This window comes from Macaca fascicularis, chromosome 13 (assembly GCF_037993035.2).
Source record: "Macaca fascicularis isolate 582-1 chromosome 13, T2T-MFA8v1.1".
In the NCBI taxonomy this organism is placed as follows: domain Eukaryota; kingdom Metazoa; phylum Chordata; class Mammalia; order Primates; family Cercopithecidae; genus Macaca; species Macaca fascicularis.
Genome location: NC_088387.1, coordinates 52514018 through 52654007, shown reverse-complemented (window position 1 = coordinate 52654007; position 139990 = coordinate 52514018). Strand labels below are relative to the sequence as shown.

The following is a 139990-nucleotide window of genomic DNA, read 5'->3' as shown; positions in this document are numbered from 1 at the left end:
CTAGTCTCAGAAGAGTGTCAGGAAAGATCTGTACTGCCTAGGGTTGAGGGGTGAATGGGAGTGAGGAAAAAGGGAAAAGAGTTTAAGGAAGAGGAAGGGCAGGTGCTAACAAGGAGTGTGCAGCATGTACAGTCAAAGGAGGTGTTTTTTTAAATGAGAAGCCCATGACATGCTGATGGATAGAATCCAGAAGAGAGGCAGAGGCTGACAATTTAGCAGATAACACAGAACTGTCTCCTTCCACAACAATAGAATCCCCTGGCTTTTAAGTGGGCATTTAGTTAACCAACTAGAATCTACATTACCCAGCCTGCCATACAGCTAGGTTGCTCATGTGACTTATTTTGAGCCAATGATATCTCAGCAAAAGTTAGGTGTGCAATTTCAAAGCTATTTCCTTGAAGACATCTGCTATGGACACATCCTCTCCCTTCCTGTTGGCTGGGAAATTGCAGCAACTGCTTTTGACCTTCAGATTTTAAGCAGACAAATTGTACTGTATGAAAATAATACCTTTTTCATTGAGATGGGGTTTCACTATGTTGCACAGGCTAGTCTCCAACTTCTAGCCTCAAGTGATCCTCCTACTTTGGCCTCCCAAACTGAAAATAATATCTACATAAAAAATAATTAAAATGAAATAGTGATCCTTCATTTATAACAATAAGGAAAGAAAAGAGTGGTTGCCATTTTTCAAGATCTATTTTGTAAAATAAAAAGCTGGGAAATTTTTATGAATCCCCAATTTTTTCCAAAATTTTCAGGGCTGAGAAATTAACAAGTCTGAGAACCATTGTATTCATTATCTATAGCTGTGTAACAAATTATTCCCAAATTTTGCAGTTGAAAATAGTAAACATTTATTTTCTCACAATTCCTGTGAGTCAAGACTCTGAACTGGTGTAGCTGGGTTCCTTGGGCTCAGGGTCTCTGATGAGACTACAGTCGGCTGGGATGTGGTCTCATCTGAAGGCTCACCTGAGGGAGGAGGGCTCACTTCCAAGCCCTTCATGTGGTTGTTGGCAGAATTCAGTTCTTTACAGGCTATTGAAACAAAGAACTCAGCTCCTTGCCTCATGAGTCTCTCCACAGGGCAGCTCACAACACAGTAACCAGCTTCCAGCAGAGTGAGCAGGTCAAAGAGCAGGAAAGGGCAAGCAAGATGGAAGACAGGGTCTTTTTAGTGGCCTACAGAGTCTCCTGCTGCCTGCTTCCTCCTCCCAGATGCAGGAGGGCCAGGTTTGGCAGGGTGGTGAGCCTCCTCCAGTGTGACAGGAGAAAAGGAGAGGCTAGGAGCCACCATGCCTCTTTGTGTAGGTGAGTTAATGGGAAGCTGAGGAATGGTGGACTGCTGGCTTTCATTTTCACCCCAAATTAGGGCAGCCACCCAAAATTGAGGGCAGGCAGTTGGGGAAGGTGGTGGTAGGAGATTTGAGAGGAATGGGGAGCTTTCAAATAGTAGGGTGGAGAACAGGAGACAGATGAGAGGAGAGAAAGCCATGGAAAGTGATGCTCTAGCTTGGACCCAAACCTGGAGAATTTTTAAACTCTGCATAAGCTGTACTTCAAGGATCCAGCAGTTTATGTCCATATGAGTTGATGCCTAAATTCACCCCAGAGTCAGATTTGCCCTTTTCTAGGAAAGCCATCTTGAGTGAAGCCAATGCCCACGTTATCCCTGAAGGTAACTGTGAAGCCTCCAGGAATCTGAACGCAGATGTTCCAGGCAGACATGAGCGCTGCCTGATCCAAGGGTGGGTGGAGGGAGGGAATGGACTGTGCTCCTGACATCCCCTGTGCCCAGCTGATACCCAAGTGTGTTGATAGCAGCGGTGGCTCTGTGGAGCCTGCAGGGCCCAGCGTGGGGCTGTCGCTGAGGATGGAGCTACTGTCCCTCTCCCTGTCCGCAACTGGATGAACCCCACTGTCAAGTGTCCTAGGCACAGACAGACCAAGGCACAGAAATGAGAGGATCTGAGTCCCGGGCTGTAGGAAAAAGGAATTTCCTCTTCTCTTTGGGCCTGGGGACAAAGTAAAGGCTGTCCCAAAGGTGAATGGAAGTCCTCATCCTCTCTCCTGAATATAGAGAGGCAGACAGAGCCCTCTCTCTCGGGGGGAGACGATGGCAGCCACAACTCTGTGGGAGTCCCCATCTCCCCAAGGATGATCCTATGGCCCTAGCAGACACCACGCTGGGAGGTGGATTGCCCCGCACTGCCCTGTGCTTGTCCAAGCCTCCAGGATGGTCCTGCTAAATATTTCAGCCTGATCTCAGCTGTGTTACAGGACTTTGGAGAAAAGCCTACTCATCCCCTTGCCCAGAATACCAGAAGGGACAGCAGTGTCCCTCTTCCGGCCCAGGGCAACCACGTGCTGACACGATGCAGAGGCCAGAGTCCAGAGCCCAGGACCACACATTACCAGTTCTTCTAAGACAGCAGGCTGAGGCAGGCCTGGGGAGTCGAGGCATACTGGAGCAGGGGGTGGGGCGGGGGAGGTTGGAGGTGAGGGTCCTGCGTGGGCAGGGGGCATGTGAAGTGGATTGAAATCGGAGCTTATATTAGCAGGTGACTGCTGAGGGTCACATGTACTGGTCAAGTAATTACAAGCTGGTCAGGCACTGGGGTGGGCGATGAGGGGGGCAGTCTAGACTGAGGCATGGTCAACCCATTTGTGCCTGCAGTTTTGTGTGACTGGGAGACCCCACTGGCATCTCCTAGCGCAGCTCCTTTCAGATAGCTCTGCAGCCAGACCTCAGACAAGCTGCCAGTGCGGGTTAGAGGGAGATGTGGCCACCTGAGAGGCTGCGCGGCTTCCCTTTCTCCACCAGGGCCATCGCTCCTGGAGCAAGAAGCCGGCATAAGTGAGACCTCGAGTTCCAAAGCGACCTCAACACCAAGGAATTCCGCACTGTTTTGAATAGCCAGAACCAACTTCCAAATCAATGCAAAATCCACTCACCTAGGGGCCTCGTCTTAGCTTAGCCCTTGTCACCCCCAGCCCGGGACCCTGAGGTGACAGCAGCTCACCTCAGAGACGCCAACATTCTTTTCTGGTCCCTAATGCGCTGTGGACAGGGAAACAACCCAGCCTCGCTGACCTCAGCCATCTTCCTGTGCCAAAAAAGGGAAAGGAGCCAAAAGGAAGAGAGGCGGGAGAGACCACATTTTAAGGAGAAAGATATTTACAGATAGGCTCCCTCTCCTGCCTTCAACCCCTGAACTATAAAGCCTTGAAACGTTGCAATCTGCAATCAAATGTCAGACACAAAACCTTCCGGCTGGAGGTGCAGCCGTGCCAGCTTCCTGAATTCTCTCCTCAAAGTCGGCTGCGTGGGGATTTAAACTCATTTAAACTGGTGGGCCTGGGACAGGCTGTATCCACCAAAAACCAGGAAAGGGAGCTGGCGCGGGGCGTGCACCGCTGTAGGAGGGCTCTATGTGTGTGAATCCAGGCTCCGAGTCCGCACGCCCACCTGGGGCGGTGGTCCAGCCGCCAGGAACCCGCTTCCCAGCCGCTCCCCCTCACGCAGGAAGCCGGGACTCTGGGCCCAGCTCTCCCGGACCACGGCCACGTCCTGGTTCCAGCTACGGTGGCAGAAAGAAGCCACAGAAACCCAAAGGACAGGAGGGGAAACTGAGCTTTCCGCGTGGGTGCGGCTGCCCTTGACACTCGCTTGGGGGCTCCGCAGGGCGAGGCAGGGTGGCCCGGCGCTGAGGGTGGAAGCGTGAACCTCCCAGCAGAGCGAGCGGGGAGAGGCCGTCCGGAGAAATGCCCCGCTGGCCCGACTGTGGCCCTCGAGAAAGACGCCTGTCCCGTGAGCACCGCCCCTTCTGTGGTCTCCAGACGCCCCCCTGGGATCACTGCGCGCCTCTGCAGCTTCCCCACTCCCGGTCCCAGAGCCACGCCCGGGTGTGCGGCTGACACAAGATACCTCAAGGCCGGAGCCCCTCTGCGACCCCTGCTTCCGAGGGCAGGGCCCCGGGCGCCTGCAGCCTCTTCCGCACCGAGCTCGGCGGGTGCGGGTCTGGAGGCGGGTCTGGGGCTCCTGGCATAGGTGGAAGTGGTGGCAGGTAGGAGGCGCTGACGGGACACTACTGTCCCTGCCTTCCAGACAGCGTCCCGGGACGACTGTGCCGCCAGGGCCTAGAAAAGTGCCTGAAGCCCAGGGGCCGCTCTCTGAGGGAGAGGGGGGCGATCTGGGAGAGATCAGAGAGCGGGCAGAGGAACTTGGAGGGGACCATCCCAGAGTGGGGGTTGCCCACAGGGTGTCCCTTGGGTCCTGCCCTAGACTGCGCTGGATAGGATTCTGCACACCCCACATTCCAGCTTCCCCGGGCCATTGACGCCCTGTGTTTGCAGGCATGGCGCGCCCCGCAGAGCGAGAAATGTAAGGAAGGGCACAGGGCCAGGACGCGTGGCCACCTCTTACTGCGCTTCCTCCCGACTCCCGGGGGCTTCGCCGCGTCTGTGCTCGTTCAGGCTGGGAAGGCGCTGCCCCCGTGTGGCCGCTGCCCGTCTCCGCAAGGCTGTCGTGCGGGGCGCTCCTCCGCTGTGACCAGCGCCTCTCTGTTCGTTTGTGTGACCCCATCTCCGGCTCACACCCACCTGGGGTGGATATGGCGCGGGGGTGGAGGTCACAATAACACCACAAAGTAGCATTTTTCTGGTTCGGCTCCACCTGGAGAACTTTGGGTTCTGCGGACCCCCAAAATTCCAACCAATTACAGAGTAGTTCAGAAATTCCAGGAGTCTGGGCCACTGTGGCGGTCACCATCTTCTCCTGCTGAGGGGCTGAGGAGCCCGTTGCTGTCCCTCTCTTCCCAGTGCTCTCAGTGCTGAACTCCAGCATGCCCCTGTGGAAGGCCCCGCCACGAAGCCTGGCTGCTCCACGCTCCCTGGCTCGGGCATCCTCAAATCCCTCTTCCTCTCTGGCAGTCAGTGGTTTCTTTACATCAACTGGGGGCCCCTCAGCCCCCTCCTGCGGAGGGCCCCCAAGGTTAGACTCTCCGATGAAGACCCCGCTCCATTTACACGGTGGTTTTGTTTTACATTTTTAAGCAACAGTTCTCTCAGATATTATTATCATTATTATTATTATTATTAACAGAGAAAACATCACGTGGGTATAAAAGAAAAGGCAGAGAATGAGGACTAGACCCCAGCTCTGGTGTGCTCCAAGCAGCGCTGTGCCCCTGGGGGTCTCTTGGGTGACTCTGTTTAACAGGGGATCACCTGTTGAAATAGATGCCTGTGGTGTTCATGGCAGGGGACATGAGGATCTTTTAGTGCAGAAGAAAGTTTTAGTGGAAAGGAGATGGTGGAGCAGTGAATGAGAGGGTGACCCTGTGGTATGTGGTCCCAGCCCCACTCAGCGCAAGAACTGAGCCTGGTAGTACCTCAGGAGTAGCGGCTGTGGGGTGACCAGCTTGCGGGGCAAGGCCGTGGGCCCTGAGGAGAGGGCACAGCAGGTGCAGATGATTGCTAACCCAGACCAGCAAAAGACGTAATGGTCTTGTGCCCAAACACACACGCAAACTCCTAGAAACTTTGAGAAATGCCTGTGGCATTTGGAGTGGTGGAGGAGGACACCAACGTTCTGTCGTTATGAAGGATCCCAAAGCTGGGAGAATGAAGCCAACATATGGACCCACAGATTGGCTGCTGCTGGCGATAGTCAGAGGTCATGGGGATTCTGTCTGGGATCACTGGAGTCCTGATGCTCTGTCTACCTACATCATGCACATGTGACACCCTTGGAGTAGAACCAGTTTATTCACAGGGTAACCCTGGCAGTGGCATCCAAAGAGAATTCTGGAGCTTGCAGCTAGGAGGGACCCTCAGTACTCCCTGCTGGCTCTGGAGACCCCAGAGGGCAGTGAGGGGACAACAACTGAGAGGCCCTCCTGGGCTGCTCTGAGCTCCTGGGCAGGTCTAGAGAGGTGGCTGGATGTTCCAGAGGGAGGAAAAGGTGAGTGACTTTGCCCAAGCTGGCTGGCATTTCTCATCACTCTATGTTCCTAGAGAAAGGATGCCTGAGAACACTCAAAGTCCTTAGGTCAGACCCAACGTATCTAAACAGACAGAGTCTTCCTAGAGACTCTGGGGAAACTATGGAGTGGGGGGTCACAGGAACTATATCAGATGTGCCAGAATCTGGGATACAGGCACACAAGCTGGGTCGGTGATTCCTGAAGCCAGGTTACCCCAGCCTTTCCAGTGACACGATCCAGTCATAAGTCCCCTTTTGTGCTTCAGTTCCATAGAGTAGGGTTTTTGTTACCCATAACCAGAGGAGTCCTCTCACAACGCAGGATTTGTTAAGTCTTCCCACATAATTAGATATGGGCTAACAGGAAGTGGACATCTCAGGCAGTGGTAATCTGAAGGCTGCGGTGCTACTCAGAGAGGTGTGGTAGGTGCTGTGCAGGTTGTATTGGGAGTGTGAACTGAATTATCGTGGCAGTGTCTACTTCTGAATGCTGGGTGTGGCTGGCCCAGGAGACTCTGGACCCAGGAAAAGCCTGTTTTGCATTTTCTCCTACAGGTTGATCTCTCTCACAAACACTGAGTACCTCTCACCCCGCACTTCAAGATACCAGCACTTAACACTTAATTCTAGTGTATTGGGTGCCTGAAAACAGCCACATGCAATAATAAGACTCTCCCCAGTTCCAAATGGCATGAACTAGCTACAGACAAAGAGAGGGAAGAGGCCCCTGTGGATTGAGGATTATTAAATATGAAGTATGTTTGTCAGGAAAAAAACCTTTGTTTATATAAACAGTAGAAGCGCCGCCATGGTAACCCTGTTGGGTTTGCTCTGCAGCCCATAAAGGCCTCAGAGCCAAATTACCACCTCCTTTTTCATTGCTAGCCTACATTTTTTAAAAAACATCTCCAGCCAAAATTCCATGATCTGCCTGCTTGGTTTCCAGGCTCAGAAAATATCATTTAAAAAGGACTTGGGAACCAGTTAGAACTGCTGCCAATGCTTCTAAATGAAAGCTCATTTCTCTCACACACACTCTCACACACAAAGACGCATTTTGTTTGCCAAACTACAGTATGCTTTTCCTTTTTTATGTAACCCAAGTTTCCTTGGGCCTCCCAAGCCTGCAGGGCCGATGAAATGACACTAACATGTGACCCACAGGAACCAGATCCCATGGGCTCCAGGTGTTTCTCCCACTTGCTTGCAAGGGCCTTGGCTCCTAGGAGGTCTCTGAGTCCTCTGGGTCGTATGCCTGGACATGGCCCTGAACAAATCCACTGCCAGACACAGGGCGGCTTGTCTCTGCAGCAGGGCCCAATAGGGCCCGCGTCACCTCTGTACTGTACCTGGAAGTCAGGGCACTTGATGATGGGTGAGGAGGGTGCTTCGAGGAGAACCCTTCACCTCCCTTTGTGCTACACTCAAGAAACACGCCCCAAACCAGGCCGCTGTGCCCACTGCCTCACAGGCATTGTCAGCAGATGATCTTAGCGTTTACTCACATGCCCCTGCCATCCAAAGATCCCAGCCACAGACCGCAGGGCTGGTCCCAGTGGTGGCAGGTGGCCCTTCTCAGCGTTAAGCTTCCTCCTGTGGCTGAGGGCAAACTCATCATTTCAGCCCTGCAGGAATCTCCTCAGGCCCTCACCCCAGGAAGTCTTTTGGGTGGCCAGGCAGCCCCATTCTGACATGTCCAAGCATGTCTATTTCCACTTAGCCTCAAGTGGGATCCCTTCTCCATCCTCTCCATCCGAGACAGCCCATTCGAGAAGGCAGGCGAGAGAAACACCCTCTCCGTGTGGCCGCCTGAGGCTGCCGAGAAGCCAAGCTGGGCCCGAGCTCTGGGGGAAAGGATTGCTCCACTCCAAGGGAAAACTAAATTGACATCAGATTATTTTCCTACATCTTTTCCCACTTTTTAATATTTGCCACATTGCATTCCACATTCCAATCTCCAAAAGGATGGGAGCGTTAATAATATAAAAGAAAGAAGTGAAATTAACTGGACTGTAGAACTTTTATTATTTTCAAGCATATAAAGCATGAGATTTATGGCTGAGCATAAAGCATGGCTTTGACTTGAAATGTTCTCCTAGAGATACATTAGGGAAACAGCCTGATAGGGAAGCAGACCTGCGGAGATACAGTGATGTTGCAATAAGCCAAGGTAAAGTTATTTACTGAGTTTGGTCAGTTTTGGTATTTCTCTGCTTCTCTTACTTGGCTTGCCATAGTTTTGCTTACTTTTCAACGTTTTTAAAGTTCTTCATTTAATAGAGAATTAGTAATGCTGTCTCTGTCTCTTGATATTCTGCTTCCCATTCACATTTCTGATGAGTAAAACACCTTCCACATGTTACAGGTGTTACATATGTTCCATATATTACAGCATTAAAAGCCCTTTTATAGACATTCTTTCAGTGAATACGTGTGTAAGATCTTCATTTGCTTTTTTACACCTCAACTCAGGCTTCAATTCACACATTTCCAACTCAACCCAGGGTAGATGGGGAATCAAAGCGACTTTTAGATAAGGGCAAACTGGCTTATTCTGGTGTTTCAATCCAAACATAACACTGAGAAAATGACGTCTCTCTCTTTAGCTCTAGCACCAATTGAGGAGCAGGGAAAGAGAAGCTAAATAAAATTTTAGCATAAGTCCGGACTTTTACATCATTACTTTCTTCAAAGTGTTATAAATATATGAGCAACTATGTGCAAGGTACTTTTGCCTGTATTATTCCACTGAGATCCAGGTCTGCACGAGCACACAGTGCTCCCTCCCATACCAAGGTTCGAACAATAGATTTCAGTGGTTCTGTCCATGTATATAAAGAGAAAGTGGTTCCTAAACGAATTTCAATGAACATTTCCCCCTCCAGGAAGACAGAGAGTCGTGGCTACTGCACACTCTTGCCTAAGGTTGTACAATGGACGCAATAAAACTATGAGATCTAAAGACGATGTTTCGGCCAGGTGTGGTGGCTCTCACCTGTAATCCTAGCACTTTGGGAGGCCGAGGCAGATGGATTGCCTGAGCTCAGGAGTTCGAGACCAGCCTGGCCAACATGGTGAAACTCTGTCTCTACTAAAAATACAAAAAAAAATTAGCCAGGCGTGGTGGCAGGCACCTGAAATCACAGGTACTTGGGAGGCTGAGGCATAAGAATCGCTTGAACCAGGGAGGTGGAGGTTTCAGTGAGCCAAGATCACGCCACTGCACTTCAGCCTGAGTGACAGAGCGAGACCCTGTCTCAAAAACAAAAACAAAAAACCCCCTACCTCTTAGCAAACCAAGAAGAAGAAGAAGAAAAAAAAAAAGTTCTTAACCTGATAAAGAGTATCTACAAAAGTCTACAGTAAATATAATGATAAAATGCTGAAAGCTTTCCTTTGAGATCAGGGACAAAACAAAGATGTTTCCATTACCATTTCAGTTCAAACTGTAATGGATGCCCTAGGCAGCACTGTGGAGCAATTTTTTAAAAGTACATAAAGATTAGAAGAAAAGAAACAAGTGTGCTGTTATTCACAGGTAATATGAGTATATACCTAGAAAAATCCATTAGAATTAACAAGTAAGTTTAGCAAAGTTGCAGCAAACAAAAATCAGCATGCCAAATTTCATTGGATTTTCTATAACAGCAACAAACAGCTTTTAAAAATAATTTTAAGAACAACAGAAAATATCAAATACCTAGGAATAAATACAACAAAAGATGTGCAAAGTCTCTGAATTGTTTCCTGTGGCTGCTGAAACAAGTTACCACAAACTTGGTGACCTAAAAACAACAGAGATTTATTCTTTCACAGTTGTTCTGTAGGCCAGAAGTCCAAAGTCAGTATCACTGAGTGGATGCTGGTAGGGCCGCACTCCCTATGGAGGCTCTACAGGAAAAAGCTCTTTCTTGTCCCTTCCAGCTTCTGGTGGCTGCTGGCATTCCTTGGCTTGTGGCTGCATCCCTCCAGTTTCTACCTCTGTGGTTAATTGCTTTCTCCTTTTTGTGTCAAATCTCCTTCTGCCTCCCTCTTACAATGATACCTACAGGGCCCCACCCAAATAATCCAGGAAAATCTCCCCATCCCAAGATCCTTAACTCAATCACATCTGCAAATACTCTTTTCCATATAAGGTAACATTTACAAGGTCCCAGCATTAGGACCTGATATCTTTGGAAGTCATTATTTAGTCTACTACAGACTCTATGGATAAAAATTATAGAAATGTAGACTCATTAATGAGATATATAAGCAGAGATGTGCTCAAACCATACGCGCAGCCTGGAAGGCTCAACATTGTAAAACTGCCAATTCTCCCCATATTCATCTATTAAATTAAGGTAATTCCAATAAAAACCTCAGCAGTTGTGTAACTTGACAAGCTGCTTCTAAAATCCTTATATAAATTGAAAAGAAAAAGAATAGCCAAGATATTCTTGAAGAAAAACAATAAGCAAAGGAGGGTTGCCCTACCAGATATCAAGACTTCTTATAAAGCTACATAATGGAGAGAGTGTTGAATTGGTATAGAGATAAATAGCCCATGGAAACAAACCCACTTATCAACACTTGATATGAGAGGTGACATTGCAGAGAAATTGGGAAAGGATGGGTTTTTTGATAAACATGCTGGGAAATAGGATATCTTCATTTAAAAAAAAAAAGCCTTTTTTGTTTTTGTTTTTGTTTTTTTCTTTTTGAGACTGACTCGCTCTGTCGCCCAGGCTGGAGTGCAATGGCGTGATCTTCGCTCACTGCAACCTCTGCCTCTCAGGTTCAAGCGATTCTTGTGCCTCAGTCTCCTGAGTAGCTAGGATTACCCGCACCCACCACTGTGCCTGGCTAATTTTTGTATTTTTAATAGAAGACAGGGTTTTGCAGTGTTGGCCAGGCTGGTCTCGAACTCCTGACCTCAAGAGATCTATCCACCTTGGCCTCCCAAAGTGCTGGGATTACAGGCATGAGCTACCATGCCCGGCCAAAAAAACACAAACAAACAAAGAAAAACAAACAAAAAAGGTAAAATGAATTCCTACATCATATCAAACTTAAAATCCATTTCAGGTGAACTAAAAATCCAAGGATGAAAGGAAAAGCTATAAGGGTTTTAGAAAACAATACAGGAGAATGTGTTTAAAACCTAGGAAGGATTCCTTGAACAAGTTACATAAAAACACAAATCATGAAGGGGAAATAGGTGATCAATCTGACTATATTAAAGTTAAGGATTTCTATACAATACCAAAAAAAGAATGAAAAGACAGGTCACAAAGTGGAGAACATATTTGCAATACACAACAAAGAACTAGAATTCAGAATATGTAAAAAATCCCTCCAAGTTAAAAAGTAAACAATAAATCGGGCGACAGAGCAAGACTCCGTCTCAAAAAAAACAAAAACAAAAAAAACAATAAATCATCCAATTTTTAAAAACTGATTTTCAAAAGATTTGATTAGATTTATCACAAAAAAAAGCAGTCAATACACATATGAGAAAATGCTCAAATCATTAATAATCAAGGAAATATAGGCCGGGTGTGGTGGCTCACGCCTGTAATCCCAGCACTTTGGGAGGCTGAGGTGGGCAGATCACAAGGTCAGGAGATCGAGACCATCCTGGCTAACATGGTGAAACCCTGTCTCTACTAAGAATACAAAAAATCAGCTGGCCGTGGTGGTGCTCACCTGTAGTCTCAGCTACTTGGGTGGCTGAGGCAGAAGAATCGCTTGAACCTGGGAGGCGGAGGTTGCAGTGAGCTGAGATCGTGCCACTGCACTCCAGCCTGGGTGACAGAGCGAGACTCCTCTCCAAAAAAAAAAAAGGAAATATAAATTAAAATCATAATGAGAGACAAGGATGTATTCATCTGGCAAAAGTTTTAAATGCAAATTGAAACTTTTATCATTTTATGGTAACAATTTTTGTCTCTAGTAATGCTTTTTTAAACTTTTTGTTTGAGACAAGGTCTTGCTCTGTTACCCAGGCTGGAGTGCAGGGGTACAATCATAGCTCACTGTAAACTCAAGCTCCTGGCACAAGTGATCCTTCTACCTCAGCCTCCTGAGTAGCTGGGACCACAGATGCACCACCACACCCACTTAAGGGTTTTGGTTTTTTGTTTGTTTTGTAGACATGGGGAACTCACTATGTGGCCCAGGCTGGTACAAACTCCTGGGCTGAAGCGATCCTCCTGCCTCAGCATCCCAAAGTGCTTGGATTACAGGCACGAGCCACTATATCCAGTCTCAAACTGTTTTTATTGTGGTAAAATATATATAACATAGAATTTGCCATTTTAACCATTCTTCAGTGTACAATTCAGTGGCATCAATTACATTCACAATGTGCAATGATCACCACTATTCATTTTCAAAAGTTTTCATCACCCAGCATGGTAACTGTATCTATTAAGCAATAACTCCCCATTTTTTCCTCCTTCCAGCCTCTGGTAACCTCTAATTTACTGTCCCTATGAATTTGCCTATTGTAGGTATTTTATATAAATGGAATTATATAATATTTGTTATTTAATGTCTGGCTTATTTCGCTTATGTTTTCAAGGTTCGGCTATGATTTGGAGTGTATCAGGACTTCACTCCTTTTTATGACTCAGTAGTATTCCATGGTGTGTACGTATCACATTTCGTTTACTCATTCATTGTTGGACACTTGGATTGTTTCCACCTTTTGGCTGTTGTAAGTAATTCTGATACAAACATTGGTGTACAAATACCTAAGTTTCTGTTTTCAGTTCTATTGGGTATACACCTAGGAGTGGAACTGCTGGTTCGTATGGTAATTCCATGTTTAACTTCTTGAGAAGCTACCAAACTTTTCCATGGAAGATGCACTATTTTCAAATAAATCATTTTCACTTACAGCCTATCTCATCATATTCATGTAGCTCACCATCTTTCCTTGGTTTGGGATTTGCCTGGTGTACCTTTTTCTAGCCTTTCACATTCAACTTTTCTGTGTCCCTGTGTTTCAGATGTCTTCTATACTTGTTGTGATTATTACAAATGTACATGGATTTTCTAAATTCCATTTTTTTCTTCTGTCACTTTGGAAACTATATTCTCTAGTTATAATCTTTTAGTTTTCATAAAAGTTTAAATATCCATATTTAACTTCACAAAGTCACAAGTTATCTTTATCCTCTTGCCACATCATAAAAAGAGCCGTATTAACTCTGCTCATCTACTCCTAAGTTACAATATTATTGTCCAGCATTTTAGTTCATTATGGATTGTTTTATAGCTCCTAAAACATTACTGTTTTACAGTTAGTGCTTTAGACTTACCCTCATTTAAAAGTGTTTTCTTTTGTTTTCCTCACCATTCTTTATTAAAGAGCTGGGATCTTGCTATGTTGCTCAGGCTGGAGTGCAGTGGCTATTCACAGGCATGACCATAGTGCACTACAGCCTTGAACTCACTGCCTTAAGTGATCCTTCTGCCTCAGCCTCCTGAGTAAGTGGGACCACAGGTATGTGCCACCACACCCAGTCACCATTCATTATGTTGCATCTTAAGCCTTTGTGGGATCATTTTCCATCACCTTAGCATTTATCTTTGGAAGATTTTAGTGAGAGTCCCAGTTTTTATTCATCAGATAACACATTTTCCCATCAGTCTTCAAATTCAGTTTCATTAATTATTTTTTCAGCACTTTGAAATAGTTCCATTGTCCTTGTTTCCACTGGTGCAGTTGGGAAATAAGCTGTCCGTTTAATAATTGACTTTTTGTGGGTAGTCTTATCTCTCTGGCTGCTTTTTAGATCTCTTCATCTTTTGTGTTCAGTTTCAAAACAATGTGTTTAAGAATGCAATTTCCTTTAATCAGCTTAAGATTTGTGAAGCACTCTAAATTCTAGGATTTGCCTTTAATCTGGCCTAGAAAATTCTCTAAAAAGTAAAGAAGCTTTGACTTTTCTCATTTTCTATCACTCTCTATAGTAAATGCTGCATTCTGGATTATTTCTTCAGACCTATCTTTTTGTTCACTAATTCTCTCTTCAGCTGGGCCTAATCTGTTCATCCATTCTAATTTCAATTGTTATATTTCATTCTCAGTCCTTCCTCACATCTGCCTTGTCTTTCTTTATTGTCTTATACCTTTGTCATATATTTGATTCCTCTTATTGCTTCTGATACAGTCAGCCCATTGTATCCATGGGTTCTACATCCATGGACTCAACCAACCATGGATCCAAAATATTTGTTTAAAAAAATATAAAATTACAATAAAAAATAATACCAATTTTTAAATACAGTACAACTATTTACATAGCATTTACATTGCACTGGGTGTTCTGTTTTGTTTAGAGACAGGGTCTTGTTCTGCCATCCAGGCTGGAGTGCAATGACATAATCATAGCTCACTGCAACCTTCAACTCCTAGGCTCAAACAATTCTCCTGTCCCAGCCCCCTGAGTAGGTAGGACTACAGGCACAAGCCACTGTGCCTAATTTTTTTATTTTAGTTTTTCTAGAGATGGTGTCTCATTACGTTGCCCAGGCTAGTCTCAAGCTCCTGGACTCCAACAATCCTCCTGCCTCAGCCTCCCACAGCACTGGCGTTGCAGGTGTGAGCCACTATGCCTGGCTATATCAGGTATTATAAGTAATCTACAGATTGTAGAGATGGAAATAAAGCTTCCCTTCTTTCCTCTCTGAAGGTTTGCTGAAACGAGCTGATGACAGATTAACAGGAGAAAAGGCATACAAATTTCATACACACATGGACATGGGAATCCCACAAATATGAGACTCAAAGCAAGGACACATGGCTGAAACTCAAACACCCTCTTTATAAGGAAGAGGAAAAGGTTTCATCTTTATAAGGAAGAGGTCTCATCATGCTACTCAGATGGCATGCAGTTTAAAACTTATTAATTGAAGCCATGCTTGTAATCCCCTAGGACTTTGGGAGGCCAAGGCGGGAGAATTGCATTCCCGTAAGTATTCCAAGACATAATAGCTCAAAATCCAAAATCATACACATGGGAGATAAGATACTACAAATGATAGGATCAAATTTGCCAAGACTGCAAACATTTTAGGCAGTCCTCCCGCCTAAATGCCTCCCACCTCATGGGGAGCTGTAGGCAATTTTGGAAGGGTAGTAAATAATTTCTAGGGGACATGAATCAACCTGGGAGGCAGACATTATCTTATAAATGATTATCTTAGAAAACTGAATATGATCAGCAAATTACAGGAAGGTGAGGGGTGGAACTACATTGTGAACAAAGGTTGCCTTATGCAAATAGTCTTTCAGGTAAACTCTCAAAGCTGCTCTCAGAATAGATGAAAAGTCTATCTGGGCATGATGACAACTTTTAGTCTCTTTCTCTTCTCCACTGGTTTATCTTTCCTGATTATAAGACTCCTAGAAAGAGGGCTCTTAAGACAATTGCATTTCTTTGGAAGTAGTTTCCTTAGTCAGATAAAGAGATTCTAGAGAGTCTCTTCTTTTGAGTGGGGGAGAATTGCCTGAGGCCAGGAGTTTGAAACCAGCCTAGGCAGACATAGCAAGACCCCATCTCTACATAAAGGAAAAAAATCAGGTGTGGTGGCATTCACCTGTAGTCCCAGCTATTCAGGAGGCTGAGGCGAGAGGACTGCCTGAAATGTTTGCAGTCTTGGCAAATTTGATCCTATCATTTGTAGTATCTTATCTCCCATGTGTATGATTTTGGATTTTGAGCTATTACGTCTTGGAATACTATTGGGAATGCAATCCTCCTGCCTTGGCCTCCCAAAGTCCTAGGGGATTACAAGCATGGCTTCAATTAATAAGTTTTAAACTGCATGCCATCTAAGTAGCATGATGAAACCTTGAGCTGTCCCACCCAGGACATGAAACACCCCTATGTCCAGTGTCTCTACCCTTATACACTACCTGTCCATTAATCACTTAGTAGCTATCCTGGTTATCAGATCAAAAAAAAAAAAAAGTATAAATATAAATAGGGATTGGTACTATCTGTAGTTTCAGGTATCCACTGGGGGTCTTGGAATATATCCCTTGTGCACAAGAGGGGATGACTGTATATAAGACTTTTACATCAAGAGAGGTTGTGATTGAGAGGAATAATATCACACAGAAATGGACAGAGTAATTTGTGTAACTTCTTATCTCCTCTTCTTGGGAAGAGGGTGAGTGTGTCTTCATTTCAAAAGGGATAGCTGCTGCATGACAGGCAGAACCATGATAGTCTTTTTTTTGAGTCGGAGTCTCGCTGTCGCCTAGGCTGGAGTGCAGTGGCGCAATCTCCACTCACTGCAAGCTCTGCTTCCCGCGTTCATGCCATTCTCCTGCCTCAGCCCCCCGAGTAGCTGGGACTACAGGGGCCCGCCACCATGCCCGGCTAATTTTTTGTGATTTTTAGTAGACATGGGTTATTGCCATGTTTTTCTTTGGAAATTTAAACCTGAGTTCAAGGGTGAGTCTAGATGTGTGTGGCAAAGGGTGAACTGTGCTGGACAATGTCTGCTGAATATTCTGTACTAATAAAAAATTAGCTGCATGTACTGGAGCATACCTGTGGTCCCAACAACTTGGAAGGCTGAAGTGGGAGGACAGCTTGGAGCCTAGGAGGTCAAGGCTGCAGTGAGCTATGATCATGCCACTGCCTTCCAGCCTAGGCAACTGGGAGAGACCCTTTCTCAAAATAATAATAATAAAAATCAGCAGTATCTTCTCATAGAACTAGGAATACACAAACTAATTTATACAAATCTGTCCCTGCTGAGAAGACACAAATCATTTAAATTCCCAGTGTCATGTCAGCAAAGTCAATTCTGTATTCAAAGGCCAGCTTATTTTCACCACTTCAAGCAACAAAAAAATACTACATATATGAAAAAATTTCTAAATTAGTTTTTTTCAAACAAAGAAATGCTCTAAACTTTAGTTACACCACATGGGTCCAAGTTAACAACCAAGAACAAAAGATAGAAATCCTACAAAGATTCCTGACACTTCCTAGGTTTCTGCATAGCAGCAATGAAAGGAAATTAATAATAAATATTGGATTTACATTTTATTCAAAGAATACAAAATTAAGAAAGAGCTCAAATTCAAAGCAAATATGCTTGATATTTCAAAACAATTCTACATACAAAGTACAATAGGAGAAAAACCAAAAGGCCCCATAAATTAGAGTGGCTAGACACATTCAAGTCTAGCAGAAAGAAACTTGGAATTTAATGCAATGTTATTTCTCTTGCCTAGAAGCTAAAGCCTTAATTGTCTCAGGTATCTTCCACCTCCTTATGGGCATTACTTGAAGACAACAATGGAGCAAGCTTTTTAATGAACTTGCCATAGTAAAAAACCAATAACAGACGCCACACTGGAAAGAGGACAACAATGTAACCTAAAAGGGAGCTACTGGCAGAAATAAAAACTAGTAATACTGATAACATCTAGACCTTTGCAGATGTTTAGAGTACTGTACAATCTTAAATTATTATTTATCAACCTTTGGGTCTCACAAATTAAGAATGTACTAGGTAAGAATCAAGGAGTTATACCCAGTTCACAATACTGTTTCCTTCACTTGCCCTTTAGATATAATGGATCTGGAATTCTCAATGAGTGTTACATGGTTTGGGAATTCTGGCAATTTTCCTTCCATGACCTCCCTATACTTATCTCCATTTCGAAATACACAAAGCTGAGTGCCAGAGGCAAAAATTAATTCCTAAAGATCCAAAGAGTATACAATACTTGTCAAATCTGGTATGTCTGGGCAGGACGCGGTGGCTCACGCCTGTAATCCCAGCACTTTGGGAGGCTGAGGCGGGCAGATCACCTGAGGTCAGGAGTTCGAGACAAGCCTGGCCAACATGGTGAAACCCCGTCTCCACTAAAAGTACAAAAATTAGCTGGGCACGGTGGCACGCGCCTGCAGTCCCAGCTACTCCGGAGGTTGAGACAGAAGACTCACGTGAACCTGGAGGGAGACAGAGAGAGACCAAAGACTGGGCTGAATTCTACAAGCAGACAAAATAGCACATCTATCCATTCAAATCACCCTGGCATAACTGTCTCCTGAAAAACATAGCAAGTACTATAACCACTAGGGATGGACTCTAGCCTGCTGTTCATAAAAGGATTCTGTAAGGGAATCTTTGCTCTATAATGAACAGACTGCTAGATATTACAGAAACTTTAGATTGTCTTGCTACTCACTGACCTTAATATTATCCTTCTTTTGCAACTATTAATTCACTTAAAAATTTTAATCATTGCATACCCTGTAAGCTTCCTATAAACAACATGTTATTGCAAAATGTTTAAAAAGATGTGAGAAAATACCTGTGGAGTGTGGTATCAGAAAAGGCAGAGCCCTTGTTTTAGCTAATGATTCTTTCCCAAACTGGGAGGTTGGGGTAGAGACATGTGGCTTTTGGTAATACATAGGCAGTGATTTCTTACTCTTAAAATCAACAGTAATGAATAAAGTTTTGACATGAGAAATGTTTACAACTAAAATAGACATTGACTACATTCTTAGTACAATTTTTAACATAACTACAAATGTGTATACGCTTCAAATATTAGCAAATTGCTTCAAAATGAAATTCTAAGTAAGTTTTTGGTAATTTATTCACAGTTCAGGCTTACTCACTGGACTTAACAAGACATGAAGAAGAAATGACCAACTGGCTCAGTAAACTAAACATTCATTTCAAAAAACACAAAACTGAAACAAAGCAAAGATTATTCTAAAATTTCCACCTCTCAAGAAGTGTAATTTAAACAAATACCAAAAGCTTTATTTAAGCAAAAACATATTCAATCACAGAACATTCGAAAAGCTAACAGGATCATTTCTACATTCATTCTGAAAACAGTGTAGTAAGAAAGGTAATTTGAGAATTTCCAAAGATGTTCTCGCTAGCCATTATTTATGGTATATAACATAACATTTTGATATCAAGCTATTACAGACTTAAAAGTTAATATGGCATAATTTTACAATCATGCTTTCACTATGATTTTTATTTTAACCCTGGATATTATCAGTTTGAAGCTAATATTATCAGTCCTATTGGTTGTCACTGTCACAGATCTGAAGATATGTTTAAATTCATCAAGCTAGGAAGATACCAAAATATTAACAATCTTTAAGTATAGTGAGAAAAAACTGATTTAAGTGCTAACATTTCTAAACTTGAGACTCTAACAGTAAAAACAAAGCAATCTGAAACCTGTTTCCATGGGTAAAACACTCTGCCTGGTATTCTTGTACACAAAATTTACTAAATATGTGAATATCATAAAAAGAAAATATCATTCCCTTCAATTTCTTTGGCCTTCACAAATTCAATGTGACTATGATCCTTCTCAATAATACTTTCAATGACATTGTGCTTCTTTAGAAAAAAATCACTTAAGTTGTAGCGTACAATAGTTTACATTAGTTCTTTTGTTGCTATGGTATATCCTAATTTTTTTAAAAGGGAGGAAAAAACCCAAAGAACTTCTTAAAATGTTTGTTAAAGCAAACATTTCAGTTGGTTTCCTTTCTTTGAAGAAGAATAGAAATGTCAGAGGAGTATTACTAAGGAGCCAAAAACAAAACAAAACAAACAAGCAAAACAAAAACAAAAACAAAAAAAACTCCTTTCCTCCCATCCTCAGAACTAACTCAGAACAAGAGATCTGTATTCAAAAAGATAAAACAATCTCACCTCAGAAACTACCTCCTATGAAACCTAAGAGAGAAAACCTGTAATAGCTCTCTTAACCAACAGCCCCATCTGCACATCACCAAGCACCAGTTCTCTTTGGGTAGTAGTAATGCTTGTTTTTCATCTTTGCATATTAAGGAGTGTTGTTTACAGATTTATGGGCCATTTGTAGCTTACTTTGCAAATACCTTTCACTTCTTATGAAACACAATATGCCCCCAAACATGGACCATTATTCAAGCAGACAAAATCACTCACTCACAGCACTTTAACAACCCACCTCCACTCCATCTTCCCATTCTCTCACCCTATGCCTTCCAATGAACCTAGTCTTTGCTAGTGATGAGTCCACCTGGAGACAAACACTGCTTTAAAGATGATGTAATTTTCAATGCCTACCACAGTGACTTTCTCATAATAGGTATTAATAAACACTTGTTGACATAGTTATAATAAGCTAAAAATAGTTAACATTAATTTTTCCCTTTATCTTTTATTCTTACGGCATAGAATTTTTTTTAAAAGATTGAAAAACTGATTCCAATGTAATAATCATTTACTGGACCACATGCTAGATGACAGACATGCCTCCCTGCCTAAAAAGGGCTCAGAGGGTAAGGAATTCTCAGTTATACATGAGTGAATTAAAACTTTAAATGTAGTACAAAAAAGAACTTTTTATATGAAGGATTCTTTATGTAGAGTATCTTTTTTGAAAAATCAGATTTTCTTATTCTATATTACACTGGTTTTAACTGGGCATGGTCACTTTAGTAGTGTGCCTCATTACAATGTCTCTTTTATGTTAAGAACTTATAAAAGCATTTAAAAATCACTACTCAAATGGGATAGAGAGTAAGAAGACAGGAGAGAAGGAGAAACCATGTTTTTTGTTTTGAGTCAGGAGGGTCTCACTCTGTCACTCAAGCTGAAGCACAGTGGCGCAATCACAGCTCACAGTAGCCTCAAACTCCCAGGCTCAAGTGATCCTCCTACTTAAGCCTCCCAAGTTGCTCAGACTACAGGTGCAAGCCACCATGCCAAGCCAATTTAAAAAAAAAATTTTTTTTTTTTGAGACAGTCTTGCTCTGTTGCCAGGCTGGAGTGCAGTGGCGCGATCTCACCTCACTGCGACCTCCATCTCCTGGGTTCAAACGATTCTCCTGCCTCAGTCTCCCAAGTAGCTGGGACTACAGGCGCGTGCCACCACACCCAGCTAATTTTTGTATTTTTAGTAAAGACAGGGTTTCACCATGTGGGCCAGGATGGTCTCGATCTCTTGACCTCGTGATCTGTCTGCCTCGGCCTCCCAAAGTACTGGGATTACAGGTGTGAGCCACAGCATCTGGCCAAAAATATTTTTGTAGAGACCAGGTCTCACCATGTTGCCCAGGCTATTCTCAAACTTGAGCTCAAGCAATCCTCCCACCTCAGCCTCCCAAAGTGGAGACTAGTATTACAGGCTGAGCCACTGCATCCGGCAGAGAATCCATGTTTGTTTGGAAAATATCACTTCTTTGTTCTTAATTTTGGTTTTCGATATTCAGTTTAGAACTTACCCTAGCTTTCAGTAAGTGTGTGTGTGTGTGTGTGTACACATGTGCTTCATAGAAAGACACACAGAGAGGGAGACAAAGATTATGCACGCTAATGATTGATTTCACACATTAGTTTTAACTTAGAATGCTGAATCAAACTTTAAACTATAAGAAATGCTACAAACCCACATGAATCATGTTTGTAAAATGTTAATATACCAATCATAAGAAATGATACTCGCGCCTGTAATCCCAGCTACTCGAGAGGCTGAGGCAGGAGAATGGCGTAAACCTGGGAGGCGGAGCTTGCAGTGAGCCGAGATTGTGCCACTGCACTCCAGCCTGGGCGACAGAGCGAGACTCCATCTCAAAAAAAAAAAAAAAAAGAAATGATACTATACACACACTAGCTGACTTACACAAAATAATCTTAGAAACAATTAAAGTAGATTAACATAGCTATAATAGCTATATATATATATATATATATATATAATGTAAATAGTGACCCTATTTTATTCTTAAAAAGATCAGGTTTCTAGTCACCATGTATGAAAGTCCTTCCAAATTACCTCAAAATATAACAAATCTTTCTCTAACCCTAATACACAAGCAGAATTCTATGCTTCTCTGGCAACAACAATAACTATTAGAAAATCTTAACCTCACCAAGAAGTTCAAATGAGAAAAGAAAGGAAGGAAAAGACTTAGCTTACTTAAATAATTGTGCTAAATAGCTTACCTTCACAATTTAAAAGTAAAAAACTTTGAAAAAGAAGGACTTCACCAAAAACAGACACACCCTCCTATAGCCTTGAAGATCTGGCCAGAAAAGCTCCATGAAGAAATCATTACTCATAATTTTGGGGGTATCAAATAATAATATTCTACTTTAAATATTTTAATCCAAATTGTCAACTTCCATTTCTGACACCTATAAGCTGAACATACCCCAGTGTCACTTTATTTATATCTTCTTTATTCCTAAATATATTTCAGGGGTAGAGCACGGAAAATACAGAGAGAAAAATACCTAGAATGTAATACTAAATTTGGTGGCTATCAGTGTAAAGCATACATACCTTTTTCTGAGCTTAGCCTACCACATATACTGGAAATGATGAGGTCAACGACCTGCAAATCTTCCAAACAATCACAAATAACTTCCAAACTGGCACTAAGGGACTAGTTTTACGCAACAATGCAGTCAAGGGAAGTTAAAATTAACTATAGGAAATTCTTCCTTGTGACAAAGTTTAAGAGAATACTGAATATATCAATATTAATTTAATAGCAGCTCTGTGTTGTGATTTTAAAGAACAAGATAAAATATGTCATTTAGCAGTCATTTAAAAAATAAAAGACTACAGATACAAGGAAATGAAAACCATTTTTAGGAGATGAAAACACAAAGAAGTAGGATACCCAACATGTACACATCCCATCTTCAAATTTAAAATCATATTGTCAGTTGTCGAAAGCAGCTCAAATTTAAAGTTTGTGCTACAAAATTGTGCAAATATGTTAAGGATTGGAGACCCACCAATGCACTACTATAATATTTTGCTTCCTAAATTTCTTCCACCTACAGGTAATAGACAACAAGTCTGAGAAACTAAGGCTAACCAAACTTAGATATAAATCCTACCAAGAAAATTTTTCAGTTTTAAGTTTTACGGTTTGATTTAAAAACAAAACAGAAACAAATTTCAAAATAAATCACATCTTCTCTTTATATAACTTGGCAAAACCTTCCCTAACTGTCCAAGTATGAGCATACAATGCCACTGGCTTTAGATACTCCAATTAAATGCACTACTCTTTCATTGGTCTGAATGAAGCATGGTGAAACAAGCACAAATTTTTAGAAACATACTGTCTTCTCACATTGAAGTGGAGGGTCCAGAAATGCAACACCCAGCATTCTTTAAAGAAAATAATGGCTAAAATCTTTCTGATACAGATTCCAATAGATTCCATCATTCAAAGTCCTCCACAAATTACTGGAAAATGTAAGAGGTAACTTCACAAAAATCACATATTGAGTGGAATAATTATAACTGATATATAAATAAGGATTTACTAAAAAAGGCTTCAAGGGGTGATATTTTAAATCAAGGTTTTAAATACAAAAGGTGTCTTGTGTTGCTTAATTGTACAGTTTCGTACATTTTGTACAGATATTCTTCACTCTACAGTCACAGATTTGGCAAGATTCCGTGGGAAATCAACCTGCAAAAAAAAAAAAAAAGCAAGATTTGAGGGATTATACAGACTGGGGAAAGGGGGTTGCTATAAGCAAATTATTTTTGTTTATAAAAACAGAAAACAATACAATCATTAACCATCTTTATTACAGACTACAAATAATTAGATTAGAAAATATAATCACATAATGTGTCCTGAAAAAAACTGAAATTGGTAAGGAAAAAGCATGCTAAAGCTGCCAGTTCACACAGAAAGAGCTACTGTGGTCCTCTACAGAAGTAGTAGCCCTCACAGGGGTCAGTAAAAACAAAAGCACAATGTTTTGGTTGCCACAATGTCTGAGAAACCAGGAACGCTAAAAAGTCTTCAATGTGTGGGACAGTTCCAAACAAAAAAGAACAGTCTTGCCAAATGCCAACAGCTGCCCTATTAAGAGGCATGGGGTTATATTAAGAAAACAGGTGGAGACTACCCAAGGTGAGTCACAATCTTGGAGGTGAACCCCAAGTTCCTTCAAGTTCTATGGGTAAGAAGATGTGATGTAACCTACAAATTGGGCCATGAAAATATAACAGGTGACAGATATTTCTCAAACACTATTGTTAAAAATTTAGGAGAAAAAAATCAGAATGTATCCAGGTAAAAAACCATCCCAAGATTTCTGCAGCGGTAGATGACTTACATCATAGCCTCTCAGCACAGCAAGGTGGAAAGCCAGCAGCTGTAAAGGGATCACGCTGAGAATGCCCTGCAAGCAGTCCACCGAGTGGGGCACCTTGATTGTTCTTTTTGTATTCTTAATGGTCTCAGTATCCTCCTTATCACAAATTACCACAGGCCGCCCCTAGGAAAGAAAATCACACACATACACAACATCACTGGTAGGCAAAGGCAGGGCTATAGCTTATGAATGTGCAAAAACTGCACTGCATAATCCACATGAAGCCTCACTGACAGACTTCTTTAAATTCCTATGTAACAAATCTGAGTGTTATTACTTATAGTCGAGGAAACAGAAGCTTTATGGGATCCAGTAATTTGTTTAAACTTATGCAACTAAGAAATACCAGGCTTAGTACTTGATTGCAGGTTTGCCTAACTTCAAAGCTCAAGTTCATTACCACCACATTGTGCTTAGGGAATAGTATCTGTTAGAATTTATATATAAAGCCAACTGATGTGAAGAAAACTCCATTATATAATATTAAAATAAAATCTAGATGTTAGGTTCCCCCTGAAATATATCACGTGTGTTTTTTTTTAATTTATTTTATTTACTTTTTTAGAGACAGCGTCTCACTCCTGGACTCAAGTGATCCTCCTGCCTCAGTCCCCAGAGTAGCTGGGACTACAGTCATGTGCAGCTGCACCCAGCTGAAATATATATTTAAAAATATTTTAAAATACATTTTTAAATGTTTTAAAAGTATTAAATTAAAAAGGAGCAGCATATGTTAACTGAAAGAAGACAGGATGTGGAGACCAAGACCTCAGTTCTGGTCTTGGTTCTGCTCAATATGAGATCTATGACCTTGTTCTTCTCAAAACTCTAAGTATCTGGGTCGGGAGTGGTGGTTCATGCCTGCAATCCCAGCACTTCGGGGGGCTGAGGCAGGTGGATCACTTGAAGTCAGCAGTTCAACACCAGCCTGGCCAACACGAAACCCCATCTCTACCAAAAACACAAAATTAGCCAGGCATGGTGGAGTTCGCCTGTAATCCCAGCTACTCAGGAGGCTGAGGCAGGAGAATCACCTGAACCCAGGAGGCAGACGTTGCAGCGAGCCAAGATTGTGCCACTGCACTCCAGGCTGGGTGACAGAGCAAGACTTCATCTCAAAAAAAAAAACTCTAAGTATCTGAATCCTCACAAGTAAACCTCAAAGGCTGTATTCCAAAGTAAATGAGTTAACACGTGTAAATATGTTTTGTAAGTCATTCAAATAAGCTAGCGTAACTCCCCTCTTTGATCCCCAAGGTGTTCTCACAGTCCCCCGACTCACCTGCCGAGCAACCACTTGCTGAAGAGCATTCTGACACTTGGCGTAAGTGTGATCTCTCATGATGATCATGATCACAGGCATCAATTTATCCACCAAAGCCAGAGGGCCATGTTTCAGTTCACCAGCAAGGATGCCTTCAGAGTGCATGTAAGTAATTTCTTTGATTTTCTAATAGGAAAGAACCAAATTGGTCTTCAGTCCACTTTTCAAAAATCCATGTTTAAGTAAATATTACACAAAGCATCTGATATGTCAAGTCACCGTCTATTTATCCAAAAGTATTAAAGGACCACTGATCTATAAATATATCTAACAAGTTAATAGATCGCTATTTCCATATTATCAACAAGTAATTTGAAGTTTTAAAGCTCCACAAGGACTTTTTAAAGATTTTAGATTATCATGAACATATTCATATTTCTGGGTAACTTTTCTTTCTTTTTTTTTTTTTTAAAGACAGAGTCTCGTTCTATCGCCCAGGCTGGAGTACAGTGGTATGATCTCAGCTCACTGCAACCTCCACCTCCTAGGTTCAAGTGATCTTCCCGCCTCAGCCACCCAAGTAGCTGGGATTACAGGCATGTGCTACCACATCCAGCTAATGTTTTTGTATTATTAGTAGAGATGGGGTTTCACCATGTTGGCCAGGCCGGTCTCGAACTTCTGACTTCAAGTGACCTACCTGCCACGTCCTCCCAAAGTGCTGGGATTATAGATGTGAGCCACTGTGCCCAGCCTGACCTCAATTAAATTTCTTATCTACAGAATTTAATCCTTATTCATATTTGAACAAATTAACCCAAGTTACTTGCTAAATCCAAGTTTATCATGCTAAAATGTACTCTTTTTGATTTTCACTTCTGAACAGAGTTCTCTGTTGCACTTTCTCAAAGTAAACAGACCACAATGCATAAATATAGAAGCATTTTAAAAAATTCTACCTGTTTCATTCATTTAATGTAAAAGTATGACTATGTGTCAGGTCTGCAAGTCAATGGACTGATATTAATTAGAAATGAGAAAACTTACCAGTGCCCCTTCAAGACAAGTAGCATAATGATAGCCTCGTCCCATTATCAGAACTGACTTCTGATGATAAAGCTCTGTTGCTAGTTTCTGAATTTCATCATCCATGCTCAGTACTTCCTTAATCAAATCTAAGAAGTAATATTAGCAAAAAAAGGACAATAAACCAAACAAATAAAATAACAATATATTGGTAACAACCAACAAAAGACCAGTGTTTCTATTCCTCTGTGCTATCAATCAGTATGGGTTTTTTTTAATACATCAGAGCAAAAGTAGAAAGATCTTATTGACTTGCTTCAAGGATAAGAAGAGAATTTTACCTATTACCTACTCCCTTAGGACAACAAAAGTATAATATATGAGTATCTTTGTACCAGGCAGCCGTTTCAATCCAAGCATGATCTCTTTGCGTCTTTCCTGCATGGAGATCCGATCATCACACATCATAAGGGCGAACATCACAAGGGATACAAACTGGCTGGTATAAGCCTGAAACATCACAAAAAAGCAAGACAATTAGTTGCAGCCGCATCTTAAGAATTTAGAACTTTTAATTTTAAAAAGCTGAAAATAAAATTCCCATTGGTTTTATGGTATACATTCTCTATCTTTTAAAACAACGTTAGGGCCAAGCACGGTGGCTCACGCCTGTAATCTCAGCACTTTGGAAGGTTGGGTGGGTGGATCGCTTGAGCTTAGGAGTTCGAGACCAGCCTGGGCAACATAGCAAAACCCTGTCTCTAAAAAAAAATTTAAAAATTAGCTGGGTGTGGTGGTGCACACCTGTGGTCCCAGCTACTCAGGAGGATCACTTGAGCCCAGGAGGCAGAGGTTGCAGTGAGCCAGGATCGCACCACAGCACTGCAGCCTGCGACAGAGGGAGGCCCTGTCTCCAAAAAACAAAAATAAAATAAAAAAATAAATGTAACTACCTTAGTAACAGTGAACTGAATCAGTACTTAGGAAATCACTATTCTCCTTTTCTGAATTTTGAACAAATGACATAACCTTTATTTCTTAGATACAAAAGCCAAACGCCTTATAAATCCATTGAATGCTTATAAAATTCCTAATATCCCTAAGAAAGGAAGGAAAAGATGAGTAAATCAGCATGTGCCTAACCAAATTTAGTTTTTGGTGTAAGTCAAAAGGCAAGTACTTGATAAACTCTCCTTGGAGTACTTGCACTGGTATTGTTGGATTTTTTTTTTTAATTGCTTTTTGATTTTCACCTTTGCCTATTGGCTGTTCCTCACTCCCAGTTTTATTTTTTAAGTTTGGCATGAAAAAAAAAAAAAAAAAAAAAAGGAAAGAAAGTACAATTGTTGAAAAGTAAAATTATCTTTACTCTCATCTGTTAATATAATTACGTTAATAATATGCTATTAATAACACTTGTGAATATTGCCTTAAAGTTTTTACTGTTTTTCTTTTTCTTTACATAGTTAAGAAAATTAATTACTAGCAGGTACAATTTTATAACTTGCTTTCACTCGTAAATAATAGTACAAGTGTATTCCCAAAACTGAACTGTCAAGTTACATTATAACCTAGATCAGTTTTCATCTCTTTAGGCCTCAGATACCCCATCTGTTAAATGCACCTGACACTTATAAGATTATCATGACAATTAAATGAGACAAATGTAACACATTCAGTTCTGTATAATGCCTGGATATACAGGCTCAAAATGTACTATAAATTTTATTGATGACAGCTTGAACTAAAAGACAATTATTTTCTTAGGATACAGAATTGTACATATTTTAAAACTCACAATCCTACTGCCAACACTATTTTCATTCTTCCTAACTTTATGTGAATGTGAGATGTGCCTGGTTTGTTAAGTACTGTGAAATGTTGAGAATTATCTCTTTAGCAAATTTTTACCATTTTGACTGCTGGACAATGAACCTTCAGTACTATTTTAACATACATATCTTGAATCCTAAAACTAAGCTCTTTTTTCATGTTTGTTGACCATTTATATTTTCTCTTTTGACAACTGACTTTGTTGTTCCTCACCTGTTTTTCAACTTGAGTTTTTTTCAAATTGGTTTTAAGAAGGTAGTTATTGTTATGTCTCAAATATTTTTTCTCATCATGGACTGACCTTTTATATTGGTGTTGACATAATTTTTAGACTCAGATAATCCTTCCATATCCTAACATAAGCTAAGTATTATTAAATTTTCTTACTTCTGTTGTTTTCATTGTTCCTTTTTATTTTTTAGTCTGTTTGAAATTAATTTTAGCGCAAGTTGAAGGAACACTAATTCTATACCGAGATACATCATTTCTTTACAATCTTTCCATTAAAAAATATAGTATTTTCTTCAATTTGTGCTAGGAATTTAATGCAGTTTACCTCTATTTATCACTTTGGCCACACGCTCTAAATTTTTACCTCTATTATTCATCGTTTACTTTTTTCTAGTAAGTCTTTTTTTGGGGGGTGGGGGGGACACAGTTGTGCTCTTGTTGCCCAGGCTGGATTGCAATGGCGTGATCTTGGTTCACTGCAACCTCAGCCTCCTGGGTTCAAGTGATTCTCCTGCCTCAGCCATCCCAAGTAGCTGGGATTACAGGCACCCGCCATGATGCCCAGCTAATTTTCTTGTATTTTTTTAGTAGAGACAGGGTTTCACTATGTTGGCCAGGCTGGTCTTGAACTCCTGTCCTCAAGTGATCCGTCCACCTTGGCCTCCCAAAGTGCTGGGATTACAAGCGTGAGCCACCACGCCTGGCCTCTAGTAAGTTTTTCTTTTCTTTTTTTTTTTTTTTTTTTTTTGAGACGGAGTCTCGCTCTGTCGCCCAGGCTGGAGTGCAGTGGCCGGATCTCAGCTCACTGCAAGCTCCGCCTCCCGGGTTTACGCCATTCTCCTGCCTCAGCCTCCCGAGTAGCTGGGACTACAGGCGCCCGCCACCTCGCCCGGCTAGTTTTTTTGTACTATTTAGTAGAGACGGGGTTTCACCGTGTTCGCCAGGATGGTCTCGATCTCCTGACCTCGTGATCCGCCCGTCTCGGCCTCCCAAAGTGCTGGGATTACAGGCTTGAGCCACCGCGCCCGGCCTAGTAAATTTTTCTTAATGGTAGTTCTGATTTTTTTTTTAACCAATAGTTATTAAGAAAAACATTTTTATGTTTCAGATATTTGAGGTTTTTACTTACATCTCTTTTATTAAAACAGTAGGTTATTGTGCTGTTATCAGTTACAGTGTTTTAATTTTAGCTTCAGGAAATTTATTCTAAGGGGTGTGTGTGTGTGTGCGCGCGCGCGCGTGCACGTGCACATGGATTATATGCTGAATTTCTATTACTCTTCTCTTGATAAGGGATTAGTCCATTAGTGATTTCCTGGCATGATATGGATAATGAGACTCCCTCTATAATAAAATCACAGTCTGGTAACTCCCTATCATCCCAATAGTTAAATGAGACTCCCTGTTTCCTCTTGCTGGACTTCCCAGCCTCCAGCTGCTCACGTGGTCCTCCACAACTGCCTCCCTGTACATCTATTATATTCTACCAGCAGATTCTAATCTTTTCCCATAATACTAAAGTGAATTTGAAGTCCTCCACCTCCAAGACTAATGAGCACATCTATACTCTAAATTCCAGTCTCTTCCAGTCTACTTCTTCCTACTGTGGTTTACTTTCAATAAATCAACTAATCACAAAATATACTACCAGGTCAGAGGTATCTTGGACCCCTGGGATACTTAAACTGTTTCCAAGCCAAACTGATCAGATAATGAGTATTCCAGTTCCTGTAGCCCATAACTAAAAATGTTATTCTACAAACTAGTGTTTGTTTGAACTGAAACCATCTGAACACTAGTTTTTAAGTACAAATATTAAACAGAGCAACTTTAATCCATATGTTTTTCCATTGCATTGCTATTACAGTTTAATTTCTAATTTCAATTTCATATTTTTAATTTCATCAATACATACTAGGAAACCAATTATGAGGAAAAAGAAGCTATACCCTACATTTAGAATCTACTGAGGTTTCAAAGAGTTTACCAGGAAAATGCTGACTCTGAAATGTTAAACTTGGTTTTTCTTTTTGTTCAGCCAAAAACAAAGTTACATTTTTATTTTTTTTAAATCAACAAAAGTCAGCACTTTGGTGAAATTCTAAACACCTGCAATAACATATAAAAACTGCTGAACCTACCATTTATACCCATCAATTACTCCAGAGGTATCAAATTATCCATGGTCTGACACTATGAGAAACTCAGTAAGATCCCTCTAATCCTGACAGTTTTTCAGGCAAAGTTGAGAATTTATAAGCAAGATCACAGAATTCTACTAGCTCCATCACTGGGCCCACGGATTAGGATCAATAATTAACTATTTGGCCAGGCGCGGTGGCTCACGCCTGCAATCCCGGCACTTTGGGAGGCCAAGGTGGGTGGATCACGAGGTCAGGAGTTTGAGACCAGATTGGCCAACATGGTGACACCCAGTCTCTACTAAAACTACAAAAATTAGCCGGGTGTGGTGGCGGGTACCTGTAATCCCAGCTACTCAAGAGGCTGAGGCAGGAGAATCGCTTGAAACTGGAGGGCAGAAGTTACAGTGAGCAGAGATCACACCACTGCACTCCAGCCTGGGCAACAAGAGCAAAACTCCATCTCAAAATAACAATAATAATCATAGTAATAATAATCAACTTTTTGCAACATCCATTAACATAAAAACTTTTATTTGCCATCTGGAATGGTCTGTGACTAAATAACCCAAAACGTATTGTAAGTAGCTAAACCCAAAATGTCTAAGACAGTTGAATAAAATTACTTCAGAACCCAAGAAAAATGAAAGTAATACTAAATTGCCATACTTACTAAATTTTTTAAGAGTCATTTTTGAAAAAAATTAAAGTCTGTACTAAAAAGACGCTAATTTGTCTTATACATGTGGTAACCATTGCGGGTAATGGGTGAAAAGTACATAAGACTTCTCCGTACTATCTTTGCAACTTCCTGTATAGTTATTTTAAAATAAAAAGATATTTTTAAAAAATGCAGTAAGAACGAACTACTGACACAAATAACAGCACGAACAAATCTCAAAAACTTTAGGCTCAGCTGGTCCAACAGCAGAGGGTCATCAGAACTCATTAGCGTTACTAAAGTTGGTATACAATACCTCACTGCTAAATTTAACTGGTTTTATTTAAAAAACAAACTTCGGGCTAAATGAAAGAAGCTAGACATACAAAACGTGTTATACAACTCCATTTACAAGAATTTTCTGGAAAATGCCACAATACAGCAAGAGAAAACAGTAGTTCCTGAGTATGAGGCTGGAGGGTAGGCGTGAGGATTGACTATAAAGAAACACAAAGGAATATTTCAGGTGATCATCTTCTAAAACTGGATTGTGATAACAGTTGCACAGCCAAATGAATTCACTAAAACTGTACACTTAAAATTGGTGAATATGCTATGGTAGAAGCTAGATGGTGGGTATACCAATGCTAATGTATTATTATTTTTTTTAAGATAGGGTCTCACTCTGTCATCCAAGCTAGAGTGTAGTGGTATGCTCATGGCTCACTGCAGCCTCAAACTCCTGGGCACAAGGGATCCTCCTGCCTCAGCCTCCTGAATAGCTGGGACTACAGGCATGCACCACCATGCCCTGCTAATTTTTGAATTTTTTATAGAGATGAGGTCTCACTATGTTGCCCAGGCTGGTCTTGAACTCTTGGCCTCAAGTTGTCCTCCCACTTCAGCCACCCAAAGTGCCAGGATAACAGGTGTCTCATAAACAAAGGAATGAGAAATATAAAATATATATATTTCCCTTGGCAGCTCACAATTCCAGAAAAGATTAAGTCAATGGCATCCATCCAATCAAACAATCCCATACCCCACATACACCACGTTGTAGCCCTTGTTTCACAATCTGTTATAAATAAAGAGGCTCTGAGATTCCAATCCCCTAATCAAATCGTTAAGTGCTACTAAAGGTGGCTGTCATTTACTCAGCAACAGGATGGAAACCCAAGTACAAACATGTAACACATTTTAATTACCACATGGAGAAAATTCAAGTTTTAGCACTCTGTAAATTATAGTGTTAGCAATATCAAAATACCTAAGAAATAAAAATCTCACTCAAGAGTTTTTATGCCTATAACACCAGCACTTTGGGAGGCGAAGGCAGGCAGATCATTTGAACCCAAGAGTTAGAGACTGGCCTGGGCAACATGGTAAAATTCCGTCTCTACAAAAAAATACAAAAATTAGCCAGGCATGGGTGGTGGCCTGTACCTGTAGTTCCAGCTACTCAGGAGGCTGAGGTGGGAGGATTGCCTGAGGCTGGGAAGGCCCAGGCTGCAGTAAGTCATGATTGCACCACTGCACTCTATCTACCCTGGATGACAGAGAGGAGAGACCCTGTTTCAAAAAAAAAGGGCCAGATACAGTGGCTCATGCCTGTAATTCCAGCACTTTGGGAGGTCGAGGCAGGCAGAGCACTTGAGGTCAGAAGTTCGAGACAAGCCTGGCCAACACAGTGAAACCCCATCTCTACTAAAAATACAAAAATTAGCCAGGCGTGGTGGCAGGTGCCTATAATCCCAGCTACCTGGGAGGCTGAGGCAGAAGAATCGTTTGAACCGAGGAGGTGGGGGTTGCAGTGAGCTGAGATCGCGCCACTGCACTCCAGCCTAGCCAACAGAGTGAGACTCCATCTCCAAAAAAAAAGGAAAAGAAAAGAAGAATTTTTATGTAAGAATCACAAACTTTCTACAAAAAATTCTCTATGAGAATCTTTGAGGGAAAAACTCAAATGCGGTTATGCACACCTTAACATTGTCTTCCACAATTCTTTAATTAAACTCAAATCCACCAATACCCCAACATCTTATTAGATAATCAGCAAGAAATATCAAACTTAAGCAGAAAAATACTGAGAAAACAAAAATGTGAAATCATAAAAAGTAACACATTGGGCAACATAGAAAGACCCGGTCTTTAAAAAATAAAAAATAAAAAAAAATAAAAAATAAACTAGCCACACACAGTGGTGCATCTGTAGTTCCAGCCACTCAGGAGGCTGAGGCAGAGATCACTTGAGCCCATGAATCTGAGGCTGCAGGGAGCTATGATTCCTGTCACTGCACTCCAGCCCCAGCCTGGGTGACAAAACAAGACCCTGTCTCTAAATAACAAACAAACCTAAAACCGCCAAAAACACCTGTGGAGGGATAACATCTCTTATATTTATACAACTTTCTAAGATTTCCTATTTTTATTAGCCTCCTAAATTTATGCATATTCCAATTCCAAAGAGCAAAGTAGTCTTACTAGGCTTTCAAAAAACAAGACAGCACCTTTAAACCTCCCCAGAGCAATATCTAAAGAGAAACAGATACTGTCATACAATACTCATTAAAAAAATTTTTTTTAATTGCCAAATTTTAATTTTTTTTTTTTTTTTTAGATGGACTCTCGCTCTGTCACCCAGGCTGGAGTGCAGTGGCATGATCTCGGTTCACTGCAACCTCCACCTCCCAGGGTCAAGTGATTCTCCTGCCTCAGCCTCCCGGGTATGCTGGGATTACAGGCACGTACTACCACACCTGGCTAATTTTTGTATTTTTAGTAGAGACGGGGTTTCACCATGTTGGCCAGGCTGGTCTTGAACTCCTGAGCTCAAGTGATCTGCCCAGCTCAGCCTCCCAAAGTGCTGGGATTACAGGCGTGAGCCACCGTGCCCGGCACTTGCCAAATTGTATACCAAAGGTGTATTCCTCCTTACAAATTTTCAGAGGTAGTATGTACATTTTTACATTATTTATTAGAAACCATAAATAGGTAAATAAAAATTCCAAAAATGGTTCAAGTGGATGTTTCTAATTTGTTACTTTTCGAATTCCAGACTATACTTCATAAAAGAAGAGGATGTTATATACTTGTTATGTATCTTACTGTGCCTAGCAGGAGGGCAGTAAGTGATAGACAAGGATAGCCAGCAGAGACCTTTTCAAAATGGACTTACATTATATACATAAGTCCCTTTTAAACTCTAAGATTAGGAGGAGGGAGAGAATGACAAGTCTTTTATCTAACTGACCCTTAAGTCCTACAGTATTTACAATGATTAGTAAAATGTGTGAGTTCTGTAACTGTTAAAAAAATAAGACACAGACTAGTCTATAGACTAGTCTGCTTCACTGACACTATGATTAAATAATCATCAGAGAAATGAGTCAAGAATTTACCTTTGTACTGGCCACACCAATCTCAGGACCAGCATTAATGTGAACTCCACAATCTGTCTCCCGTGATATAGAACTGCCAACTGTGTTTGTGATCCCCACAGTTAAAGCTCCTCTCTCCTTACAGTACCGAAGACCCATCAAGGTATCTGCTGTCTCACCTGTGCAAAAAGTAGGACAAGCATAACACATACAGAACAGTTTTAGCATATGCTGTTTCTTAGCAGCAAAAACAAATTGACCACACTTTCAACAATATTACTTGTTTTAAATAAAATACAAAACATCCATTTAATAAATTTATAAAACTTTAATATGGGCTTGTCAGCATCTCCCTTCTGTCACTGAAAATCCAGCTCTTTGAACATAAAAGGTGTTCATTTTTACTAATTCATAAAGAATTATGTAATATTAAAATAAATCTGTGTTCGTCAAGTCATCTGCAATGCCAGTTTATCTTTAAATATCAGCTTTTGCCAAGATATGCTAGAATTATGAAAAGAATCACTTTCCTTCCCTTTAAGTCTTTAAAATTAACACACCTGATTGACTAAGGAAAAAGCAAACATCATCTCGAAAGACTGGTGTGTTTCTGTCCAGGAAGTCACTTGCTAGTTCCACCATCACGGGCAACTCAGTCAGCTCCTCAAGAACTTGACGTGTCTGCAGAGAAAAGATTACTTGGTCACAGAACTTTCCTTCAAATACTCTTTCATTGGACTTCTTTGGATTCAATGTATAGTTTTTGCTTTTTCTGATTACAAAAATGACATGTTAGAAAATAAAAACAACCTAGATTAAAATATTTTTTAAAAAAATCAAAATCCTACCAATTGAGATAAGCACAGCTAACATTTTACCATCAGTCTCTTTAAACAACTATGTATACATTCCTTTTTTTTTTTTTTGAGACGGAGTCTCAGCTCACTGCAACCTCAGCCTCCTGTGTTCAAGCGATTCTCCTGCCTCAGCCTCCTGAGTAGCTGGGACTACAGGCGTACGCCACCACACCCAGCTTAGTAGAGATAGGGTTTCACCATGTTGGCCAGGATGGTCTCGATCTCCTGACCTCATGATCTGTCCACCTCGGCCTCCCAAACTGCTGGGATTACAGGCGTCAGCCACCGCTCCTGGCCACATACATTCATATAAAGAAACATACTCATACATATAAAACATTGTGAGAAGTGGAAAGGGCATGGTTCTGAGTCAGCTTGTATGTTATCTCTAACTACCCAATTCCTAATCTTTAAAATGAAAATTCATGTAATACCCATGTCAGCGAGGGTTTTCAAATCAGATAACAGATGTACAAATATAGAGAGAAAAATTAAACACTTTAAAAATACAATGTATTCATAAATAGGACCATTTCCCAAAAGTAGTCAATGTATTTTAGAAATCTTGTTTAAGGGCCGGGCGCGGTGGCTCAAGCCTGTAATCCCAGCACTTTGGGAGGCCGAGACGGGCGGATCACGAGGTCAGGAGATCGAGACCATCCTGGCTAACACAATGAAACCCCGTCTCTACTAAAAATACAAAAAAAAAAAAAATTAGCCGGGCGAGGTGGCGGGCGCCTGTAGTCCCAGCTACTCGGGAGGCTGAGGCAGGAGAATGGTGTAAAACCCGGGAGGCGGAGTTTGCAGTGAGCCGAGACAGTGCCACTGCACTCCAGCCTGGGCGACAGAGCGAGACTCCGTCTCAAAAAAAAAAAAAAAAAAAAAAAAAAAAAAAAAAGAAATCTTGTTTAAGAAGGCTATTTTCAACCTTTGTGGGATGGGGTAGAGGGAATGAAGTAGGGAGCAGTATTCCTCTGTGCAAAAGGTAGCTTAACCTTCATTTCAGTAAATTTCCATTCTAATTATTTTTACACTAAACATTAGAAAATCAAAAACAACAGAAAAATTAACTTTTAGGCAGCAAAAACTTTAAGCTCAACCAATGTATACATTTAGTGTTGCTTTAATTCTAACTCTAGAGCTCACCTATCCTGACAGCCTTTCACCAGCCTCTTCAGGCAAGTGGTCCTGCCCATCTCTCACCCATCTCAGCTTTCCTCCTTCTCAGCAATAAAGAACTTAAAGGTGCCATTATTTCATAGCCCTTTAACTTGCGCTTGCCCGCAAATTTGAGCAGAATCATTTTATCTGGTTCCCCAAAAAATATTAAATAACTTTGATTTGGCATTTTTTAACAATATTACATCATGTAAAGAAAGTCATTGAAGATAAAATGCTCCTTTTATTGTTCTTTTCCACTAATACATTTTATTCATTATACATTAAGTTACTGACACTAAAATGCTAAATGTTTTCCTACAAATAAATGTAAACCAAACCTTTTCACCCAGTTTATAATATAAATGTTACACTGGAATCATATTCTTCAAAATAAAAAGATGGGGAAAGAACAGAGAAAGATAGAAATCTGTAGGCTTACCAGATATTTAAAAGTAATAAACCCCAAAAAAGTAATCTCAAGATTTATCTGTGCTAATTAATAGTTTATTCTTTTAGTTGGGGCAACTATTTTTTTTTTTGGCTAAAGATGGGGTCTTGGTTTGTTGCTCAGGCTGGAGTGTAGTAGCTATTCAGAGGTATAATTATAGGGCACTGTAGCCTCGAATTCCTGGTCTCAAGTGATCCTCCTGCCTCAGCTTCTGAGTACCTGAAACTACAGGCACACAACACTGCACCCAGCTGCAAACAATTTTTTATAAATACACAAAATGACATATTTCCATCACAATAGAGTAACTTAATGCTATAAATTCCACTGAATGCAACTACAAAACCTAGAGAAAATTAAAATTTTGAAAAGCATACTAAGTAGGCCATACTTAAATCATTTATGCCTAGTGTTCCATCATTGGAACACTAAGCTTGTGGGAGTTATTTATATCCTACTACTCAAGGTCATGGCCAAAGTCTGATTTTTCACAAACAAATTTTGCAACCTCTGGCATAAATGGGTTAAGAATGATTAGAGTGTAGTCAGTTATTATTCAGGACAGAGAGAGATACTAAAAAAAAAACATGCAAATGTGTCATGAAACAACAACAAAAATGTAAAACAGGATAAAATAAATGGTACTATTTTGTCTGATAAACCACAGGGGGATTTCTAATGTTTGTTAACTATAGTAGTCTTGGTATCCACAAAACAACAAAAAATCTTAGAGAATGCTAACAGAGCATATAACTGCTGCCCCAAAATTGTCTTAGCATTAGATGAAGCATTTAATTAAATTTGCTATTTCTGAATAGAGGGCTCATTCAGTAATAGATCTAAGCCACCAGTAACGTGTTTACGTCTTTCTTCTTCCCGTGTTCAAAATATTTTTTTTTTTGAGACAGGGCCTGGTTTTGTCCCCCAGGTTGGAGTGCAGCAGTGCAATCCAGGCTCACAGCCTCACCTTCTCGACTCAAGCGATCCTCCTGCCTCAGCCTCCCAAGTAGCTAGGAGTACAGGGAGTTGCCACCACACCCCGGTAATCTTTTTTTTTTTTTTTTGGTAGAGACAGGGTCTCGCTATGTTACCCAGGCTCAAACTCCTGGTGTCAAGTAATCCTCCCACTTTGCCCTTCCAAAGCACTGGGATTATAGGTGTGAGCCACTGCACCTGGACAAAACAATCACTTTTTCAGACCTCTACCCTTCAATATTACATAGACTTTCTGTTTAGGACCATATAATTTTAGGGGAGGAGGGGAGGAGGTATATGGTGTAGTCTTTGAAAAGAGCAAAGTTTGTTGAGATGCAACGGCAGGTGACCGGATAGTTTCACTCACTGCTTAAATAAATGGCTCCTAATAAATATTTATGACTCAGCAAATAAAAAAATTACGTCGTGAACTTTGGAAATCAATCCTAAAAGCAGAAATTGAATGTAAAGGCCTTCTGTTTATAAGAGTTGACAGCAGCAGCACGTAAACTCTCTCCTTCTAAGGAAACTACATGTGGAAATACCCTCATATACCTATGCTTCTGCACTGACAATACACGTTTTTGATACTGAATTTCAGCTTCTAAAAGAACAATTTAAAGAATAAAATCTGATTAAAAAAAAAAAAAGGCAGACTGCCTTTCTTTGCAGTAATGTGCCCACAAAGTAAAACTGCATTGAGGTTTACACATGATATAGGCCATCTGTCTAGGGCAAGTGAACAACGCTAAGCAAAACCCAATGACTGCTCTTATATATATAGGCAAGCTCCCTAGGCTACAAGTCTAGGACAGCACGGAAAACTTTTCCCGTCTTGGCCTTTCATGAAGTCTGTTGCAGAAGGTCTATCTGTGTATCTAGGGACCTTTTCTACAGATCTTCCATTGATAAGTAATTCCAAGCAGCTGGTAAATTTCTCCCCTTACCTTCTGTTTTTATCACAAAAGTGAAAAGATAACACATTAACAAATGATAGTTTTACATAGTATGTTATTAGAGCTACTACTTGGTCTATAGATATTCTCTAATATTCAACATAATTAAAACTTTAAAAAGCACTTACTGCTACACCAGCATGGTAACTTGTGCCACAAGCAATAAGAATCAAACGCCGGCATCTCTGGATCTCCTTTATGTGATCCTTCAAACCACCCAAATTCACTGAAATAAAAGTTTGTGTATATAATTATTTAGCAAAGAACCATGTGAACTAGGCAATCGCATTTTATGAGTATCCACTGCCAATATGATAAAGAATACGGCTGTTTTAAAGAATATTCCTCTTGGAAAGCACAGTTCTCTGTAATTTTGAAAAGTAAATTAAATAAGTCACTACTTAACTGGGCCCCCCAAACTTGTAACTGACCTTACTCACCTCTCTACATCCCCACACAATTACAGTATTTATTACATTCTACCTTAGTCAGTCATTTTTACGTTCTTCTCTTTGAAAGTTATCTTAAAGGCAAAAGTAGAGGGACACAGAAAACAGACCATTAGATGTTGAGGGCTGGAGCTGGAGGAGGCGTTGACAACAATAGGGTGCGAGGAAATTTTCGGAGTGACAGAACTGTTCTACATCTTGACTTTGTAGAGGTTATAATTATGACTATGTTGTAGAGGTTTGTCAAACTTAGAGTTATATACTAGGAATGATGAATTTTATTATATCTAATTATGTCTCAATAAACCTGTCTGGGAAAAACATGATCTCAGTTACGTTTATTTCCCCTCTGGTGCCCAGAAAGGTGCTCTGTAGAGTAACATAAACCCACTCTCTCTCAGTCTTTGCCATCCTCATTCCCCTAATGCTTCAGTCAAAATGCTTGATTGTTCTGATCCCTTCACATTTATCTTCAAACCTAACATCTCTCCCTGGACAACAGCAATATTCTCCAATTCTCTCTTCTGTTCTCCACCTCCTGGAGTCTGCTCTCCATATGCTACCAGAAGGATCTTTTACAGTGATCCTTTAAAAACATAAAGACCCTCCAATGAAGTCTGTCCTCTTTTTCGTTTTCAGTTTCTATAGCTATTTATATGTTGTTCTCCATGTGTCTTGTCCAGAAATCCTTCCACACAGGCTAGTTTTCTACCTGTGAGAAATTCCCATTCAACATTCATTCAACTGCTCAACTAAAATTCCCTAAGCACCCTCCAAGTAAATACAGTGGTCAAGGCACTGAGAGCTTCTGGACTCAAACAGTTCCAAATCTGGCTGAGGAGAATGACAGGTACCTCCTCGTGGGCCTCATCCTGCTGCTCTCTCTGAACCATTTTCAGTCTGTCTACTCTGCCCCTGCTCTCTTCAACTCCCCTCCTTTTTTTTTTTTTTTTTTTTTTTTCTGAGACAGAGTCTTGCTCTGTAGCCCAGGCTGGAGTGCAGTGGTGCAGTATCGGCTCACTGCAACCTCCGCTTCCCAAGTTCAAGCGATTCTCCAGCCTCGGCCTCCTTAGTAGCTGGGATTACAGGCGCAAGCCACCATGCCCAGCTCATTTTTTTCTATTTTTAGTAGAGAGGGTTTCACCATGTTGGGTAGGCTGGTCTCGGACTCCCGACCTTGTGATCCACCCACCTTGGCCTACCAAAGTGCTGGGATTACAGGTGTCAGCCACCGTGCCCAGCCAGCCCATCTTCTTTTTTATCTTAGTTATACTATAAAACCAAGGTACGTGTTTTACTTTTTATCTTTTGAATAATTATATGTTCTCCTTTTTGAATTTCAATAATGAAAGAAGGTATGTTTCTCTATTTTTAAAAATTAGCAAGTAGGAAACAAAACCAAACAAAATAAAAAGTATTACTAGCTTCCCAAATAATTTATAATCAAATCCGAACTACTTACTTTGGCCTTCAAGTCCCATACGACCTGTCTCCTGCTTACTCTGACCTAATACCCTAGCACATCCCCTCTCACTCAGGCCACACCAGCCAGACTGGCCTTTTCTTGCTGTTCCTGCACTAGACCAAGCCTGTTTGCGTACCTCTGCCTACAGTGTTTTCCACAGACCTTGGCATTAATTACAAATGTCTGGGAAGAAAGGAAACAACAGTAAAGGGCTTGATCAGGGTCAATCAAAGGCAAAGACAACATAAAAGCAAAGAAAAAAAAAAAAAAGGCAGACCAACTATCAGAAAGACCTGTACTGCAGATGATGACAAAGAATGACATGGATGTAAGCCAGTGAGATTAGCTGGCCACAGTGTTTCCTTAATATTAGTCCTAGAAATTTCTGGTGGCTAAGGAGAGTTGGGATAGTTCTGAAAGGAGCTGTCCAAAGCTCTAAATTTGATGCTTTTGAGAAAAGCCTGATCCCTGTTGAGATGAGGTAGGCCATCACTACAGGCAAAAGAAAGAATGCCTGATGGACAGGGGAGGGGATGGAGAGCACTTAGAACAATGTATACATGGGAACTAGTTTGGTTCAATAAATGACTAACAATGTGACCTTTGGCAAACTGAAAGCCTCAATCTCCTCATCCTAACAACAAAAAAGATGACAGCTATCCTGTTTTATTATAGAACTTTTATGTACATAATACAGATATAAGCACTCTTTATGTATTTATTTATTTTTTGAGACAGGTCTTTCAACCAGGCTGCAGTGCAGTGCTGGAGTCAGAGCTCACTGCAGCCTCAATCTACAGGGCTCAAGCAATCCTCCCACCTCAGGCTCTTCAGTAGCCAGGGCTATAGGCACCCACCACCACACCCAGCTAATTTTTTTAAAAATTTTTAGTAAAAACGAGGTCAGGCTGGTCTAGAACTAAGCTCAAGCAATCCTCCCGCTTTGAGTGCCCAAAGTGCTGGGATTACAGGCATGAGCCACTGCATCCAGCCAAAAGTACTTTTTAAAACCGTGAACTTCCCAAAGTTTGTCTCATTTTCTCATTTTCTTCCCCTATAAATCTTTTTCCTGGCCTCATTTCCATAAGTACCATAAAAGAATTTACTGCTGTTCTCCCAGTTCCTCTAGCTCAACCATCTTCAACAACCCTCTCTGTCTACAGAGGCAGATACGATTCCTCTGGTGGCGGATGCCTGTAATCCCAGCTACTTGGGAGGCTGAGGCAGGAGAATCGCTTGAACCCGGGAGGTGACAGCTGTGGTGAGCCAAGATGGCACCACTGCACTCCAGCCTGGGCAACAATAGCGAAACTCCATCCTAAAAAAAAAAAAAAAAAAGGTGTTGTACTCTCACCTTTACCTTAAAAATGCAGGAGGGTACAGGATATCCAAAGGCATCATGCAAACACCTGAAAGACCTCTGGGGAAGTTCACACTTTTACTTACTTATACACTCAGAAAGGAAACCTAGACTAGGCAGATACATGTAAGCTGCCCAGCAACGGGATCAGGTCTCATTCTTCTTAGAATTCACAGTACCAAGGACAGTCCCTGGTACACAATGGGTGATCTATACATAAAATTTACCATTTTAACTATTTTTAAATGTACAATTCAGTGGCATTAAGCACATTCACATTATTGTGCAACCATCACTACAATCCATCTCTGTAATTTCATCATCCCACAACTGAAACTCTGTACCCTTTAAATAGTAACTCCCCATTTCCCCTCCCCACAGCCCCTGGTAACCATTAATCTACTTTCTGTTTCTGAGAATCTGACTATTCTAGATATCTCATATAGGTAGAATAATACACTAAAGAACTTTTTCCAAGATGGCTGGGCTCCACTGACGGCTGACAGCTGTAGCTGTTCTACATGGCTATTAAGGGCAATGAACTTTCAGGTTGTTAATGGCACCTCCTACAAGAGACACTGAAATAATAAAATAATTCATATGTAATTACCAGTATAGTCATCAAAGTTGACTCTTCCTCTCATTGTGTTCACGACAGACTCTGGCTGCTCAAATATTTCCTTCTGCATAAATGAACTGAAGTTGCCTACGGTAAGAGAAATCACATAATTAGAACAAAAACAAATCAAAGAATAAGAAAAGATTTGTAAACAACCAAAAGTCCCCCTCCTTTAATAAAATCTTGGTAAATAAAATATAACAAAAGGTCATGCAATAGAGAAACTTATTTATACATGACTGCCTAAAAGATTGGGTGAATATATTTTACTCTATGTGGAAAAAAGTAAGAGTACAGTCACTTTTAATTAACTTCATACTTGAAATGTGCAGTTAAAACAAAACAAGTGAAAGAGACAAGCCTTTTTTTTTGAGACGGAGTCTCGCTCTGTCACCCAGGCTGAAGTGGAGTGGCGCAATCTAGGCTCACTGCAATCTCTGCTTCCTGGATTCAACTGATTCCCCTGCCTCAGCCTCCTGAGTAACTGGGACTATAGGCGCGTGTCATTACGCCAGGCTGATTTTTTGTATTTTTAGTAGAGACAGGGTTTCACCATACTGACCAGGCTGGTCTTGAACTCCTGACCTCATGATCCGCCCACCTCAGCCTCCCAAAGTGCTGGGATTACAGGCGTGAGCCACCGCACCAGGTCAAATGAGACAAGCTTTAAGTTTTGGAGTATAACCTACATTCAAACTGCGGTTCTATCCTTTACTATCTAAGCTGGGGAAATTATTAATCTATAAAATAAGAGACCAGTTACTTCACAGTATGGATTGCAGTATGGATTAATAAAGCAAGAAATCTGACATATATGTAGAGTCATGCAATAAATGTTATTTCTTATTTTTACTTTTTTTTTTGAGACAGGGTCTCACTCTGTCACCCAGACTGAAGTGAAGTGGCAAGATCACCGCTCACTGCAGCCTCAATCTCCCGGGCTCAAGTAATCCTCACACCTCAGCCACCTTAGTAGCTGGGACCACAGGCACACACTATCATGCCCGGCTCATGGTTTTGTTTTGTTTTGTTTGAGACAGAGTCTCACTCTGTCACCCAGGCTGGAGTGCAGTGGCACAATCTCACCTCACTGCAACCTCTGCCTCCCAGGTTCAAAAGATTCTCCCACCTCAGGCTCCCCAGTTGCTGGGACTACAGGTACGTGTCACCATGATCATAATTTTTTTTGTATTTTCAGTTGAAACAGGGTTTTGCTATGTTGCTGAGGCTGGTCTTGAACTCCTGAGTTCAGGCAATCTGCCTGCTTTGGCCTCCCAAAGTACTAGGATTACAGGTATGAGCCACTGCACCCGACCTTTTTTTTTTTTAATTTTTAGTAGAGACAGGATCTCACTATGTTGCCCAGGCTGGTCTCAAACTCCTGAGCTCAAGTGATCCTCCTACCTTGGCCTCCCTAAGAGTTGAGATAACAGGCATCAGCCACTGTGCCTGGCCAATGTTAGTTTCTATTCCTACCACAATCCCATCAGTATAATAATAATTATAATACTTAACAGAAGCAAATATTACATATGACTAAGTGTCAGACACTGTTTTAAGGACTTTATATATAGTAGCTTCTTTTTTTTTTGAGACAGAGTTTCGCCCTTGTTGCCCAGGCTGGAGCACAATGGCGCAATCTCGGCTCACTGAAACCTCTGCCTCCGGGGTTTCAGCCATTCTCCTGCCTCAGCCTCCCAAGTAGCTGGGATTACAGGCATGTGCCACCACACCCAGCTAATTTTGTTTTTTGTTTTTTTTTTTTTTTTTTTTTTTTTTTTTTTTTTTTTGAGACGGAGTCTCGCTCTGTCGCCCAGGCTGGAGTGCAGTGGCGCAATCTCGGCTCACTGCAAGCTCCGCCTCCCGGGTTCATGCCATTCTCCGGCCTCAGCCTCCCGAGTAGCTGGGACTACAGGCGCCCACAACCGCGCCCGGCTAATTTTTTGTATTTTTAGTAGAGACGGGGTTTCACCGTGGTCTCGATCTCCTGACCTTGTGATCCGCCCGCCTCAGCCTCCCAAAGTGCTGGGATTACAGGCGTGAGCCACCGCGCCCGGCTAATTTTGTATTTTTTAATAGAGTTGGGGTTTCTCCAAGTTGGCAAGGCCAGACTGGTCTCGAACTCCCCACCTCAGGTGATCCGCCCACCTCGGCCTCCCAAAGTGCTAAGATTACAGGTGTGAGCCACTGCACCCAGCCATATAGTAGCTTCTTAATCCTCAAAACAACCTTAATGAGTTAGGCTCTATTATCCTCATGTTATATATAAGAAAACTAAAGCACAAAGAGAATAAAAAGGAACAGAACATGAACTATATTTATGTTTATAAAGTATCTTTAAAGTATCAAGTGTTAATAATCTTTTTTATAATGTTAGAAACAAATCATTAATTAGTTTGAAGATGATTGTAAAAACAGCAGATAATTTCTCTAAAGAATCATCCCTTTTCCTAGGGTTGTCCTTTGCCTAATCATGTGGAAGATTCCACTCACACCATTCATTACTAGATTCAATATGCTAGGAAAAGAAGTAGAATATATTCTTTCCATTAAGGACAGCAAGCTATAACATGACAAAAACTTTTACCCTTCATGATCTGCTGGAGTTCCATCTGGAGTGTTTGCACAGCTCGTCCAGGGTGATCTCCTGCAGTTCGTTTAATTCGATGGATAGAAAGACGTCCATCCACTACTGCTGCAACATCATCATCTTCTAGAAAGATGACGCGATTGGTGTGTTCTATGACAGCACTATAACATTTTCAAGGAGATATTACAATCAATAACCAAGGATCATTTCTATAAATGAAACTATCATTTGGATACAAGAACCAAATTTCAATATAAACTCTATCACTCTGCAGTATCTCGGAGAATTTTCTGGTTACTAATGCCATCCCCTACAGGAAAGTATGGGGAAGGTGGTCATTGTGGACAAAAAATAAAAGGATCTCTGCATAGTAACCTAAACCAAATAGATTAGACCAGAAAGCATGGTTGTTTCCTCCTCATTCTATCCACTACCAAGTCCTGAAATTTTAACTTCCAAATACTCTCAAAGCTTCTATATCCACCACCAGACAAATTCAAGCTCCCATCAGTTCTTTGGCTGGACTACTGCAGCAATCTCCCAATTAGTCCACCCACTTTGTCTCTGATCTCTCTCCATCCATTCTCCATTTCTGCCAAAACTGATATCAAAGGCAACAACTCCAATGAAGATTTCTCCTTCACTCAACAAACCATTTGACAGCTTCCCTTTGGCTCTTAGAAAGACAACAAACTGGCCGAGACAGGCAGATCACGAGGTCAGGAGATCGAGACCATCCTGGCTAACACGGTGAAACCCCGCTTCTACTAAAAAATACAAAAAACTAGCCGGGCGAGGTGGCGGGCGCCCGTAGTCCCAGCTACTCGGGAGGCTGAGGCAGGAGAATGGCGTAAACCCGGGAGGTGGAGCTTGCAGTGAGCTGAGATCCGGCCACTGCACTCCAGCCTGGGCGACAGAGCAAGACTCTGTCTCAAAAAAAAAAAAAAAAAAGAAAGACAATAAAGTGCCTTACTGTAACCCCTATACCTCCTTCTCCAGCTTCATCTTCCACCAAGCTTCCTCTCACTCTCTCTATTCCAGCCACACTCATAGCCATCCTAAACTCTCACAGGCTGAGCCATTTGCAAAAAATGAATGTTCCTCCTTCTACCTCTTAACCTAATTAACTCCTAATCTCTCCTTAACTCTCGGTTCAAACATCATTTCCTTAAAGAAATTTACCCACCAAGGGTAAATCACCCTGTTACTAGCATTCTGCAGCTCTTGTCACAGTTGGAATTCTACACTTGTGTGATCATTGTTTAAAATTTGCCTCCTCACTAAGGAAGAGCTTCTAAGGACAAGTAATATTTTTATTTTTACTCACCATTATCTCCTGAGGTTAGCATATGGCTTCACTCAGAGTGTTCAATATGAATGTATACATGAATGAGAAAAGGCTGATATGTTTCTGTAATTCCAGTGTATTTAAGCCGTAACTGTCAACTGTGTAATCTTACACATCTTAGCCCTGACTACACCTTACACATCTGTAAAAATATTAAAGAGTAAAGCTTGTTTTCCCACTGAGATAATACGTTCCCTGATGCCCTAAATGGCATTATTTTCTCATTTTTATTATATTCTGTTATTTTCAGGTATAGTGAATGACTCAAATACTTGTTTGCAATTTGGGTGATTTTATTTTATCCTCATTACTATTTCATTTATAAATGCATTTAAACATCCCCCTGCATTTTCTCTCAAAATGTCTTAGTCTACTACTATCCCTTTATAAAAGTGATTATGCTGCAAATTAATTCCAAATGTAAAATATGAGTATCTACATTACACTAAAACTACAATAGTTTAGCAACTATGCTATAACAATTGGGATACTAACTAAGCCATTTTACTCTTCAATCTAGAATCTCCTCCCTTCAAAACCTAGATAAGGCTCCTGAAATAAGAAGGAAAAAAAATAAGAGTTCTAAAATAAATACACTGGAAAAAGTCTCAAGGAGTATATGTGTTCTTGGTAAACTGACCTACACTCTTTGAAATGACAGAAAAAGTGTCCTTATAGCCCCATCTCCAAAATGGTCACCTATATTTCTTTAATTAAAATAGTTGCCTCATAGAGCACAACTAGACTGATACACAATGACTTCTTGGTTTCCTGTAGAATGAGAAGTTTTACTAAAAACGTCTTTGAATCAACTAAGCTCACCTTGCATCAGAAGCAAAGTAATACTCGACTGCTTTTTCCTCCACCGGGAAAAGGCAGGTTGTGCTGTCCACACGAGAGAGATTGCAGCTTCCTTTCTTGTCTTTGCCTAAAGCATATAGTTAACATGAATTGGCAAACATGTAGAAAATCACGTACAATGTAGAAATATGCATAATTTTCTACAAAATCAAGAAAAAAATCATAGCAACACAAAACAATTTCAGCAAATTTAAAAAGCCAAGTAGGTCACCTCATTTCCATGCAATAAGCCAGTAAGAACAGACAAAAAGTGTACAGTGAAGTAGCAACTATCAAAGAGTGCGTGGCAGGTAAAAGTGCTACATTATATGTTTTTTTAATATAATATTTCTTTTCCAGGTAAAAGGCAAGTAATTCCTTAATATTAGCTGGTTTTTTTCATCAAAAGTGTGTATAATTTTAGCTTTATACAAAACCTGATGATCTTAACACATAAGTTTGTGTACCTATAATTATCACAAAATTACATTTAAAATATCAAAATTGTGCAAGGAAAAATAAAATGAATACAGTGGCTCATGCCTGTAATCCTAGCACTTTGGAAGGCCAAGGCAGGAGGATCACTTGAGGTCAGGAGTTCGAGACCAGCCTGGCCAACATGGTGAAACCCCGTCTCTACTAAAAACACAAAAATTAGCCAGACATAGTGGCAGGCGCCTATAATCCCAGCTACTTGGGAGGCTGAGGCAGGAGAATCACTTGAACTCAGGAAGCGGAGGCTGCACTGAGCCAAGACCACACGCCATTGCATTCCAGCCTGAGCAACAGAGTAAAAACTCTCTCAAAAAAAAAAAAAAAAAAAAGAAGAAAAAGAAAATGAAGGCTAGTGGCAAATTAATTTTATTATTTCATAACAAAACCTCACTAGATTTTAGCAGCAAGTCAGCATAACAAATCAAGTTGCAGTCTACACTAATTCTGATTTTAAAACAAAACAGATGCATATCACTCTCTAATCATGGTATATCATATGTGGCACCCACTGTCAGGGACAAAATTTATAAACCAAGAAACTCTCCCTTCTTTAACTTGGGTTTTCTTTTTTTTTTTTTTTTTGAGACAGAGTCTTGCTCTGTTGCCCAGGCTGGAGTGCAGTGGCCGGATCTCAGCTCACTGCAAGCTCTGCCTCCCGGGTTTACGCCATTCTCCTGCCTCGGCCTCCCGAGTAGCTGGGACTACAGGCGCCTGCCACCTCGCCCGGCTAGTTGTTTTGTATTTTTTAGTAGAGACGGGGTTTCACCGTGTTAGCCAGGATGGTCTCGATCTCCTGACCTCGTGATCCGCCCGTCTCGGCCTCCCAAAGTGCTGGGATTACAGGCTTGAGCCACCGCGCCCGGCCTAACTTGGGTTTTCTTATACTTCCTTTAAGTCAGGATAAAGTAGGGTCTTTTTGCAAAGCTAATATCCTTTTAATTTTTGTATTTCAGATTTATGACATCTCTACTTAATTTGTCAAGACATTAATTTTTTTCATCAAGACTGGAATACTAAAGTTTTATAAACTGGCCTAATATAGGAAAAAAATCTATTAGTTGAAGACTACATAAACGTCCTAGAGACAAAAATGCACCTTTCTCCAAGGCCAGGACATAACAGAACTATGGACACAACAGCCAGAGAATATCACAAGTATACTTATAAAAACTGCTACTTTACCTATCCTCTTAAAATGTACATATAAAGACAGACTTGATAATAATTATTAGAAATGTACATTCAAATGTGCTAATTATCCTGAGTTGATCATTATACATTGTACACATGTATTGAAATATACACCAAATATATAATTATATATTAAAAACAATAAAAGTCAAAAAAAGCATATTCAAAGTTTTCCACCATCTGTGATTATGTTTTAGTGATGAAAACAAACTAACTTTTCCCATTCATATTTAACAGCAAAGATGCCAAACTTTGAAAAATAAGTATAAGATGACATCCAAGAAAAAGTAACATTATAGAAAAATAACATAATAGTGTTTGCCAGGGGCTGGGAATGGGACAAGGGTTGATGACAGAGGGAAAGTTGAGGGAACTTATTGAGTCATGAAATTGTTCTGTATCTTGATTGTGTTGGTAGTTATGCAACTTCACATCTGACAAAACTCGTGAAACTACATGAAAAAGAGTAAATATTACTGTATGTTAAAAAACAGAGGCTGAGCCTGGCAGATCATTTGAGGTCAGGAGTTCAAGACCAGCCGGGCCAACATGGTGAAACCTCGTCTCCACTAAAAACACAAAAAATGAGCCGAGAGTGGTGGAGCGCGCGTGTAGTCCCAGCTATTCCAGAGTCTGAGGTGGGAGAATTACTTAAACCTGGGAGGTAGAGGTTGCAGTGAGGTGAGATTGTGCCATTGCACTCCAGCCTGGGTGACAGAGCAAGACTTCGTCTCAAAAACAAAAACAAAAAAGTGAATTTAAAAACACATAAAAAGAGAGCTCAGCATTTTAAAAAAATAAATGTGGCCAGATGTGGTGGCTCACGCCTGTAATCCCAGCTACTCAGGAGGCTGAGGCAGGAGAATCGCTCAAACCCGGGAGGCCCAGGTTGCAGTGAGTCGAGATCACACCACTGCACTCCAGCCTGGGCGACAGAGCGAGACTCCGTCTCAAAAAAAAAAAAACAAAAAACGACCTTTGCTTATAAAATGTCCTGCGAGGCTTGAGTTTCACTGTGTTTTTTCTCCAAATACTGATAACTTCATTCTTCAAATAACAAAGTATATTTAATTAAAATATGTTTAAAAATTTGAGTCTGGGCACAGCGGCTCACGCCTGTAATCCCAACACTTTTTGAGAGGCCAAGGTGGGCGGATCACCTGAGGTCAGGAGTTCGAGACCAGCCTGACCAAAATGACGAAACCCCGTCTCTACTAAAACTACAAAAGTTAGCTGGGCATGGTGGTGTGCACTGGTAGTTCCAGCTACTCTGCAGGCTGAGGCACAAGAATCACGTGCACCCGGGAGGCGGAGGTTGCAGTGAGCCAAAATCACGCCACTGCACTCCAGCCAGGGCAACAGAGCGAGACTGTTTCAAAAACTAAATAAATAAGGTCAAAAAATTTGAGATATCAATGTCTGTTTAAATGAAAAGAACACCTCTGGGCTAGGCACAGTGGCTCTCAGCACAGGCTCTCTAGGCACCTGTGATCTCAGCACTTTGGGAAGCTGAGGCGGGTGGATCACTTGACTCCAGGAGTTTAAGAGCAGCCTGGGCAATATAGCAAGACTCCAATTGTACAAAAAATTTACAGTTAGCTGGGAGCCAGGCACAATGGCTCATTTCTGTAATCTCTGTAATTTGGGAGGTTGAGGTAGGAGGATCCCTTGAGCCCAGGAGTTTGAGACCAGCCTGGCCAACAGAGCGAGACTTCCTCTTTACAAATAAAAAAATTGGCTGGGGGTGGTGGCACATGCCTGTGGTCTCACCTACTTAAGAGGCTGAGGGGGAAGAATCACTTGAGCCCAGGCAGCCAAGGCTGCAGTGAGCCATGACTAAGCCATTGCACTCCAGCCTAGCTGAGAGAGCAAAATCCTGCCTAAAAATAAGAATTAACTGGGTGTTAGCCAGACGTGGTGGCTCACGCCTGCAATCCCAGCACTTTGGGAGGCCAAGGCGGGCAGATCACGAGGTCAGGAGAATGAGATCATCCTGGCTAATATGGTGAAACCCCGTCTCTACAAAAAATACAAAAAAAAATTAGCCAGGCGTGGTGGTGGGCGTCTGTAGTCCCAGCTACTCAGGAGGCTGAGGCAGGAAAATGGTGAACCCAGGAGGCAGAGCTTGCAGTGAGCCGAGATCACGCCACTGCACTCCAGCCTGGGCGACAGAGCAAGACTCCGTCTCAAAAAAAAAAAAAAAAAAAAAAAAGAATTAGCTAGGCGTGATGGCACACACTTGTAGTCCTAGCTATTTGAGAGACTGAGGCAGGAGGATCGCCTGAGCCCAAGAGTTTGAAATTGCAGTGAGGTATGACCACACCACTGCACTGCACTCCAGTCTGGGCAACAGAGCAAGACCCTGTCTCCTCCCGCCATGCTATTTAAAAAGTAATATGGAAAGTTACATCAAAGTAAATAAATAAGAAAAACAAAAAATAAACTTTACACATAGACAACAAAAGAACAATCACTACAAATTCAAATAAAGCCAATCAAGATAGCAAATGTAAATCCAACAGTAATATGTCATGCATAAAATAAAGACCATTTAAACATATTTCAGTTAAAAGTTAGGCTAAATGATTCAAATAACTACCACTTAGTTAATCTATAATAACCTAGCACACAATGCTCTTCTCCTAATCCAAGCATATATCCTACATGATTTTAAAACAAAGGAAAAAATAATTTACAATTTCAACTATTTTCTCAAATTTCAGAAATTTTAATGAAATTATTAAAAGCACTTTCTAAATGCCAAAAGCAGACACGCAAAATATACTCCGCAAATTAGAAAAATGTCAAAATATGCTTCCCCATAAAATAAGCACATTTTTAGAGGCCCAGCACATTCATTCACTTGAAGAACAAAAGAATTAGTAAAGAATAAACAAAAGAGGATAAGATCCTCCCCATCCATGCAGAATGCATTTCCCACCTCTTTCTCCCTGTGATCCCCACCGTGTGAATTTTGATCCAATCTGAGTCCTAGCTAAGGATACACAACAGAAAAAAAATTCTAATCATCAGAGAACTCACGAAACCAAATCTTTTTCATGTCTAGACAGAACTATATATACATATGCATCTGACCAAAGGGGCATTTATTCCAACTTAAGGAAAATAATTCTTCATATCTACTGCACTCCATTTGTAGAGGTAATTTTACCTGTTCTGTAGAGTATAGGAATGTGATCAGTAGAAAGTTTATGTTCACTCCGTACAGCAATCAACAGAGGGCTACCTCGCCTGTAAATTGCAAGAACAGTTAGAATTAAATCATTTTTATAAATAATGGACTAATGATATAAAATTTAATGGCCAATACTCTTCAAATGTTTAAATTCTCCCCCCAAGCTCAACTTCAGATATAAGAAAGAACTAGATAAAAAGAATTTTTAAAAAAAATTCTGCATTGGGCCAGGTGCAATGGCTCACACCTGTAATCCCAGCACTTCAGGAGGCCTAGGCAGGCAGATCACTTGAGTCCCAAGAGTTCAAGACCACTCTGGGAAACATGGCAAAACCCCATCTCCAAATTAGCCAAGTGTGATGGCACGTGCCTATAGTCTCAGGTACTTAGGAGGCTGAGTAAGGAGGACTGCTTGAGCCTGGGAGGTGGAGGTTGCAGTGAGCCAAGATCACACCACTGCACTCCAGCCTGGGTGACAGAACAAGATCCTATATCCAAGAAAAAAAAAACCAAATTCTGCATCAGGGGTCAGCAAACTGACCTGCAGTCCCAGGGTTATTTATTTTTATAAATAAAGGGTTTTTATTTGTTTGTTTGTTTTTTGAGAACGGCCTTGCTGTCTCCCAGGCTGGAGTGCAGCGGCGCAATCACAGCTCACTGCAGCCTTGACCTCCTGGCCTGAAGTGATTCCCTTGCCTCAGCCTCTGAAGTAGCTGGGACTACAGACATGCACCACCACACCCAGCTAAATTTTTTATTTTTTATAGAGACGGGGTTTTGTCATGTTGCCCAGGCTGGTCTGGAACTCCTGGGGTCAAGCAATCCACCCACCTCAGCCTCCCAAAGTGCTAGAATTACAGGCATGAGTCACCACGCCCAGCCTAATACAGGTTTTTTTTTTCTTTTAATTTTTAAAATTATTTCTTTTTTTAATTGACAAATAAAAATTGTACTAAACACAGTCATTTTGGAACATAACCATGCCCATTCTTTTACTTATTTTCTGTAACCGCTTTCACACTACAACTGCAAAGCTGAGTAGTTGCTACAGAGGCTACATGGTCCAGAAAGCCTAAAATAGTTACTATCTGGTCCACTCCAAAAAAGTTTGCCAACACCTGTTCTGTAACAAGGTATTTTAATTTTTTTCCTTTGTAATGTTAAATGGAACATTCCTTTCAATTGTGCACAGAATGCCAATATATGAACATGTAGCACCTTCTCCTTAGTCACCCTGTTTTCAGATTAAAAATATCTCTCTCTTACCATATCTTAGGGCACCTCACTTAGGACTTCAGGATCAGGCCTAAATATCCTATTAAGAAGCAATGATGGTACAATTATCTAGGAATCTGTCTAGAATACATGTTTCAAAAAATACAGAGAAAGCTAACATTTTAACTTTATTAGATAATATTCAATATCCAAATTCACAAAGTAACCTTGGTGCGCCCAACAAAGACAAAAGGCCAATTAAATGCCAAAATGTATTTTTTCTTTTTTTTTTTTTTTATTTTTTCAGACAGTCTCGCTCTGTAGGCCACAGTGGAGTGCAATGGCACAACGTTGGCTCACTGAAACCTCTTGCCTCCTGGGTTCAAGCGATTCTCCTGCCTCAGCCTCCCGAGTAGCTGAGATTACAGGCATGTGCTACCACACCCAGCTAATTTTTGTACTCTTAGTAGAGACAGGGTTTCGCCATGTTGGCCTGGCTGGTCTCAAACTCCTGACCTCAGATGATCCACCTGCCTTGACCTCCCATAATGCTAGGATTACATGTCTAAGCCACAGCGCCCGGCCTGTATTTGCTTTCTTAAGGGATTCTGTTAAATGGAAGAGTGGTAAAACAACAGACAAGAAGCAGCATGTGAAAATATGCTCACATGAATATATCTAATAAAGGGCAGAGCCTTTATAATAAAGGGTCATGTATAGTCTACGAAGAATAAACATGTAACTCAAATATGTTGAAATACATTAGTCATTGTTAGAGGTGTACGTACCTTGTGCCAACTGCTTGCCCAGGAAAATGAACACTTTTAAATACGAGTGCAAAAGCACCTTCCTATGGAGGGAAAAAAATGCATTAGCAATATTGACTATAATCAATTATCAAGTCAGAAATGCCTAGAACATACTGGCTTCAGCACAGAAATTTTTTGTTCACACAAATGCTCTTTTATACCAGTTTATAAACAAGTCTAAAGTTTAAGTAAACACTCCTAAGCTTCGGTGTATCCAAGACCCACTTTCTTTTTTTTTTTTTTTTTGAGATGGAGTCTCACTCTGTCACCAGGCTGGAGTGCAGTGGCACGATTTTGGCTCACCGCAACCCCCGACTCCCTGGTTCAAGCGATTCTCCTGCCTCAGTCTCCCGAGTAGCTGGGATTACAGGCACGCGCCACCATGCCCAGCTAATTTTTGTATTTTCGGTAGAGACAGGGTTTCACCATGTTGGGCCAGGATGGTCTCAATCTCCTGACCTCATTCATGATCCACCCGCCTCGGCCTCCCAAAGTGCTGGGATTACAAGCATGAGCCACCACGCCAAGATCCACTTTTTTAACCAAGCTTATACTCAAAATATGCTCAATAGATAACAACTCCAAAAATAGATCATTTAAAAAGTCATCCTTTGTACAGGTTATGAACCTTCTCAACCGATATATCCTATCTCCATCATCTACCTATGTCATCATAATAGTATGGATTATCAGAAGAAAGACAGAATTAGAAAAGATCCCAAGATCAAAATCCAAAACGTGGCCGGGCGCGGTGGCTCACGCCTGTAATCCCAGCACTTTGGGAGGCCGAGGCGGGCGGATCACGAGGTCAGGAGATCGAGACCATCCTGGCTAACACGGTGAAACCCTGTCTCTACTAAAAAAATGCAAAAAAAATTAGCCGGGCGAGGCGGCGGGCGCCTGTAGTCCCAGCTACTCGGGAGGCTGAGGCAGGAGAATGGCGTGAACCCGGGAGGCGGAGCTTGCAGTGAGCCGAGATCGCGCCATTGCACTCCAGCCTGGGCGACTAAGCGAGACTCTGTCTCAAAAAAAAAAAAAAAAAAAAAAACAAAAAACAAAAAAAACAAAATCCAAAACGTATTCTCTACCCTAGTAATTGTACACCACTGTTAACTTCCACTCTTTCTGACCTTGATATTAGAGATATAAATATATACAATTATTAACATGCACACCACAGAAATCCATCAACCTGAATCCTCAGGGACAGGGCTTACAGGAATCAAGAACAGATAAAAGAGGAACATGAAGTAGGAGAGGGAAGAACCACCCTGGAACACAAACTGGATTATACGATGAATAAAAGGCAAAGCCTATTAGAAACAAGAAAAGGCTGGGAAAGCACACAACTCTACTCTGCCTTGGGTAAAGGGAAGGAACAGGCCTCTACATTCTCCATTTTCCTGCTTCCTCCTTTTGCTACAGATACAAGATTTGGGTGTAGGTGGGAGGGAAGTGAGGGTTGGACCTTAGTTGTGAAGTTAAGGACTTTTAAGTGGGAAAGAGTTATGAGTGGGGAAGGGAGATGTAGGTATCTCTATGGATTTGGACATTTGTAGGTCTTTGATGTCTTTAATCTTTAATTAGGAATGTTGGATGGAATCAAAAAGAATACTGCTTTTCTCATGGGCTTGGAAATGCTTTTCTATCTATAGAAAAGCCTTCCTTCAGGGCCAAGGAAAAGTCCCCAGAAAGAAAAATAAGTAGTTGACTCTGTTGGCTCAGAGACAAGCAGGCATTATCCCAGAATATAAACTGTGAAGCTCCCATTGTGCTAAGTTATTGGTTGAGAAGAACACTCAATGAGCAAGAAGCAAGGGAATAACTAATCCTCCATTGTGTGTACTGTGTACATGTCCACGTGTGGTGTGTATGGATGTGTGTATATATGCATAATTGTTAGACACACTTTGATTCTGGATTATTTTTCATTCTCATGACATTAAACCAGAATGAAGCAAGCAGAATTTCAAGTGGAGGGTTGGGGGGGAATCAATAAATCAATCAATCTCCCAAAATTATTCAACCTGAATAGTTATATGAGAAATAAAAGCCAAAAAAAAACAATAGCACAGTTCCTGCTTATCAAACTTAATTTCCAGAAAGTTTCTCATGATTAATGTTGGCATAATTATCTTTTAAAGTGTGGCTTAATACCAGTTGTTGGATAACTCTCTCCACCAAGGTAGTAAAGCTGGTATCTTGACTTTCCTGATTGTCATACATATACTTAACGAGCTTGGCAATTGTCTCTGTATCTGTTTCAGATTCGAAGTCATAGCCTTTGCTTTCCTGTAAATAGAAAGAAAAAAAGATACAATTAAAGAAATATTCATGATATAAAAACCTTTTCTACAGAATTGTCCCCTCAAATATTTCACTAATTTCTAATATTCTTTGAACATCATATCCCATTATACAAAATTAAAGTCACCATCTGATTAGAGTGACTTCAAAACAGTGTTGTACTCTGTGTAACTGAACATAGACTTAACTTACTATCCAATAAATAGCCATTAGCTGTATATGACTATTTCAATTTAATTAAAATTAAATAAAATTTAAAATTCAGTTCCTCAGTCATACTAGCTCAACAAACACATGTGGACAGTGGTTACTATACTGAATAGCCCAGATACACTATGTCTTCCATCACTGGAGAAAGTTCAATTGAACAGCCCTAAGAAAGCACTCATGCAGGTCAACATTATGACCACAACAATACAGTATATAGCTATTTAGGACACAGAACTTTCATTTAATTTGTACTGATTCTTCTTGTATTAATATGTCCTAGGAACTTTAAAACATGACAGAATCTCTCATAATGCAAAAAATGTCTCCACAAAATTCCAATTTTATTTGAGCTTTTGTCATGTATATTACAGTCAAATACTAATCATTTCCTTTTCATATCAAAAAACAGAATTGTTCCACTGTTAGCAAAGAAAAGTCCAATAAACCACCATGCCCTTGGAATTGCCCAAGGAATTACCTGATGACACCTATATGGTGTTGCACATCCCAACAACCAACCCCACTGCTCTCGTTAGAAGTATTCTCAAAGACTGGTGTCTTTTGAGGTCACCTTACTTACCAAAAACTTTTTCAAGTCTTTGTAGTTGGTGATGATTCCATTGTGAATAACAATAAATTCTAAAAGAGCAAGTGTTGATGACAGAAAAGTTAGAAGTCTGATAAACCTAAAATAGCTATTACTGTAACTGGATGTTTTTCGAGTTAAAAATTTGTAACACGCTATACTATTTATGTTATTTAAAACATAATTACATCTACTTCTCAGTATCAGATTATCATCACGTAGATCAGCAGCATTGTTTATGTGGCATAGCCAAAGCACACAGTGCAGGGGAGGTGGGTACAGTGGGGAAATAAACAGGAGTCTAGAGATAACAATTTCAGTTGTGGCTAAGCTAATAATAAAATGTTACCATGAAAGGAGCAAGTTTATTGGGTCTGTTGCCTCATTTGCAAAATGAGAGAGCTGAACTAAATATTATTCTTATTTCTCTGTTCATTCATTCTTGAGTATAAGTTTAAAGAGAAGGCCTTTCAAACTAAAATAATCTGATTTACACTAAATGAGTTTAAGAACTAGAACTAAGGAATTTGCTAAGAAAAACCAATCAATTCTATAGTTAACTTGTTTGAGATCCAGGTAAGTCATAGAATGTCAGAGAAATAAATGTTAACGTATCATTCCAAGAGAAGATAGATATGATCTTGGGATAATTATCTTCTTTTTTAACTAACTTTGAAAACTGTAAGAACAGATAATCAAGAGTTGACAATATCACTATTTGTAGCCACTGATGGTACATAAAAACTACCAATCTGGCTGAGCGCGGTGCCTCACGCCTGTAATCCAGCACTTTCAGAGGCCAAAGTGGGCAGACCACCTGAGGTCAGGAGTTTGAGACCATCCTATTCAACATGGTGAAACCCTGTCTCTACTAAAAATACAAAAACTTAGCCAGGTGTGGTGGCATGTGCCTGTAAACCCAGCAACTTGGGAGGCTGAGGCAGGAGAATCGCTTGAACCTGGGAGGCAGAGGTTGCAGTGAACCAAGATCGCACCACTGCACTCCAGCCTGGGCAACAGAGAACCAAAAAAAATCCTGCCAATCCTGGATTTATTATTCAGAGTTCATTTCAGTTAGGAGAAAAATTACTGCTAAATTAAATTTTATATTAAATTATCAAAATATATATATATTTTTTTTTTTTGGAGACACGACGTTGCTCTGTCACCAAGCTGGAGTGCAGTGGCTCAATCACGACTCAATGCAGCCTTGACCTCCTGGGCTCAGGTGATTCTTCCACATCAGCCTTCCAAGCAGCTGGGATTACAGCTGCTTATACCACACTCAACTAATTGTTTTATTTTGCTGTAGAGAGTCTCACTACGTTGCCCAGGCTGGTCTCCTGAGCTGAAGCAACCCTCTCGCTTCATCCTTCCAGTGTCTTGAGAATATACGCATGAGCCACTATGCCAGGCCAAAATGTTCTTTTTTCTTTTTTGAGACAAAGTCTTGCTCTGTCGCCCAGACTAGAGTGAAGTGGCAAGATCTCGACTCACTGCAACCTCTACCTCTCGGGTTCAAACAATTCTCCTGGCTCAGACTCTCAAGTAGCTGGGATTACCGGTGCGTGCCACCATGCCCAGCTAATTTTCGTATTTTTAATAGAGATGGGGTTTTGCCATGTTGGCCAGGCTGGTCTCGAACTCCTAACTTCACGTGATCCACCTGCCTTGGCCTCCTAAAGTGCTAGGATTACAGGCATGAGTCACCACACCCGGCCCCTCACAATGTTCTTAATATACGTAAAGATCTGACATTTTGGCTGACAGTAATTAGAAACCAAATAATAAACATTTTCACTAGATTTTTGAGAGAAGATGTAAGCAAGTACTAAAATAAATTTATAAAAAAACTTGCTGGGTGTGGTGGCTTACGCCTGTAATCCCAACATTCTGGGGGGCTGAGACAGACAGATCACCTGAGCTCAGGAGTTCGAGACCAGCCTAGCCAACATGGTGAAACCTTGCCTCTACTAAAAATACAAAAAATTGTTGGACGTGGTGTCGGGCACCTGTACCTAACTACTTGGGAGGCTTGAGGCAGAAGAATTGCTTGAAACCGGAAGGCAGAGGTTGCAGTGAGCGGAAAACATACCATTGCACTCCAGCCTGGGCAACAGAGCAAGATTCCGTATCAAAAAAAAAAAACAACTTAATTCTAGAACAAAGAGATTCATAAATAGCTAATTTAAAGGCCTTAACTTAAAGCCAAATTCTCAAAACATAATCTAGATGTAAGTTTTTGGGAATCTTTCATAAAGGCCTTGTCAGTGTCAAAAGTCTAAATTATTGCTACCATTATGATCATATTCAATAGTAATTATTGAAGCACAAGAAGCCTAAATAGGCAGCTTCTGAATTAAATTAAATATCAGAAAGGGCTGGGTGCAGTGTCTCATGCCTGTAATCTCAGCACTTTGGGAGGCTGAGGTGGGAAGATTACTTGAGTCAAGGAATTTGTAACCAGCCTGGGCAACAAAGCAAGACCCCTATCTCTACAAAAATAAATTAGCTGGGTGTGGTGGTGCAAGCCAGTGATCCTAGCTACTCAGGAGGCTGAGACAGGAAGATCACTTGTGCCCAAGAATTTGAGGTTACAGTGAACTATGATCCCACCACTGTACCCAGCCTGGGTGGAGGAGTAAGACCCTGCCTCTAAAATAAAAGGAAAAAAACAGGGAGGGATAAATACACACATATACACTTTTGTATGTATTCTGTACGTATTTCCTTATTTTTAAATCAAAGAACAGACTCAATAATTGGTGAACGTTATCTACACAGGGAACAAGAGGAAACAGAAGAGTCTAGACTTGTTTTGTTGAGCCAGTCTCACTCTGTTGCCCAGGCTGAAGTGCAATGGCGGCAATGGTGCAATCATGGCTCACTGGAGCCTCAACCCCCAGGTTCAGGTGATCCTTCTGCCTCAGTCTCCCGAGTAGCTTGGACTACAGGCGCATGCCACCATCAAGCTAATTTTTGTATTTTCTGTAGGCACGGGATTTCACTATGTTGCTCATGCTGGTCTCAAACTCCCAGGCTCAAGCAATCCCTCCATCTCAGCCTCTGAAAGTGCTGGGTAGACTTCTTTTATTATGTCTTGTTTTAAAGATGTGACTTCAGAATTGTGTAAATATTTTAAATAATCATAAATAACATCTATTTTTAAATAATACCAATCCTTAAAATTAAAAAACAGGCTGCTGCGGTGGCTCACGCCTGTAATCCCAGCACTTTAGGAGACTGAGGTGGGCGGATCACAAGGTCAGAAGATTGAGACCATCCTGGCTAACACAGTGAAACCCCGTCTCTACTAAAAATACAAAAAATTACCCGGGCGTGGTGACACACACCTGTAATCCCAGCACTTTAGGAGGCTGAGGTGGGCAGATCATAAGGTCAAGAGATCGAGACGATCCTGGCTAACACAGTGAAACCCCATCTCTACTAAAAATATAAAAAATTACCCTGGCGTGATGGCACACACCTGTAGTCCCAGCTACTTGGGAGGCTGAGTCAGGAGAATTGCTCGAACTCGGGAGATGGAGGTTGCAGTGAGCCAATATCACACTACTGCGCTCCAGCCTGGGCGACAGAGCAAGACTCAGTCTCAAAAAATAATAATAATTTAAAAAAAAATTTTTTTTAAACATATTAAAGTAATATCCAGCCAGTAGCACAACTGCATGGAGAAAGACTATTCCAAGTAACTCTAAAACACAGTAATTTGGTTATACATTTCTAGAGAGATATGCCCTAAGGACAAAACCGATAACAAAAGTTCTCAGCCAGGAGCAGTGGCTCACACCTGTAATCCCAGCACTTTGGGAGGCCAAGACAGGAGGATCACTTGAGATCAGGAGTTCAAGACCAGCCTGGCCAACACAGTGAAACTCCGTCTCTACTAAATATACAAAAATTAGCCAGGCATAGTGGACAGAAAGGGTCTCATTCTGTTGTCCAGGTTGGAGGGCAATAGCATGATGTACGACCACGGCTCACTGCAGCCTCTACCTCCTGGGCTTAAACAATCCTCCCACCTCAGTCTCCCAAGTAGCTGGGACTACAGGCATGCACCACCATGCCTAACTTATTTTTTTATTTTTTGTAGAGATGGGGTCTCACTATGTTGCGAGGGCTGATTGTGAACTCCTGGACTCAAGCAATCCTCCCAACTCAGGCTCCCAAAGTGCTGGGATTACAGGCATGAGCCAGTACTCTCAGCTCTGTATACTCTCTACGACTTCTGAATGTTTGAAATTTTCCAAATGAAAAATAATTAAAATAATGAAAATCTAAGAGCCTTCTTTCTGCCCCCATTATTAGGCTTCCACAATCATTCCAAAGCACGAAAAATCTTTCCATACCATTATTTTTATCAGAGCGCTGGGGGTGGCTATTGACAGGATTGGGTTCTCCATGTGTTGCCCAACGGGTATGAGCTATTCCAAAGTGTACATCAAATTCTATATCCAAATCCATATCTTGTTGCTCTGAAGAATATGAAAAGAAAAATTTCAGTATTAAATCATGCTGCAGAGATAATGCTATAAGCTATATTTAAATATAATTATTACAATGCTGCTCTCTTGGAATATACAATCACTGAAACTAAAGATCAGGTATATTCAAAATAGTGATTAAAAGACTTAGGAGGCGAGTGCAGTGGCTCACACCTGTAATCCCAGCACTGTGGGAGGCCAAGGCAGGCAGATCACCTAAGGTCAGGAGTTCAAGACCAGCCTGGCCAACATGGGAAAACCCCGTCTCTACTAAAAACACAAAAATTGGCCAGGCATGGAGGCACACGCCTGTAGTCCTGGCTACTCCGGAGGCAGAGGCAGGATAATCACTTGAACTCAGGAGGCGGAGGCTGCAGTGAGCTGAGATCACACCACTGCACTCCAGCCTGGGTGACAGAGCGAGACTCCACCTCAAAAAAAAAAAAGGACTTAGGAACACATTGTAGGTCTGTATCAAGACATTTCATGTACCCAGTAAATATATACACCTACTATATACCCACAAAAATTAAAATTGAAGATAAATAAAGATGTAGGAGTTTATGCAACTGAAATACTGAAGGCAAATGGTTTCAATAACAACCAAAAAACTAATATAGAATTAAAGCAAACACAACAAAAGTTTAGTAACGGATAAAGTTAGGTGAAGTATATACAGGTAATAATGTACTATTCTTTCAAGCTTCCTGGAGATACGAATACTCAAGAGTTAAGGACAAAACCAATTAATGTAACTTTTTAAATCTATATTTAATTCTTGCCTTAAAAAATCATTATCAATTTAATTAAACATGTATGTAAAAATAAATTCATTTTCCCAATGACACACAACCTTATGACTGCAATTTCTTTGGTCTCTGGTGAGAGTACACACATCTCACAATATAAACTGCAATTATGGAGTGCCTCCAAAATCAAATAGGTATTTGAGAACAGAGCAATGCTATGAAAGTATGGGGCTACTGGGAAATCAACATAAGGCCAATGTTCCTTTATCTCGAAAAGTAGCTGATTCAGCCGGGTGCAGTGGCTCACACCTGTAATCCCATTTCGAGAGGCTGAGGTGGGCGGGACACAAGGTCAGGAGTTCGAGACCAGCCTGACCAACATGGTGAAACCCCGTCTCTACTAAACTACAAAAATTAGCCAGGTATGGTGGTGCACGCCTGTAATCCCAGCTACTCAGGAGGCTGAGGCAGGAGAATTGCTTGAACCCAGGAGGTGGAGGTTACAGTGAGCCGAGATCACACCACTGCACTCCAGCCTGGGTGACAGAGCAAGACTTCCTCTCAAAAAACAAACAAACAAAAAAAGTAACTGGTTCTTAATTTATTTTTCATATAAGCTATCTTTTCTTGGGGCTTCTTTAAAAAAAAAAAAGGACGGCCGGGCACGGTGGCTCAAGCCTGTAATCCCAGCACTTTGGGAGGCCGAGACGGGCGGATCACGAGGTCAGGAGATCGAGACCATCCTGGCTTACACGGTGAAACCCCGTCTCTACTAAAAAATACAAAACAACTAGCCGGGCGAGGTGGCGGGCGCCTGTAGTCCCAGCTACTCGGGAGGCTGAGGCAGGAGAATGGCGTAAACCCGGGAGGCGGAGCTTGCAGTGAGCTGAGATCCGGCCACTGCACTCCAGCCTGGGCAACAGAGCAAGACTCCGTCTCAAAAAAAAAATAACTAGTAATGCTCTTAATTTCCTAAATATAAAATTCATTTGGCTAAGAACCCAGATAACAAAGTTTATCAGAATTAGGTCTAAATTAAGAGCAAACTCGCTGGGCACCATGGCTCATGCCTGTAATCCCAGCACTTTGGGAGGCCGAGGCAGGTGGATCACCTGAAGTCAGGAGTTCAAGACCAGCCTGGCCAACATGGTGAAACCGTCTCTACTAAAAAAATTAGCTGGGTGTGGTAGCGCACGCCTGTAATCCCAACTACTCAGGAGGCAGGATAATCAACTGAACCCAGGAAGGGTAAGTTGCAGTGAGCCAAGATTGTGCCACTGCCCTCCAGCTTGGGCGAAAGAGCAAGACTCCGTCTCAAAAATAAATAAATAAATAAATAAATAAATAAATAATAAATAAGTAAAACCACAATGATATATTCTGTTGTACTATTACATTTATGATGTTGTCATAAATGTAAACCCAGCTTCCACTAGAATTCGAGTTCTACAAAAACAGCAGCCTACCTTATTATTTTTGAATCCTAAGCACTAAAAGGTATACATGGCAGATACATTTTTGTTGGATGGTTCAATCAATCAAAGAATAAAATCACGCATCTATTCTTTCCTGGCTTAACTGTGCTCTGAATAATTAAGGCAACCTGATAAATGACCTCAAGAAAAGTACAGGATTACTACTTACCATTATTCAACAGGCTAATGCAAGAAATGAAAACATTTATTTGACTACTTTATATATATATATATAAATATATATATATATTTTTTTTTTTGAAACAGAGTTTCGATCTTGTTGCCCAAGCTGGAGTGAGTGCAATGGCACAATCTTGCTCACTGCAACCTCCGCCTTCCGGGTTTAAGCGATTCTCCTGCCTCAGTCTCCTGAGTAGCTGGGATTACAGGCGCGCACCACCATGCCTGGCTAATTTTTCTTATTTTTAGTACAGACAGGGTTTCACCATGTTGGCCAGGCTGGTCTTGAACTCCTGACCTCAGGTGATCCGCCCACCTTGGCCTCCCAAAGTGCTGGGATTACAGATGTGATCCACTGCGCCAGGCCTGTTTGACTACTTTTTAAAGCTAACTATAATTAAAGCAGTATCTCCCTGCACATGCTGGCAAGCAATACTGGAGAAAGTCACAAGATTCTGTATATTGAATCCATTTCAAATTCATGGTAATTACCACACCTTTATTTCACTGTTGCCGTAGGGACATTACTGAATGTCTAGTAAGAAAAAACTTATTGCTAGGCCGGGCGCGGTGGCTCAAGCCTGTAATCCCAGCACTTTGGGAGGCCGAGACGGGCGGATCACAAGGTCAGGAGATCGAGACCATCCTGGCTAACATGGTGAAACCCCGTCTCTACTAAAAATACAAAAAAACTAGCCAGGCGAGGTGGCGGGCGCCTGTAGTCCCAGCTACTCGGGAGGCTGAGGCAGGAGAATGGCGTAAACCCGGGAGGCGGAGCTTGCAGTGAGCTGAGATCCGGCCACTGCACTCCAGCCTGGGCAACAGAGCGAGACTCTGTCTCAAAAAAAAAAAAAAAAAAAAAAAAAAAGAAAAAACTTATTGCTATGACAATAAGCACATTTCCCACAATAAATATTTCATGTCATATAAATTAATCATGACTTTGAATCCTTGACTCCTCCTTATTGTCTGTTACCCGTTTTAAAGCCCTTTGCTGAATCTTAAGTCTAGATAACCCCCACACTCAGTTTCTCTTCTCCCATCCACTGCAAAGCAATACTGAATAAAGTCAGAAAATTCTGTAAATTAAGACCCTTTCAAATTCATGATAATCAGCATATCTATTTCACTGTTGCTACTTAGGAAACATGTATCCAAGTTCCTTATTCATTAAACTGATAGCTCAATCCAGTTCCCCGACAGCTCATCATATCTTTTCTATTCTCTGTAAAGCTCAATCCTACCTGCAGTCCCTCAATTTCCACTTTACTCAGCTTTTGTCCTCTCACCTGGTAATTATCTGCTTTAAGTTTGTCTTTTACCTTTGATTCCTAAAGTACACTCTTTCTTTTTTTTTTTTTTTTTTTTTTTGAGACGGAGTCTTGCTGTGTCGCCCAGGCTGGAGTGCAGTGGCCGGATCTCAGCTCATTGCAAGCTCCACCTCCCGGGTTTTTACGCCATTCTCCTGCCTCAGCCTCCCGAGTAGCTGGGACTACAGGCGCCCACCACCTCACCCGGCTAGTTTTTTGTATTTTTTAGTAGAGACGGGGTTTCACCGTGTTAGCCAGGATGATCTCGAACTCCTGACGTTGTGATCCGCCCGTCTCGGCCTCCCAAAGTGCTGGGATTACAGGCTTGAGCCACCGCGCCCGGCCCACTCTTTCTTTTAAAGGCCAACTGCTTGCCTATGCCTTGATCTTCTTGGGCCGTACTGCTTCAATAATTTCCGCATTTGCATCTTCCATCTTAACCTACCTCTACTCCCACGGCTCCTCGCCCTCTGCCTGCTTTTTCTCAGATGTCATCTTCCCTTTTTAAAAAAAATACTTAAAACATATTTAAATTTGCTGGGAATAATGAACACCCAACTACCCATACTCAGAGTTAACGAAACATCTACTCATTTGTGCTTTACATATTTTTTAGGATCTAAAATGTAAAAAATCAATGTGGTATATGAAAACTCTAAATAAATAAATGTAAAAAAAAAATGCAATTGATACCTCCTTTATATCCCCATTCCATTCATTTCCTCCTCAGAGGATTCTCAAGTTGACAGTCTTACTATTCATGCCTTTTAAACTATGATTATGTTAACATGAGACCATAAATGATAGTATCATTTTGTGTTTTTAAATGTGCTATACTTTACATACCAGGAATTATCCATGTTCCCATATGCAGAACCAGATTCAGTGCACTTCTTTCAAAAGCTACATATGGTCATTCACTATCATATACAACTTATTTTTTGTTGTTTTTGTTGTTCTTTTGTGGAGATGGAGTCTCACTCTGTTGCCCAGGCTGGAGTGCAGTGGCGTGATCTCAGCTCAATGCAAGATCTGCCTCCTGGATTCAAGTGATTCTACTGCCTCAGCCTCCCCGACTAGCTGGAATTACGGGCACACGCTGCCACACCCGGCTAATTTTTGTATTTTAGTAGAGACGGGGTTTCACCATGTTGCCCAGGCTGGTCTCAAACTCCAGAGCTCAGGCAATCTGCCCACCTCGGCCTCCCAAAGAGCTAGGATTACAGGCGTGAGCCACCACACCCGGCATACACAACTTATTATACCATCCCATTCCCTTATTTATAGACATTTAGGCTGTTTCTAATTTGTGACAATGAATCTTGTTGTCATGTCACCTTGTTCATTGTGTTTCCTTCAAGTATATATCCAAGAGTGGAAGTGCTTAGTCTCAGGGTATAGGCATTTCCCATGTAGATATTGCCAGATTGCTCTTCAAAGTGATTTACCAGTCACAAATTCACCAGTAATAGCTGCAAGTTTCCATTTGTAGCTAATAAATTCAATCAATACTTATTTTGCATGTATTGTAGGGTAAGATTAGCTAGGGGTGGCCAGGCACAGTGGCTCAAGCCTATAATTCTAGCACTTTGGGAGGCCAAAGAGGGTGGATCACCTGAGGTCAGGAGTTCATGACCAGCCTGGCCAACATGGCAAAACCCCGTCTCTACTAAAAATACAAAAATTAGCCAGATGTGGTGGCATACACCTGTAATCCCAGCTACCTGGGAGGCTGAGGCAGGAGAATTGCTTGAACGAGGAAGCAGAGGTTGCAGTGAGCCGAGATTGTGTCACTACACTCCAGCCTGGGCAAGAGACCAAGAGTCCATCTTTTAAAAAAAAAAAAAAATTAACTAGGAGTAAAGCAGACACCCAAATAATTACGCTTCAAAAGAAAAACCAGTTGGCCAGGCACAGTGGCTAATGCCTGTAATCCTAGTACTTTGGGAGGCCAACGTGGGTGGATCACTTGCAGTCAGGAGTTCAAAACTAGCCTGGCCAATATAGTGAAACCCCGTCTCTACCAAAAATATAAAAATTAGCCGGGCATGGTGGCACAGGTCTATAATCCCAGCTACTCGGGAGGCTGAAACAGGAGAATCGCTTGAACTTGGGAGGCAGAGGTTGCAGTGAGCCAAGACTGTGCCATTGCACTCCAGCCTGGGCACTGCAGCAAGACTCCATCTGGGGGAAAAAAAAAAAAACAGTTTACTGGGAAGAGGCATGTTTCAATATGTTGACATTGAATAATGGTGATTCTGTTCACAATCTGCCTTTATAACGTCCCGTATTTGTCTACTAATACTGTAAATAAAAAGGATTACTATCAGGCTGGGCGCAGTGGCTCACGCCTGTAATCCCAGCACTTTGGGAGGCCGAGGCGGGTGGATCACCTGAGGTCGGGAGTTCGAGACCAGCCTGACCAACATGGAGAAACCTCGTCTCTACTAAAAATATAAAATTAGCTGGGCCTGGTGGCACATGCCTATAATCCCAGCTACTAGGGAGGCTGAGGCAGGAGAACTGCTTGAACCCGGGAGGCGGAGGTTGCAGTGAGCCAAGATCGTGCCATTGCACTCCAGCCTGGGCAACAAGAGTGAAACTCCGCCTCAAAAAAAAAATAAAAATAAAATAAAAATAAAATAAAAAGGACTACTATCATTCAAACCTGCCATTACTATTCTTATCTTTCTATGCTATTCTACTCAGAAGGTCCTCCCTTCACATCTTCACTGACCAAATATAATCAGCATCCATTCCCTATGTAATCCCAGTCTCGTCAACTTGTGGCAACTCTCCCCTGAATCTCACAGCAATGTCTGTTCTCTCCTACAGAACCCACTATATCAGCCTGGTATACAGGATGCAGAACACACAGTAGATATTTATACTATTGTTTTTGAAGTGTAGTTATTTGGGTGTCTGCTTTGTCCCTAGCTAATCTTACACTACAATACAGGCAAAATAAGTATTGATTTAATCTGTTAAACAAGTACTACAAAGCTAAATGTATGGCTTATATGTGGGGAAAAAAAAAAGACAAAACCCATCATTATCCTCTACCTGTACTCTTCCACAATGATTATGATGGCATTCATACGTGTAGGTACATAAAATACTTGCTGTTTCCTGGGTTTTATGGAGAATTTTAAAAGTATTTTTTCAATCAATCTACTTCAAAGTTTGTTTTGTTTTCAAGTTTCTTGTGAAAAAATAAAATGTGTAAGCATAATGTTATGACCTAAATACTGAGAAGTAAATCCTCTTTGATGGGGCAAACATCTCTGACAACTCCTTGTGCCAGAGACGAAAACTATGAGGGAAAACATGATACTTACCAGATTCTATCAGACCTACTCAAAGATGCAACGTCAAAATTGACTACATCCAAGCTAGGCATTTAATTCAAAGTGAAGACGTGTATAAGGGCATCACTAGAAATACCTTTTGTCCTATGGAAAGCTCTTCCTCAGGAATGGTGGCTCTGAAGATACTTCATTTATTATTCAGAGCTTGCACTGAAGGTATATACCTAACTAATTTCCTTCCCTAGTTGCAATGATTATTTTTCAGGCTCAGGTACATTTTAAAACTAGTCCAGACAGTAACAAAACTACTTTTCTTTCCTCCCTTCAATGTTACAGACCATTATCATTAAAATGGGTCCCAAAATATGGGGGGAGGGAGCAACTTGGTGGAGAATGGGGAGGGGAAAAGGAAGAGAAGGGGAAGGGGGACAAAAATCAACTTAAGTACGTTACTGTGAACTTCTTCATCCAGTGCCTTAACTTTTCCTTTCTTCTTAATAAGCTGGATTTTGCAGGCATTGGCTTCCCAATCTTTGTCATTGCCTCCATCAAATCCCACACCTAAACCATCGTGAGGTAAAAAAGCAAGATTTAGAAACTGGCTACTGATAAAATTATTAATGAGGCAAAATTTTTAATTAAAAAATATATTCTCATCTAATTAATTCACTTATTTATCAATTCAACATCTACTGAAAACTTGTTGTGTATCAAGAACCAGGATAGCCGCTAGACACAAGAACAAAAATAACTCCATTCCTGTCCTCAAATTTCTAAGTCTATCAAGAAGACAGACAAGGAAAAAATAATTCAGCATAATTATGAATTATAATAAAAATACTATAGGTTACAGTTGGGATACAATGCAGAAATGCAAAATATGGGCACCCACCTCAGAAGGTAGCTAAGGAAGAAAGGTCATAGAACACATCTCTTAAGAGTCTCCTTAAGTTGCTAACAAATTTGAAAAAGCTACCTTGAAGATACTGGGAAAACACTGTCCTTTAAGCAGACAAGTGATTCGGCAAAAATGTTTAGCAAAGCCCTTCTAGAAACAGTGTAGAGAAAGAACTGGAGGGAGAGAAACAGAAGGAAGAAACCAGCTGTCAAAAGCTACAGCTACAGCAAAGCAAAAATGAAGAAGACCTGAACTAAACAGTAGTAATGCAGACAGAGATAAATGATATTGGGAAGTGGAACTGACTGAATGTAAGTGAGAAAGCGGAAGTCTGGAATACCTCAAAGGACTTGTAGAATGGCTCCAAGGACTTGTTGAATGATTCTCAATAAAAGGGACATAGAAAAACAGTGGGCATGCCTGTAATCCCAGCTACTTGGGGGGCTGAGGCAGGAGAATGGCTTGAACCCGAGAGGTGGAGATCACAGCGAGCTGAGATCGCACCACTGCACCCCAGCCTGGGCAACAGAGTGAGATTCATCTCAAAAACAAATAAAAAACAGAGTGGGGACTGCAGTATATTCAGCTTATTTTTCTTTTTTCTTTTTTTTTGAGACAGAGTCTTGCTCTGTCACCCAGGATGGAGGGCAGTGGCGCAATCTCGGCTCCCTGCAACCTCCGCCTCCCAGGTTCAAGCAATTCTCCTACCTCAGCCTCCCAGGTAGCTGGGATTACAGGTACATGCCACAATGCATGGCTAATTTTTGTTTGTTTGTTTGTTTGTTTGTTTAGTAGAGACGGGGTTTCACCATGTTGGTTAGGCTGGTCTTGAACTCTTTACCTCAAGTGGTCCATCCACCTCAGCCTCCCAAAGTGTTGGGATAACAGGCATGAGTCACCACACCCGGCCTCAGTTCAATTTTTGAACATGCAAAGTTTAAAATATCATGGTCTATCTAGGAAAAAACTTCCAGGAGGCCTAGAATACAGCTTGGGAGATACATCTAGATTAGAAGAAACATATCTGGATTAGAAATCACCAACATACTCACACACAAAAAAAAATTAAAATAAAAAATAAAAAGAAGAAAACAAAGAAGGTACCAACATATATTAATAGAAGGTTGATGGGCTGGGCATAGTGGCTTACGCCTGTAATCCCAGCACTTTGGGAGGCCGAGGTCAGGGGATCACGAGGTCAGGAGATTGAGACCATCCTGGCCAACATGGTGAAACCATCTCTACTAAAAATACAACAATTAGCTGGGAGTGGTGGCAGGTGCCTGCAATCCCAGCTACTCAGGAGGCTGAGGCAGGAGAATTGCTTGAACTCGGGAGGTGGAGGCTGCAGTGAGCCAAGATCACGCCACTGCACTCCAGCCTTGTGACAGAGTAAGACTTCGTTTCAAAAAAAAAAAGAAGACTGATAAAGTCAGAGCTCACCCATGAAGACACCAAATAAGAGAAGCGGGCCTAGAAAAGAATCTTGGCTGGGTGCAGGGGCTCACGCCTATAATCCCAGCACTTTGGGAGGTCAAGGAGGGTGGATCTCCTAAGGTCAGGAGTTCAAGACCAGCCTAGGCAACATGGTGAAACCCCATCTCTACTAAAATTACAAAAATTAGCCAGGGGTGGTGGCGCGCACCTGTAATCCTAGCTACTGGAGAGGCTGAAGCAGGATAATCACTTGAATCTGGGAGGCAAAGGTTGCAACAGTGAGCCAAGATCGCACCATTGCACTCCAGCCTGGGTGACAGAGCAAGACTCATCTCGAAAAGAATCTTGAAGAACATTAATATTCGAGCTGTAAGTAGAAGAAAGGAGCCTCCAAAGCAAACAGAAAAGAAGTAATCTTAGCATCTTAGGAAGAGAATAAGGTGTGTTGTCAAAGAAGTTAAGGAAGGAGAGAATTTTAAAAACAAAGGAGTTGAGGAACTGACTTTCCATTACTAAGGAAAGTCAAGGAAGACAAATGCCCATTCCATGTGCCAATGTTAAGTGTACAAAAAAGAGTTAACATAGCAGGTGTGAAACTGCTATCCTTAGAAAGGCCTGTTTTCAACATTGGCCCTTCACTGGTATCTAGAAACTTGGTTTTTGGAAGGATTCCTACCACCCTAACCAAAAGTATCTCACTAAACAAACTGTGCAAACAATGTGGTTTCTGCTGAACATCTGCTCTTCTTTTGGGAGTCTAGAATTTTGGTACATGCTAGGCAGAGGGTGCCTATGTGACCAGCTCCCAATGAAAACCTGAGGCACTGATCCACTGGTGAGCAACTTGTGCCTAGCTTTCTCAAGACTTCACTTCATGCACCTTCTCCCTTAGCTGATTGTGCTTTGTATTCTTTTGCTATAATGAAACATAGCCATGATTACAACCAAATGCTGAGTCCTGTGAGTCCTCCTAGGGAATCATCAGATTTGCGGATGGTCTTAGGAGCCTCTGACACAATTGAGGGAAGGAGCTAGGGTAGAATATAAAGTTACCAGAAAGTTATGTTTATGTGTCACTTATTTAAGATAGAAGAGGCTGGAATCAGTGGTTTGCCTGTAATTCCAGCACTTTGAAAGGCCAAGGCAGAAGGATCACTTGAGGCCAAGAGCTTGAGACCAGCCCAGGTAACATAGTGAGACTCTCATCTCTATAAAAGCTTCTTAAAAATTAGCTGGGCATGGTGGCGCACAGCTATAGTCCTAGCTACTTAGGAGGCTGGGGAGGGAGGATTGCCTGAGCCCAGAGTTCGAGACTGCAGTGAGCTATGACCATACCACTACATTCCAGCTTGGGTGCCAGAGTGAGACCCTACCTCAAAAATAAATAAGAAAAATAAGAAAAAAGAATCTGAGGCAAGTTTATATGCCAAAACATGAAAACAATGGAGAAAAATTAAAGTTACAAGAAAGAAAAAAGAATTTACAGAGTAAGACCTTCATGAACTTTGTTTTACCACAATAATGCCCCATATGATGCTTTTACAATAATATTCTTAATAGAAGATCATCATAAGCAATACTCCACATAAATGGTAACACTGTAGAGACTACATAAATAAATCCTTTAAATATGATTAAAAGACAAAAATTCTTCCAATTTACATTTACTCAAAACAAAACAGATTTTAATAGTCTAGTCTCCTAATAATGAAAATAATCTCTATTTAAATAATCATGCAAAATCCATAGTATTTTTTTAAAAGTACCAGCAGAATCATATCCTCTGTACTCCAGTCTCTGAAGGCCTTTGATTAGGGTCTCCAAGATTTCTCGTCTCGTTCGAGGAACATGGTAGTTTAAGTAAGCAAATATACCTGCAAATAAACAAATATTTAATGAAAAATTCTGATTTAAAAATCAAAATTAGCATAATTATGTCAAGTATATGAAAAAATGTGACGTCAGATTCTGTCTTTCAAACAACATTTCAAACCGTTTAAAGTCAATGGAACGGCCGGGCGCGGTGGCTCAAGCCTGTAATCCCAGCACTTTGGGAGGCCAAGACGGGCGGATCACGAGGTCAGGAGATCGAGACCATCCTGGCTAATACGGTGAAACCCCGTCTCTACTAAAAAATACAAAACAACTAGCCGGGCGAGGTGGCAGGCGCCTGTAGTCCCAGCTACTCGGGAGGCTGAGGCAGGAGAATGGCATAAACCCGGGAGTCAGAGCTTGCAGTGAGCTGAGATCCGGCCACTGCACTCCAGCCTGGGTGACAGAGCGAGACTCCGTCTCAAAAAAAAATAAAAATAAAAATAAAGGCAATGGAACTTTTTCAAGGGAGAATTTCTCATAAGTATAAAAAACTAAAGTAAACATGTCAAAATACACGTTTACAATTTTTTCAAAGAAGCTTATAAAGCTGGCTCCTTATTTTCCAAGACTGCCATTTTTGTCGAGTGAAATTTAATTTTTTTAAAAACCAATTAACAAATTTATAGTTTATGTCCTACATACAGAGCATTTCGTTTCAAGAAAAAAATTTCTGAAGTAATTTAAGCAACATACAGGCCCTAAAATCTATACCAATGAGATTAATTTTGCTTACTTCCAATAACCATGCTATCAGTGACATTTAAGAATAAATGATGGGGCCGGGCGCGGTTGCTCAAGCCGGTAATCGCAGCACTTTGGGAGGCCAAGGCGGGCAGATCTTGAGGTCAGGAGATCGAGACCACCCTGGCTAACATGGTGAAACCCCGTCTCTACTAAAAAAATACAAAGAAATTAGCCAGGCATGGTGGCGGGCGCCTGTAGTCCCAGCTACTCAGGAGGCGGAGGCAGGAGAATGGCGTGAACCTGGGAGGCGGAGCTTGCAGTGAGCCAAGATCGCGTCACTGCACTCCAGCCTGGGCAACAGAGCGAGACTCCGTCTCAAAAAAAAAAAAAAAAAAAGAATAAATGATGTGAAAAATACTCACCCCTTAAATAATTACGTAAAATAGTAAAAACTGACCAAATATACAACTATCTTAAAAGAAAACTGCTTGAATTACTTGTTTATCATATTAGCAAATGACAACCAGGTAACAACTCTAGAAAATTCACAGAAAAAGAGCAATCATGTGGAAAAACAAAACTAGAAATAAAAGGAGTAATACAATGTGAACTGAACCAGACAAGCAAAGAAGTAACAGAACACAGGTAAGGGAAATCCACATTTTAGGAATGGCAGCATGGGCATTATCTGAGGTTTTCCATGGCTATGCTTTGGCCAGAGCGGACACAGCTTTAATGTATCAAAACTGAAGACTAAAATATTTTAAAATACAAGTTCAAGCTGCTTATTTTAAAACTTCCCTTTTTCTTAACTACATTTCACTGTAATTCTGATTCATAAGATGTTTAAATTAATTCTGTGAGACAGAACTCCCAAATAACTAGTCTTCATTTCCATCTGAAAAGAGATATTTACTTCTACAGTGTGATTCTATTGAAACATTTCAGCATACAAAAATAGCGCATTGTTGATACCCAACAGGAAAGCCATAACATATATGCTGATCACCATGATCAATACAGTGCAATTTTCTCAAATAAACTATTATGCCCTAAAAAAGAGAAACTCACACATTAAAATCCAAAATAACCTGAAACAACGGTTTCAACTCTCCCCAAAGAAGTAGTTCCAGGCCAAACACTTACAGAAATCCTGTATTTCATTCAGATTAAAAAAAAAAACATACACACACATCTTACATTTATATTTTTTAAGCTTTCCTGTAATGTACAGTCATCTTACTTTCACAGCACGACCACCCTGTAGGGGAGGGTAGAACATCTATCTTACCTAATTCAAAAGTAGAAAATCAGTTAACTGATATCCCAGAGATACCCACAAATAGCATTCCCAACCTCAAAGCACAGCAATTAAGATAAGGATAAACAACATGCTGCTTAAGGGTATTTCTAAAGTAAGAGTGGTAGCGGCACAGCCATGTGTAGCTTCAAACTTTCAATGGCTACTCATGATATAAACACAAGAGGACAGTAGAAGAGTCTCAAGACCAACTCCACCCATTTAATTCAGAAGAATGAGTCTCTGGTTTTTGTTGTTACTTCTGTTCCTTCATAAAGTATCTGTAATATGAATAAGCCAATAACCCATTTGTAAATCAAACTTTGCACTCTTCACCCATGGGTCACTGATATTTGAGAAAGATTAAACACCTACAGATAACTATCAGTTAAGTATTTTAACCAGGCAATTAAAAGACAATACACAGAACACAAATCTTTCCTAAAACAATACTTTAATACAAATGTGGGCTGGGTGCAGTGGCTCACACCTGTAATCCCAACTTTGGGAAGCTAAGGCAGGCGCATCACCTGAGGCCAGGAAATCAAGACCAGCCTGGCCAACATGGCGAAACCCATCATTACTACTAAAAATACAAAAATTGGCTGGGCATGGTGGCATGCGCCTGTACTCCCAGCTACTTGGGAAGCTGAGACTGGGAGAATCGCTTGAATCCAGGCGGCAGAGTTGTAGTGAGCCGAGATCGCGCCACTGCACTCCAGCCTGGGAGACAGAGTGAGACTCGTCTCAAAAAAAAGTGTGAAAAAAACTGAATCTGAACTAGTCCCCACCACTGTGACTGCATCAGCTAGAGTCCTTTAAAGAAGGATACAATCTAGCTGATTTGAAAACACAAGCCTGTCAAGGATTGTTTGCAGTCTGTCCAGAGCTGACAAATTCTAATAATGCAGTACATCCAGAAAAACTCACTCCTAAACTCTTTTTTAAGAAATCTAAGTCTGATAGTTAAAGTAAAAATGTAAGCCGGATGGTAAAAACGAAAGTGTGATGGTAAACGATTTAAAGATTAAATATGTATATTAATTTGTTAAAACCATTTAAATGCTAATGATATAAAACTGTTTTTAAGACAACTTATAGACTCTACTTTTTTTAAAAGATTAATGCAGCAGGGCTGGGTGGCTCATGCCTGTAATCCCAACACCTTGGGAGGCCAAGGCAGGTGGATCACACGAGGTCAAGAATTCAAGACCAGCCTGTGCAACATGCTCAAACTCCATCTCTACAAAAATACCAAAATTAGCTGGGCATGATGGCAGGTGCCTGTAATCCCAGCTACTGAGGAGGCTGAGGCAGGAGAATTGCTTGAACCTGGAAGGCAGAGGTTGCGGTGAGCTGAGATTGTGCCACTGCACTCTAGCCTGGGCAACAGAGCAAGACTCTGTCTCAAAAAAAAAACTTAATGCAATATTAAATTCACTGTTTTTAATAATGTAACTCAACAACAGCATTCAACTTTGATAATACTTTTTTTTTTTTTTTTTTCTTTTTTTTGAGACGGAGTCTCGCTTTGTCGCCCAGGCTGGAGTGCAGTGGCCGGATCTCAGCTCACTGCAAGCTCCGCCTCCCGGGTTTACGCCATTCTCCTGCCTCAGCCTCCCGAGTAGCTGGGACTACAGGTGCCCACCACCTCGCCCGGCTAGTTTTTTGTATTTTTAGTAGAGACGGGGTTTCACCATATTAGCCAGGATGGTCTCGATCTCCTGACCTCGTGATCCGCCCGTTTCGGCCTCCCAAAGTGCTGGGATTACAGGCTTGAGCCACCGCGCCCGGCAACTTTGATAATACTTCTAACTTCAATCTCCTTGGTTTATAATGGCTCACTATATGAATCTTGAGAGCCGAAGAACATTTTGGCTGAGTGCTGTGGCTCACAACTGTAATCCCAACACTTTGGGAGGCCGAGGCAGGTGGATCACGAGGTCAGGAGTTCAAGACCAACCTGACCAACATGCTGAAACCCTGTCTCTACTAAAAATAAAAAAAAATTGTTTTAAAAAGCCGGCTGTGGTGGCACATGCCTGTAGTCTCAGCTACTCGGTAGGCTGAGGCAGGAGAACAGCTTGAACCTGGGAGGCAGAGGTTGCAGTGCACCTAGACTGTGCCATTGCACTCCAGCCTGAGCAAAAGAGCAAGACTCCATCTCAAAAAAAAAAAAAATAGAGCTACAAGAAGGAAGGGGATTAGCCTCAGACATACCTGATGAGGAAAATGGGAGCTAAGAAGTTAAACCTGTCAGTTTCATAGCCCTGTCCCTTGACAGCACTGCTAGCCCAAGGCATTCCACCTGTGGGGCTACTGGGTTAACTATAATCTTGGGGTGCCGAAGACAATATTGGCAGCAATTCATCAGGCACGCAGGGCATGTTCACAAGGGAGGCATTCACAACTCACAATGATGCTTGTTAGAGCAGAAATCGTTAATTTGACCTCTATTTTCAGGTCTTTGACTTGTCTTATCAAAACTCCCAATAAACAGCTCTTTTTTTTTTTTTTTCTGAAACAGAGTCTCGCTCTGTCGCCAAGGCTGGCGCCATCTCGGCTCACTGCAACCTCTGCCTCCCAGGTTCTAGCAATTCTCCTGCCTAAGCCTCCCAAGTAGCTGGGATTACAGATGCTGCCACCATGCCCGGCTAATTTTTGTATTTTTAGTAGAGATGGGGTTTTGCCATGTTGGCTAGGCTGGTCTCGAACTCCTGACCTCAGGGGATCCACCCGCCTCAGCCTCCCAAAGTGCTAGGATTACAGGCGTGAGCCACTGCACCCAGCCTAACATCCCAATAAACAGTTCTTAAGTAAGGTAATGGCAAAAGCCTAAAATCAACTTTCCACCACTCTTCGGTAATTGCTCTAAGAGCACACACAGTAGCTGTATAAGCATAGATGTATACAGCATAGTAGCTGTATAAGCACCCCCAAATCAGCATGTACTTCACAAGTGTAAGCTTTCTTACTAATGGAATATACTTGGAATAAAATAACTCCCTAACTGAAGGAGATGCTTGAACTTACAGGCATCATTCTCAGAAAATGGCAACTTAAATTCAATGACAAAAAAGCATTTATGAGTACCTTGCTAACAAAATTTCAGAAGCAATCTGGATCACAGACTAGACACACCTGGTTGAAAGCAATGTAGCTGCAAATAAAGACTGTTAAACCTTATTGAAAAGAAAACTAAACACAACTGACTAGTCAAATTATTAAAATTCCTATGCCTGGTTGCATTTATGTCCTTATGAATAGGAAATATTATTTTTATATATTTTATCATTTGACAGCTTCAATATTTTGGGACCCTAAACATTGTAACTTATCAGTGGTAAGTGTTCAAATTCATTCTCTAAACTTAAAACTTCTGAATCCTAAATCCACCTACAATGTCACTTAAATTCTAAATTTGTTTTATTGTTCTTATAATGCTAGTCACAAATTAATTCATCATCATCATTAAAGATTCAAACTAGGCCAGGAGCGGTGGCTCACGCCTGTAATCCCAACACTTTGGGAAGAGAGGCAGGAGGATTACTTGAGCTCAGGAGTTCGAAACCAGCCAGGGCAACATAGCAAGACTCTGTCTCTATTAAAATTTGAAATAATAAAGATTAAAACTATACAGATGCTACAGAATTAATTGTAAAAATCTCTCCTTTCTGTCTCCATACAGGTTCCATCCCCTTTCTCAGAGATAGCTGTTAATTCCATACACACAGTCCCAGTCCTTCAGCTATAAATTTTTCTACAGGCCGGGTACAGTAGCAGACACCTATAATCCCAGCACTTTCAGAGGCCAAGGCGGGAGGATCACTTGAGGGCAGGAGTTTGAGATCAGCCTGGGCAATACAGGGAGACCCTGTCTCTACAAAAAATAAAAACTTAGGCATGGTGGTGCATGCCTGTAGTCCCAGCTACTTGGAAGGCTGAGGTGGGAGAATCACTTGATCCCAGGGGTTCAAGGTTGCAGTGAACTAGTCAATATTATAATTATGGAATCACATTCTACATTTAAGATTTCTTTAAAATTAAGTATTATTTGAGATACTTTATTTTCTTTTCACCAGGGGCTCTGCTCTGTCACCCAGGCTGGAGTACAGTGGCACAATCCCAGCTCATTAAAACTACCACCTCCTGGACTCAAGTGATCCTCTCATCTCAGCCTCCCAAGTAGCTGGGACCACAGTGTGCCTGTTATTTGTTTGTTTATTTATTTATTTATTTTTTTTTCAATTTTTGAGATGGAGTTTTGCTCTTGTCACCCAGGCTGGGGTACAGTGATGTGATCTCAGCTCACTGCAACCTCTGTCTCCCAGGTTCAAGCAATTCTCCTGCCTCAGCCTCTGGAGTAGCTAAGATTACGGGTGTGAGCTACCACGCCCAGCTATTTTTTTATTTCTTGTAGAGATGTGGTGTCACTATATTGCCCAGGCTGGTCTCGAATTCCTGGACTCAAGTGATCCTCTTGTTTCAGCCTCCCAAAGTGCTGGGATTACAGGCATGAGCCACTGCACCCAGCCAAGATACATTTTCTACAATCCTAAAAGCATACATAAAGGCTGAACGCAGTGGCTCATGCCTACAATCCCAGCACTTTGGGAGGCCGAGGCAGGTGGATCACTTGAGGTCAGGAGATCGAGACCAGCCTGGCCAACATGGTGAAACCCCGTCTCTATTATAAAAATACAAAAATTAGCCAGGCATAGGTGACGCATGCCTGTCCCAGCTACTCAGAAGGCAGAGGCAGGAGAATCACTTGAGCCCCGGAGGTAGGGCAGAGGGTGCAGTGTGCTGAGATCGTACCACTGCACTCCAGGCTGGGCAACACAGTGAGACCCTATCTCAAAAAAATAAAAAATTTAAAAGTAAAATAAATCGCACATACAAAAATAACATATGAAGTGAAACAATTAAGACTTTCAATTATTTGTGTGTTTTTTTAATCGGTTCATGTCTCCCCTACTTTATTGTAATTATTGCCACTAGAAGGGGCTCCATGACACATCTCTTGCACATTTAACATTCTGGAGCTCAAATCACTAGTTTAAGTCCTGACATCTCTAATTATACACTCCCTCACAGTCTACCTATGTCATCATCCTTCTTGAGGAAAAAAAAAGCATGCACTTCCTGCTCACAATCTTCAAATATTCCGTCTCTCTCTATTCTCTGACCATTCACACCAGACGACAATTTTTCATCATTCTGCCAAGTCAAACCCTCTGGGTCCACTGTGCTGACTCCTGGTCTCTGAGCATCTCTACATTGAACTATGACAGCCACGCAGAACTCATCTATCCATTTCAGTCCACTTTCGGATGGGCTCTCCGAACTGCTGACCAATCCTATTAACTCATCACTTGCTTAACTTTCAAACTTCTCCTAGATATTATTTTAGAGTCTAGGCTACATACTACTCTCAAATCCTCATTTTCTCCTCCCAGCTTCTTTTTCATTTTTGGTAGATTCTTACTTTACAGAATTTTTCTTTTTTTTTTTTTTTTTTTGAGACAGAGTCTCGTTCTGTCACCCAGGCTGGAGTGCAGTGGCGCTATGTGAGCTCACTGCAACCTCCACCTCCCGAGTTCAAGCAATTCTCCCACCTCAGCCTCTCGAACAGCAGCTGGGATTACAGGCGTGTGTTACCATGCCTGGCTAATTTTTGTACTTTTAGCAGAGACCAGGTTTCACCATGTTGGCCAGGCTGGTCTCGAACTCCTTACCTCAGGTGATCTGCTCACCTCGGCCTTCCAAAGTGCTGGGATTACAGGCGTGAGCCACTGTGCCCAGCCAGAATTAAGGTCTTCATTTTCTTTTTTTGTTTTTAAAATATAGAGACAAGGTCTTACTATGCTGTCCAGGCTGGTATCAAACTCCAAGCCTCAAGTGATCTTCCTACCTCAGCCTCCCCAAGTAGTGAGTTTACAAGGGAGAGTCACTGCCCCTCACCCATCTTCTTTTCAACAGTTTAACAACACATATATTAAATACTTCTCATCCTTCCTTGTAACCTCAAGAGAGATATATTACACATACTACTCTCTGGAGCTAGCCTCTCCCCTACTTGTAACTTTAAAAAAAAAAAAAAAAACAGCCCTGCTCTGTCACCCAGTACCCAGGCTAGAGTGCAGCAGCACAATCATAGCTCACTGCAGCCTCAAACTCCTGGGCTCAATTCTCCCACTTCAGGCTTCTAAGTAGACTGGACTACAGGTATGCACCACCACACCTGGCTAATTTATTTTATTTATTTATTTATTTTTTTTATAGAGATGGGATCTCACTATGTTGCCCAGGCTGATCTTGAACTCCTAGCCTCAAGTAATCCTCCTGCCTCAGCTTCCTGAGTGGCTGGGATTATAGGTGTGAGCCAAAGCACTGGCTACTTATAACTTTTTTTTTTTTTTTAATTGAGACATAGTCTCACTCTGTCACCCAGGCTGGGGTACAGTGGCATGATCTCAGCTCACTGCAACCTCCACCTCCCAGGTTCAAGCAATTCTCCTCCCTCAGCCTCCCAAGTAGCTGGGATTACAAGTGCGTACCATGACACTTGGCTATTTTTATATTTTTAGTAGAGATGGGATTTCGCTATGTTGGCCAGGCTGGTCTCAAACTCCTGACCTCAAGTGATTCGCCCACTTCAGCCTCCCAAAGTGTTGGTATTACAGGTGTGACCCCTGCTCCGGGCCTTACTCATAACTCTTGATGAGTGTTTCTCCAACTTTGTAAATACAGAACTCTTTTGTTAACATCAAAATATTCTGAGGCTCCTTCACAACAATGGGTTAAATGTTTATTATTCAATGATCTAGAACAATTTTTATTCAACTTACAGACAAAGTTATAAGCATATTAATAAGCAATGAACACCCTTTAACAACTTCAGGGCTTGTAGGTCAGGAACCACAGCTCTAGAATTCAACTTCTCAACACTCCCAGAGGACTTCAATCCCAAAATCCTCTTCTTTTTCGTATTACTTGCAGCCCTCTTCCTGAACACAAACTGAGACCCTTCTGCCTTGACATATGCAATTTATCTAATAATTTCTTCATAACCATATCCAATTAACTTCTCTGCAGTATTACATATGAATGATGTTTTTCTATTTTTACAGACTCTGTCCAAGGCAATATACTACTTTGGAACTCTTTTGCCTTTAACCACTGTTCTTTGGTCTGTTTTCCTGGCACTTCTATTTTCTCCTTCAACCCTTCTGGTAGTAGTTCTCAAACTATTTCCGCCTCCATTCACTGACGGGTAACATATGCCATCAATGATTACCTCTCACAGTATACTAATTCTCTACAAGCTGGCCCTATTCCTCAAAGTAAAAGTCCTGCCCCATCACCCAGAACATTCCTGACCTAATGCAGATACCCAAAGCCCAGAGTTCTCCAGTCCCTAAATTTCTACTCATTCTACTTGTGGTCTACGACATGGCAATGAACAATGACTGTGTATTTTCACCTGAAGCTGTTGCATGTGCATTCTTTCCTCTGATCAGGCAGCAATTCCTTGAAGGCAACTCTCTTATTTTAGTCATCTCTGTAAAGGGCAGAGTGCCAACTATAAAGCCATCATTTCAAATATCTGCAAGTATCTTCTAACACTTTCTAGGCACCTGAAATATACAGTCAAAAAATTCCCAAACCACAGAAACAGAACACTATTTCACCGGATGCTAAAAAGGAATGAAGTAAAGAAAGGTTTCATAATTAAAGGTTTAAGAACTACCTGGTTAAATAAAGTTAGGTATATATTTAGAACTTTCTAGAACCTTTAATCTCGCTAATTGTGAATCTCCAAGAGCAGAATTTCCCAAACTTGTGTTACAAAACCCTTTCCCGCCTTCTACTGCTCATTACCAGAACCTATTAATCTCCATTTCCAGGGGACAATTGAAGAAATGTTTATTAAGCAATTATTTTCTCTCACAACTTCTTCATATCCAGTATGGTATGTAAGGATATGTTAATAGTACCGGTTTTATGACCAATCCTAGCAGCCAATCTCAGCATTCCTCAATTATCCCCAAAGCCATTAGACAGTATAATTACAAAAACCTTTTGAAAAATTCATTTTAGGATACTTTAAAATTGCAAGTTCCTTTACTGCTTTTAAAAAGGATCTCATTTGCAAACATTCCATTTTATTTATTTTTATTTATTTATTTATTTATTTTTGAGACAGAGTCTCACTCTTGTCACCCAGGCTGGAGTAGAACGGCAAGATCTCAGCTCACTGCAACCTCCGCCTCCTGGGTTCAAGCGATTCTCCTGCCTCAGCCTCCAGAGTAACTAGGATTACAGGCGTGCACCACCACGCTCAGCTAATTTTTTAATATTTTTAGTAGAGATGGGTTTCACCATCTTGGTCAGGCTGGTCTCAAACTCCTGACCTCAAGTGATCCACCCACCTCAGCCTCCCAAAGTGCTGGGATTGCAGGCATGTGCCACAGTGCCCAGCCCAAAAATTCCATTTTATATACACCATCGGATCAGAGGGGTATAACCCCACATTTATAAAAACAATAGCAGAGTCTGTTAAAAGCTAGGGATAGCTTAAGTGACTTGACACTCAGCAAAACCAAAAATAATACAAATAAAAAGGACAAAGTATACTTCAAACTAACGAGAAAAAGGAAGATAAAATACATTTGGAAAATAGACACTATTCTTCTCTGGGAGATTCTCAATGCTTATTATTAATAATACATTAAAGATTCTAAGAACTCCAATCAAAAAACAAAACAAAACATTATCACACGATTTAATATGTTGCTTCCTAAATTTACCAGACCATAGGATCTTTTTTCCTAACACTTATTAACAACCCAAAACAAGCTGGTAAACATTATTATACCAGTTTCAACAGTGTATCTGATTGAAAAAAGCATATCAGAATCTTCAATTGTCATTCTTCTGCTTCAACATTGTACAACGTTGAAATAAAATAATCTTTTAGGAAAATTTAACTAGGGCCGGGTAAGGTGGCTCACTCCTATAATCCCAGCACTTTGGGAGGCCAAGGCAGGTGGATTACCTGAGGTCAGGAGACCAGCCTGGTCAACATGGTGAAACCCCACCTCTACCAAAAATGCAAAAATTAGCCAGGTGTGGTGGTACACCCCTGTAATCCCAGCTACAGGGGAGGCTGAACCTGGGAGACAGAGGCTGCAGTAAGCCACTCCAGCCTGGGCGACAGTGAGACCTGTCTCCCAAAAAAAAAAGAAAGAAAAAGAAAAACTTAACTAGATAGCAAGTAATCAGAAGGTAAGCTTCCAGATTTTCCCATCTATTCTAATTTTCACTCCATTTCTCTGCTCAGGAATTTTAGTTCAATGATTAAGATGTGGGAGGAAAATAACGACACTCATCTTCTTATCTTTCAGAATTTACATTAGAGAGAAAATAAATTCTGAACCCTATCCCTAGAATCACGCAAAACTGTGGTATGACTTAATAAAAGCAGGACCTCAGAAATGCCTCAAATACTCACTTTTTATTTCTTCAATATCTGTTTCCTCAGCAGTAAAATTCTGTGGAATGGAGACACAGACTATGTGAAAACTCCCAACATTTAGTCTCCACCCTAAAGGTATCTCCCTTATCTGAACCTGATTTCCATATCTGAGTTATTTTTTGATTTTTATTTATTATTTTTGAGACGAGGTTTCGCTCTTTTTTGTCCAGGATGGAGTGCAATGGTGCGATCTCGATCTTGGCTCACTGCAACCTCCACCTCCTGGGTTCAAGCAACTCTCCTGCCCCAGCCTCCTGAGGAGCTGGGATTACAGGCGCGCACCACCACGCCCAGCTAATTTTGTATTTTTAATAGAGATGGAGTTTCACCATGTTGGCCAGGCTAGTCTTGAACTCCTGACCTCAGGTGATCCGCCTGCCTCGGCCTACCAAAGTGCTGGGATTATAGGCGGGAGCCACCACGCCTGGCGCTGATTTTTTTTTGTTTTTTCAATAAGTACTTTACGTTTTTTTTCCTGGACCATGATGAAATGACCTGCAACCAGAATGTCGAGTACTTGATGAGGACACACCCCGTCATTCAGAAACAGTTAACTAGCAAAGGAAGCACACTGGAGATTGACCAGTTTGCAAATTCACTACTTCGCGGCTCCAAAGTAAATGCAAAGCCATTCTAAGCAGACGCTGCAAAAGTCTGATTCTGAAGTCAGCTCTACTCTAATAATTTCAGTAAGCTATTTATAGGTGTTTCTGTTTTTATGCGGGTTTTTTTAAATCTACTCTAAATTTAAACCTGGTCCTCATTTTCAGAAGCTGAAATGAGCATAAATACAGGAAATATATACACTAACGAGTACAATCCACCTCCTGTTCAGTTCCTTCGGGCAAAAGGCTGCAAATAAGAAGTCTCCGAGAGAGTTTTCAATTCTCTTACAATGGTACTTCCCTTTAAAAAAAAAAGTGTTCTTTCTTCCAGGGATAAAGTCGGTTGTAAATTTCAGTAAGAAAGGTAAGAATACAATTATTTTTACTGGCAATAGCCAAGTTGAACACCAATTTTAGAGGACATCAGTCATGTCAGACACGATTCTCAAAATCTCTTTCACTAACACTTAGGTAATAATAAACGACTTTCAAAACATGAAATAAAAGAGCCTAACCTTAATTCTTTAACTGCTCTAGCAAAAGTATTTGTTAAACTTTCCATAGCTAGTATTTTTAACGGGTGCATATGCAAGGGATAAATGATGTTTTTCATAGTTGGCATTCTAAAGGGGTATACATCCAAGGTATAACTGATATTTTTCAGAGCTGGCGTTTTTAATGGGTGTACATGCAAATGATAAATTATGTATAACCTATTGCCACAGACATTTGAAGGACTCTTCCACTAGAGGATCAGGTCTAAGCCCATTAACCAAATTATTGATTAGCAATTATTTCTGTTGAGACAAGGGATGGCAGGAAGTATCACGTTTAATGCCATTATCGTGGCTCTAGCTAGGGTCTGTTTTCTATCGGGCCTGCCTGAAAACAAGTAAAATATTTTTTGAAAGGTTTTTAGAAAAATGCAAGATAAGTTCAACAGACCTCGCCCAATGTTCCACAGGTTGCCTCACTCACCTGGTGGGCCCTTTTGAAGGCACCCCCTCCACACCTCAATTCCCTCAGCCCTTTCCTCCTTTTTCAATAAAGGCGTCTCTCTCCCCTCTCCGTTCCTTCTCCGCGCAAAGGCGCCCGCTGGCCCCCAGCGGAGGGGGCCCGCCTCCCTCTCAGGTGCCTTTCTCCCGGCCGCCACCCTCTCTCCCGCACGCGGATGCCGACCCCCGCCCCCGCAGACACCACTGGACGCCCCTTGCCCATCAGCTAGACTTCGCACCCTCCACATTCCCGCTTCCGCCCGTCGCCTTGGGCCTTAACGGCGCCCGCACCGCACCCCAGCGCCGCCCGGCAACACGCCCCCCGCCCCCGGCCCCCTTACCACACATGATGCCGGAGACACGGCCCGCGAGGCCAGGGGCGAGTGGCTGGCGGAATCGGGGGTGCACACACGAGCTTCAGTGGGCAATCTGCTGGCTCGGGGGCCGGGGTGGCGCCGACACGACTCCCTCGGGGATGCGACGGCCAAGGCAACAACAGCCTTGTCCCCCTCAGAGGCTCCGCCAGCAACCGCCGCCAGGCCCCGCCCCTCGGCGCGCAGCGCGCCGCCGCCGGTAGGCCCCATTGAACCGCTCACGCGCCGCTCACGCGCAGGTCCCGCCTCCCAGCGCTGCCCCGCCCCCCGAGCCCACGCAGGCGCTGGACTGCTGGCGGCGGAGACGTGGCAGTAGCTCGTGGCAGTGTCCGCCTGGAGTTCCTGGAGACGCCCTCACTGGGGCGAGCCGCGGGAGGCACCAAGCCGAGAGGGAGGGAGAAACTCAGCACCTGGCTGGGAATGACGGAAAGAGAAGGATGGAATTGTTAGCAAAGCAATAGCTCCGGGTGCGCGCGCAGTGCAGCCCCAGGCCCCACGCTCCAGCACTGCACGAAGCGGAGGAAGAAAGCAGGAAGTCTCAACAGGGAATCCTGGGGGACATAGGCTAAAAAAAAATTGCAAAGAATTGGGTAAGGTGGGAGGAGAGAGAGAACAAAATTCTTGACTGCAAAGCCCCAAAGGGTCAGCCTCTCTGGTGATAAGCAATTCAATTCCATGTGTAATATGCTTGGCCCCTAAAAGCCCTCCGCATCCATTGCCTCCATAACCCTTAGTTTATTGTGGAAGGGTAGAGGAGGAATGCAAGGCTCAACTATCCGACTATGAGCCTGGACGTAAGAAACTGCTGGCCCACCTCCTCCCATGGCCTACCTGAGAGGGCTAGGAATTCCCTAGCTTAAACAGCCGTGCGTTTGACTTATGAACGATTCGTTCTATGAATTAATGCGCCATGTCTGACAAGAGAGACTTGATTAGAGAGGGATGATGTTTCTCAGAATTTATTACCTGGGCATTTGCTTTAAACAGCCTTAAATGGTATCTTCAGTGAAATGTAGAGTTATCAGAACTCTATAATGGCTCTAGAGTAGTATTAAAAACGTTCATGGCACACAGAATTCCTGGAGTGCTGACTGCTGTTCTTGTGTCTGGTCTTATCCGTCCTTCCAGCCCGATACACTCCCAACAGGCTCAACAGGTAGTTCCTGAACTGGGCCAGGATTGTCAAATCTTTTTTTTTTTTTTTTTTTTTTTTGAGACGGAGTCTTGCTCTGTGCCCCAGGCTGGAGTGCAGTGGCGCGATCTCGGCTCACTGCAAGCTCCGCCCCCCCGGGTTCACACCATTCTCCTGCCTCAGCCTCCCGAGTAGCTGGGACTACAGGCGCCTGCCACCTCGCCCGGCTAATTTTCTTGTATTTTTAGTAGAGACGGGGTTTCACCGTGTTAGCCAGGATGGTCTCGATCTCCTGACCTCGTGATCCGCCCGTCTCGGCCTCCCAAAGTGCTAGGATTACAGGCTTGAGCCACCGCGCCCGGCCTGTCAAATCTTTTGCACACTTTGGTTACTCTGCATGGAATGCCCACCCTATCTCTGTTTAGATGCTACTTCTTCAGGAAAGCCTTTTTTTATCTCCCCTAGACAGATTTAGAGACATGCATTAACCTCTCTTTGAGCCACTCACTGTAAAGAAATATGCTTTGATATCTTATGATTTTCTGTATTTTCCCACTGGGCTATAAGTTTCTTGAAGCTAGCCGGGCGCGGTGGCTCACGCCTGTAATCCCAGCACTTTGGGAGGCCGAGGCGGGCGGATCACAAGGTCAGGAGATCGAGACCACGGTGAAACCCCGTCTCTACTAAAAATACAAAAAGTTAGCCGGGCGCGGTTGTGGGCGCCTGTAGTCCCAGCTACTCGGGAGGCTGAGGCAGGAGAATGGCGTGAACCCGGGAGGCGGAGCTTGCAGTGAGCCGAGATCGCGCCACTGCACTCCAGCCTGGGCGACAGAGCGAGGCTCCGTCTCAAAAAAAAAAAAAAAAAAAAAAAAAAAAAGTTTCTTGAAGCTAGAACTAGATTTTACATACCCAACACTTTTAGACCACAGCACAAAATAAAAGATCAAATTTATTTTGGAATGAGTGAAAAAAGTCCTATTTTCTTAGCAGAATTAACCTTCTATGGCTGGTTGTATGATTAAGTGATCATAAAGCTTTCAGTTTTTCTTAAGGGGAAAAATGCCTTTTATCACTTGCCTCAGAGAGGCTGAAAAATGTCACTAAGCATTTAACTAAAAATGTAACTAAGCAGAGGATTTCTCACCTAAAAGCCCTTTTAATATTTCAATCCCCTAAGTCCCTAGATCACCCAGAGCAAAGTTAAAAAAAAAAAAAAAAAAAGAAACAAAAAAAACAGTGAGCTTTTTGGTAATACATTTCTTAATTCAAGAAACAAAAGACTGTGGATATACATCTAGCCTAAGAACCCTCATCTAAGGCTCTGGTAGGAACTCCGTTGTATTACCTAGAAGCCAAGGTATGGTTCCAATGCTTAAGCAACATCTTTGTGCACTGGCAGCAAACCTGTCAATGCCACAAAGAAAATGTCAGTAGTACCACCAGAGTTCTCACGCTCCAACTATAATAATCTATTTAACCCTTCGCTTTCCTTTTCTGCCTGCTACTCCATCACAATGACTATCAATTTGTCTTATCTATCTCCACTCAACAAGCTATTTTGGAAGATATTTATAAATAAGTTGAGAAGAAGAAAGTAGTGTTGAGAAGAAGAAACTAGTGTTACAGGTCTTTTGAAATTTGTCTAAATACAAATTTTTAAAAGTTTTCAGTAAAGACTGGAAAGTCCCCAACTCAAAAAAAAAAAAAAGTTAAAAGTAAATAAAAAAACAATTTGACAAAAAAGAAACTTTGAAGGACAGTATTTTCCCAACTCAGCCTTGAAGAACCTCATTAACCCAACACAACAAAGAACCCTTTGTAACCATGTGCCAGTTAAGATACACACTTTGGGTGCTTGACCTCCCTTTATACAGAGCTCCACCTTGGTTGGGCCTTTGGGAATAAGGCCTGGAAGAGAAGAAAATAAATGATCTATGAAGGAAAGGAGACATCTGGGTCTAATTCGAACATCTGAGGGAATGGATTTTCTCTCCTGATCAAAACATTCTGAAAGACAACAAAAAAAGTAATGATGGCAAGGGGGTGTCATTCACCATCTCTTTATGTAAGTACATTTCCCTGTTCATAGATTCAGTCCCATTGGATCTGATGGCTGAAGGCCATCAGAGCTTCCAGTTGACATTACTAACGCAATGAAGAACCTTGATTGAAATAGCTATAGTTGCCTGGCGCGGTGGCTCAAGCCTGTAATCCCAGCACTTTGGGAGGCCGAGACGGGCGGATCACGAGGTCAGGAGTTCGAGACCATCCTGGCTAACACGGTGAAACCCCGTCTCTACTAAAAAATACAAAAAACTAGCCGGGCGAGGTGGTGGGCGCCTGTAGTCCCGGCTACTCGGGAGGCTGAGGCAGGAGAATGGCGTAAAAACCCGGGAGGCGGAGCTTGCAGTGAGCTGAGATCCGGCCACTGCACTCCACCCTGGGCGACATAGCGAGACTCCGTGTCAAAAAAAAAAAAAAAAAAAAAAAAAAAAGAAATAGCTATAGTCATTTTTGTTAACCTTTATGTGAATTCCAGTAATAAATAGCAATAAAATTATGAAAATAAAAATTCCTTTGCATAAGAATTTTTGGAACTACCAAATGGGGAGCTAGGGCACATATGTCCTACTTTTTAGGGAGCTTTGCGGAGAAATGTACCCCAGTGGACAGAGAAGATGGTAGCAAGTATCAAAGGAAAAAGAAATAGGTTGAGCCCCTGCGGCCTATGAAAAGAAATGAGGACAAGAACAAAAGGCACCAATCAAGGTCTCAGAAAGACCCTGTGAGTGAACCCCATTAGCCTCCCACAATTCATCCCACACACGCTGGCTCCAGAGGGACCTGTCAAAAATACAAATGTGATCCAGTTTTTCCTTGCTTCCAATTTCGTGGGTACGCTTCACCCACAGGATGAGTACTGGGTTTCCCAATTCAGTGGCAGCACTCCTACAGAGAAAAGCTCTCACAGAGCTCTTCAAGGATGCAGCTCTCACAAATTTATTTCTCACAGTCATGGCGAAAGATGCGCCTAGAGGGCACAGCTTTCACTGACAAACAATAAATAGAAGCCCACTCAAACTAGATGAAGAAGGGGATTTACTGGCTCACGTAATTGGAACGGACAGAAATACAAACAGCCTTCAGCACATCTATACCCAGGGACAGAATGTTGTCAGAACTCTTGAACTACCTCTCTGACCTCATGGACAAGGAAATAACCCTTAAATAGGTCTGCAATCACATCTTTATAGTTTGCAGCCCAAAAGGAGAGAGAGGCTATTCCTCCATCCTTACTTTTTATATTCTAGACAAGGATTCTGGCCAGTCCAGTGTGACTCACATGCCCCACTCCTGTGGCAAAGGCGGCAAGACACTGTGATAGGACAGGTCCACCAGAGCCCTGTAGAGTCATACAGCCACATATGGCAAGAGGGAGCAGTTACTCAAAGGAAAGAGGAAGGTGTTGCTAAAAGAAGAACACTAAGAAGGCACACAAAAAAATATGTCCACCACATCAAGCAAATATGACCTGATTGCCACCCAGAAAACCTTAGGCTTGAGGACAAAGGATGCTGACTCCAACTAGAAGTTGTGCCCTCCCCAATACTCCTCTCCACGGTAGCTCCAAATTTTTCCAGTAGGCAGAAGCTGGGGCAGAGTTTTCTAGCTCTGCGAGAAAGAAACTCATTCTACTGCCACGAAAGTCAACAAATTGAAAACCATGAGATTAACTGGTCCTATCTTTAACCTACTATTTCTGTCCTGTAAGATGTGAACTGAGCCACAATAAGGGTGACCCATTCAGGGAGCTGCCTAGAACTGAAAGATCACTTGAAACGTAAGGACACCGAAAAAGTACTATTTTCTAGGGTTTCTTTCAAAGGATACAAAAGTTGCTTCTCTATATCCTATAAGCCCCTAGGGAATAATCACAGATAACACTGATATGGCAAAATGGAGTATATGGCTAGGATTTCCCAAGAGGGGTGCAGATTCCCTCTGGACTGGAAAGCAACCAGCTTCATATTCCTGCACAAAAAAATGGACACACATGTTCATACCACTGCTTTTGTCTACTGTGGTTCTAGACTCTTGCCCATTAGTAAGCACCTATGAAAGCAAGGAAAGCTTCTCCCCTCCCTCAAGTAGGAATACTCAAGAGGGGTATGGGCCCAACTTCCTTAAGACAGAATAGAATAGCTATAATGTGCATAGGCCTTGCAGCCAGAATGCCAGAGTTCATGTTCCTGGCTTTTCCACTCAAGTTGCATGGCAATGGACAATGTACTTTTCCTTGTACCTCCATCTTCCAATTTATAAAAATGGAGACAATAGGCCAGGCACAGTGGCTCATGCCTGTAATCACAGAGCTTTGGGAGTCCAAGGCGGGTGGATCACTTGAGGTCAGGGACCATCCTGGCCAATATGGTGAAACCCTGTCTCTACCAAAAATACAAAAATAGTCGGGCATGGTGGCGCATGCCTGTAATTCCAGAAGAATCGCTTGAACTTGGGAGGAGGAGGTTGCAGTGAGCTGAGATGGTGCCACTGCACTCCAGCCTGGATGACAGAGCAAGACTTTGTCTCAAAAATAAAAGGGGGGGGGTGCGGAGGAGGGACAATAGTTGACAATCGCATACGATTAAATGACTTCATAAATGTAAGGTGCTTAGAACAGTGTTTGTGAAAACCTCAGGCTTAAGAACAAAGGATGTTCAATGAATACATGAACATTGAATGTTCAATGAACGTTTGCTATTTTTATATATGTTGCTCTCATATGACTGTATGTCATCCTGTATAGGGCTTCATCTTAATTTTGGTTAGTGAAAAATCCTCAGGCTGGGCGTGGTGGCTCGCGCCTGTAATCTCAGCACTTTGGGATGCTGAGGCAGGTGGATCACTTGAGCCCATGAGTTGCAGATCCACCTGAGCAACATGGTGAAATCCTGTCTCTACAAAAAATAATAATAATAATAGCTGGGTGTGGTAGTGTGCACCTATAGTCCCAACTACTTGGGAGGTGGAGGTGGAAGAATCACTTGAGTGTGGGAAGTCAAGGCTGCACTGACCCACAATCACGCCACTGCACTCCAGCCTGAAGGCAATAGAGTGAGACCCTGTCTCAACAAAAAAAAAAAAAGAAAAAACCCCCAAATGCCTGGCGTACTCTTGACCAATAATCTTAGTTTCAAATACTTATTGAAGCATCCTATATTTACAAAGTGTTTTCAGGATATTTCATGTAAAATATTTTATAAAAGCTGGACATGGTTGTGCATGCCTGTAGTCCTAGCTACTTGGGAGGCTGAGGCAGGAAGATGGCTTGAGCCCAGGAGTTTGAGGCTGCACTGAGCTATGATTGCACCACTGCAACTCCAGCCTGGGTAACAGGGTAAGACCTCATCTCTATTTTAAAAAGAAAAAGAAAAAATAAATAAATACAAAATATTTTATACATTTTGGGGGTTTCTTGTATGTTTGGTTTTTTTTTTTTTTAATTTTTGTTTTGGCTAAACACAACTAATAGTGATTATTAGTCTTTCTTTGGGATTATATAGGGAGAAATTCAGTATAAATATTCCAAAATAAAAACCATTACCTGATTAAACTTAGTATTTGAATAGTGGTTCAATTAATTTAAAAATACAAGTTAATTTGTTTTTGTTTTGACATGGAGTCTTGCTCTGTCATCGAGGCTGGAGTGCAGTTGCGTGATCTCAGCTCACTGCCACCTCTGCCTCCCGGGTTCCAACGGTTCTCCTGCCTCTGCCTCTGCCTCCCGAGTAGCTGGGATTACAGGGGCCCACCACCATGCCCAGCTAATTTTTCTATTTTTTTAGTAGAGACAGGGTTTTACCATGTTTGCCAGACTGGTCTCGAACTTCTGACCTCAGGCGATCCACTTGCCTCAGCCTCTCAAAATGCTGGAATTACAGGCGTGAGCCACTGCAGCTGGCATGTTTTCATTTTAAGGTTGACATTTGGCAGTTTACCACAAATGAAAAATTGGTAAAAGTATTTACCAAGTCCTCCATCACTTACCAGTCTCTCCGAATGCAATCAGCTTCAAGTTATGGAATACCTGATAACAGTAGCTAAAACAAGAAAAACATTTATCTCACGTCATATAAACTCTGAAAATGAGTGTAATTCTTAGTCTGGCCAAAAGGCCAACAATGTCTCAAGGATCCAGGCCCTCCCTTTTTTTTTCCTTTTTTTTTTTTTTCTGAGACACAGTCTTGCTGTCGCCCAGGGTAGAGTGCAGTGACATGATCTCAGCTTACTGCAACCTCTACCTCCCAGGCTCAAGTGATTCTCAAGCCTCAGACTCCCTAGCAGCTGGGGCTACTAGGTGGCATATGCCACTGCACCAGGCTAATTTTTGTGTTTTTAAGTAGAGATGGGGTTTCACCATGGTGGCCACACTGGTCTCAAACTCTTGGCCTCAAGTGATCTACCCGCCTGGGCCTCCCAAAGTGCTGGGATTACAGGTATAAGCCACCGTGCAAGGCCAAGGATCCAGACCCTTTCTTTGCTCTTTGCTATTCTCAGTGAACAAACTTTTAGTCATGATTACAAGTTGACTATCATTGCTTTGAACATCACACTCTACAGTGTACCAAGCAGGAAGAAAAGGAATGGAGAAAAAAAAAGGGGGGCCTTCTTTCCAGAGATTAACTCACATACACACTGTCTTAACCAGGAAAGACAATCTTTCCAGAATTCTCCAACAGACTTTCTCTTCCAGTTTACTGGCCAGAGCTAGGTCATATGGCTACCCACAGACTAATGACTTGGAAAAGAAAAATGGAGTTAAAGTGACTGGTTTAATCATAACTTATACCCTGGGACTGAGGTGAGACCTACTGAGAGGGCCTTCCTTAACAAGAAGTGAGGGTATATGTGAGGGTAGGCAACCAAGAGTTTCTGTGGCATTCTCTATACTACCACTGCCTACTTGTGCACCATTTTCACGTTATACTCAAGCCATACTTAGCTTCTTGAGGTTCCCAAATACATTTCACACTTACAATTCTGATTACACTACTCTTTATGCCTAGAATCCCACACCTTTCCTCCTTGTTCTTCATGGCTGTTAATTTTGTAGAAAATCTTTCCAATACTTTGGCTTCTCAATTGAAGAATTTCCTGATGTTTTTTTGTTGTTGTTGGTTTGTTTGTTGAGACAGAATCTCGCTCTGTCACCCAGGATGGAGTGCAGTGGCACAATCCCAGCTCACTGCAACCTCCGCCCCCCAGGTTCAAGGGATTTTCGTGCCTCAGCCTCCTGAGTAGCTGGGATTACAGGCACATGCCACCTCACCTGGCTAATTTTTGTATTTTTAGTAGAGACAGGGTTTCACCATTGGCCAGGCTGGTCTCGAATTCCTTACCTCAAGTGATCTGCCCACCTCAGCCTCCCAAAGTGTTGGGATTATAGGCGTGAGCCACTGCGCTGGGCCAATTTCCTCTCTTCTAATAATCTAACCCTCCACCCAATTCAGCCTCTTATTTCATGGTCACATCCAAGATACGCCATTACTTGCATCTCATCTACCATGTCAATTTCCTGTAGCTTCAACTAAAGGGCAGGTTAAGTTGCCTTGCTTATGAAGCAATTCCCAGGGTCTAAATTAAATTAATACATGATATCTCCAGGAATGAATTCTCCAACCCTACTATTTGGTTCAGTGAACCAAAGGATAAAAGTAAAAACTTCAATTCCCAGCACTCACAACTGCTAGAGTTCTTCCTGTTTCCATGACTATCTTAATCTCCTTAATTTGAGGGACTAGAATTCCAGAGATGCAATTTATCACTACTATTTCCCATCTTTCCTTTCCCTGTATTTTCTATTAACTGCAGTCTCTGAATTACTATAGAAAAATGAGAGAGAACGCTAAATCACTCTTTTGGCTACCTGAAAAAGCAGCACCCCTAGAGTAGAAAGATAACAGTGCACATTTCTGGCATGGTACAGATTATGGATCTCTGAGTCAGAAGCCAGTGGAAGGACCAAAGCAGCTTCTTCTCTCTTCTTCAGCAATTCTGATTCATAAGGTAAAGGCTGGGCATGCTGAGGCAGTTTTTCTAATTCAGCCATCTCCATCTTAACCAATAGAAACTGTGTCCGGATTCTAGAAGTTAGTTTTTGATCTTTTGCATTTGTTTTTGAGATGAAGTCTCACTCTGTTGCCCAAGCTGGAGTGCAGTGGTGTGATCTCAGCTCGCTGCCACCTCCGCCTCCCGGTTTCAAGCAATTCTCCTGCCTCAGCCTCCTGAGTAGCTGGGATTACAGGCATGTGCCACCGTGCCCGGCTAATTTTTGTATTTTTAGTAGAGACAGGGCTTCACCATGTTGTTCAGGCTGGTCTCAAACTCCTGACCTCATGATCCGCCCACCTCAGCCTCCCAAAGTGCTGGGATTACAGGCATTAGCCACCACACCGGGCCATTTTTGGGATTTTTTGGTCTTAAGTTCTTCGCTACTTAATTGAGGGCTAGTAGCCAGATACCATTTTTAAAACAGAATTGTTTAGCTGGGTTTTTTTTTTTTTTTTTTTTTGAGACGGAGTCTCACTCTGTCCCCAGGCTGGAGTGCAGTGGCTGGATCTCAGCTCACTGCAAGCTCCGCCTTCTGGGTTTACGCCATTCTCCTGCCTCAGCCTCCTGAGTAGCTGGGACTACAGGCGCCCACCACCTCGCCCAGCTAGTTTTTTGTATTTTTTAGTAGAGGCGGGGTTTCACCATGTTAGCCAGGATGGTCTCGATCTCCTGACCTCGTGATCCGCCCGTCTCAGCCTCCCAAAGTGCTGGGATTATAGGCTTGAGCCACCATGCCCGGCCCTAGCTGTTTCTTAAGCTAAAAACTTCATTAAAAATAGTTTTAGATATTTTGCAAAAAGCCATTTTAGAATATTCTGAAAAGCATTCTGTTTCTTCCTGTATGAAAAAAGTAAATAAATTAGATGGGGAGGAAATGTATTTTAAACTCCTTCACACATATGCAAAGGAGCCATGGGAAATGAGGAACAAAAATAAAAATATCCTTGGATAAAATCCACATGTACAGAAGATGATTCAAGAGGTTATAAATAACTCATATGAGGTAAAGCAAACATGTAATATTTATATATCATTCTCTGAAGAGCATATTTTATTAATCTTCAAGTTCCTCAGCATATTAATAATAAAAACTTCATATATATTATCAACAAGTCTGACTGTTGTGCCCAAAGAAAATCCAGATTATTTTAAGGTGAGTTTGCTTCTTTTTCATCCGATTCGTCATCCATAACCTAAAACCAAAAAACAAAGACAATTTAAGAATTAAGAAAATGATTAGATTTTGCTATTTTCCTGATTTTACTATTACTTCTTTACCTGATATACTCTGTAACGATGCATGACAAGCCAGTAAGAATAAATCTATTAACAGCCCCAAAGAACAAGGTTTTAATCATAACCTGGTATCCTAAAAACATAAAAGCAAATTAAATATTTGGAAATTAATTAAAGCATTGATCACTTCTCCTTGTCTCAAAGAGGCTACCCACAGCAGAGTCTCAGCTGGGCAGAAAAGACTATAAATAATTAACTGGGACCAGGCACGGTGGCTCATGCCTGTAATCCCAGCACTCTGGGAGGCCGAGGCAGGTGGATCACGAGGTCAGGAGATGGAGACCATCCTGGCTAACACGGTGAAACCCCGTCTCTACTAAAAATACAAAAAATTAGCTGGGCGTGATAGCGGGCACCTATAGTCCAAGCTACTAGGGAGGCTGAGGCAGGAGAATAGCGTGAACCGGGGAGGTGGAGATTGCAGTGAGCCGAAATCATGCCACTGCACTCCAGCCTGGTGACAGAGCGAGACTCTGTCTCAAAAAAAAAAAAAAAAAAAAAATTAACTGGTATTCTCTATCCATAAGACTAACGTAATTGACTTTTTCTTTTTTTCAAAACCATCTTATTTACTTAAATATATTCTGTGAAGCTATACCAAACTGTTATTATGAAAGCATTTATTTTTATTAAAATTAATCCCCAAGGAAAGTAAAAAACAAAACAAATCCACCATATTAGAAACTAATTATTTTAGTTTTACTCAGATAAAAGGTCATTTTAAACCTCAGGAAAATGTTACAACAACTATTATCTTTCCATGAGTTAATGTATTACTAAGATAACAGACTAACTCCATTGGAGAAGGAAAAAGTTACATAAACCTAAGAATGCTTTTTCCTCCTTGCCACACCTACTACAATTAGATGCCAATTCAAGTTTCTAATCTGAAGGCCAATTCATCACCCCACCCTGGACAAATGAATAAAATGTTTCTCAGTCAATCCACCAAAGTATCAACTAATGTAATTTTTTAAGGCATATAGATGATAATGGAACAAAATAAGGTTTAAAAAAAAAAAAAAATCTGGGCCAGGCACGGTGGTTCACGCCTGTAATCCCAGCACTTTGGGAGGCTGAGGCGGGCGGATCACCTGAGGTCAAGACTTCAAGACCAGCCTGGTCAACATGGTGAAACCCCTGTTTCTACTAAAAATACGAAAATTAGCCGGGCGTGGTGGTGCGTGCCTGTAATTCCAGCTACGGGGGAGGCTAAGGCAGGAGAATCATTTGAACTCGGGAGGTGGAGGCTGCAGTGAGCCAAGATCACGCCATTGTACTCTAGCCTAGGCAACAAGAGTGAAACTACGTCTCAAAAAAAAAAAAAAAATCTAGATTCTGGCTCTGATCTGAGACAATCAATAGAAAAAGAATTCTTTCATAGGATATCTTTTCGGTTGAGTAAAAATTGGTATTTATTTCCAAGAAATTAATATTTTACGAGGCCGGGTGCGGTGGCTCAAGCCTGTAATCCCAGCACTTTGGGAGGCCGAGACGGGCGGATCACGAGGTCAGGAGATCGAGAACATCCTGGCTAACACGGTGAAACCCCCTCTCTACTAAAAATACAAAAAAACTAGCTGGGCGAGGTGGCGGGCGCCTGTAGTCCCAGCTACTCGGGAGGCTGAGGCAGGAGAATGGCGTAAACCCAGGAGGTGGAGCTTGCAGTGAGCTGAGATCCAGCCACTGCACTCCAGCCCGGGTGACAGAGCGAGACTCCGTCTCAAAAAAAAAAAAAAAAAAAAAAAAAAAATTTACAACCAATTTCAACAATACCCAATCCAAAAAATTTTGTCAACCAACTCATATTTTAGGCAGAATTATTCCTTAATTTGGAATAATATTCCCAAATACTTAATACAAAACATGTATAGGACATTTGTAAGGCACACAGCTAGTTGTTGCAGAGGAATACAAAGACTTGGATATGATTTCAGGTCTCTTAGGGAGCTTCCACATAAACATAAAGCTAAAACAGATACAGAAAGCCACATAAATATAAAACCAAAACAGAAGCTTTGGACCTGTCAAAAAGAACTTAATTCCAAGTGGTGGATTGATAAAAACTTCAAAGAGGAGATGGCATGTACTGGACCAAAACGATGGTGTGGAGGGTAAAGCAACTCCACCTTGGATGCTAATCTGCCACATTGACTAACCTCAGTTCTAGGAATGCCTCTGAGATTTCTATTTAATTCTGCCTTTAGGTAAAAATAACCTTGATGTTATCCTAAACAACACATACTTAACATAAATCTTGCCTTTAAGCAAATTATAGGCTATTAGGCAAATAGCATTCTTGCGTTTTCCAGAAGGGCTGACTTCAATTGTCCTACACATGTGTACTACACATGCTTCTGAAGCATGTGTACACATTCCTCCTAGGCTATATACGCCCTGAGTCTAGGGGGTAACAATGCAGGGATCCATCATCTTGCAGCTGCCCGATAAATGGCTTCTGTTCCTCAGTCCCTATTAAATCTTTCTTTCTGACCAACTGGATTTGTCAGCCTCTTTCTTCAGCCTCTCATCAGCTCCCTAAGACTTTGGGGAATAGGTCTATATAGACCTGCTCACTGTGGAACAGATGAATTTTAATACTACCCAAGGATGAGTGATTCCCAATGGAGCCCTTAAGGGCACAGAATTACCTGAGGTGGTCAGGCGTGGTGGCTCATGCCTGTAATCCTAGCACTCTGGGAGGCTGAGGCGGGCAAATTGCCTGAGCTCAGGAGTTCAAAACCAGCCTGGGCAACACGTTGAAATCCCATCTCTACTAAAATACAAAATACAAAAAATGGTGGCATGTGCCTGTAATCCCAGCTACTCATGAGGCTGAGGGATGGGAACTGCTTCAACCTGGAAGGTGGAGGTTGCAGTGAGCCGAGGTAGCATGTCACTGCACTCCAGCCTGGGCAACAGAACAAGATTCTGTCTCAAAAAAAAAAAAAAAAAAAGAATGAATTACCTGAAATTCTGTGGGTTGGAAATTTCTAATTTCCACACATCCCTTCACTCCTTGATAATCTCTCTCCATAAGGCCATGCTTTTTGGTTGAGAATCACTGCAGTATTAAGAGTGATTATTACTGATGACAAGGTGCTGTGTTATACTCCTTAGGTATGTTGGCAAAAAAAAAAAAAAATGTTGATCTTGTGCTATACATAAAGCTTTAGAATTCTATTCAGTATAATGACAAACTACGATTTCTAATGGGCTTCTTGCTTGCATATTTAAGAATACGTAGATTAGGCCAGTTGTGTTAATCCTTAATCCCAGCATTTTGGGAGGATCACCTGAGGCCAGGAATTCAAGACCAGCTTGGGCAACATAGCAAAACTGTCTCTACCAAAAAAAAAAAAAAAAAAAAACTGGTAAATATGATGTAGTAGAGTTTTTCCACTAAAGATTTCTAAATCTCATCTATAAAACACTGTGTTACATGTTAAACCTTTTTCATAATTTTTGTGCAATCAGGACAGCAATATGCCCTCTGAGTCTCTGTGACCTTATGTGCAAAATGGAAATGACTTAATGCACTGTGTTACTAGAAGATGAAATGAGCAAAATGCCTGGCACATAGTAGGTTCTCATAACACTAAAGTTACTTCTTTTTTTTTTTTTTTTTTGAGATGGAGTTTTGCTCTTGTTGCCCAGGCTGAAGTGCAATGGCGCGATCTCGACTCACCACAACCTCTGCCTCCAGGGTTCAAGAAATTCTCCTGCCTCAGCCTCCCGAGTAGCTGGGATTACAGGCATGCACCACCATGCCCAGCTTATTTTGTATTTGTAGTAGAGAAAGGGTTTTCTCCATGTTGGTCAGGCTGGTCTGGAACTCCCTACCTCAGGTGATCCGCCCACCTGAGCCTCCCAAAGTGCTGGGATTACAGGCGTGAGCCACTGTGCCCGGCCTAAAGTTACTTCTAAAATAAGTGACTTCAAGTCTGATAAAAATTGCAACACAAAAATCTAGCCCTTGAAGAAAAAGCTAGGTCATGAATTTCTTTTCAAATACTTGCCTTAACATCTATTTCCAGCCTTTGTATCTACAAAGAAAAAGAAAAAAATGAAAAAAAATCTAGACCTGTCATATAATATTGGCATACCTGTTCTACGCCTTCTACCTCTGGAATATAAAACTGCAGCATGTTCTGAATTCCATTTTTCAGAGTAATGATTGAACTAGGACAGCTAGTACAAGAACCCTGGAGTTTCAGCTGTACGATGCCATCTTCAAAGCCTTTATAGATTACATCCCCTCCATCTTCCTGCACAGTTGGCCTGTGAGGTCAAAGAATATTTATGACATATTCTTTAAAATACAAGTTTTCATTGAAGAAATATAATACAGCTCAGAGCTTACATTTTATATTAGTAAAATTCACAAAGTTAAAGCTACTTTTATAATAGAGAATAATAACTGTGGCTAAGTTTTATTTATAATTAATTTTTTTAAAATCTCAGGTAAAATATCAAAATTCACTCATACAAATATTTCCTCCACTTACCACATTTGATCTTGCTTACTAATATCTTTTTAAGGCTGGGCATGGTGGCTCACACCTATAATCGCAGCAATTTGAGAGGCCAAGGTAGGAGACTGCTTGAGCCCAGGAGTTGGAAGCTGCAGTGAGCTATTATCAAATCACTGCACCCCAGCCTGGGTGACACAGCGAGACCCCATCTCTAAAGAAAACTTTTTAAAATAAAACGATATTTTAAAGCACTTAACATTTCAAATTTCCTAATAATTATTGTGATTACCTAAAACATACTCAGTCACTTGTTTTGAGTGAAGGAGAAGGGAGACTGTCATATGCTGGCTTAATTTTCAGGTAAACTTTTCATTGAAATACAACATTAACACAGAAAAATGCTTAAATCCTGTATGTACAGTTCACTAAGGTTTCACAAAGTGAACACACATTTATAACCACCCAAACCAAGAAAAACACCACACCTCCAGAAGTCCCCTTTGGGCTTCCCTCCAATCACTCCCCACAACCAAAATGCAGCCATTATCCTAATTCATATCACCACTGATGAGTTTTGCCAGTCTCTGAACTTTATAATTTACAAATATAAATTCTATTTATAAATCACGTAGAATTACCCTTTTGTATCTGGCTTCCTGTGCTCTTTGTGAGATTCATCTATGTTGCTGAGTATAGTACTAGGTCATTTACTCTCACTGCTGCATAGTATTCCATTAAGCACATAAACCAGAATTTATTTATCCATTCTACTGTTGATAGACATTTAGGTTAATACTAGGTTTTGGCTTTTACAAATAGTACAGTTATAAAGATTCTTAGAAATGTCTTTTGGTATGCATATATATTACTACTGGGAATATACCTGAAAGTGAAATTGCTGAATGAAGAGTATGAATATGTTGAGATTTAATAAATACTGCCATATAGTTTTCCAGTTATATAAACTTACATTTCCACCAGCAGTGTATGAGAGTTTCTGTTGCTCCACATCCTCACCAACAATTGGTGTTGTCAGTCTTAATAGTTTTAACTATTCTACTGGATTTGTACTAATATTTAATTGTAGTTTGAATATTCATAATAACTAATGAGGTTAAGTACTTTTTCATGTTTAGTGGCTACTTATTTTCTTTCCTTTTTTTTTTCAGAGACAGAGTCTCACTCTGTTGCCCAGGCTGGAGTGCAGTGGCACGATCTCAACTCACTGCAACCTCTGCCTCCGGGGTACAGGTGATTCTCCTGCATCAGCTTCCCAGATAGCTGGGATTACAGGCATGCACCAATACCCCCGGCTAATTTTTTTTTGTATTTTTAGTAGAGACGGGGTTTTACCATGTTGGCCAGGCTGATCTTGAACTCCTGACCTCAGGTGATCCGCTCACCTAGGCCTCCCAAAGTGCTGGGATTACGGGTGTGAGCCACCATGCCCAGCCGCTATTTGATTATCTTTTGCGAAGTACTTGCTGCAGTCTCTGATTGTCTTTTTCTTACCAATTTGTACAAGTTATTTATATATTCTGTCATATAAACACTGTAAATATCTTCTAATCTGTACCTTGCCTTTTGACTGCAAATGACACTTTTTAAACATCTCGCTTTGTCACATAGGCTGGAATACAGTGGCATGATCACAGCCCACTCAATGCTACCTAAAACTCCTAGACTCAAGGAAGCTTCCCCTGCCTCAGCCTCTTAAGTAGCTGGAATTAAAGGCATAAGCCACTGTGCCCAGCCAATGGCATCTTCTGATGAAGAGAGAGTCACAATTTGACTGTAGTCCAATTTATATGTATTTTCCTTGACTTTTATCTGATTTTCTTTGAGACGGAGTTTCGCTCTTGTTGCCCAGGCTGGAGTGCAATGGTGCGATCTCAGCTCACCACAACCTCCGCCTCCTGGGTTCAAGGGATTCTCCTGCCTCAGCCTCCCAAGTAGCTGGGATTACAGGTGCCCACCACCATGCCTGGCTAATTTTTTATGTTTTTAGTAGAGAGAAGATTTCTCCATGTTAGTCAGGGTGGTCTCAAACTCCCAACCTCAGGTGATCCACTCGCCTCGGCCTCTCAAAGTGCTGGTATTACAGGTGTAAGCCACCGTGCCCGGTCTTTATCTGATTTCTTGTGTCCCGTTGGAAAAAAAAATTGCCTACCTGAAGGTCATACAAATATTCTATTTCTTTACTTTTCTCTTCTCTTTTCTTTTCCCCTCCCTCCCTCCCTCCCTCCTTCCTTCCTTCCTTTCTTCCTCCCTCTCTCTTTCTTTCATTGTAGAGATGGGGTCTCACTATGTTGCCCAGGCTGGTCTCAAATTCCTGGGCTCAAGCAATCTACCACCTCGGCCTCCCAAAATGCTAGGATTATAGGCATGAGCCACCATGCCTGGCCCCTATATTTCTTCTAAGCAGTATATAGTTGGTTTTGTCTTTTCACATCCAATATGACAATCTTATTTTTGTACATCAAACCATTGTCATTTAAATGCCAATACTTTTGAGTTTATATTACCATTTGCTGTTTCCTATTTTATATCATTTTGGATTGAGGAAGTATTTTTTATTCTATTTCTCCCCTCCATAAGTTTGATTTCTTTTTTTTTTTTCTTTTTTTTTGGTGAGACAGGGTCTTGTTCTGTCTCCTTGACCAGAGTGCAATGGTGTGATCACAGTCCACTGCAGCCTCAACCTCCCCAGCTCAAGCAATCTTCCCGCCTCACAAACAGCTGAGACTACAGGTGCACACCACCACACCCAGCTAATTTTTTAATTTTTTGTAGAGACAAGGTCTCACTATGTTGCCAGGGTTGTCTCTAACTTCTGAGCTCAAGCAATCCTCCTACCTCAGCCTCCCAAAGTGCTGGGATTATAGGCATGAGCACCATGCCCATCATCTTATGCTTCTTTCCTATATCTTCTATTCTCTTCTCTCTCTGTGCTTCAGGCTGAATATTTTCTACTGACTTAAATTCCGGTATACTAATCTTCTCTTCAGCTATGTCCAATCTAATGTTAACCTAATCTAATGAGTTCTTAAGTTCAGTCATTATAATTTTAGTTCCAGGGTTACTAATTCTTTTTCTTTTTTTTTTTTCGAGATGGGGTCTCACTCTGTCACCCAGGCTGGAGTGCAGTGGCATGATCTCGGCTCACTACAAGCTCCACCTCCCAGGTTCACACCATTCTCCTGCCTCAGCCTCCTGAGTAGCTGGTACTATAGGTACCCGCCACCACGCCTGGCTAATTTTTTGTATTTTTAGTGGAGATGGGGTTTCACTGTGTTAGCCAGGATGGTCTCGATCTCCTGACCTCGTGATCCACCCACCTTGGCCTTCCAAAGTGCTGGGATTACAGGCGTGAGCCACTGCACCCGACCACTAATTCTTTTTTTTTTTTTTATAGATTCCAGTTCTCTAATGAAATTCTTCATCTTGCTATTTTTTATTTTAATCATAGTTCTTTAAACACTATGATAACTCCAATATCTAGGTTACCTGTGAATCTGTTTTACTTTCCCTTGGTTTAGTTTCTAGATATGTCTAGCAATATCTGACTGAATTATGAACACTGTGTATGAAACACTGAAGTGACCTCGGATTATATTTCATCAGAAAGGATTCACCTGGTTGGGTGCTGTGGCTCACTCCTATAATCCCAGCACTTTGGGAGGCTGAGGCAGATGGATCACCTGAGTCCAGGAGTTTGAGACCAGCCTGGGGAACACGGGGAAATCCCATCTCTACAAAAAATACAAAAATTAGCTGGGCATGGTGGCACATACCTGTAGTTCTAGCTACTCAGACAGCCAAGGTGGGAGGACCACTAGAGCCTGGGAAGCTGAGGACACAAGTAGCCATGAGCATGCCACTGCACTCCAGACTGGGCAGGAAAGCGAGACCCTATCTTAAAAAATAATAACAATTTTAAAAAAAAGGATTCATCTTATGTTTTGTCAACAGCTCATCTACTCTGGAATTAAACTGACTTAATACTGGCCTACAGTTTTGTAAGCTTACTATACCTTTGATGTGCCTTCATTTCAAGAGTATAATTCTCTGGGGAGCCTAATCACCAAGAGCTTAGAATTTTTTTTTTTTTTTTTTTTTGAGACCGTCTCGCTCTGTTACCCAGGCTGGAGTACAATGGTGTGCAATCTTGACTCACTGCAACCTCTGCCTTTGCTTGCAATTCAAGCGATTCTCCTGCCTCAGCTACCGGAGTAGCTGGGATTTTTCACAGAGACGGAGTTTCACCATGTTGGCCAGGCTGGTCTCAAACTTCTTACCTCAAGTGATCCACCCACCTTGGCCTCCCAAAATGCTCAGATTACAGGCATGAGACACCGCACCCAGCCAGGCTTGGATGGTTCTCAAGACCCAACCTCCTTGACAGAGTCTAAACTCCAATTTTTGTCCCCGACCCCAGCACCATAAGACTGTCAAAAGTCTGCTCTGCCTTCCAGCTACTTTTTTTTTTTTTTAAACACTTCTTTAGCCCCTTTTACATAGCTACAATAAGTAATTGCCTTATGGGGGAAAATCTGAGTGTCAGGATTACTTTTCTTTCTTTTTTAAGTAATTATTACTGTGGTTTTTTTTGTTTTGTTTTGTTTTGTTTTGAGACAGAGTCTTACTGTATTGCACCCAGGCTGGAGTACAGTGACACAATCTTGGCTCACTGTAAACTCCACCTCCCGGGTTCAAGTGATTCTCGTGCCTCAGCCTCCCAAGTAGCTGAGATTATAGGAGTGTGCCACCACACCTGGCTCATTTTTGTATTTTTTAGTAGAGACACGGTTTTGCCATGTTGGCCAGGCTGGTCTTGAACTCCTGACCCCAGGTGATCCACCTGCCTCAGCTTCCCAGAGTGCTGGGATTACAGGCGTGAGCCACCCTGCCCGGCCAATTAATTATTATTATTTTTTTTTTGGTGGAGTCTCACTCTGTCACCCAGGCTGGTGTGCAGTAGCATGATCTCGGCTCACTGCAAGCTCAGCCTCCCGGGTTCACGCCATTTTCTTGCCTCAGCCTCCCGAGTAGCTGGGACTACAGGCAACCGCCACCACGCCCAGCTAATTTCTTGTATTTTTAGTAGAGACAGGGTTTCACCGTGTTAGCCAGGATGGTCTCGATCACCTGATCTCACGATCCACCCGCCTTGGCCTCCCAAAGTGCTGGGATTACAGGCCTGAGCCATCGTGCCCAGCCTCCAATTAATTATTCTTAATTCAGAAAAATTATAGATATTTACACGTACAACATGATGTTTTGAAATATGTAGGCCAGGTGCGGTGGCCCATGCCTGTAATCCCGGCACTTTGGGATGCCGAGGAGGGTAGATCACCTGTCAGGAGGTCGTGACCATCCTGGACAACATGGCAAAACCCTGTCTCTATTAAAACTACAAAAATTGGCCGGGCGCGGTGGCTCAAGCCTGTAATCCCAGCACTTTGGGAGGCCGAGGCGGGCGGATCACAAGGTCAGGAGATCGAGACCACAGTGAAACCCCGTCTCCACTAAAAATACAAAAAATTAGCCGGGCGCGGTGGCGGGCGCCTGTAGTCCTAGCTACTCAGGAGGCTGAGGCAGGAGAATGGCGTGAACCCAGGAGGCGGAGCTTGCAGTGAGCCGAGATCGCACCACTGCACTCCAGCCTGGGCAACAGCGTGAGACTCCGTCTCAAAAAAAAAAAAAAAAAAAAAAAAAAAAAAAAAAAAACTACAAAAATTAGCTGGGTGTGGTGGTACATACCTGTAATCCCAGCTACTCAGGAGGCTGAGGCAGGAGAATCACTTGTACCCGGGAGGCAGAGGTTGCAGTGAGCCGAGATCACACAGCACTCCAGCCTGGGTGACAGAGCAAGACTCCGTCTCAAAAAAAATCTGTATACACCATGGAATTACTAAATCAAGCTAATTAACATATACATTACCTCACATACCTGTTTTTTGTGTCAAGAACTTAATAACTACTATCTTAGCAATTTTTTTTTTTTTTTGAGAAGGAGTTTTGCTTGTCACCCAGGCTGGAGTGCAATGGCGCAATCTTGGCTGACTGCAACCTCCGCCTCCTGGGTTCAACCAATTCTCCTACCTCAGTCTCCATAGTAGCTGGGACTACAGATGCCCACCACCACGCCTGACTAATTTTTGTATTTTTAGTAGAGACGAGGTTTCAACATGTTGGCCAGGCTGGTCTTGAACTCCTGACCTTAGGTGATCCAACCGCCTCGGCCTCCCAAAGTACTGGGATTACAGGCGTGAGCCACCGTGCCAAGCCACAATTTTCAAGAATACATTGTTACTAACTATAGGCTTACTTGGCTGGGTGCTGTGGCTCACATCTGTAATCCCAGCACTTTGGGAGGTTGAGGTGTGAGGATCACGAGGTCAGGAGTTCAAGACCAGCCTGGCCAACATGGTGGAATCCCATCTCTTCCAAAACTACAAAAATTAGCTGGGTGTGGTGGCACGTGCCTGTAATCCCAGCTACTCAGGAGGCTGAATGTGAAGAACTGCTTGAACCTGGCAGGCGAGGCTGTAGTGAACTGAGGTTGCACTCCAGCCTAGGCGACAGAGCGAGACTCCGTCTTAAAATAAAAAAAAACTATCTCAAGAACAGAAAACCAAACACCGCATGTTCTCACTCATAGGTGGGAATTGAACAATGAGAACTCTTGGACACAGGAAGGGGATCATCACACACCGGGACCTGTTGTGGGGTCGGGGGAGGGGGAAGGGATAGCATTAGGAGATATACCTAATGTAAATGACAAGTTAATGGGTGCAGCACACCAACATGGCACATGTATACATATGTAACAAACCTGCACGTTGTACACATGTACCCCAGAACTTAAAGTATAAAAAGAAAAACAACAACTATAGGCTTACTTTTCTTAACTTCCCTACTCTCTAGGATCTTGGTCCTTGAAATCAAGATTTCACTGGTAACCCAGAATTTTAATTTTTGTCTTCCCATCTAAATAAATTTTCTGAGAGCCCAGTGGTTTCTCCGATTCTTAGCAGCTGCCCTCTGCCCAGCTTCTTCTACCCCCTATGTAGCAAGGTACAGCAAATGCCTGAAGGGAAAACTCAGTGAGCTTCCCTTCTCTCCAGGATCTTGGCACCTCAAATCTTGCTTGCTTTGGCAGCTATCTAATGCTTTCAAACAAATTCTTTTTACTGTACTTTATCCAGCTTTTCTGGGAGTTCTCAGCATGACTATTGGTCTGCTACAAGCAAAAGTAGAAGCCTGCTGTTCTCCACTCATTTAAATTTATTCTGTATGGGCAATACACTGAAAATAGGTACTCATTCTCTCTTCGCAACCTTTCCAAACATTCAGTCTTTTTTTTTTCTTTTTAAGAAATTTGGTATTATAACAATATCGAATCTAAATTGGGACTGTGAAGAATACATTTCTTCATTGAATATGTTTAAATACATTGGACGTTTTAAAATTTTGAGCAAATGTAGTGAAGATACAGGCTTTAAATTCGATTGTCATGGTTACCTGCTGTGGTTTACATTAACTTGCACTTATTTTGAAAATCTACTATAATCTCATGGCCAATTAAAACTGTATTGCCATAATGAAAAATGCCTCCGAAGCACTTGAATTCAGGTAGAGAGAGGAGCACATACCGTATTCTAGTATCTAACAATTCCTTAATCATTGCCACAACTTCATCATCTTCTTCAGATCCTAGAAATAATTACATATAAAAACATCAAGAGTAGAAATTTTATAGCCATGCAAGTACAAATATTAAAACAGAATGATTTTAACTACATGGTTCATTAAAAACATAAAACTATAGAACATGTAACTTGGTATGGAGATATATTTTGGGAAACTGAAGAGAAAATCATTCATGTGATTCTCTGAAGAAAAATTTGGGAATACTGATCAACTCAACATTTGATGATAAAGATGAGTACACTAAAACATCTTGGTATACTAATGATGTTAGGGTTTGAAATTTTAAGCCAGTAAATATGCAGATGTTCTCTGTTCTCAAGGATTGAAAGTATCAGAGAAAAGAAACTGAATTTTGATGGAAACTTTGAGACAAAAAGGCACACCTATTTTGCAAGTTAAGTTACATCGTCAGTTTCTCAACTTACTGGTTTTCAAAATGTCAACCATACTAAATATAGATGTAAGCCTTCTGGAAATTTCTGAAATGTTTTTTTTTTTTCTTCTTGAGACAGCGTTTCACTCTGTTGCCCTGTCAGGAGTGCAGTGGTGTGATCACAGCTCACTGCAACCTCAACCTCCTGGGCTCAAGCAGTCCTGCCTCAGTCTCCCAAGTAGTCTGGGACCACAGGTGTGAGCCACCACACCCAGGCAATTTTTTTTTATTTTCTGTAGAGATGGGGTCTCGCCATGTTGCTGATATGGTTTGGCTGTGTCCCCAGTCAAATCTCATCTTGAACTGTAGTTCCCATAATCCCTATGTGTTGTGGGAGGGAGCTGGTGGGAGGTAATTGAATCATGGGGATGGTTACCCTCATGCTGTTCGCGTGATAGTGAGTGAGTTCTCACGAGATCTGATGGTTTTATAAGGAAGTTTTCTCCCTTTTGCTTGGCACTTCTCATTGTTGCCACCATGTGAAGACTCACATGTTTGCTTCCCCTTCCGCCATGATTGTAACTTTCCTAAGGCCTCCCCAGCTATGCTGAACTGTGAGTCAATTAAACCTCTTTCCTTTATAAATTACCCAGTCTCAGGTATGTCTTTATCAGCAGTGTGAGAACAGACTAAACCAGTTGCCCAAGATGATCTTCAACCCCTGGGCTCAAATGATCCTACTGCCTCGGTCCCCCAAAGTACTGAGATTACAGGCATGAGCCATGCCAGGCCTCTGAAATGTTCTACACATCTTCTGAGCAAAAAGTTAGCCTTTGAGAAAACCAAAAATGTAGAGATTTCATATCACATTATAACAAACACTAGATTCTGGCAACCCCTAAAATTAAATTACATTGAGTTTTTAAAGAAAAGAAATAAAACATGGCTTATGCCTGTAATCCCAGCACTTTGGGAGGCTGAAGTAGGCACATCACTTGAGGTCAGGAGTTCCAGACCAGCCTGGCCAATATGGCAAAACCCTGTCTTTACTAAAAATACAAAAATTAGCCAGGTGTGGTGGTGGGTGTTTGTCATCCCAGCTACTCAGGAGGCTGACAGGAGAATCACTTGGACCCAGATGGCGGAGATTGCAGTGAGCTAAGATTGCACTACTGTATTCTAGCCTGGCTGACAGAGCAAGACTCTATTTCAAAAAAAAAAAAAAAAAAAAAAGAAAGAAAAGAAAAATTTAAAAATTTAAAAGGAAAAGAAAACACACAAAAGGTGGTTCCCACCTATAATCCCAGCACTTTGGGAGGCTGAGGCAGGCAGACCACCTGAGGTCAGGAGTTCAAGACCAGACTGGCCAACATGGTGAAACCCTGTTTCTACCAAAAATACAAAAATTAGCTGGACGTGGTGGCACATGCCTGTAATCCCAGCAACTTGGGAGGCTGAGGCAGGAGAATTGCTTGAACCCAGGAGGTGGAAGTTGCAGTGAGCCGAGATTGCACCACTGCACTCCAGCCTGGGCAACAGAGTGAGACTCCACCTCAAAAAAATAAATAAATAAAAATAAATAAATAAATAAATTTGTTGGGGGAAAAAAGCACAAAAGCTAAAACTGTCTTAGATCAGTAAACCTAAATTCCACTTCCCTCCATCCCTTCCATAGACAATCACTATCATGAGTTAGGTTTATATCTTCCCAGCATGTGTTTACATTTACATGTATAAATTAACACAAATGAGATCATACTATACATACTATTCTATATCTTGCTCTTTTCTATGTAAAATATCTGGAAGGTCATTCCCCATTGGCATATACAAATATGTCTCAATAAAATAGGTACACAGTAACTTTTATATAGATTTGTCTTTGGCCAGTGTCTTATTTCAGTTGTTTATACAGTTTGCTGCTATTTCTAACAATCCTGCAACATACTTGCTTATATAAATATATATCAAAAGGCCGGGCTCAGTGGCTCACACCTGTAATCCCAGCACCTTGGGAGGCCAAGGTGGGCAGATCACTTGAGGTCAGGAGTTCAGGACCAGCCTGGTCAACATGGTGAAATCCCATCTCCACTAAAAATACAAAAATTAGCCGGGAGTGGTTGCGGGTGCCTGTAATTCCAGCTACTCCAGAGGCTGAGGCAGGAGAATCACTTGAACCCAGGAGTCGGAGGTTGCAGTGAGCTGAGATCACGCCACTGCGCTTCAGCCTGGGTGAAAGAGTGAAACTCCGTCTCAAAAAAAAAAAAAAAATATATACACACACACACACACACACACACACATATACACACAGATACATCAATGTACTTTTGCAATTATATTTATGAGATAAATTCCTACTGGTGGGATATTTCAGTAAACAGGCTTGTGCTTTTTTTTTTTTTTTTTTTTGGACAGAGTTTCACTCTTTTTGCCCAGGCTGGAGTGCAATGGCAAAACGTCAGTTCAATGCAACCTCGGCCTCACAGGTTCAAGTGATTCTCCTGCCTCAGCCTCCTAAGTAGTCAGGATTACAGGTACCTGCTACCACACCTGGCTAATTTTTGTATTTTTAGGGGGGTTACGCAATGTTGGCCAGGCTGGTCTCGAACTCCTGACCTCAGGTGATCCACCCGCCTTGGCCTCCCAAAGTGCTGGGATTACAGGCGTGAGCCACCGCGCCTGGCCTAGCTTGTGCATTTTTAATGTTAGTAGATATAGTCAAATTACTCTAAAAAAGTTATAAGGTTTACATATGGATCCATAAAGAACACACGTAACTGTTTCATGTAGTACTAAAAATTTTCATAAATGGTACATTTATAAATGTACATACATTTGAATTTTCCTTTTTCACTTAATATTTTCTTTTTTATGTTTCTATGTTGCTATCTCCCAATCTAGTTCATTCCTTTTAACTGCTGGTATAGTTAAAAAATATTTCAGTGAACATGTTTCTACATGTTGCCTTGTGCATATCTCTAAGACTCTTAAGATATACATCTAAAAATATACCTGTATCACCTAAAGATAATTATACAAATGTTTCTGCATGTCATAGTCTACTTAGTGTTGCTATAAAGGAATACCTGAGACTGTGTAATGTATAAAGAAAAAAATGTTTATTTGGTTGATTCTGATGTCTAGAAAAGTTGAAGACTTGGCATCTGGTGAGGGCCTCAAGCTGCTTCCCCTCATGGAAGAAGGGGAGCTGGCCCACGCAGAGATCACATGGTGAGACAGGAAGGAGATGGTCTTAGTGGGACTCTTCTTAGCACTCAGCTCTCAAAAGAAGTAATAGAGTAAGATCTCACTCCCCTCCCCTCCTACCCCCGGCTTTTCCAGAGGGCATTCATCTACTATTGAGGGATCCATCTCCATGACCCACTCACCTCCCATTAGACTCTACCTCCAACACTGGGGATCAAATTTTGGCATGAGATTTGGAGGGGACAAACGTAGAAACTATAGCAGTGTATATATGTGTGTATGCACATATAAATGTTTTTGTAGTCAATGCGTATTAACATTGATGAACTACTAGAACTAATGAGTGCTAATCTTGACAGATATAAGATCAATATACAAAAATCAACAGTATTCCTATATCCAACACCCCAAATTAGAAAACATTATTTTAAAACATACAGGGCCGAGTGAGGTGGTTCACACCCATAATCCCAGCACCTCGGCAGGCCAAGGCAGGCGGATCACCTGAGGTCAGGAGTTCGAGAGCAGCCTGGCCAACATGGTGAAACCCCATCTCTACTAAAAATACAAAAATCAGTCGGGTGTGGTGGTGGGCGCCTGTAATCCCAGCTGCTCAGGAGGCTGAGGCAGGAGAATCACTTGAACCTGGGAGGCAGAGGTTGCAGTGAGCCGAGATCACACCATCGCTCTCCAGCCTGGGCAACAAAGCAAGACCGTGTCTCAAAAACCAAAAAGCAGATACAGGCAGCATGGTAGAGTGGTTAAAAGCATTAACGCTGGAGCCAGATTGCCCAAAGTTTGTATCTATCTCTGCCACTTACTACCTGTGTGACCTTGAGCAAATTACTCAACCATTCAATGCCTCAGTTTTCTCATGTGTTAAATGTGATAACAGTTCCTATCTGATAAGGTTACTTTAAGAATTAAGTGAGTTTATACTTGTAAAGTGCTTAGAATTGTGCCTGAAATATCGTAATCAGTATATCTAAGTGCTTACTAAACAAAATAAGAACCTTTATGACAACAAAACCTATATGGTACCTAGAACTAACATGAGCTCATACCAAGAAAAGAACATAAGTCTCAAGTAAATGGGAAAATTTGGGGATGAAAAAATATCAATGTTGAAGAAATGTTAATTCTCCCAAATTTAATCTATAAATTTAATGCAACTTCAACCAAGCTCTTGACATGGTTTTTCAGAGACTTTACAAGATGATCAATAAATTTACAAGGAAGAATAAAGTGACCAGACCACCAGAAAGTTTTTTTTATTGAGGAACTTTTTTTTCCAGATATTATCATATACTATGCTAATTGTTACAGAGATACTGTAATTAAAACTCTGTATGTTATTAAAACAGGAAGAGGGCAAAAAGACCACAGGGACAAAAAACATCTTAGAAAAAGACCCATGTATAATATTATAAATTCATGAGGAAAGACTGGAATACTTGATTAGCTATTTAGAAAAAGATGAAATTATATTTTAAACTATACAGAAAAACAAATCCCACAGTGATTAAATATGTAGGTGTAAAAAATAAAACTTTAAAAAACAAAAATACATACACATATGACAATATCTTTGTGATAGAGAAAGGAAAAACTTCATCAACAACAAATACAACAGTATCAGCAAATACTTATGGAGCTTTATGTATAGTCACTCTTCCAAGTGCTTTACACTAAATAACTTACTAAAACAAGGTACAAAAGGCACAAACCACAAAGGAAAAAGATGAACAAATGTAACCACATTAAAATGAAAATTTTCTGTATGACAAAAGACATCATAAACAAAATGAAAAGTTAAGTCACAGTTAGGGAGATATCATTTGCTAAGAAAATACCTAACAAAGAATTAATATTCAGAATATTTATATATATATACAGAGAGAATGAGACCTTTTTTATTTTTTTAAGAGATATGGCCTAGTTCTATCAACCAAGATGGAGTGTACTGGCGTGAACATGGCTCACTGCAGCCTCAGCCTCCTGGGCTCAAGCGATCTTCCCACCTCAGCTTGTCAAGTAGGAGGGACTACATGCACGCATCACCATGCCCAGCTAATTTTTGTGTTTTTTTGTAAAGACAGGGTTTCGCCACATTGCCCAGGCTAGTCTCAAGTTTCTGAGCTCACAATCTGCCGCCTTCACTTCCCCAAGTGCTAAGATCACAGGTGTGGGGCATGGTGTCCAGCCCAGAATATTTTTTAAAAACCTGCTTAAATAAATATAAAAAATACATATGGGCCAGGTGGCGGTGGTTCATGCTTATAATCTCAGTACCTTGGAATGCTGAGGCAGGAGGATCACTTGAGGCCAGGAATTTGAGACCAGCCTGGGCAACATAACAAGATCTCATCTCCACAAAAAAAATTTTTTTTTTTTTTTGGTACGGAGTCTTGCTCTGTCACCAGGCTAGAGTGCAGTGGTGCGATCTCAGCTCACTGCAACCTCTGCCTCCCGAGTTCAAGCGATTCTCCTGCCTCAGCCTCCTAAGTAGTTGGGACTACGGGAGCGTGCCGCCATGCCCAGCAGATTTTTGTATTTTTAGCAGAGATGGGGTTTTACCATGTTGGCTAGGATAGTCTCAATCTCTTAACCTCATGATGTGCCCACCTTGGCCTCCCGAAGTGCTGGGATTATAGGCGTGAGCCACTGTGCCAGGCCTCTACAAAAAAAAAATTATTTATTTTTATTTTATTTTATTTTTTTTTTTTTGAGATGGAGTCTCACCCTGTCGCCCGGGCTGGAGTGCAGTGGCACAATCTTGGCTCAATGTAACCTCCACCTCCCAGATTCAAGCAATTCTCCTGACCCAGCCTCCTGAGTAGCTGGGATTACAGGCACATGCCACCATGCCTGGCTAATTTTTGTATTCTTGGTAGAGATGGGGTTTCACCATGTTGGTCAAGCTTGCCTCAAACTCCTGACCTCAAGATCTGCCCACCTTGGCCTCCCAAAGTACTGGGATTATAGGCGTGAGCCACCATGCCTGGCCAAAAAATTTTAAAAATAAAAACATTAAACAGGCATGGTGGCAGGAGTCTATAATCCCAGCTACTTGGGAGATGGAGGCAGGAGGACTGCTTAAGCCTGGGAAGCTGAGGATGTAGTGAGCCATGATCATGCCACTGCACTCCACCTTGGGTGACACAGCAGGTCACTGTCTCTAAAAAATAAAAAGACACGTGACTCAATTTTGTTTTTAAGTAGAAAAGATAAAAATAGAAAATTTACTGACAAGAGAAGTAAATGGCCAATAAACATATGAAACTCTTCACACTCAGTATTAATCAAGGAAATGCAATTAAAACAAGATACTGGCTAGGCGCAGTGGCTCATGCCTGTAATCCCAGCGCTTTGGGAGGCTGAGGCAAATGGATCACGAGGTCAGGAGTTCGAGACCAGCCTGGCCAACATGGTGAAACCCCGTCTCTGCTAAAAATAGAAAAATTAGTTGCACATGGTGGCAGGTACCTGTAATCCCAGCTATTCGGGAGGCTGAGGCAGGAGAATCGCTTGAACCCGGGAGGTGGAGGTTGTGGTGAGCCGAGATCATGCCATTGCAGCACTCCAGCCTGGGCAAGAAGAGTGAAACTCTGTCTCAAAAAAAAAAAAAAAAAAAAACAACAAAAAAAAAAACAAGGTACCATTGTATACCCAACATACAGGTTAAAAAAAAGAAAGAGAGACACTAAATGATGACAAAGATCAAAGATGTAAGAACATTGAAATTCTTACAATATACTGCTAATGTGCACTTAATTAGATCAACATATGATATAGCAATTCCACTTTTAGGAACACAGCCTAAAGAAGCTCTCAGCCAGGCATGGTGGCTCATGCCTGTAATCCTAGTACTTTGGAAGGTCAAGGTGGGTGGATCCACCTGAGGTCAGGAGTTTGGGATCAGCTTGGCCAACGTGGCAAAACCCCGTCTCTACTAAAAATACAAAAATTAGCTGGGTGTGAAGGTGCATGCCTATAATCCCAGACACTCAGGAGGCTAAGGCAGGAGAATTGCTTGAACCTGGGAAGCGGAGGCTGCAATGAGCTGAGATCATGCCACTGCACTCCAGTCTGGATGACAGAGCAAGACTCTGTCTCAAAAATAAATAAAAATAAGGCCGGGTGCAGTGGCTCATGCCTGTAATCCCAGCACTTTGGGAGGCCGAGGCAGGTGAATTACGAGGTCCAGAGTTCAAGACCAGACTGGCCAATATGGTGAAACTCCGTCTCTACTAAAAATACAAAAATTAGCCAGGCATGGTGGTGGGCGCCTGTAATACCAGCTACTTGGGAGGCTGAGGCAGGAGAATCAGCTGAACCCGGGAGGCAGAGGTTGCAGTGAGCTGAGATCATGCCACTGCACTCCAGCCTGGGCAACAGAGCAAGACTCCATCTCCAAAAATAAATAAAAATAAACAAACAAACAAACAAAGAAGCTCTCCACATATTCACAAACAGACTTGCATAAGGATGCGCACTATAGAGATGTTTTCAATAAAAAATTAGTATAAAACTTTACTTGAACATAAAGGAACAAATTAACTATACCTTATTCCTATAATGAAATGCTATCCAGCACGTAAGATGAGTAAACTAGAACTATATTTTTTGAAATGGATATATTTCAAAAATATCATACTTAGTGAAAAAGGCAATTAGAAAGTATAACACAAGATATTTAAGGTTGGGCACAGTGGTTCATGCCTATAATCCCAGCATTTTGAGAGGTTGAGTCCAGCAGAACACCTGAGGTCAGGAGTTCAAGACCAGCCTGACAAACATGATGAAATCACCTCTACTAAAAATACAAAAATTAGCTGGGTGTGGTGGTGCATACCTGTAATCCCAGCTATTTGGGAGGCTGAAGCATGAGAAACACTTGAACCTGGGAGGTGGAGGTTGCAGTGAGCAGAGATCGTGTCACTGCACTCCAACCTGGGTGACAAGAGTAAGAGTCTGTCTCTTAAAAAAAAAAAAAAAAACAGATATTTAAAACTTAAGAACAAAAACTAATACTATATATTCCCTGCAGAGACTTACATGTATAGTATAAAACAAACCAAGTTTCACATATCTCTGAAACTAGAGAGGGAAAAGGGATGGGGGTATAGTGGTTTTAGCTGTTTCTTTTTTTATTTACTTTATGCTCTAGAATCTGACACTGTATGTTTAATATTTTATTTTAAATGAGTCTAAAGCAACTGTGGCAAAAGATAACATTTGTTTTGTTTTTCCCAAAAGCCCATTCTGTAATTTAATTAACATTTGTTAGATATGAGTGGAGGGCAAATTGGTAAACATGATATTATTTTCTGCATGTTTGAAAATTTTTGTAATTGAAAATTTTGGTTTTATATAGTAATGCCAATTTATACACAAGTTTTCAAAATGATATATAAATCTGCAGAGCTAAATATATTAAATGATAGAATTCTAGGTTCCTATGACTTCTAAAATCAAGGTAAATGTGAGGAAAATAGAAAAGTCTAAAAAAAGGACAAATTTTAATTACTCAATACAACATGTTACCTGCTTCTCCTGAAGGTGTTTCCTCAGTAACTAGGGGTAAGCCAGATGCAAAGAAGTCCATGATTGTTGCATAAATATCTGGTTTCAGTAAATTCCAGTCTAAATCTTCATTTTCCTATAAACATTTAAAGGAAAATGCTGTATTTGCAGGCAAGGGCAGAGACCCATACAGAACGCTACCTTATACCTCTTTTTTTTTTTTTTTTTCTGAGGTGGAGTCTCACTCTGTTGCTCAGACTGGATGGAGTGCAGTGGCATGATCTTGACTCACTGCAACCTCCACCTCCTGGGTTCAAGCAATTCTCCTGCCTCAGCCTCCCAAGTAGCTGGGACTACAGGTGTGTGCCACCACAGCTGGCTAATTTTTTGTAGTTTTAGCAGAGATGAGGTTTCACCATGTTAGCCAGGATGGTCTCAATCTCCTGACCTTGTGATCCGCCTACCCCGGCCTCCCAAAGTGCTGGGATTACAGGCGTGAGCCACTGCGCCCAGCCCCCTTATACCTCTTAAGAATCTTTTCCTGGCCAGGTGTCGTAGTTCATGTCTAATCCCAACATTTTGGGAAGCTGAGGCAGGAGGATAGCTTGAGTCCAAGAGTTCAAGACTAGCCTGAGCAACACAGTGAGACTTCATCTCTTTTCATATTTTTAAAAATAATAAATAAATGGAAAGGAAGAAAGAAAAAAGAGAGAAAAGAAGCAGAAAAAAGGAAAGGAGAAAAAAGGCAAGCAGGCGGGCGAAGGGAAGGGGAAGGGAAAAGGGAAAGGGAAAAGAAAAGAGATAAAAATAAGAAAAGAAAAGAGTAAAGGAAAAGAAAAAATATCTTTTCCTATATACACACTATACCTACGCAATGGCAACCACTTCTGGAGAATGTATATTAGCTCCACATCTTAAAGGGTCCTGTTTAAATAAATTTCAGAAGATAAAATCTTAAAGATTCCCCCATTCATTAACTAATTCATTCACTTATCAAACTTCCATTGTTCTAATTTGATTTAAATGATTAAAAGACATTTTTCGTGATGTGAAGACAAAATGGATTTTCTGTCTTTAAAGAGGATGATAAAGAGATACCCATTCTCTTAAAAAAATAGGATGTAATTGCTTGACCAAGTATACAGAACAGTCTACAACTATTCAAAAAATTTACTTACATATATTACTTAAAGGGTATGAAAGAAATTTGGCTGGGCGTGGTGGCCCACGCCTATAATCTCAGCACTTTGGGAGGCTGAGGCAGGTGGATCGCCCGAGGTCAGGAGTTTGAGACCAGCCTGGCCAACATAGTGAAACCCCGTCTCTACTAATAATACAAAAATTAGCCAGGCGTGGTGGCAGAGGCCTGTAATCCCAGCTACTCCGGAGGCTGAGGAAGGAGAATCGCTTGAACTTGGGAGCCAGAGGTTGCAGTGAGCCGAGATCACGCCACTGCCCTCCAGCCTGGGCGACAGAGTGAGATTCCGTCTCAAACGAAAAAAGAAACAATATAGAGATAGTACATAAAAGGTGACATAAATGGGGACTGCTAAGGTTATAAAAGTAAAACTAGTGAAATAGCTTAGTGATTGGGAAAGGAAACTAGTTCTAGGTAATAAATCATTTGGAAAATAAATCAGAGTGTTACCTCAGATCTTCAGTAAATAGTAGACTCTATTAAATAGGAAAATATTGGTAATAAAAATAAGAAAAACATCCTAAAGTTGTCTGAATGAGAAAAAAAGGCAGCATATAAGCTGCAAATATACATATACATTTCGAAAAAAATAACACAAATGATGCATAAAGAAATCTAATTATCAACTGGAAATCAGAAGTAGAAACAGGTGATTGCTGAAGACATTCAGTAAAATGTGATAGTCCATGATGAGAAAGGTTACTAGAAGAAAACAAAAAAATCCAATATTCCGTCTATTAAATACCAACGTGGGCAGGCGTGGTGGCTCACACCTATAATCCCAACATTTTGGGAGGCCGAGACAGGAGGATTGCATGAGCCCAGGAGTTCAAGACCAGTCTGGGCAATATAGAAGGACACTGTCTCTACAATTAAAAAAAAGAAAAAAGAAAAAAAAATTAGCTGGGCATGGTGGCATGCACCTATAGTCCCAGCTACTCGGGAAGCTGAGCTGGGAGGATTGCTTGAGCCTGGGAGTTAGTGGTTGCAGCGACCCATGATCGCGCCACTATATTCCAGCCTGGGAAACAGAGCAAGATCCCATCTATATGGATGTGTAGATAGATACACACACACATACATATATATGTATCAACATATATATACCCTAACTTGGGATATTATCTATTGGTTACGTCATTTCACTTAAGAAAAAATTGCAGAGCTAGGGCAATTTCAAATAGGGTAACTAAATAATGAAAGTAAGAGAGCTAAAGGATGACTTACTAAATCTAATCAAGAAAAATAGGAAAAGTAAAAAAAACAAAAAAAAACCCTTTAAGATATAATCACATTTTTACCTATAAAAATTTACATATAGCATAGGCTATATGTAAAAGAACTAAATAACTTTTAAAAATAAATATATAATTTCCCACTTATAACTAGTTGTAAGAATTAGGTAACATATATAAAGCACTAGTGCCATATCTGACATTGAATATATTAAAAAAATGCTTATCCCTTCTTCCCCTTAAAAAATATGGAAGAAAGAAAACTGGAGAATGGGGGACTGGATGTGGCGGTTCACACCTGTAATCCCAGCAGTTTGGGAAGCCAAGGTGAGCAGATTGTTTGAGCTCAGAAATTTGAGACCAGCCTGGGCAACATGGCAAAATCCCATCTCTACAAAAAATACAAAAATTAGTTGGACGTGGTGGTATGCACGTATAGTCCCAGCTACCAGGGAGGCTGAGGTGAGAGGATTGCTTAAGCTCAAGAGGCTGAGGCTTCAGTGAGCCTAGATCATGCCACTGCACTCTGACCTGGGTGATGGAGTGAGACTTTGTCTCTAAATAAATAAATAGGTACAAGAGAATACTGGACTAGATGACTAGATTTAACATGTCACTAACCCAGTACGTCCACTTTTTTTTTTTTTTTAATTTTTTTTTTGAGACAGAGTCTCACTCTGTCACCCAGGCTGGAGTGCAGTGGCCCGATCTCGGCTCACTGAAAACTCAGCCTCCTTGGATCACACCATTCTCCTGCCTCAGCCTCCTGAGTAGCTGGGGCTACAGGCACCCGCCACCACACCCGGCTAATTTTTTTGTATTTTTAGTACCGACGGGGTTTCACTGTGTTAGCCAGCATGGTTTTGATCTCCTGACCTCGTGATCCGCCCGCCTCAGCCTCCCAAAGTGCTGGGATTACACGCTTGGGCCACCGCGCCTGGCCCCCAGTATGTCCACTTTTAAGGACATAAAGAGCTCAGACTAATCCTTTCAAACTGCTTAAAGGGAGTTTAATAAATACTTGCAATTTTCACACACTATCAGGCAAGTGATTTAAGTTCAGGGGATATATGTCAATCAACAGATTTAAAAGGATACGTAGTTCAAATTTAAATAGTTCATGTCCCATTAATCTAGTAGACATAAAAAATGGAACAGGCCTTTCTAGCAGATATTTCCTTGACTGTTGAAAAACACAGCATATTTTGGCCGGGCATAGTGGCTCACGCCTGTAATCCCAGCACTTTGGAGGCTGAGGCGGGTGATCACCTGAGGTGAGGAGTTCTACACCAGCCTGGCCAACATGGCGAAACCCTGTCTCTACTAAAAATACAAAAATTAGCAGGGCATGGTGGCAGGTGCCTGCAATCCCAGCTACTCGGGGTGGCGGGGGGGCCAAGGCAGGAGAATCGCTTGAATCCGGGAGGCGGAGGTGGCAGTGAGCCAAGAGCACCATTGCACTGCAGCTGGGGGACAAGAGCGAGACTTCGTCTCAAAGAAAAAAAAAAGAAAATGAAAAAGAAAAACATAGCATATTTCGCTTGATTTTTCTGACATTTAGAGGGCAAGAGAGTAAGACCCTGTCTCAAAAATAAAAAATAAAAATTAAAGAACAGAAAAATGGAAATGTTGGAGAGAGAGGCACTGGACTCAGAAAAAAATGAAAAGTATTTCGAGTCTTATTTTATATAATCCTATGTTTACCTTTGTGACAGTGATGAAATCTGGTCCAAAGAAGACACTTTTTACTCCTTCAATCCTAAATAACTGCCTGCAAAAAAAAGAAAAAAATAAGAGATACTAAAATGCTTGATTATGGAAAAGTTTAAACATACACAAAAGTAGAGAAAAGCAAAAAACTCCACATATCTCTTGCAGCTTTAACAATTATCAACTCATGGCCAATTTTGTTTTATAATTCCTACTCTATGATTTAGCAATCCCACACTATTTACCAAAAGAAATAAAAACACATGCTCCACAAAGACTTGTAGATAAATCTTTATAGCAGCTTAATTTTAAAATAGCCACACATATAGAAAAATATGGAAATGTCCATCACCTGGTGAATGAATAGACTGCTATATCTATACTATCAATCATTCATGAAACAAATATTTGACACCTACTAAATGCCAGGCACTGTACAAGCACGAAACAGACTATTTTCTTTCTTTTTTTTTTTTTTCTTTCGAGATGGAGTCACCCTCTGTCACCCAGGCTGGAATGCAGTGGTAAGATCGTGGCTCACTGCAACCTCCACCTCCCAGGTTCAAGTGATTTTCCTGCCTCAGCCTCCCACGTAGCTGGGATTACAGGCACCTACCACCACACCAAGCTAATTTTTGTATTTTTAGTAGAGACGGAGTTTCACCATATTGGCCAGGCTAGTCTTGAACTCCTGATCCCAGGTGATCTACCCGCCTCGGCCTCCCAAAGTGCTGGGATTATAGGCATGAGCCAGCACACCCGGCCTAAACAGACTATTTTCAAAAGACTACCTTGAAAAGAGATTTTGCCAACTGAACATCTGACAGAAATAATCTCTCACTAATCTATAACTGAATTAATTGGGGCTTTTTTACTTTTACATGTTTAATACAAAATATGAACTCATCCTTGATGTAAATGTTTCAAACAATAAAATTTAAATGCCCCTTGACCACCCCTACCAAATCCTGTTATCAGTTTCGTGTGTATTCTTCCAGATCTTTTTGTCAGTGCATTTGTTGTTCTGTGGTTTTTGCTTTCATATACATAATATCATATTGGACTCACTGTTCTGCAAGTTGCTTTCTTCACTTGTATGTCTCATATGTCTTTCTATGACAGTAAATACATCCCTGCACATATCTTGGGCACATGTGCAAGTAACTTCTAGGGTAGTAACCCAGTAGTGAGTTGTGGAATCATGTATGTAGTTACAGGGTTTTATTTAATAAAATAAAACAGAACAACAGAAAGAGATGAAGAAAGGAAATTTAAGAATCTATTATCTATTGTAAGGGTGAAAAAAGAGTGAAAACTATCCCATCAAACACTTGTATCTCACATATACACACACACAATGTAAAACACTTTTTACTGTGACTTATGTCAAAAAAGTACGAAAAACAGCCTGTAATTCCAATACTTTGGAAGCCAAGTAGGACAGATCACTTGAGCTCTGGAGTCTGAGACCAGCCTGGGCAACATGATGAAACCTAGCCTCTACAAAAAATACCAAATTTAGCCAGGTAAGGTGGCACATGCCTATAGTCCCAATTACTTACGAGGCTAAGGCAGGAGAATAGCTTGAACCCAGAGGTGGAGGTTGCAGTGAGCCAAGATCACGCCATCACACACCAGCCTGGGCAACAAAAGTGAAACCTTATCTCAATAAATAAATAAATAAAAGTTTAAAAATAAAATACGAAAAACAAACACTCTAAGGTATATTCTGAGAAGTGATATGTTTAAGTAAAAAGAAAAAGTACTTATTAATTATAAATTTTAAAAACAATTCCAGAGCTTAGCAAATCCCTAGGTTCCTTAAATGAGACATATAAAATGGCTGTATGTATAGAAACAGTTACCTAAGCTCTGTTTTCCGAGTATCCCTGGCAATCAGATTGAGGCTTCAGTTCCCAAAAATTTCAACTGATGCTGACTCTAATATTCTTTATTATTAACTCCTCTATCAGTTAAAAAGAGCTTCATCCCAACAATTTTATCATTTGTGCTTTTTTTTTTTTTTGAGACAGAGTCTCACTCCGTGGCCCAGGCTGGAGTAGAGTGGTACAATCTCAGCTCACTGCAAGCTCCGCCTCCTGGGTTCATGCCATTCTCCTGCCTCAGTCTCCTGAGTAGCTGGGACTACAGGCGCCTGCCACCACACCCGGCTAATTTTTGGTATTTTTAGTAGAGATGGGGTTTCACTGTGTTAGCCAGGATGGTCTCGATCTCCTGACCTCATGATCCGCCCACCTCGGTCTCCCAAAGTGCTGGGATTACAGGCGTGGGCCCCCGCGTCCGGCCCTATGCTTTATCATCTCTAACATACAGTAGTCCCCCCTTATCCCCAGGGGATCCATTCCAATGGCCCCAGTGGATCCCTGAAACTACACGTAGTATTGAACCCTGCAAGTACTATGTTTTTTTCCTATACATATATATCTATGAAAAGTTTAATTTATAAATTAGGCACAGTAAGAGATTAACCACTGATAATAAAATAGAACAGTTATAACAATACGCCAGCAATATGCCAGCATCACTACTTTAAGAGATGGCTACTAAGTAACCAATGATGTGGCGAGGGCAGTGGGGGGGGGGGTCAGCAGAGGGGAGGGCACAGGCAGACAGATAGTGTATATGACATGGATACACTGGAAAAGGGATAATTTATGCCCTAGGGAGGACAGAGCAAGATTTCACCATGCTACTCAGAAAAGCAGCACAATTTAAAACTGATGAATTGTTTATTTCTGGAATTTTCCATTTAATATTTTTAGACTATGGCTGATATTGGGTAACTGAAACCGGGGAAAGTGTAACCACAGATAAGGGGGGACTACTGGTTTAAACATGCCTTTATCTGGTGAATTTTAAAACTGTCCCTACTGACTAGTTTTCATTTACAGTTCTGAATAGAGTATTTTAGGAATTACTCCACCTAGAAAGAACTACACCATTCTCCTGCCTCAGCCTCCCGAGTAGCCGGGACTACAGGCGCCCGCCACCTTGCCCGGCTAGTTTTTTTTTTTTTTTGTATTTTTTAGTCGAGATGGGGTTTCACCGTGTTAGCCAGGATGGTCTCGAACTCCTGACCTCGTGATCCGCCCGTCTCGGCCTCCCAAAGTGCTGGGATTACAGGCTTGAGCCACCGCGCCCGGCCAGAACTACAAATTCAACTACCCTTATGAATAAAATAAGCAAGTTCTCATTATTCTTAAAAATCAGATTTTTAAGATCTGAAATGGAAATTTACCATATTTATCAGTTTGATGAATATTTTTTCTTAAGTAAAAACATAAGTTTTTATTTATTCATGCTATAGGTCTCTCAAATATATCGCTCTTCAGGAGAAAATTTTTTTAATATCAACTCTCATTTTTCTTTTCTGAGACAGGGTCTCACTCTCATGCCTAGGCTGGAATGTAGTGGCACAATCATGGCATCACAGCTCATAGTTTCCTTAATCTCCTGGGTTTAAGTGATCCTCCCACCTTGGTCTCCCTAGTAGCTAGGACTACAGACACGTATCACCACACTTGGCTAATTTTTGTACTTTTTGTAGACAGGGTTTCACCATGTTGCCCAGGCTGGTCTCAAACCCCTAAGCTCAAGTGATCCCCACCTCCTCAGCCTCCTCAACATGTTTGGGGTTTTTTTGAGACAGGGTCTCACTCTGTTGCCCAGGCTGGAGTACAGTGGAACCATTATGGCTCACTGCAGCCTCAACCTCCCAGGCTCAAACGATCCTCCCATCTCAGCCTCCCGCATAGCTAAGACAAGAGGTACACACCATCACACCCAGCTAAATTTTTGTGTGTGTGTCTGTGTGTGGTAGAGATGGGATCTCTGTGTGAGTGTGTGCATGTGTGTGTGTGTGTGTGTGTGTGTGTGGTAGAGATGGGATCTCTGTGTGTGTGAGTGTGTGCGCGTGTGTGTGTGTGTGCGCGTGTGTGTGTGTGTGTGAGTGCGTGTGTGCGCGTGTGTGTGTGTATGTGTGTGTGTGTGCGTGTGTGTGCGCGTGTGTGGGGGGGGGGTAGAGATGGAGTCTTTCTATGTTGCCCCGGCTGGTCTCAAACTCCTGGACTCAAGCAATCCTCCCACTTCGGCCTCCCAAAGTGTTTGGATTACAGGTGTGAGCCACTGCAACATGCCTTATTATTTTTTTTTAATCTCTCATCTGAAAAGAAATTATTCTCTACACTTAAAAAAGAATGCGGTGCACACAGAAATGCAATAGTTAAATAAAGTTGTCTTAACCCCAAAGTCAGTTATTTATGTTTCTTGGTAAAAGCAAATGAAAACAGTAATATACCTAGCCAGAGGGGAGCGAAATGCTGCAGCTGGGGTGGGAAAATCCATGGTCCTTGTCTCAAGAACTGGTTTTCCTGGTATAAACTTTAAGCTGTTGGGATTTGGAGTATCCTGTGTTTGAATAAACATGTATCTCACTAAAAAAAGGAAAAAGAAGAAAATGTTATTCTAGAAAAAAACAGTTAACAAGTTTATGGACTATGACATGCTCATTTGCACAGAACCAGAAGAAATAAGAAAAACTGGGGAAAAACCCAAGACTTTACTGCCCTGATAAAGCATTTATAAAGATAAGAAAGAAATATATCAATATATAGCCGGGCACAGTGGCTCACACCTGTAATCCCAGCACATTGGGAGGCCAAGGCGGGTGGATCACGAGGTCAGGAGTTCAAGACCAGCCTGGCCAAGATGGTGAAACCCCATCTCTACTAAAAATACAAAAATTAGCCAGGTGTGGTGGCAGGCGCCTGTAATCCCAGCTACTTGGGAGGCTGAGGCAGAGAATTGCTTGAACCTGGGAGGCAGAGGTTGCAGTGAGCTGAGATTGTGCCACTGCACTCCAGCCTGGTGACAGAGTGAGACTCTGTCTCAAAAAAAAAAAAAAAAAAGTATCAATATATTTAAGTGTGTAGAGTTTTCTATTAATCTCTGGTGTTTTGTTTTCTGGGGTTTTTTTTTTTTTTTTGAGACAAGGTCTTGCTCTGTTGTCCAGGCTGGAGTGCAGTGGCACAATCACGGTTCACTACGACCTCAAATTACTGGGCTCAAGCAATCCTTCCATATAAGCCCCAAAAGTAGCTGGGACTACAGGCGTGCATCATCACACCTAATTAATTTTTGTATTTTTTTGTAGAGACAGGGTCTCACACTGTTGCCCAGGCTGGTCCCAAATTCCTGGACTCAAATGATCCTCCCACCTCAGCCTTCCAAAGTGTTGGGATTAGAGCGTGAGCGCTGTGCCCAGCCAATACTCTGATTATTTAAATAGCTGTGTTATGAAACAGATTCCAGAAATAGTCTACACTTAAGTCTTATATATATTCATAATTCAGGAGTCCTATACATATTCTATTTGGTGACTTTGTACCAATGGCTATCATAACCATAGATCACTTATTGCTGACATTAACACAGTAAAATGCTACATTCTCTTCTTTCCAAAGTGCCACCATTATTTTAAAGACAATAAAGTTAGCAATTTATAATAGTAATAATAAATATTTATTGTGTGCTTATTATATGCCAAATACAGAGTCAAAGGCGGTTTTTTTTTTCTTTTTTTGAGGCGGAGTCTCACTCTGTCGCCCAGGCTGGAGTGCAGGATCTCGGCTCACTGCAAGCTCCACCTCCTGGGTTCATGCCATTCTCCTGCCTCAGCCTCCCGAGTAGCTGGAACTACAGGCGCCCACCACCACGCCTGGCTAATTTTTTTTGTATTTTTAGTAGAGATGGGGTTTGACCATGTTAGCCAGGATGGTCTCGAGCTCCTGACCTTGTGATCTGCCCGCCTTGGCCTCCCGAAGTGCTGGGATTACAGAGGTGAGCCACCATGCCCAGCCAAAGGCTTTTTAAAAAAATTTTTTTGTGGAGGTGGAGTCTCCCAATGTTGCTCAGGCTGGTCTCAAGCTCCTGGCCTCAAGTGATCTTCCCACCTTGGTCTCCCAAAATAAAGTGCTGACATTACAGGTGTAAGCCATCATGTCCAGCTCTGGGGCCAAGTGTTTTATTTATTTATTTTTAATTATTATTATTTTTTTTGAGACAGAGTTTTGCTCTTTCGCCCAGGCTGGAGTGGAGTGGCACAATCGTGACTCACTGCAACCTCCACCCCTCGAGGTTCAGCTGATTTTCCTGCCTCAGCCTTCTGAGTAGCTGGGATTACAGGCACAAACCACCATGCCTGGCTAATTTGCTAATTTTTGTATTTTTCAGTAGAGACAGGGTTTCACCATGTTGGCCCAGCTGGTTTCGAACTCCTAACCTCAGGTGATCCACCCGCCTCAGCCTCCCAAGTGCTGGGATTACAGGCGTAAGCCACTGTGCCCGCCGACTCTTTTCTTACAATATCTTTTTTCTAGGACCATGATTAGATTGAGAATTGATTCACTAAAGCAATAAAGAGATAATACAATCTTTAATTTCCTGTCTTGCTATTATGACAACAGCTTGCAGGACGAAAGGACAGCATTGGCGTTTTAATAGTTTTAAAACTATTAAACAGACCTGATTATTCATTATGAAAATGAACCTTCTGGCAGGGGGCAGTGGCTCATGCCTGGAATCCCAGCATTTTGGGAGACCAAGGCGGGTGGATCACAAGGTCAGGAGTTCCAGACCAGCCTGGCCAACATGGTGAAACCCTGTCTCTACTAAAAAAATACAAAAATGAGCCAGACGTGGAGGTGTCTGCCTGTAACCCCAGCTACTCAGGAAGCTGAGGCAGGAGAATCGCTTGAACCCGGGTTGCAGTGAGCTGAGATTGTGCTATTGCACTCCAGCCTGGGTAATAGAGAGAGAGTAGGTCTCAAAAAAAAAAAAAAAGAAAAGAAAATGAATTTTCTGGCCGGGCGAGGTAGCTCACGCCTATAATCCTAGCACTTTGGGAGCCAAAGCGGGCAGATCACCTGAGGTCAGGAGTTCCAGGCCACCCTGGCCAACATGGTAAAACCCCATCTCTACTAAAAATACAAAATTAACCAGGTGTGGTGGCGAGCACCTGTAATCCCAGCTACTCAGGAGGCTGAGGCAAGAGAATCACTTGAACCTGGGAGGCAGAGGTTGCAGTTAACTGGGATCATACCATTGCACTCCAGCCTGGGCCAAAAGAGCGAAACTCCATCTCAAAAAAAAAAAAAAAAAGAAAGGCTGCGCATAGTGGCTCACGCCTGTAATCTCAGCACTCTGGGAAGTCAAGGCAGGTGGATCACAAGGTCAGGAGTTTAAAACCAGCCTGGCCAACATGGTGAAAACCTGTCTCTACTATAAATACAAATGTTAGCCAGGCATGGGAGCGTGCGCCTGTAGTGCCAGCTACTTGGGAGGCTGAGGCAGGAGAATCACTTGACCCTGGGAGGTGGAAGTTGCAGTGAACTGAGATTGCACCATTACACTCTAGCCTGGGCAACAGAGTGTAATGAAAAAAAAAAACAGAAAAAAAAAAAAAAGAAAATGAACCTTCTGAGTAAAAATAAATCCTCCATCTTACAGCAGTATATTTAAATAGATTGACAATCGTATATAACAATTAAAATTTATTCAGTGCCTGGGTACGGTGCCTCATGCCTGTAATCCCAGCACTTTGGGAGGCCAAGACAGGCGGATCACCTGAGGTCAGGAGTTCGAGAACAGCCTGGTCAACATGGTAAAACCCTGTCTCTACTAAAAATACAAAAATTAGCCAGGCGTGGTGATGTGCACCTGTAATCCCAGCTACCCAGAAGGCTGAGGCAGGAGAAACACTTGAATCCGGGAGGGGGAGGTTGCAATGAGCCAAGATCCAGTCACCATACACTCCAGCCTGTGAGACATAGTGAGACTCTGTCTCAAAAAAAAAAAAAAAATTATTCAGTGCCTATCATGTGCTGGGCAGAGTGCTAAGCACTTTACAGGTATTATATCATTTAATCCTTACATGCTTTCAATGAGGTACTGTTTTTATGTTGTTTTATAATAAGGAGACTAAAGGTCACTCAGCTACTAAGTGACAGAGCCAGGATACAAAGCTGGACAATTTTGTAGGTGCTGACTTTCTTAGCCACCGTACATATTGCTAATCCTTATCTAACATTGCCAAGCATAATAGGAAAATACATTTAAGGTCAGTCTTCCTGTTCTAATTTTCATATCACCTATTTTAGGAGAGAGAATAAAATACCAAAAAGCAACAGTTTTATTTTAAATTTGGAAGAGTTTAAATTTGGCAAAACATATGGTTGGTACAAAAATGCTTTTCTTAGCCATTAGGGAAAAGGTTCTAATTTGACAACTGAGAGTCATTTTTGCACTTTGCCATGCAGTTCCAGCTAGCTGAAGTAAAACCATTTCATGGATAAAGAAAAAAATTAAAGGTGAACTCCTATACATTTTGCTTAAGTCATTGTCCTAATCAGACAACCAGACAATTCCTAAAAAATGAAAAAATAACCGCAATGTCCAAGTACTTCTTTAAAATATGTATATTTCTAGTAAGACATTCTTCTGAAAATCTATAAGGGAATGATTTTTCAATGACACATTAAAGAAAGGGCTGCAAACACTTTCTGTAAATAATCTTCTAACTCTGGTTCTGAACCAATCATTTCTTGCAGCTTGTATTAATAATTTATTGCTAACCAAAATCTGCACACAGTACTCTACCAATATTTGAAGAATTAAATCTGGCTTTGGCTGGGTGCATCAGCTCACACCTATAATCCCAGCATTCTGGGAGGCCAAGGCAGGAGGATCACTTGAGGGTAGAAGTTCGAGACCAGCCTGGGCAACACAGATCCTGTCTCTACAAAAAACTACAAGTTGTTGTGGCATGTGCCTGTAATCCCAGCTATATGGGAGACTGAGGCAAGAGGACTGCTTGAGCCCAGGCATTAGAGGATGCAGTGAGCCAAGACAAAAAAAAAAAAAAAATCTGGCTTTATTCTACGCAGTCAATTTGAGAAAAACTATACCTGCAGAAAGCAAAATTTTTAGAAATCCTTGAGGGTAAAAACTACAAATGCAAAAAAAAAAAGTCATTTAAGAGCATGTACTCTATACTATCTAAAGTAGAAAGTATGAAGATGAATGAGATAATCACAGAACTTTTTACTTTTGACAATAAAGGTGCGCACCACCATGCCCAGATAATTTTTGTATTTTTTTGTAGGGTTTGACCATGTTGCTGAGGCTGATCTCGAACTTCTTGGGCTCAAGGGATCTGCCCACCTCAGCCTCTCAAAGTGTTGGGATTACAGGCATGAGTCACCACGCCAGCCTATTTCTTCCTATTATGCTTGGTACTAATAGGTACCTAAGGAGGTAGACGTAAACTCCCCCAAAATACAGATTAGTGATGCTTAAAGTCAATATCAATGACTAAAATTAATGGGTTTCCTATTTGAAAAGCCTATATGACCACATATTTCAGTCCTACAAAGTTTAAAAGTCCAATTAAAGTGGTTTAATCAGCTGAGTTACTCAGTATTTACAATATTTATATCTAAACTATTCTGTGATTCAAGCAGTCAGGCAAGTCTGCAGGAAAGTGCTCCTCTTCTGGCCCCTGGCTACTGAAGGGGTAAGGTCTACCCTGATTTAACTCATGCCCTTAGCCAGAATCAGCCAGAGTATGGCCACCGGAATGTGTTCAAGCTAGCAATGGAAAGGAGAGGCTGAATTTATATGCTTACAGGTCCATAACACATATAGGTGTACATTTACATACATGCACACATGCAGACACACACACCCTCTCCCCTTAAAACTTCCCTAACTCTACATTATGGTCATCACACTTCAAATTATTTTCAAATCATATCTATTTCCCAAATTAAAGAAAATCAAGTATGTATCTTGTTAACAATCAAGATTATTAACAAAACCATAGTAATTAATTTTGACAAAAAAGTTTTTATTTCTTTTTTTTGAATGTAATGTTCTAAGGTCTGGATAAAAGCCAGAAATTTACTGATTTTAAGGGTATACTTATCCAAAAAATGTAAAGCACTAGCTTGAAATTCATAGAATTCTTTGAAACACAATCCCCATTTGAAAACTTCTTTTTGAGACAAGGTCCCACTCTGTCACCCAGGCTGGAACACAGTGGTGTGATCACGGCTCACTGCAAGCTTGAACTCCTGGGCTAAAGGGATTCTCCCACCTCAGCCTCCCAAGCAGCTGGGACTACAGGTATGCGCCACCATGCCCAGCTAATTTTTTGTATTTTTTGTAGAGATGGGGTTTCGCTGTATTGCCCAGGCTGGTCTCAAACTCCTGGGCTCAAGCAATCAACCTGCCTCAGTCTCTCAAAGAACTGGGATTACAGGCATGAGCCACCACACCCAGTCAGATTTTAACTTCTACAATATTTTCATTTTGGAAATCATTTGTTGAGCAACTTTTGTGTTGCAGTGGAAGTGTTATACAAGATACTGAGATTTCATAGATCTATTGGACAATGTCCTTGCAAATAAATTTTCTACTTAGAAGCCTATAAGAAAAATATGGCTTTTTTTCCTACATTCTTTCTATAGGCTTCTAAATAGAAAATATACACATTCTCATCTTTTATGATCCACAAAATCCTAACAGAGTTCCATTAGTTTCTGAAACACAACTGCTTTAAAAGAGGTGAAATTTTACCTGGGTTACAAAAGGCTGCAGGTAGTGGGAAAAGTGGTCTTTGTACAAATTGATGCAGAGGCTGTTTCTTAATGGTGTATGGATTCTTCAACGTATGACAGAACCTATATTTAAAAGCACATAATGAATGACATTTTAAGAGCTCTAATCTTTTAAAATTGGTTTCTACTTCTCATGTATAAAAAAGACCTATGTAAAATTTAAACATAACCAGCAATAGAAATAATTAGAGAACTGACTTTTCATTTTCCATCTACCTTATTTCCACTTACTTAGGCAAGCAATACCTATAAACAATTCAAAATCAGATAGAGCTTAAATGGAAATTCCTACCCTTGATAACTGGGTGTGCACAGGATAATATAACATCCAGATATAAGAAATAGAATTGGGCCGGGGGCAGTGGCTCACACCTGTAATCTCAGCACTTTGGGAGGCCGAGGCAGGTGCTTCACCTGAGGTCGGGAGTTCAAGACCAGCCTGACCAACATGGAGAAACCTCATCTCTACTAAAAATACAAAATTAGCTGGGTGTGCTGACACATGCCTGTAATCCCAGCTACTCGGGAGGCTGAGGCAGGAGAGTCGCTTGAACCCAGGAGGTGGAGGTTGCCGTGAGCCAAGATAAGCCATTGCACTCCAGCCTGGGCAACAAGAGTGAAACTCTGTCTCAAAAAAAAAAAAAAAAAAAAAGGCCGGGCGTGGTGGCTCACGCCTATAATCCCAGCACTTTGGGAGGCCAAGGTGGGCAGATCACAAGGTCAGGAGATCGAGACCACAGTGAAACCCCGTCTCTACTAAAAATACAAAAAAAATTAGCCGGGCGCGGTGGCAGGCGCCTGTAGTCCCAGCTACTTAGGAGGCTGAGGCAGGAGAATGGCGTGAACCCGGAAGGCGGAGCTTGCAGTGAGCTGAGATCTGGCCACTGCACTCCAGCCTGGGCGACAGAGCGAGACTCCGTCTCAAAAAAAAAAAAACAAAACAAAACAAGAAACAGAATTGTATCTACATTAGTAATTTATAACCCATAGTCCCAGACTCTTGGTTATGCACAAAGGAAGCAAATAACTATAAGCTTTTTTCTTTTAAAAAAAAATTTAGGCCAGGCGCGGTGGCTCAAGCCTGTAATCCCAGCACTTTGGGAGGCCAAGACGGGTGGATCACGAGGTCAGGAGATCGAGACCATCCTGGCTAACACAGTGAAACCCCGTCTCTACAAAAAAAAAAATTTAGAATTAGGCAATAGAGTCACATGGTTCAAAACTGATAAGGATAAAAGCATATATAGTGGAAGTCTCCCTCCTTTCCTGTCCCTTACCACGTTTCCCTCTCTCAAGATAACCTGTATTACCTGTTTTGAAAAGTATTTCAATACTTCAAAAAATCTAAAAGAAAGTATACTATTGGGCTGGGGGTGGTGGCTCACACCTGTAATGCCAGCACTTCGGGAGGCCAAGGCAGGTGGATCACCTGAGGTCAGGAGTTCAACACCAGCTTGGCCAACATGGTGAAACCCCGTCTCTACTAAAAATACAAAAACTAGCTGGGAGTGGTGGTGGGCGCCTGTAATCCCAGCTACTTGGGAGGCTGAGGCAGAGGAATCACTTGAACCTGGGAGGTAGAGATTGCAGTGAGCCGAGATCGCACCACTGCACTCCAGCCTGGACCAAAGAGCGAGACTTCATCTCCAAAAAAAAAGTATACTATTGTCCTTTTTGTTTTTGAGATGGAGTCTCGCTGTTGTTGGCCCAGGCTGGAGTGCAATGGCACAATCTCGGCTCACTGCAACCTCCGTCTCCCAGGTTCCAGCAATTCTCCTGCCTCAGCCTCTCAAGTAGCTGACATTACACGTGCCTGCCACCATGCCCAGCTAATTTTTGAATTTTTTAGTAGAGACGGAGTTTCACCATGTTGGCCAAGATGGTCTCGAACTCCTGACCTCAGGTGATCTGCCAGCATCGGCCTCCCAAAGTGCTGAGATTACGGACATGAGACACTGTGCCTGGGCCCATCCTTTTTTTTTTTTGAGATTGAGTCTCACTTTGTTGCCCAGGCTGGAGTGCAGTGATACGATCCCGGCTTACTGCAACCTCCACCGCCTGGGTTCAAGCAATTCTCTTGCCTCAGCCTCCCTAGTAGCTGGGATTACAGGTGTATACCATCACACCCAGCTAATTTTTTTATTTTTAGTAGAGATAGGTTTCACCATCTTGGCCAGGCTGGTCTTGAACTCCTGACCTCATGATCCACCCGCCTCGGCCTCCCAAAGTGCTGGGATTACAGGCGTGAGCCACCACGCCCGGTCTCTAACTTTACTTTACTCTTATAGAGAAAACATAATTGGCTATTTTTGATGGCTTTGACAAACTGAAAACAAAGGAAGAAAAGAAAAGCAAATATTACTGGAAAAGGAAGTAAAAGGAGACTTTAGTAGTGAAAATTCTTAAAATCCTAATGCAATTTACTTTAAAATCCAGTTTACTTGAAAATATCATCGCTCTCCATTACAACTGCCACTTCATAGAAGTCATGGAAAAATTTTAAGCACAAGAGTCATTTATAATTGCCAATGGGTTCAGATACTGCTAATTCATCAATACAGGGGATTTGCAATAGTTTAATTCACACGGAGCCAGCTGCAAGGGAGACTGGAGTTTCAGCACTCAGTCTCTCTGGATCTGAGTCTAGGGGTTTTCAACGATAGACTGGCAGGCCAGGGAACGGGTGCTGCTGATTGGTTGGGGATGCAATCATAGGGTTGTGGAAAATGGTCCTCCTGAGTGCTCAGTCCGTTTATGGGTGGAGCCACAGAACCAGTCAGAAATGCAAAAATCTGAAAAGGCTAATCTTAGGTTCTACAAGAGTGATGTTTCCTGCAGGAGTAATTGGGGAAGTTGCAACTCTTATGACCTCCAGAATAATGGCTGGTAATCATTTATATCTACACCTTAGCAGAATTCAGGCTCCTCTCACCCTCCCAACCCAATGGTCTTTCATTAGCCTTACAAAGGTGGTTTAATTTTGGGAAAGGGCTATTATCATTTAAACTATCAACTTAATGTCTCCCAAAGTTAGCTTGGCCCAAGCCTGGGAATGGGCTGTTGTCTAGAGGTTAAAGTCAAAATGGTGGTTGGTTAGAACGGTCTTTCACTGTCATAATTTTCTGTTAAAATGTTTTCCAAAGGCAAAAATTGTGATCGTACACAAGATCACATTTATCTAATTATTTGCTGCTTAAAATAGGCAAGAAGCAACAAGGGCTGTCACATTTTTTTCTCTACCAAAACTGGAATTCTTCTTGTGGAAAAGAATGAGTGGGCACCAATGAAGTATTAATAGAACACAGATGAACTTTTTCCAACCTTGGGTAATCATTATATGCCATTGATAAGCAAAAGACTACTTTACTGGGATACTGTGGGACTCTAACCCACATAGTTTCTTAGACGCTATTGGAGAGATAAAAGTATTGGAACCGAGGATTCAAGAGAACAATGGAATCAGCACTGAATGGGAATCAAATCATCTGTGAAGTCCTGACTGCCACTCCCCACACTAGCTCCAAACAGTGTTGATCACAGTAAGAGCTGTCACGCCTTTATTTATTTATTCTGAGATGGAAATAATCTCGCTTTTCTCGCTCCCTTGCCCAGGCTAAAGTGCAGTGGCGTGATCTTGGCTCACTGCAACCTCCACCTCCCTGGTTCAAGCAATTCCCCTGCCTCAGCCTCCCGAGTAGCTGGGATTACAGGCACACACCACCACGCCCGGCTTTTTTTTTTTATATATATATATTTTTAGTTTCACCATGTTGGCCAGACTGGTCTCGAACTCCTGACCTCAGCCAATCCGCCTGGCTTGGCCTCCCAAAGTGCTGAGATTACAGGCGTGAACCACTGCGCCCGGCACACCACTTTAAATTATATGAATCTATTACAGCACTCATGACTGTCATTATTTGTTAACATATTTTTCTTGCTAGACTGCATACTCATTAAGGGGAGAAACTATCTTCATTTCCAGCTGCTAGCACAATGGCCTCACTTCTTCATCTCCACAATGAGATTAAAGTCGCAGCTACCTCATAAAGAATCCAGAGAATCCATGCAAAGTGCTTAAACCAGTGCTAGGCCATGCAGTAAGTGCTCAATAAATGGCAGCTGCTACCATTATTTAATTGGTGCCCAATAATTACTAATTGAGTGAAGTTCAAGGTTTGGAGTAAAAATGCCTTTTTCTATAGTTCAGTATCTAAATCTGTGAATACTCTGGAATTTGGAAATACACTAGAAGAATAATATTCTTATCCCTTCAGCCCAGGGAAAAAGCAGCAGAATGAATAGAGGAAGCACATTCCGACATACAGGTTTAAAGTCTTGTTTTTAAACTAAGAGTGGATTACATTATTCAAGGAAGACATCTACTCAAACACAGGAGATAACTAACAAAAAATTCTACCAACTTAAATCTTTTTAGGATATACATTTAAACTTCAAGAGCACCATTAACACTAAAATGTCAAATACTCAAGAGGGCAAACTCTTGTAGGCCATTTTCTCCAGACATAAAATTAAGGTACACCTACATAAATGTTCTCTTAGCAATGTTCACAGAAGTCTTTGAAACTCAAAGGTACGGCTCAGGGAAGGGGGAAAAACAAGGGAACAGAGTGGGCTTAATGGTGATGGGTGCAGGGAATCTAGGGGTCTGAATTCTCGTCGGAGTTCCATCACTTAGAAACTGTGTGACCTTGGACATGTTACCTCCTCTTTCAGGGTCTTACTGGGAAAATGAGGAAACGAGACAAGGTATTTTCTTCCTTTCTGTGTGACATTCTGATTCTGTTCACAAGAGGAGGGAATGCACCTCGTAAAGGGCCTGGGGGCGGGAGAGGCACACGATTTAAAAACAGCTCCTCCGTTCTGGCCCTACAGCCAGTCTCTACAAGCTTCCATACCGCACAGAATCAAGCACTGGGTCTCTAAGCCTGAGACGAAGCTCCACTGAGTCCGCCCGGATTAGGACACAGAAGCGCCGAGCTCCCGCACCGACGGCCATACACCTCAGGGCTCACCCCCAACTGCGGCGACAGGGCGGACCCGCCGGCTCCATCAGATGCACTACCCACCCGCCTCGAGAGGGTCTGCAAGGCGGCGACCGCTCCGCTGGCTAAGCCCAACGGCACACCTATTCGGAGCTCCAGGCTCTTCACCTACCGCCTGCGCAGCCCCGCGGCAAGAGCCGCAGTTCCCCAGCCCCGCCTGGCCGCGGTCGCCATCTTACTCCGGAGTGCGCAGGGGTCTCCCTGACAGCACCACAAAAGATCTGCGCAGGCGCAGGCTGGCCGGTAGCTGGGCGGGCACTGGGAAGCGCCCACCCTACCGGCTGCGGGCGGCCCTGCTGCGGCTAAGAGCCGTGGCCTACACTCCGACGTTTGCAGCCTACTGCGTCACCCTGACCAAGACAGGCCAGGAAACCTTTGCTGTTTGCGCCGGCGCCTGGTTAATTAACGCAGCACCCTGAACGCATGCGTGTTTCCGTCCATACTTTGCTTTCCCTGCTGGCTGCGTTCTTAGCAGGTGCTGGTGCTGCGGTTGCGAATGCTGTTTTCCGTCCCTAAACGTGACCCATTCCCTCAGTCCTGAGTAGGACCCTACTCAGCCTCCAGGCCCAGCTCAGTGACTGCCCCCAAAGACACCCCAGAGCATTCCCTCTCAAAGGTTCTCGCATTTCTCCTGCCCTTTTCCCATGGGTCTGATGTGGACCTGTGTCTAACCCTTCCTCATAGCTGTGCTTGTCGCCTGCCGCTTCATCATCTTGGACCAACCCTCACAGAGCACGTATCTGGCACAGTGCTACCCTTCTCTGGATTAACATGAGCGTTTGACTAGTTTCCAGAGCAGAGTGCCAAAGCCCATTCCTATTCTTCCAGAACCTTCCTGGAGTGTTCAGTTTTCTCTAGGACAACGGTTCTCAAAGTGCGGACTAGGGGCCAAAAAAAGCAGAACACGTTAGAAATGCACGTTAGAAATCCTGGGCCCCACTTTATACTTACTGAGGCACAATCTCTATAGGTGGAGACTGGAAATCGTTTTGTTACTTGTTTTTTTATTTTTTTATTTTTCTAGAGACAGGGTCTATCTCTGTCGCCCAGGCTGGAGGGCAGAAGTGCGATCATAGCTCACCAAAACCAACTCCTGGGCTCAAGTGATTCATCCTCCAGCCTCAGCCTCCCAAAGCACTGGGATTACAGGTGTGAGCCACCGTGCCTGGCTATTTTTAGTACTAGTAGTAGTAGTAGTAGTAATAGTAGTAGTAGTAGTAGTTTTGTAG

At 41.7% G+C, this 139990-nt stretch overlaps 2 protein-coding genes across 20 annotated transcripts; both read right to left on the bottom strand.

The window, feature by feature from the left end:
- Window positions 1–22205: 22205 nt before the first annotated feature.
- Window positions 22206–87229, bottom strand: GFPT1 (glutamine--fructose-6-phosphate transaminase 1). 7 transcript variants are annotated; one of them, XM_015433572.4, is made up of 22 exons: window positions 86986–87229; window positions 85021–85060; window positions 82990–83067; window positions 73411–73518; window positions 69763–69870; window positions 62153–62278; window positions 57780–57838; window positions 56840–56974; window positions 54662–54723; window positions 52635–52714; window positions 52404–52457; window positions 47759–47864; window positions 45586–45749; window positions 42990–43085; window positions 39234–39331; window positions 35269–35389; window positions 34730–34887; window positions 26858–26972; window positions 26484–26611; window positions 25455–25622; window positions 24134–24295; window positions 22206–23475 (listed from the first exon to the last, which is right to left on the bottom strand). In XM_015433572.4, the coding sequence occupies exons 1-22, from the start codon at window positions 87226–87228 to the stop codon at window positions 23431–23433; spliced, it is 2454 nt and encodes an 817-aa protein (XP_015289058.2). In that variant the 5' UTR covers window position 87229; the 3' UTR covers window positions 22206–23430. The 7 variants fall into 7 exon arrangements, with proteins under 7 accessions (XP_015289058.2, XP_065383077.1, XP_015289059.2 ...); XM_065527005.2 differs by having other exon boundaries at window positions 82990–83143; window positions 86986–87181; XM_015433573.4 differs by lacking the exon at window positions 52404–52457.
- Window positions 87230–97284: 10055 nt separating this feature from the next.
- Window positions 97285–138948, bottom strand: NFU1 (NFU1 iron-sulfur cluster scaffold). Of its 13 annotated transcripts, XM_065527001.1 has the most exons (9): window positions 138874–138948; window positions 133658–133761; window positions 127320–127455; window positions 122996–123062; window positions 118880–118994; window positions 109692–109752; window positions 107797–107891; window positions 101578–101604; window positions 97285–97455 (listed from the first exon to the last, which is right to left on the bottom strand). In XM_065527001.1, exons 1-7 carry the CDS (start codon window positions 138933–138935, stop codon window positions 107813–107815), a joined length of 624 nt encoding a protein of 207 aa, XP_065383073.1. In that variant the 5' UTR covers window positions 138936–138948; the 3' UTR covers window positions 97285–97455; window positions 101578–101604; window positions 107797–107812. The 13 variants fall into 13 exon arrangements, with proteins under 13 accessions (XP_065383073.1, XP_005575740.1, XP_005575742.1 ...); XM_005575683.4 differs by lacking the exons at window positions 101578–101604; window positions 107797–107891 and adding an exon at window positions 101665–101839 and having other exon boundaries at window positions 138732–138948; XM_005575685.4 differs by lacking the exons at window positions 101578–101604; window positions 107797–107891 and adding an exon at window positions 101665–101839 and having other exon boundaries at window positions 138786–138948.
- Between the last annotated feature and the right edge of the window lie 1042 nt (window positions 138949–139990).

Excerpts from the sequence above, each read along its gene's own strand:
- GFPT1 (XM_015433572.4), bottom strand. The coding sequence starts at position 87,228 with ATGGGGCCTACCGGCGGCGGCGCGCTGCGCGCCGAGGGGCGGGGCCTG. Across the intron at positions 83,068-85,020 it reads AGATATTGAAGAAATAAAAA|AGATGACTAAAATAAGAGAG; the intron begins GTGAGTATTTGA and ends TGCCCTTTACAG. Across the intron at positions 23,476-24,133 it reads CTGTGCTGAGAGGCTATGAT|GTTGATTTCCCACGGAATCT; the intron begins GTAAGTCATCTA and ends TTTTTTTTGCAG.
- NFU1 (XM_005575682.4), bottom strand. The coding sequence starts at position 138,935 with ATGGCGACCGCGGCCAGGCGGGGCTGGGGAACTGCGGCTCTTGCCGCG. Across the intron at positions 109,753-118,879 it reads AACACCTTCAGGAGAAGCAG|GATCTGAAGAAGATGATGAA; the intron begins GTAACATGTTGT and ends AATTATTTCTAG. Across the intron at positions 101,840-109,691 it reads TTGTTAGATACTAGAATACG|GCCAACTGTGCAGGAAGATG; the intron begins GTATGTGCTCCT and ends TTGACCTCACAG.